Raw genomic sequence first — 115,867 nt, 5'->3', positions numbered from 1 at the left:
GCTCAAGTTGCGGGGAATAACGGCGACAACAATATGACTGGAGTAATTCCATCGGATGTCCTTGTGACAACAACAGGTAATTACACATGAGCGACGCGCTACCATAACCTAGATGACCGACTTACTAATTTTCTGTTCAAAGTAGCTGCTGCACCAGGGGGAACACGCGATGACAGTGAGGAAGAGATCAAACCGATGGTGGTTGTTGACCGCAAGGGGAAGGGGAGAGCAACAGATGGTATGATCACGACCATGCTCCCGCTGTGGCATTCTTATAATTACCTTGTAAGTTCTGATTCATTTTCATTTTGCATGTGTATCAGACATAGCTCCCAGGGCCACTCGTCAGAAGACCATGCATGAGGTCCTTGCTCCTTCCTCTGCACACAATCTGTCCGGGCCTGAGACCCCAAGTGGGCTAGTTGACATGTCTATGTACTATGTGATGACTGAAGGTATACACCTGAATGAACTACAAACGATTCAAAAACATTTGTGGTATCTAACTTGTCGTTTCGTTTGAATGCAGATTATGTGATGCAAGCGGCTATTGCACAAGCTGGTGCTGCTGATGATGGGACGCATGCCACATCAATTGCCAAGTACACGCCGATACGCAACAAAAGGCTAATTCTGCCTGGAGTTGAGGAAAGCCCTTCTGATATTCCTAATCCGCTAGGTATGATTCATTTGGTGATCACACATGAGCTTTCCTGGGCCGCGTTAGACATATTGACATGGTAATTTCTTCTTATGTGCAGCTATAGTTCATCCAGATGCATACCTCGCCCCAGAACTAGACTATGGTTACTCGCCTTTCGAGCTTGAGCTGAAGCAGGTCCACTATCCCGATCATGTTTGCCTTGGATTTTACGACGGAGTCGAGTACCTCACCTGCAGGGATACTCTTGCAAGGTGAGACTAAATGCATAAAGTTGCTGGAAATGTTTTAGTGTTTGCTTCCAATTAACTAACGATTTGTTGTTTGTCTTGTTAGTGTTTGGTATGACAGCTCGCGACCAAAACCTTTGAAACTGGATGGCAACAAGATCAAGTACCAATACAGTCTGACAGGGGAGATGCACTACAATGGGATGGAGGCTTGGGTACGTGGCTTCAATGAGAGAGAGATCAAGATGGTGGACATGGTTGGATTACCAGTATGGAGGGGGTTTGCATCTCCCGACGTGCCTGTAAGTGAATATGAAACACTAAACTTCGTATAAGCAGTTCTGATGTATCCGATGCTGACAAAACTTGTTTCTTTGGTGTAGTTGCACTTTGAGAACATCATGGACCCGGAGGGGGCTGCCGTGTTGCGGATCTTGCTTTCTACGGGAAGCATTGGCTTTCAGTTGAAATTCTGTCGCCTGGTACGTTTCCTAAATGTGTTGTCAAAGCGCTATGACTGTTGTTGCCCAAAACTGAACTTTCCCATGCTCATGCAGATAATGATGCCTGTGTCAATGATGAGAGACTGGTGCTTGTACGTGTTTGACATGCTTATGAAGAGACTGAACGTGCTGGACCCAGTTCTCACACAGATGAGTTCAAATGCATATAGAGCTAAGCACGGGAAGACAATCTTGCTTATGCTTAATGGCATGAAGCGCGGGGGTGCCTTGTTGGATGATGGATGGCAGATGAACATGTCTGAGTGGACAGTGAGGTACAACAGAAACATGCATGTTGCATGTGGCAGGTGCGTTGATTGTTCATTGTGCGATAGTATGTTTGCAGACCAATAATCTTTATCTGATGTATATGCTTGTGATTGCAGTGGTGAGTCTCCTGGCTACATAGCTTACTATGCAGATAACTTCAATGGGACTCGTCTGGAGCACGACGTGCCAGAGGTAAGAGAGCTGCTATTAATTCTCAGAAAGTCAAAAAATTCTCTGTATCCAGCAGAAAATGACTAGCTGTTGTTGTATTTGCAATAGGTTGGTCTGGCGACTAGGAGGAAGAGGATGCTGTACGAGACGATGGCGGCAAAGGGGAACACTGCACCACACCCAGGGATCATGGAGCAGCTCACTGATGAAGATTAGATTGGGCGCAGTAGAGGTGTGTGGTCGGTTTAGGACGTTGTTATCGTAGGGGCGAATCATTTTGCGATGCCGTGGACAAGCAAAGTGGCTGTCTTTTGGTCAAAACATTGTGACTGATGGTGCTTGTTTAGTTTCAACATAGCTGCTACTTGTGAGCTGACGTATGCTATTAATGTACTGCCATCCATCGTGTGTTTGATGTGATGGCTCCTTTTGCTCAACGTCTCTTTCCCTTTTGAATTTTGAACTAGCCGTTGCTGCATGCGTGCTCTATAAGAAGAGGCCATGGTGGAGGGTGCTGTTGCCAACCAGCAAGCTCTCAGAAATACTAGCAATGGCATCCTCTGCTTCCTCTTCCTCTAGAGCTCGTTCCTCCTCTCGTAGAGTGATTTCTGGACAAGTGAGATCCCCAGTTAGGTACAGAGAAGGACCCCTGGACTATGAGCCGTTCACACCATGCGATTGTCGTGAGAAGCCAAAGGCGGCTATGTGGATCTCATGGAGTGACGAGAATCCAGGAAGGAGATACAAGACATGTTACCGCGCAAGGGTGAGTGCGTTCACGGAATCTCTTGGCATGTTTCTGGCTATTGATGTTTGTTTTTGATAGAATCAGTGGTCTTAATTTTGATCTGTGTTCTGGTCATTTGGCAGAGGGGAGGGTGCGATTTCTACCAGTGGCATGACGATCCGATCACAAATCCTTTCCTTAATCAACTGGTAATCGATCTTAGGGACCAGGACTGGTTACTTGAGAGGACAAACGCTGTTCTGCAAGATGCAGCAAGGGCGGCAGAAACTGAGGCGGCCAATCTATCTCACCAGCTTGCACAAGCTATGGAGCCGGCCATGGATAGCGGTGAAAAGATCATGGTGGCTGGTGTGGCTGGTGTTGCCCGCCAGCATGATGGTACTGCTCGCGTTGCCGGCAAACACCACCTGATCAAGTCTGTGTGTGTGGTTGTTGTAGCTCTGGCATTCTACATGTTGTTCATGGCTGTGTAATTCGAGTCAGTATTGCTATGATTATGAGTATCTTGTAGTAGTTTGGAGTTGTGTGATGCATCCTAATTTATTAGTTCGCCGTTGGTCGTGTACCAGAACCACTTATCAGTGTCAAATCTGTTGTAAAAAGGTGTTGTTTGCAAAAAACCAGTATGATAAAAAATGGGTATGGTGAAAAAACTTGGCTAATGGAAGGATTTCACTCCTAACAAAACAAATATATTATTTTTCCGATCATACAAACAGAAGCTTTCCCATTTAAACAGAGGGAGTCATCCCTTAGGAAAAAATGGACTGACACAATTTGAATTGAGAGCGACCAAATTTAGAAACAATGTTCCTCCCAAATTTTGTTTGATAACAACACTGCATCTAGCAAAAAACATAACTTGCTAGTGCTTAAGGGAACGCTTAAAATGTCTCGGGGATATCTAGTATTCTTATAGATACATTTGTGGCGGCGGGTGAGTCGATCTACATGACATGAGCATCGACAAGCTGGTCACAGAGCTACGAATGATCCCTTGATAGCTTCAAGTGCATCGGAAGGCACTGGCGATTCATTTCCCTGAAGGCGCATAACCTCGTACAGCATCAGGTTCCTGTGTATCTCCAGGTTTGCCTGTGTGCATTTGTGATGCTAGTTAGTACACGTAAGGAAAGCTACGGTGGTTTTTGTAGCTAAAAAGCTGCTTACCTTGGTTAGTGGGATATGGAGTTTGTCGCCATCATAATTCCTAGCGAAGAACGAAGAGCACACACCGTAGTCCTCCCTGTTCGAAAATATATTTTGGACAACTTAGAGAGCATTCGTACCAACCAAAGTATGCAGCATATGATCTGTGTTTTTCCGAAACTTACTTATCAATGTTCTCTAGCATGATAACAGGAAATGCCCGGGTCCATTCTCCAGAACTACAATGCCAGGAATCATATAGGGATTGGATGCATCTGAAGAGGGCGGCGTGAAGCAAGTCAGATACGTATGTGTGCATGTTGATCCTTCGGTTGCTAAACCCAAATGGTCCAACTGCCGGGTCAAGTACTGCAATCCTTCTTCTGAGCATGTCAAATGAGTAGACGGACCAGCCGTCGGGCAGCAGTGCAGGGATATGCCACTGGCGGAAAAAAATATAGTTCATGAATCATCCATGAAAAAAAATGATAAAACGGGAATTGGTTTTGTGTTTTATGGTTAGAGTTTACCATCCGGCTAGAGGCTGGGTTGAAAATCTCGTTTTCTTCGGTAAATGTTGCACGGATGGACTGGATCGTCAATGGATCCGCATTTGACAAAACCGCAGTCTGAAAAAAAGATGACATCCTTAGCAAACATAGTGATTAAAAAGGTGAGAATGAAACTAAATATTTTGCTTGGATTAGTTGTAGGACTCACAGCAAAGTCGGGCTCTAGAAACTTCCTCCAGAACATGGTCAATGTGTCCAGAACATGGTCAATGTGTCCTTTGTGAAGCTCTTGTCCATCTGTGACAGTCTCCTAAATATAGCAGCACACATCTCATGGCTAAGCTGTTCTTTGCCTGATAGTTGTTGCTGGATTTCAATGCCGTCAAGTAATATGAGTCTCGGCTTCGGATGCATAATCCATTTCCTGGACGCAAAATGTAGAATGAGAACATTGGTCTAATAGATTTGCCAAAAGAAAAATGTTCGGTGAATGGTTTGCGACTACCTTTCAAGAAGAAAAGTGACCGACCCAGCCAACCAATCTTTTATGGCCCTGAGAACTGGAGCTGCCGGCGGCAAAGGGACTGACCCAATTGCCCATGGGTCACGAGCGATGTTGCATTTAGTAATCTGAATTCTGTCTGGCACGTTGTCGTTTGTAGTTCCGAATGTCACATATCCAGAGCTCGGGCGTTGCTCAACATAGTATGTAACAATGCTAGCAGTCAGGTCGTCAAAGAATGCATATATACTATCGGCAACCTCACGGCGACTGTCTTGCTTTGCTGACAAGGATGAATTGTTGATAGTATCAACATCTGAAGGGCTAATAGTTTGGAGTGGGTCATCCAATCTCACACAGACCTTCTTCGATGATTCCCCCTGGATGGACGGGCTGAACACAACTCCCCTCTTTCGCGCAATGGAGCTATTGGCAGATGAGCTACCTGTGACATCACATCAATTTTATATTAGACATTGTTAAAATTCCATAGCTGGTATATTGAGCTGGTCATCCTACGCAAAATGGTAGCATTATTCTGGAACAAACCTTCATTTTCAAGTTGTCCGGGCAGCCTGGACGCAACCTTATTGGCAAGGGGGGTGACGAACGTGTGGTCTAGTTTGTCTTGCATAGGGATGGTCGCCAAGTTGGGGCAATCGCTTTGGTTTTCACTCTTCATGATGCAATGTTTACGCCCATTGGCCTTGCAACAAGTGCAGTTCTCAGCTATGCAATTGATGAGTTTGTCCGCAAATGTGAACATTGATGACTGAAAAGCCTGCCTCATCTCCGAAATGTTGGCCAACCCACGCGCATTTTGCTCTCGGAGGAGTATCCCAAGCTTCTCGCTGGACTATTGGGAAAAAGGATTTTCATAAATTAGTATGAACTACGCTGGGATTCAGATTGGTTGACCAAAAAAAGATCGATACATGTACTTACTATTGATGGGTGGTTTGTCCGTAGATGGTTTGAGAAATCTTGGGGTCCAATTTTGGCGTAGGTAGCTCTTAAAATAGGGGCGGAGGGCATCTGGGCTCGTTTCGTCGTGGTGGATGTCCTTGGAATGTTTTCGTCTGCAGGATCAGTGGATGCGCAGACGAGGCCCTTGCTGATGTTTTGTTCAGACCGAACCTGACCAGAGAAAAAAATGGCGTTAGGTACAAGTCATTTTGTGCCTAATTGGTTTTATTCGCTGTTTTTGTTTTGGCATGGATTTTCATAAACTGACCGATGCGCCGTGGTATGATATTTCACCTCCTCCCATGCTGACCGCTATGATCTCAATCATCTTTTTCATGGACTCATACTCGAAAAGTGCTATCCTTGGATACATTCCGCGTGGCTTGTTCATTTGACCAAGGTCTAGGCTGTCCAGGACGAACACCTGAAACAAATGAAGTTGTCATTGTCAGATTAAGGTAACAAAGATGTGAGCGAACACAAAAAGTATGGTAGTGGTCGATGTTCTCGGATTAATACCTGTAGGAACAAATGGCATCCGACAATGTGAATGGTCGGGTTTCGCTTAGAGACATCTGACTTGAATTTCCTGACAGCATGGAACAGGTGCTTCAGAAGGTAGCTGCACCAGTTCCATTTTCTAATTTTGCTAACATCATTCAGGGCAGCCCAGAAATCTATTGTTATGTAGTCATGCTTGGCTGATGGGGCAAGAACATGGCCAACTACAAAGATGACGAATGCAATTTTGAAACACTGGATATCAATCTGTCTGGACTGGGCTGTGATGTCCCGTAACAGGTATGCCTCTGCCGCCTTCAAGCTGTGTGTACCTTTGTCACTGATGCTAGCTGCAAAACGTGTATACTCAATGCAAGCTTCTGATGGTTCGACACATTCAGGTCCAATTGCTAGCTCACCGCGTGGTATTGCAAAAATAGAGTGAACTGACTTGTCTGTAAGCTCAAGCATGCCCTGGCCTTCCAGGTTGATCACGCTGCTGTCAACATCGACTCTATCCATGAGGTAAGCACTGTACTTAAGATTGATCTTTTGCCACGACTTAATCCGAAGCAAACCATCAAAACCTATTTCTCTGACTAGTTGTTTCTTGAAGTCCGAAAACTTGGAAATAACAGAGCCTAACTTCAACAACGAGAGCCTAGACGTAATTGATGGTGTCCCTGGCACACCGCTGGATCCGCCAGAACAATCGCCATCGCTATCTAACTCATCCGGGGAAAACTCGCTCATTGTATCTTGATTAATAACTCTTGCTGATCCCTCCGCAGCAAAATGATTATCCATTCCGACAAACACCATGAACTACAGAACCTAATGGCAGGCAAACTAGTGAGATTTAGGAAGAACTGCTAAATCGTTACTGAAAAGCGTGAGGCTGTTCATACCTTTTCCGGCGGCGGCTTCGTGCTGAACAGGTCGCTGATAGGCAAAAACCTAAATGCTGACCGCTAACTGGCGGGTGTATGAGCTGCTATGCGCGGCCATGGCGTTCTCCCTGCTAGATCGCCTCCTTGTTCTTCCTGGGACTCTGGTTGGTGGGTGGGTGGGGAGAACGGATTGTTGAAGAAGATGAGCTGCGCGTGTAGATGCGGTAAATGCGTGAAGTGACTAGAGCACTGGGATTGCTTTGATGGGGGTGGGCCTGGAAAGGCAGCTTTTTGCACGTCGGGACGTGACAAAAACAGTGCCGCACGCTGTTGTTCCATCTTGCCCATTACGAGGGCTGTAGATGTTCACCCTAACCAACTACTTCGGTTGCTAGCTGCGTAAAAACGAATTACCAATATATTTATTATGGCAGAACCGTATGGATAATGCTTAAAAGCGGCCGGTAAAAGTAGTTAAAAAGTGTATAAAAAATTGTTGACTGGCTAATTGTGTTTTTCTGGCTGTGAAACACGGGCGATTATATTACGTGGTAGGAATTGATATCATTTTCGCGTCAAGAAAAAAATTTAATATTGTGTCTGGTGGGCGAGGTTAAAACGTACGGCTAAAAATGATCGCTAATGTTTATAGCGTGAGGATGTACCGGGGCTAGCTACAACTGTGCCGTGAGTGGCGGGATATTATTGTAATGAGTCACGTGAGAGGAAGAGACATGTGCCCAGGCTGCCCTGTATACTTTTGGCACAGCAACAGACCTCGAGTGTGCCGCGGTACATGGAACAACGCCTAGATTCTGTCACCACATCACTATCTCTGGCAGCCGAGATACATGGGGGGCAAGCGTCTACGGGGGACAGGCCCCGTGAATACAAGAGCGAATCTGGTCAGTGTGGAAAACGGACGGACTGGATATAGTCCACATAGTGCACGTCCACCGTTAGGCATTTTCGTTCCTTTTTACTCTGCATATTAGGTTTGTTCAAAGTCAATCTCATTTAACTTTGACCAAGTTTATATAAAAAATTATAGACATTCACATAACAACACCAATATCATTAGATTCATCTTGGAATATATTTTCATATTATATTTATTAGATATTATAGATGTTAATAATTTCTAATATAAATTTGGTCAAACTTAGCAAAGTTTGACTTTCGGCAAATCCAATGTGCAGAGTAAAAAAGACGGGAGGGAGTACAAAACAAAGCACTGCATGGCACATCTAAGTGAGTAACTTATTCAGGCGAAATTGCAGCAACTGTGACCAACCAAACAGATAAGATAGCAATCCCTTTGCCCTTTTACGAGTTCAGGAAAAAAAAAGGGAAAATGGTGGATGCAACACAAGGAAGTTTTTCTTACCTTGCATTCATTAGCCTTTGATGATTGGAATGGTCCCTTTCAACTTGCGGCACTGCCTCATTAGCTCCTGGCTGTCGCCACCATCTTGGTATCTAACACTTGCAGGGTATGTTGGGCAGTGATCTCAAAGCAGGGCAGAACATCACTGGGCAGTGATTCCAGAGCAGCAGTCAGAGATCAGTAAGAAAAATTCAGAGAACATGGGGGGCCCGTCATTGTGCAGTGATTTCAGGGCATGATAACAAATGATATCTAAAGGTTGCAGTGAACTTCGGAGAAATACATGCAGGAAAAAAAATTCAGATTGGAGGCATCAGCTGCTCTAGCCCTTGTTTCTCTTTTCTTGCTATCTGTCTGTATGTGTTTGGGGTGTTATAAGAAACCCAGTACTTTACCTTGTTGGTGGTGTTTCTTCTAATAAAATCAGGGGAAACTCTTCTATCAGTAAAAAAAAAAACATGCAGCATGGTCAGGTCACATACTACATCACTTCATTTTAAGTCGACCAAGTTTGCTTCTACTATCAAAGGATATAAATAAACTTGGAAAAATAGAGATGATATACAGCTTCCATCCCCAGAGACATTTTCGGGAGAGTAGGGCGGAACAGCCTCACTAGCTCATTTCAAGTTGGAGTGGTTCATTTCAAGTTGCGGCACTGCCTCACTAGCTAGCTCCTCACTGTTGCCAAACTAGACATCTAACACTGGCAGTGATTTCAAGCAAGAACAGTCCTAGACAGCTAAATTTTTCAGAGAACCTTGGGCAGTATAGAATATAATCAATACAAACTACTCCCTCCGTTCCTAAATATAAGTCTTTTTAGAGATTCCAAATATGGACTACATATCATATGGAGCAAAATGAGTGAATTTACACACACTAAAATATGTCTATATACTACATGTGTATGTAATTCGTGTTGAAATCTCTACAAAGACAAAACAAACAAAACAAACCTTATGGCACTGCTTTGATATAGATGTGGTCATGCAAACTAGCAGAGAAACATTAATTCATTTTATGGATCCAGCTGACAGCAGTTTGATCTTTGTAAATCAAAAGACGAGAAATTTTAAGAAGCAGTCACATGAAGAATCAGTAAGGGCAAAACTGACTATGGAAACAATCTAAGTGGTCTAACAAAATCACATTGCCAAACAACAACACATAACAATGTATAAAACCCAGCAGGCACAGAAAAACTCATAGACAAACAAATATCAGACAACTCTGGAATAGCATACTTGAGTCAAGATTGATGATGATAATAGTTCTAATAGTTGATACATGCCATTGCCATTTGGCTCAAGGATTAGGCGCCTCTGAACTTGATAATACCAATATCACACACACACACACAGATAGGTGGATTGCTAACATAGATGTCCTCTACTAGTTTTAGACAGATAGATAGATGGCACTGGTTGGTAAACCTCCTTCATCCCAGTCGTTAAATTACAATCTCACGCGGAAACAAGCTCATCAACCACGGCGCCAGCCTCCTCCTCCTGCCTGGGGTGGACCGAGTAGTCCCTCCACTTCAACCAGGGATTGTCAGCCTTGAACTTCTCGGCATGGGCGTTGTACTCAGACCTGATCCTGGCCAGGAACGTCTCGGCATCTTCGTCGTCCGAGTCGACCTCTTCGTCCGAGTCGCAGTCCGAGTACTCCACATCCACCCACGTCGGCTTGGTCAGCACCAACTTGACCTGCACCGCCTCCTGGGCCTTGACGGTGACCGGCGCCTCCTCCTCGTCCTCCACCGCCATGGCCTTGACGGTGACCTCGCCGCCGTCCTCCACCGCCTTCCTCTTGGAGCCGCACCCCGCCTTGACGATCGACGACGCCTCCTCCGCCCTGGCCCTGACGAGCTCCTCCGCCTGGAGCGATGGGATGAAGGGAACGCCCTCGAAGCCGGCGGCCGTCGGCGTCTTCTGGACGAACATCACGCCGGATCTCTCCTCTCCTGGTCGGTTAGGGTTTCCTGGATTGGGGATTTCTCTCGCTCGCTGGATTGGATCTCAGGGAAAACACGACGAGGAGGCCGCGGCTGGCGTATAATATATGTCCAGGCCAACAACCCTAACCAACCTCGGGTCGGACTCGGCCTCTTCCATCATACGAGTTCATTGGGCTGGGCTGGGCTTTGCTGGGCCCCACCACATCTTTCTTTCTTTCTTCGTACTACTACAACTAGAAAGAAAATATCTCCTCCAAAAGAAGTATAAAGAAAAAACAAAATCTTCATGAATGTTCATGATTTTGAAATAAATATTTCCAAAAAATGTTCGTCAATTCAAAATAATGTTCCCAAATATCCACGAACAAAAAACACATGATTTTTTCAAAAAATAAGGATTTTAAAAATTACCATGAATTTAAAATAATGTTCCCAATTTTCTAAAATATATTCCTGAATTAAAAACATATAAATTTTGAAAAATGTTCACTATTTTGAAAAAAAAATTGTGAATCCAAAAAAATGTTCACAAAATTATTCACGAATTAAAGACACACGAATATTCAAAAGGTTCATGATTTTGTAAAATATATTTGTGAATCCAGAAAAATGTTCACAAATTTTAAAAAACATAAATGAGCTTCAAAAAATATTCATGAATTCTAAAATGAAAATAAATAGATCATGAGAAAGCTTTTAAAATCAGCAAAGAAATATCAGGGGGAAAATGCTGGAGGGATGGTTGTATTTTTTTAGAACGAAGACGCCAGATGCGTCCGGCTTTAAATTAATAAAGCCCCAACGACAGAGTAACACCAATAAGTCTTACAACACCCAAAAGCCACATCGGCCCACGACAAAGTTCAGACGGAGCTTAAGAAGCTACTTTCGCATTACAAGGCTTAGCCCGTACGGAGCGCGCAGGCTCGTCAAGCACTCAAACGAGACCACCGTAGTCACGGCTCCTTAGCTGACGCGTACACTTGCAGGATTCGTTGTTGAGCGATCTTGATCAAATCAGCATCCTTGCGCCTTCCCAACGGACTCCACTGCTGCAAAAGGAGATTGCATTTGAAGATGATATTAGGCGGATGCGTTGGGAAAGTACCCTCAATCGTGAGTTTATTCCTAGTTAGCCACAAGGACCAAAGATGTAACGCCCTCGATGCGGCTATATCCCCCACGTGTCGAAGCACGACTTAGAGGCATAACCATATTGAAAGCAATGTCGCAAGTGAGGTAATATTCACACAACCCAAGTAATACAATAGGGGAAAAAGATACATAGTTGGCTTACAATCGCCACTTCACACAAGTACATGAATAAAGCATTACATCATCCAAATACAATCAAGGTCCGACTACGGAACCAAAATAAAAGAAGAACCCCAAATGCGACACGGTCCCCGATCGACCCCAACTGGACTCCACTACTGATCAACTAGAACGAAACAACACAAAGGACAAGATCTTCATCGAGCTCCTCTTGAGCTTGGTTGCGTCATCTGCATGGACTCATCGGCACCTGCAAGATGGTTTTGGAAGTATCTGTGAGCCACGGGAACTCAGCAATCTCGCACCCTCGCCATCAAGACTATTTAAGCTTAAGGGTAAGGTAAAGGTATGATGTGGAACTGCAGCAAGCGACTAGCATATATGGTGGCTAACATACGCAAATGAGAGCGAGAAGAGAAGGCAAAGCGCGATCGAGAAACTATGATCAAGAAGTGATCCTAGAATAACCTACGTCAAGCATAACTCCAACACCGTGTTCACTTTCCGGACTCCGCCGGAAAGAGACCATCACGGTAACACACGCGGTTGATGTATTTTAATTAAGGTCAACTTCAGGTTTTCTACGACCGGACATTAACAAATTCCCATCTGCCCATAACCGCGGGCACGGCTTTCGAAAGTTCAAATCCCTGCAGGGGTGTCCCAACTTAGCCCATCACAAGCTCTCACGGTCAACGAAGGATATTCCTTCTAGCAGGAAGACCCGATCAGACTCGGAATCCCGGTTACAAGACATTTCGACAAGGTAAAACTAAACCAGCAACACCGCCCGAATGTGCCGACAAATCCCGATAGGAGCTGCACATATCTCTTTCTCAGGGCACACCGGATTGTCTAAACTTCCGGTAGGTCAGCCCAGAGTTGCCCCTGGTGGCCACCGACGGCTGACAAGTTGGACCAACACTCAGAGGAGCACTGGCCCGGGGGTTTAAAATAATGATGACCCTTGGGCGCGCGACCCCCAAGGGAAAAGAAAAGGCTGGGTGGCGAATGGTAAAACCAATGTTGGGCATTGCTGGAAGAGTTTTACTCAAGGCGAACTGTCAAAGGGTTCCCATTATTACCCAACCGCGTAAGGAACGCAAAATCCGGGAACATAACACCGATATGACGGAAACTAGGGCGGCAAGAGTGGAACAAAACACCAGGCATAAGGTCGAGCCTTCCACCCTTGATCAAGTATATAGGTGCATTAATTAAATAAGATATATAGTGATATCCCAACAAGTAAACATGTTCCAACAAGGAACAACATCTCCATGTTCCAACAAGGAACAAACTTCAATCTTCACCTGCAACTAACAACGCTATAAGAGGGGCTGAGCAAAGCGGTAACATAGCCAAACAACGGTTTTCTAGGACAAGGTGGGTTAGAGGCTTGGTTCAACAATATGGGAGGCATGATAAGCAAGTGGTAGGTATCGCAGCATAGGCATAGCAAAAGAGCGAGCAACTAGCAAGCAAAGATAGAAGTGATTTCGAGGGTATGATCATCTTGCCTGAGATCCCGCAAGGAAGAAGAACGAGTCCATGATGTAGACAAACGGACGTAGACGAACGGGTCCTCACAAACGCGACGTTACCGGAACCAACCCGAAGAAGCAAACACCGGAAAGAAGCACACAACATAGTAAACAACCAACACATGAACATGGTATGATATGCGGGGTGCGGTATGCGATGCATATGCATGATTTGATAAGGAATGATGGAACCTGGCCTTAACTTGGAAATCCAAGTGTGCCACTGGGAAGGTGAGATGAAATCGCTTGAAAACGATATAAAGATCACCGGAATCGGAGTTACGGTTTGGAAATGGCAAGCAATTCAAATATGGCACCGATCTGCGATATACAGCAAGTAGCCATCTAAATGCATGAAGAAGAACATGCTACAGCACACAAACATGGCAACAAAATACATGACAGGGATCCATTCATGATGCTTAACAAAAGATGAACACTGAGCTACGGCTAATTCATCCATTGACAGGTTCAAACAAGCATGGCAAAAAACTACATGCTATAGGACCTGAAGATGGCAAAGTAAAGCATGGCATGGAGCTACTCAAAGAGCTTAACAAAAGTCCCTTAGTGACCTTGAGCCAAAAGGGATCAGAAAATACATTTGCAAGCATGTGAATATGGCAAAAACATAATCAGATCACAGACTTAGTGAAAACTGAAGCATGCTGAAACAGATATCAAGTAGGCATGTTTACGAGCTCGATACACTCACTACAGAGCAAGTCATGATAATCCAAGCATACACCCATCAAGAATACACAAAATTCAAGCTAGACATGGCAAGAACAATAACATATCATGCACGGATCAACTACAACATCCTTGGCAAAATCGCTAACAAGTAGACAATCTGCCCAAATTCACGCAATGACAAAAGTAGAGCTCGATTGACTCAAATTAGGGTGCTCCATAATTGCAAACAAAGACATGGATGGATAGAGCACTATAAGATTAACAAAACATCCTTATTGATCATCCTCAAAAGAGGCACGGATCACTAGGAAACAACATGAACATATGGCAATATGAGATAAACAGGTCAAGAACTTAGTGGAATGTTAAGTCCCTGAAATCAGCATTACCAAGTGCCTCACTTTGCAAGCTTGTGCTAGTCACCACACACATCATAAAAATACATGGGTTGCACCTCTGGATAGATGGCAAAACATATAACAAAACACATGTAGAGCTCATGGGCATATCATGCACACAATAATCATGGCAAAAATGACAAATAGCTATTTGGTGCAGCCGATCTGACAATTAACTCAAATAGCACTATTCTAACAGCATTTCGGGCATCAAGATGAACTCAAATGAAAATGATGCAATGAGATGAAATGATGTGCTCTCTGAGACGAACATTTTGATATGCTATATGCGCGAAACGGAGTTACGGACGCAAAGTTACGACATGATAAAGATGGGCATATGAAACTTAGTGAAATTTTACCCTGCGGGAAAAGTCAACGTGGAATGATGTGGTGCGGGACGGCGCGGATCCGGGACGGAGGACGCCGTTTGGTTCGTCTCCCGGTGGATCTCATCCACCGGGGCAGATCTGGCCGGGACGGGCTCCGGCGAGCTCGAACGCCGACGACGAAGGGGAGGCGGCGCGGGAGGCCGTAGGTGGCCGGACGGCGGCGGAGATGGCGGGCGGCAACCGGGCGAAGGCGGAGGCGCACACGGCGGGGCCGGCGACGCATGGCGGCGGCGCATGACGAGACAGGCGGCGGGAGGCGGCAGAGATGGCGGCGACCGGGCGGCAGCGCCGGTGGCGAAGAGCGGCGGCAGGGCGGAGCTGCAATGGCGCGGCGGCGGAGGTACGCGCCGGCGAGAGGCGAGGTGGCGGGTGCGGGCACACGCCTGCGGGCGGCGGCGGCGGCGACCGGGCCCGCGCGGGCCGGATCTGGGCCCCGCGGGCCGCGCGGTGGAGAGGGAGGCGGCCGGTTGAGGTGGCGCTTGCCGATTGGCGCGGGAGGCGGCGGTGGGTGACGTGGCACAGCGCCATTGGGCGGGAGGACGTGGCCGGCGGGGCGGACATTGTCCGGCGCGGTGAGGACGCGTCCGGCGGCGCGAGCGAAGGAATTTTTAGGATTTCGTCCGCGAATTTGGAAGGGTTGCACATATTTATAGGTAGAGGGAGCTACGAGAGTCCAAATGAGGTGCGGTTTTCGGCCACGCGATCGTGATCGAACGCTCTAGATGATGGAGAGGGTTTTGGTGGGTTTTGGGCAAAATTGGAGGGGTGTTGGGCTGCAACACACACGAGGCCTTTTCGGTCCCTCGGTTAACCGTTGGAGCATCAAACGAAGTCCAAATGGTACGAAACTTGATAGGCGGTCTACCGGTAGTAAACCAAGGCTGCTTGGCAAGTCTCGGTCCAATCCGGAAATGTTTAATCCCCACACACGATAAGAAGGTAGAAATGACCACCGGAGGAGAACGGAGTGCCGGAATGCAAAACGGACAACGGGGAAAATGCTTGGATGCATGAGACGAACACGTATGCAAATGAAATGCACATGATGACATGATATGCAATGCATGACACGCAAGCAATGACAAAGCAACGACAGCGAATAACTGGACGACACCTGGCACATCGGTCTCGGGGCGTTACAACACTCCACCACTACGAGAGGATCTCGTCCCGAGATCTAGAATGGCACCGGGGGGACAATGGAAAAGAAAGAGAAGAGGTAAAACTAAGTTGCTTCTTTGACAAACGAGTGAAACCAAAGAACCTTGAGAAGGTTGCACAAAATGAAAGAAAGAAAGCAACGGAGAAGAACAAAGTTGAAAACACTCCGTTAAGAAAGAGGAATAAGAAAGAACCGATTCGGGTGGCACTTCGGATGAGAAGAGATGAAGACTTGATAAAATGAGAGAACTTGAGCAAAAGGGACACAACACTCTGGTTAAGAAGATAAGCATGAAAAGAACATGATCTCGACAAAGCGAGAAGATGGGTTGAGGAGAGCAACATCACAATGCCTTCGGAACGGAGGAATAGAAGATAGATAATTGAAATAGGAGAAATGATGATAAAATGCCAACTTCTGCCAAAAAGAGCTTGAGAAGGCATGCTTAGGAGAAGGGTCGAACGGAGTTGTTGAAAAAAAACCTCCAACGAAAAGAATAAGGTTGATATGGTCTTATGGAATACATCTCAAATTATGAGGTGACAACCTGCCACTCACAGGAAAAGAATTGGATTGATATGAACGAGGAGACGAGAAACTTATTTCACCGGGAGGAGAAATGAAGAACTTGGGTCATTTATAAGCACCATAACTAGCAACAATCCTTAGGGAAGGCTATAGGTGAAACATGACACAAGATAACTCCAACTAAGAGATTGGTGGATTTAAAATACCTCATTCTTAACAACATGTGAATCATGAAACATGAACTCAAATTATCAAGAATGACATAATACCACCTCCAATGATACGGAAGAAAGAATTGCACTCCGGATAGCAAGATGAAGAATGCTTGAGCTCCTTAGAAAATAATCTCGATGAAAACTTCGAGAAGGAATTAAATCCTTGATGAATCCATCATGTAGAACCTTCATGAAGAACTCCGGTAATAAAAGAATGATCCAAAATAATTGAATGATGAAAAGAATAAGATTTAAGCCTCGCAATGATTTAGATAGAGAACTCCGTGATAATATAATTGAAAGAGGTTGGAACTCCGGGCAAAAAGAGAAGATGAAACAAATGAAACCGAGAGTTTGAAGGGCCTCCGGAATAAGAATTAATCATTTGGATGAAACAAGAATAAGAATTACATTATGCTTATCCTTCACCAATTAAATTGATGACAATCAATGGATTTGGCATACTACTTATTCTCGTAGAAAGGATTAAAAGAGATAATGCGCAAACTTGAAGAGGCCTTCGATGATCCACCGGTAGGATTTGAAGGAACGGAAGTATGGTAACGTAAGAAGAGGAATCTTGAAGAAACCACCGTAAGAATTGAAAAAGAACGAATAAAACATGAAGAAACACCGGGAAGGATTAGCAAATAAACGAAGATGCTTGAGAGAATTTAGATCCATGAGAACGAAGAGATCACGAACTGATTATAGATCACTTGGACGATGCACCGGTAAGATTTAGAGAAAGAGAGCTGAAAGGTGAGAATGAACAAATCTTAGATGATGGACTCCGGATAACAAACTGAGAAGACTCTTGAATTTCTCTGGATAAGTGAAAAGAATTCTCACGATCAAAACAATTACGAGAAGAAGGCAACAATCTCAAATGAAGAATCTTGAAGAGAATGGAGCAAGGTTGAAAGAAGAATCTTCTTCGGTCTTCCAAACTGAGAATGCCGACGAGAAATACCACCAAATTGTAGAGATACTTTGGGACAAAAATTAGAAAGGTTGAACCAACGATGAGAAGAAAAAAGATCTTGGAGAAAGGCATGTGACTGATGATAAATCATTCTTACGTCAAACTTTAGAAAAGAATTTGAGAATAACTCCGGAAAGATTAGAAGAGTCAGGTAAGATCCTGGAAAAAGACCTGTGGGTTAGGGCCCACTCAAAAGAACACCGTTGAAAAGATTTAAAAGAGAGATTGCACCGGTTGAATTAAAAGGCTTGAATGATATAACATCCTCGAAAGACCTTGAACGACTGCAGAGTGGAAACACAAATCTTCTGAGCTATCTTCGTCACTCCGGAACAAATGAATAGCGAGAAGTGAAAGATTATGAGGTGCACCGGCATGAGAAGGTATTTGCAACGAGGAAAGGATATAATTGGCAAAGCTTGAGTTGAATTCATCGGATAAAAGAGAACGAAGAATGATGAACTAGAAGCTCCGTTAGCATCTTCCTGAGAATCACCGGATAAGAACATTGACGGAAAAGAATGGAGAGACTTCACATCAATAAGCTGGACACTTGATCAAGAAATCTGAATCCTTAAAAAAAAAGGGGGGGGGGGGGGGAAAAACAAAGACAACTTGAAGAAGGATGAAACAAACAACGTTGATGAAAAACTGAGATTGGATCTTGCGGATGTTGAAATGATCGGATCCACTAGAAGAGAAGCACACCGGTTGAAAAGGATTGACATGACAAACTCAATGATCGAGAAGGATTAGTATTCACATAGGAATATGAGAACACCATTTGGGGGAAGGTATGGAATCAACATTTGACATTGAAGCAACTCGAATACCACAGCTCAAAAACAAAACAAAGGATTGGCTTGCAGAATAAGCCGGAACAAACATATGATAGAGATTTCGTCCGAAGTTTTCGTGGTGGGGCCTACACGGGCTCGATCGTACAGTACCATCATGTACAAGGTAGTGCACATGACATACGAAGCGTCGCCGAGTCGGCATAGCCAAGGACTCTTTAAGACACAATGAGACCACTGTAAAACCAACCGTGAATATGCGGACCACTAGACGTCAAACCCCAATTTCATATCATACATCTATCGGAAAGATATCCTAAGAGCTACTTGAATTCCCACTAATAAACTCCCAAAATTTTCCGGTTATGCAATCAGGTGTTGGGGATACAGGGGAAGCATAATATCTCACCCAAAACTAGCAAATCCTACATCCAGCTGTATCCATCCTTCAACACATAACCAAGAAACCTTCGGAAATCATCTACCTCAACCTTCGAAAAGCATCCGTTATACAAGTTATGGCAATACTCCTGAACTCCCGCCCCAGTACTGGGTGGCGTCGAGGTTATCTCACCAACGAACTGCATAAAAGAGATTTTCGATGTCGGCGTACTAAACTCAGGTATTCCAGAACTGCAACGATAAAATTGTGACGACAACACCTCGGAGCACAACTCCCCGGGACACTGCCACAACTCCTAAATGACAGGAGGCACCAAGAACAATGTTCTCGTCACAAATCCATCGGAACGATTCCAAGATACCCGCGTGAACCTAAATTTTTTTTTGTGAAATTTGAGAAGAGAAGAGTCAAACTCTACGTCAGGATGCCTTACCAGAGCGATGAGGAGACTGGGAAGTAAAAAGAATTCCTAAACTCTCCGATATATAATTCCTAAATGACTCAAAACATTTTTTTCTAGACACAACTCGGCTGCTAAAAACGATCAATCAGTGGGGGCTCCTAAGGTCGGGGAAGGCTCTGATTACCAACTTGTAACGCCCTCGATGCGGCTATATCTCCCACGTGTCGAAGCACGACTTAGAGGCATAACCGCATTGAAAGCAATGTCGCAAGTGAGGTAATCTTCACACAACCCAAGTAATACAATAGGGGAAAAAGATACATAGTTGGCTTACAATCGCCACTTCACACAATTATATGAATAAAGCATTACATCATCCAAATACAATCAAGGTCCGACTATGGAACCAAAATAAAAGAAGAACCCCAAATGCGACACGGTCCCCGATCGACCCCAACTGGACTCCACTACTGATCAACTAGAACGAAACAACACAAAGGACAAGATCTTCATCGAGCTCCTCCTGAGCTTGGTTGCGTCATCTGCATGGACTCATCGGCACCTGCAAGCTGGTTTTGGAAGTATCTGTGAGCCATGGGGACTCAGCAATCTCGCACCCTCGCCATCAAGACTATTTAAGCTTAAGGGTAAGGTAAAGGTATGATGTGGAACTGCAGCAAGCGACTAGCATATATGGTGGCTAACATACGCAAATGAGAGCGAGAAGAGAAGGCAAAGCGCGATCGAGAAACTATGATCAAGAAGTGATCCTAGAACAACCTACGTCAAGCATAACTCCAACACCGTGTTCACTTCCCGGACTCCACCGGAAAGAGACAATCACGGTAACACACGCGGTTGATGTATTTTAATTAAGGTCAACTTCAGGTTTTCTACGACCGGACATTAACAAATTCCCATCTGCCCATAACCGCGGGCACGGCTTTCGAAAGTTCAAATCCCTGCAGGGGTGTCCCAACTTAGCCCATCACAAGCTCTCACGGTCAACGAAGGATATTCCTTCTAGCGGGAAGACCCGATCAGACTCGGAATCCCGGTTACAAGACATTTCGACAAGGTAAAACTAAACCAGCAACACCGCCCGAATGTGCCGACAAATCCTGATAGGAGCTGCACATATCTCTTTCTCAGGGCACACCGGATTGTCTAAACTTCCGGTAGGTCAGCCCAGAGTTGCCCCTGGTGGCATGATATGCAATGCATGACACGCAAGCAATGACAAAGCAACAACAACGAATAACTGGACGACACCTGGCACATCGGTCTCGGGGCATTACAAAAGAAGTGCCCGAACACAACTCCACACGACCCGTTTCGTTGGGCCTTGCAACGCCTCTAAAATGTGAATAAGCTCGGCTGCCGAGCGAGGGTCCCACAGGACCCCAGCCACCGACCACACTGCGCTCCACGCAAACCGCGCTAAGGGGCACCGAAAGAAAATGTGGTTCGCATTCTCTGGGTCCCCACACAACACACATGGACCATTGGCCGGACCATTGTGTTTGGCCACGTTTAGGGAGGTGGGCAACTTATCACGGAACATTTGCCAAAGAAATAGTTTGATCTTCAGTGGCAACCGCGCTTTCCATAACCCTGCAACCACAAGCTGCGACGGCCCCGGGCACAGCTTTCGGTATAGAGAGTTAACCGAGAACTTCCCCGAACTGGTGAGCGCCCAGCTCATCGAGTCCGGTTGGTCCGAAAGGTCCACCCGGTCGATCAGTTGCCGCAGGGCCACTAGGCTAGCCTGCTCTTGCCCCAGGAGTTCACGTTTGAATTGAACCTCCGGAGGAGCTGATCGCAGCGCATCAGCCACCGACATGCCTGGATCCACAGCGATGTCGTACAGGTCACGGAATTCCTCCCACAAGGGGCGGGTTCCTATCCAAAGATCTGTCCAGAAACGCGCTGATCGACCATCTCCTGTCGAGAATTTAGCCCCCAAGGCAAAGGCCGACTTGATCGTCTGGAGATCATTCCAAAAAGGCGAGCCCCTTGCCATACCCTCAAACAAATTCCCATTCGGGAAGTACTTGGCCCTAAGGAGATCAACCCACAGACCGGACGCCCCCTGGACAATTTTCCAGATCCACTTACACATCATAGCGATGTTAAGCAGTCTCGAGTTGGTGATCCCAAGGCCCCCCAAGTCCTTGGGTCGGCACACCCAGGCCCATTTAACCATATGGTATTTACGGTTCGGGCTAGTTTCTTCCCAAAAGAACTTAGTGTGGGGTGTGTCAAACTTTGCATGCACCCCTTCTGCAAGCAAAAACAGGCCCATAGCAAACATTGGCAAGGAAGAGAGGCTTGAGTTCGTGAGAACTAGCCTGGCCGCTTTTGAAAAGAATTTACCCCTCCAAGGGCACACCCTACCCCTCACCTTAGCACATAGAGGTTCCCAATCCTCTATCGTAGGCCTTTTGGTGTCAACTGGGAGGCCGAGGTATGTCAGCGGGAATTTGCCCACCTTGCAATTGAGCAAATCGGCTATGCGCCTACCCTCCTCCGGCTCAACCCCCATCGTGAGCACCCCGCATTTGTGGAAATTTATTTTGAGCCCTGACATGAGCTCAAAACAGATAAGAATCGCCTTGACCGACGCAATGCTGTGGTGGTCTGGGCGAAACAGAAGCAGCGTGTCATCTGCATATTGTAGATGCGTCACTCCCCCTGGAATGAGGTGGCCTACCAACCCTTGGATGTGGCCAGTCGCGGCCGCTTTCCGAAGCATCGCGGACAGAGCATCTATCACAAAATTGAACAGGAGTGGGGACATCGGGTCACCCTTCTTGAGTCCGCGTTTGTTCCGGAAGAAATGTACAGAGAGGGAAGCCCATTTCCCACTCCGGCGACATGAACACCCTGTCCAGCACTGATCGCACCGGATCAAGTTGTTTGTTAGTCCATGCGAATCTGGCGCCCGACCTGGCCACCTCCCTTAGGGCCATGGAAGCAATGGCGGAGTTAAACATAGCCACCCTAGGCCAGTTTATGTTGCTGTTATTCTTATCGGCTCCCGATCTGATAAGGTTGAAATCTCCACCCACCAGAACGGGGAGCGCGGCAGCGGTCACAGTGGTGACTTTGGCCTGGAGTTCCGCCAAGAACTTCGCCGAACGAGAGTGATCGGCCGGTCCATAGACTTGTATGACTACTAACTCGTGAAGCGAGGCACGAATGCAAAAATGTGCCGCGATGAAAAACAAGCCTACATCCCAGGCGATAATCTCGTATTGGGCTCGGCTCGAGGGATGGTTGTATAATCAAACCTTCCCAAAACCGATGGGAGAAAGAATAGTGGGCCCGTCTACAAATGCCTAGGAGGGTATGCATGTGGCCGCTATCCAGAGACCGACGTGCGGAATAGGAAATCCCACCGACTCTCTACCAGGACTTTCGCAAAAAACAGGCTACAACTTGCAAACTTAAGTTGTCAAGTGTAAAAAACCACTTGGTTCCACCACTAAGTGCAACATTCGACTTTGTTCCAGTGCCACCATCTCCTCCGCGGAAAAATATCTGGTGCATCGGAGCTTGTAGTGCAACCGGTGCACCAAACTCACATTGTGTTTTTAAAATGTTCAAAACATTCTAAATAAATTTAGCACACTCACACAACATCAATGTAGGTTGTCACAAAATTTCAAGTCAAAATTCGAAACATAACCCAAAAAACAAAAATTTAATGATCTAAACGCTCTTATATTTCTTTACGGAGGGAGTACATAATATAACTTGGACTTTAGATTTGACCCATTATCACACTGATGTCAAATTTTTCATTTTTATATCTCAAAAAATATTTCAAATTTTTATATGAAATTTTATAAACATCATACATTAATGTTGCGTTAACGTGCTAGATTTTCTGGGGTTAGATTCCATGTGCGTGTTTGATAGCTCAGATAGAGCTTAATTTTTGTAGCAAAATGGTTTACCATCCGCACCGGCACCTGTCAAAAGTTTTATTCATGTGCTATATGTGAGTTATTTTTGCATTAGTATTCAATTTCTCTCTATATTGTCCTCTTAGAGTCCAGCCCAAGGTTTCTGCTTTTTGTGTCGCATGTCGCTTTGGAAGGCTGAAAGTGATTTATCCTTTACGTACACTATACCTTGTGCCATCTTTATGTGCATATTATTATGCCACTCTTATATATTTTAAGAGAATAGTCAAGAATGTCACACTTACTACAATTTTCCTAGTTTGCACAAAATTGCATGCTTGTATTTTTCTTATTTGCCTTATTGATAAAAGAGACCGCCCCTTAAAATGGATACCTGGAAGTGCCACCAGTGTTGAAACCTCTCCTTGAAGAGTTTTTTTGCGAACGCACAAAGAATTAGAAGAAGAGAACTAGAAGTACAGAGAGTCTGGCGGCTTGCCGTGGTTACAACCATCCCGACAGCAGCATATGGTGGGCAGCCATTAACACCAGGGGGCACCCAACAATGCCCTACGTGCTAGAAGGTTCTATCTCCTGATGTCCGACAACCCCCTCGCACCAGAAAGCTTCCATAGCTCAACCTCCCCTCAGTACTGATGTGACGACAAAGCTCTCAAGCAACAACCGCTGGCCGCTTGAAGATGCAACCATTACACTCCTTCCATAGCATCTAGACGATGAGGAGGGAAAGCGAATCGAAACCCTTCCTCCGCTCCTTCGGGAGTAAATGAGACTGGCTACCCACCACTCCATGGTAGTTGCATCCATGGTGGGCACCAACTGACCGAGGACGCAACGTGAGAGGGTAGAATGCCACACCCTCCTAGCAAATACACAGCCCAATGCTAGGTGGTCTGCAGTCTCAGCCTCCTTCTCGCATAACGGGCACATGACGGGGGTCTGCAGGCTGTGCTCAAGGCGTCTGGCCGCCGTCCAAATCGGACGCCTCATCGCTAGCCAGAAGTGAAGCTTGCACTTGGCCGGAGCCCAAGACTTCCAAAGGGCCCGACTGCACGGGAACCTATCGAGGCTAGCAAAGAACACCTGGTAAGCCGAGCTCGCAGAATATACCTCAGTCGGTGTCCAGTTCCAAATTATGCGATCCGGAATCTCAAAGAGGAGATGCACCTCGAGAAGCAAATCCGTGAGCATCAGGAATTGCGTTAGCACTGTAACCGTCAACACCCCTGTGATGTCCCTGATCCAAGCACGGTCCGCCAAGGCCTCATGAACTGTTCGCGAGTGCCACACACCGTTGTTCACCGCTAGGAATAGCTTCGAGGCCTTGAACTGAATGGAATGCCCGCGGAGCCAAATGTCCATCTAGAAAAGAGCCTTCTTACCATCCCCCAGCATCACCTTGATGGATGAGTCAAAAACAGCCTGCACGTCAGGCTCCACGGCCGACTGCAGGCTCACCCAACAGCAATCGAATGTGCGCTGCATGCATAGCCAGTGCCGGGAATGCATAGCCCAATAGCTTGAGGTTCAGGATGTCCAATCCGCCAAACTCGAACGGCTTCACACTTGCTCCCAAGCCACCAGACATTGGCCACCGCTGACGATGTCAGTCCCTTCCAAAAGAAGGCACGAATTCTCTTCTCAAACCCATCGATCAGCCACATGGGCAGCTGCATAGCGATGGAGTGATACACGGGGATGGATGTAAATACCGACTTGACTAGCACGAGGCGACCAATCGCGGTGATCCAACGAGCAATCCATGGCTGCAGCCGATTGTATACCCTGTCCAATATTGTATGCAGGCACGCCTTGGGAGTTATCGGTGCTTTGGTTATTTGTTGTTTTTACATCCAAGCTAGCGGTGCAGCTAGGTGCTAAACCTTTCAAATTGAGGTAATAACACTAGCGGTGTCTGAACTTGCCATCGATGTTCACTTTGATGCCTAAACTTGAAAAATACACCGGACTAGTTCTATAACTTGGCGGTATGGTTTAAATATGGTTTAAATGACGTCCAGATACGTATGTACAAGACTAGATATTTCAGCATGGCACGGCCACACCGGATCCACTTGGACAGACTGACATGAAAAGAGTGCGCCTAGATGACCATCAGATCCCACCTGTCAGTGCACAACCGAAATAAATAAAAATGTCCCACATGTCAGTGCACAACCGAAATAAATAAAAATGTAGCACATCTGGGATTTGAACCGGCGAACTGTGCGCAGCGAAGGACCTGCGCAAACCACTTCACCAGGAAAAGTTAGCAGATTTGTACGCATTGCTAACCTTTTTTAGCTAATTCGACTGCAATGCCAATTTTCCACATGCTAGTTATTTTTTGTTTTTTAGAAAAAATATATAAACTATAGTCACAATATTAAATAAAAAGTTGATTACCACTCAAAAAATGTTAATCCAACTTTAAATATTCAAGAAATTAAAATAATGCAAAATAATTAATAAAATACTTTCATATTTTTTGCAAGGATTAACATATATGTTAAAATAATTTTGCAATTTTTAAAAGTTATACTTTTTCGAAATGTTAATATAATTTTCAAAATCTTCATGTTAAAAAAAATATCACGAGGTCTTTTTTTTTAAAAATAGTTCTTTTTGCTTTTCTATGTGACCCTTCGACGTGTGAGTCTCTTTTTCGGTTTTATTAATTCTAAAACTTATGGAAATTATTGTATTAGTAATAAAAATGAAGCTAGAATCTTATTGTCTTAGAAATAATATGCACAAAAAATATTCTAAAACATATTAATGTAATTTTATCAAATATTTACGTATTATTAAAAAATTCATGTAATTAAAATGTTTTTTACTAGACAAATGTATGTATAGTTTAATTTATTTTAATTTAAATATAAGAATGTATAAAATCCTGGGGGAACACTAGGCCATTGTTTCTTTTTTTCACAATATTTTAAAATTTATTTTTATTCAAAAATATATCTTTTGAAAAACACATATACTTTATTAAAACACGTGCACACTTTTTACACCTAGAAATACATTTTCTAAAAGCATGAACACTTCACATACTACCTGAATATGTTGTAATTTCTAAAATAAGAAAAACAACTAACATGTGGAAAACGGGTGCACAAACTGCAGCCCATTTAACTCCACGATTGTGTTGGATATATAAAATGTTGTAGTGCGTATAAGATAATAAACTTACATGGCGCAATTGGTTGGCACATGGCGCAATTGGTCAACAATACATATGTATCTAGACGTGATTTGAACCGTACTTGAACCATACTGTCAAGTTATAAAACCAGTTTGGTGTATTTTTAAAGTTCAGGCACCAAAGTGAACATCGATGGCAAGTTTAGGCATCACTAGTGTTATTACCTCTTTCAAATTTGGTAAAGGGTATGCTGCTATTCACCATACTATTAGCATTACCTTTGATCATTATATATGGTGCCTCTTGTGTCAGGAAGCAAGCAGATAGCAGACACGTCCGTAGACAAAAAATGTACATGAGGGCGGCCGCTAGATCTGACTGGTATCGGTCTATTTTGGCTTGCCTGTGTTTGCTGGCGGCAAGGAAGGTGGTGGCCCCGCGCAGCATTGGCATGCTTGTTGCGTTAGGGGTGCGCGGACTAGTCGAGGTTCTCGCTGGCCTTTGCCGGGTGCGAGGGAGTGGTGGTTGGGCTAATCCGGGTGAATGCCTGGCCGATGCTTGTTGGCCGGTAGGGATGGCGCCTGTGGGCGTCGTTGTGCTCCTTGGAGGCGTCATCGGGGGAGATCTGCGCATCCTTAACTCCTGGATCAAGATCTTCAGGTGAAAACCAAGATCCTGCTGCAGGGTCTGGCGGCGGTGGCGTCTTCAACATCATTTCCCCTCTTTAGGGTGCTATCTTGAAGATCTTGGTTCCATTGCTGCGTCCTGCGGGCTGGGCGTGCACGACATTGTGGCCTGGTGTCCGTCCGGCAATGTGGGTGGTTGGAGTTGCGACTATGCGGCAACAACGATGTTGGCGAGCAGAGCTGGGTCGCAACTTCTCCTTATGGTGTCGACAGTCAGGTGCGCCAATGTGTACACCTATGCTAGTTTCGTGTTGTGTCAGAGAAGTCGGAGCTGAGGTCGGCTGGGTCACTATGGCACCGATGACTCCATGAGGGTGGTTTTCAGCTGGCGGTGTTCTCCGAGTGTTGCATTGGACTAGGCCGATGTGAGTCTTGCAACTTTCTCCTGTGAAGCTCTTCAGTAAAATTGGAGTTGCCATGTTCTCGACGCTTCGGTCGACTATTTGGCGTTTGTGGCTAGGTCGTCCGAGTGTGCCCCGTGGTGGGTTCTAATCTAGATTTTCGTCCATTTTTCCTCTAATTAACTAGGCAAACTTTTTTCTTCTCAATCAATAAAAATGAAAAATCTTTTGTCTTGCCCCCCCTCCACCCCCAAGGATATGAAAAATCTTTTGTCTTGGCCCCCCTCCCCCAAGATAGGCATTCAAAAAGCATCTTTTTTTTGCGAGTGACATTCAAAAGCATCTTGCTACATTAGAAAAAGATAAGGTAGATGTTTGCGAACGGCGCGCCGGCCGAACGCTCGGCCGGTCACGCGTCCACGCGGTCAAAGGGCCGCACGCAGACATCTCTCATATCCTTCTCCTTCATTTTTTTCTTTTTTTGTTGGTCATCTCTCTCTCCTTCTCTGCTTCGTTCTCAGGCCCCGTCGTTACCATCGCCGCCTGCAGGCCTCTGGGACTTCGCGGCCATGGGAATCAGCCGATCCAGCTGCCCTCGGCCGGATCTGCTCGGATCCGCGTCATCGGAGCTCTGCCTGCCTCGTCGGACCTGACCACGTCTAAGCTGCAACCGACCACGCGCAGAGCTGCAACCATTGAACCTTTTTTCTCCCGGAATGGCACCGCGGAGACGATGGCCATGGGCGGGTGTCGGAGCTCGGTGGAGCAGTAGCAAGTAGATGTGGAAAATGGTTGTAGCAAATTCCGACGCCGGTTTTAGCAAAACCAACTATGGTTGCAGCAAAACGACGTCAACATCGTCGCGAGGTTCACAGCTAAGACAACAAGTTTGAAGCTTTTTTCAATACCGGTTGTAGCTTTTTCGTTTGTTGTCCATGGCTTACGGCTTCATAGTTGAAGCTTTTTTCATTGTCGGATGGAGCTTTTTTCATCGCCAGATGAAGCTTTTTTGTCACCAGTTGTAACTTTTCTTTGGTCGTTCATAGTTTTCCGTCATACGAGTTGAAACTTTTTCATAGCTGGTTGAAGCTTTTTTGGTCACCGATTGTAGCTTTTTTGGTCATAGGTTGCAGCACTGGGCATCTCCCTGGGCACTCGATTTTTTTGTTGCAAGCGGGGGATGAGCGCCGGCGAGCACACCGGTGAGCACGCCAGTGAGCTCCAGTCGTTACCATCGGAGCTACAATGGTTGCCACGGAAACTACAACTGCATGGGTGGGTTGTAGCATGAACGAAGCCGGTGACGAGGACGGCCGCCGAGGGCTGGGACCGGCAACCAGGGCGGCCGGCGAAGACGGGCGGCGATCAGAGACGGGAAGGGCAGGCAAGGGGGCGGCGACGAGGGAAAACGCGTGCGGCCGCCGAGACGGGGTTCCTTTTCCTGTCCGCGCTCGCGAGAGGAAGAAGACGACATGATTGGATAAAGATCCAACGGATCGGGTCGGGCCGATCTGACGGCTAGGGTTGGACCGGCCGAAGCGTTCGGCCGATGCGCCGGCGCCTAGCATCGCCCAAAAGATGATACATACAAATATTACGTCACAATACACTTTCTTTCAGTTTGAATTTAAAACATATATATACACTACACCATAGCACTACATCCCCAACAGACAAATTGGTCGGGAATACAGGTTCCCCTAACAAACAGTCGGATGGGAAAGAGTATTGCCGACCGACACTGTCTGTTGGGGAAAGTCCAGACGGGAAAACCCTTTCCCGACCGACTGCTTGTCAGCTATGGCATATCTTTCCCGACAAACAATCTGTTGAGCCTGCCATGGGCCTTTCCCGACCAACAGTCCGTTGGGGCTGCCACGGGCCTTTCCCGACCAACAGTCCGTTGGGGCTGCCATGGGCCTTTCCCTACCGACTATCAGATTGCGAATTATTTCCCAACCAACGTTCAGTTGGGCCTGGAATTAACCTTTCCCGACCAACTGTCTGACGGGGTTTGTTGTTTTAGCGACCAACAACCGTTAGCCCTCCCATTGTTAGATTTCACATTACCAATAGAATGTCAATCAAGTTACATAATTCATAATAGTATAAGGTGCATGTCACCCAACAATATTAAACTAGAATCAAACAATAATAACACACATTCATTATTTTTTTCACACACACACACACACATATATATATATATATATATATATATATATATATATATATATAGTTAATCTGTTATGAACTGATGACCATCAAAGTTTCCTATAAACCAATGTAAGTAATTAAATAAAGGAAACGTTATGGTTCATTGTCTGAGAGCAAAAAATCCTTGTTTTGTTTTCTAGAATTTGTCTAAAAGGCACATTGTCTGCCTTGGCTCCTACTAGTGGGGAAGCAACTACATGCCCATCCTCATAGCCTTCGAAAAAGATCCTTGCATCGTTCTCATACTTGACATCAAAGCTTTCATTCTTCATCTTGGGAGGACATCCTCCAGCTTGAAAATCTGCAAGTCAAAATCCACAGTTAATATTCTGCACCACAAATGGAGAACATTGTATTTTCTATAAGCTTCCTTCAATATCATTTCATATGAAAGCAACTGAAGAGAATTCATTATCACTAACGAGAAAAGGGGAAGCCCTTCTACAAATTTTAGAAGAGCATGTACCTTTTGCTCCCCTCTTTTGTGTTTCCTGTAAACTTCTTTTGCTATATCCTGACATACAATTTATCCTGGTCTATTGCCCATGGGGGATAACTTGCCATTCCTACATAAGTGAAAGGAGCAAGAAATCAGACGATTAAGAACAGATAGCTGCGAAGGCATTTGCTAAGCATCTGCAACATGATAAATGATAATAGTACACATGGCCATCCAAAACGCCAGTAGTAGTAAGTTTCCATCATTAGTTTTTTTTAAGTTTCCGTCAAGCAAAGAGTTTCCCTGTGCCATAAAAAGATACATATGAATTTATGTACCACTTGTTATAATAATCAACAAACAGCAGCAACTTGATGTCTCCATATGTCTGTGCTTCATTCCAGAGCTCCTCGTTCACCACCTCATTTTTATGATTTTATCAAAGGCAGCAAAAGAGGCACATAAGTATTGACCATGAAGTGAGGAGCTGTAATTCTAGAATAAACAGAACACAAGAAGAGTTTTGACAAAATTTTGAAGAGTGTTGTCTTGTGACAAGGTGTAACCAAGTACATAGTGAATGAAAATGCAATCAAAACAGGAAGAAGGATCTTCAATAAGGTGGTCACTACCCACACATGATACCCCAGTTCTACGAACCACTATTCTACGTTTAAGAACCACTATTCTACGTTTAAAATTATTTGCTGTAGAGATTAACCCAATAAAAAGATAAAGGAATTTATCCATGGGGACAGGTGGAACCTTCAATATTTCCAAATCAGTGACATGCTCAAAGTCCTCTGTTGTAGGCAAGCCATTTGCTACCACAGACAACAATTTACTATCTCCTTCGATCATTACTTCACCAACAAACCCAGGCTATAAATCCAAGTAAAAAAGCAAGGTGAGATCTTCCCGATGTCGTTGCCACCATGGATGACTAGCTCCTGGTCATTGAAAGTTAATTGGGTGGAGATGAGTGTCAAACAATAAAATTTTAATAATCAACAACCAGAAGAGGTACATCGCTATATAGCTTCACAGGCTATCCATGTTATCAGGTCCTGTCGAAAAGGAATTTCCTATTGAGGCATGGTATAGAGGCACTAGTTTGGTTCAAATGTTTTACTGTCTTCCATTTCAAGTATGGCAATATTTTTCCGGAAACATAGGCAACCATTGGACTAATGTGAGAATGTAAAGGGACTTACCAGTTGGTTGATAAGTGTTGCCAGAATATCTTGCAGCTCTGTCAAAAATAAAGGGCCAAAGGTGAAATTGCAGTTATGTCAAGTCAAAGAATGTAGTACAACTCTCAAAGAACAAATATGGTACAACTAGAATTTACCAGTTTGGTTTTCAACTACTTTTATTGCATATATAAATAAAGTTAAATTGCAGTGACTAAGACTGTGGAGTTTGGGGCAAGGCGGACATATTCAACTTTGATATTGAATATTGACAAGGAGTTCAAGTGGATATCATATTATGCCATGTACATTAATAATATTTACATACCCATCAAACTTAAAAGTAGATGTACAAATAAAATTCAGATCACTGCCTGCGAAAGCAGTTTGGCATATCTTAAAGATATTTATGTTGCTCCAGAAAAATAAGGCTACTCGACGAAACAATTAAGCCATGAAGATTCTAAAGCAAGAGTTACTTTTCAACGGTGGTGTTCCAGTGACTACCCATGTGTTGTGATGGATGTTTGCACTGGGAGAAATCAAGAATCACCAATGTTAGAAGAAATGTTTAAGTGGATCCTCAATTCTATAGAAGTAATGGTATAACATGTCAACATTTCACATTTCGAATTCTGAAATTGGATAACTAAGTCATCCTTGACAATGTTGACCTCTTCGATACCAAGAATGGTGTTCATTACTACCATTTTCAAGGTCGTGATCTTGCCATCAGTGGTCGTGGTCTTGTGAATGGCCTTCTTCTTCCTGTCATCGGTGGAAAACTAAGTACAATAACAAGAGGAGAAATGCTTCATATATTTGTACTCTTAAGCTGACACACGTCCACTAAATGGCATTCAATGACAGATCAATCTTGAAATGTGACACCAATATGTTTAGATGGTGATCAATATGCTTAGTGATCCCGCTTCAAGTTGGGCATTTCTACAGAGGATAGCAGCAATGATTCACAGGGCACAAATTATTAATTTTGAGGAAACATTTTAGGTCTGAAACAAAGGATTCACACAAGTTACATAGATATATGTAGAATAGACAACATGCTGAAAGCAGGAAACGCTACTGCTCGCTCATAGAAAAATCAATCCATGAATCAAAGTAGTGCTAGTTTTTTTACACAAAATTGCGCGCTGGGCCGATGTGGTGCATGACTCCGTCGCCGGGGGTTGAAATCTGTACACTGCAGGTAGAGAGGGGAGGAGGGAGAAAACTAATGGGCAGTGCTTATCTAGCTATTTAATTTAGTTTTCAAGGACTACACTTTACATAATCGAACCATTTCTTTGCCTAACATGTGGATCACAGGAAACAAAATAGGTGCTACAGGAATTGAACTTCACAGGAAACAATGATGTTTTAGCAGGAATTCATGAAATCAATATCAAACATGGTCTAACAGTATAAGAAAATACCTTTTGGAAATCCACACATCATTCGGATCCCGCTGGTTAGTAGGTTTGGCTGCCTTCTTTTGTCAGGCACTGCTATAAATGTTCACCAACAATATTATACAGGTTGTATCATACATTGTCCATACAAAAATAACTTGAAAAAACAAAATCTGAAATATACAAGTTGAACATAAGGCTTCTCATCAAGGAAAAGCAAGAGATTATGCAAGGAATATATTTTTGTAGATGTCAGGTTCAGTACTTTTATCATGGTAAGGCTGGTTTCATAATCCAATTCCATCTACATTAACATGTAAGTGCTGTAGAAAACACGACAGAGTTCAGAATCAGATTTCAGATTATGGCCAGCTTATTTTACAAAACTATTTTGTATCCCCTCTCAAATGCTACATGTGGGTACTTTACTTCAAACAAATAATGTTTTCTGGGTGCCCGTTGGCAAGGACAAAGGATATTTGTATTGAATAAGATTTATACATATAAATGTTTGATTATGGATTTTTTTTGCCCACAAATCTGAAGTTGTCCAACAGAAGCACAACGGGAATATCAGAAATAGGTTTGCAATGATTGAAGAGCATAGACACAAATAGTCCACTCAAGAACTAATTTGAGAAATACGTACACTCTGAACTCACTTTGGTCTCGCGAATGGTACAAAGAAGGCATGTCTTTTGACATCCGCACATAAGAAGGTCATCGGGACTCGGGGCAGAACGTCAAATGGATGGTCTCTGAAGAAGAACCCACTGGCACTGATGTTTCCGATCTGTGAGATGAATTTGGTTGTCAGTTGAGAGAGAGAGAGAGAGAGAGAGAGAGAGAGAGAGAGATGCCTCACCGGGATGTTCGCACGGACATAAATCTCCGCCGCCGGCAACCTGGAGGGGGCAACGGCGGGGAGCAGGGCCGCGTGGGGGGCACTGGTAGGCAGGACGACGTGGGGCCGGCAGTGGAGGAGCAAGATAGCGTGGGAAGTGCTTCTCCACGTCCGACATAGTCTTCCCCGGGATCTGCCCGGCACCCAGGATGACGAAGAGGCCGGAGTTCTTGGTGACGGGGTGGGGATGGAGCACCTTGGTGGTGGAGAGGGTTCGATCTCGGGGGGGATGGGTGCTGTGGGGGCGGCAGGAGGGTTTGAGGGCGACGGCGCGGTGCAGCGGCCGACCGGAGAGAGCAGTGAGCGTCGCGATGTTGGGGGCGGCGTGAGCGGCGGCTAGTAGTGGGGAATTAGGGATTTCACGGTACTGGGAAGGAAAGAGCAGCGACGTTCGCGGGCTGGGCCAAAACTTGGCGCTAAATTTTTTTCGTCGCGCGCTTGGCCCATTTAGCCACATGCGGTCGGTCGGCGTTATTTACCGACCCATAGTTCAAAGGGTATGCAAGAATTGCCGACCGACTGCTCGATGGCATTTGTGCATGCATTCCCGACCGACTGTTGATCGGCGTATGAAAGCTTTCCCAACCAACAGTCCGATGAGGGCTTTCTCAACCAACGATTGGTCGGTAATTGATAACTTTCCCAACACACATCGGTAGGGCATAACGTACCGTGGTGTAGTGATAAGGTGGTACTAATTTGGGGAACCACGTCCCTAAATTTTCATGCGTACATGATCTATTGTCCGCACTACTACCTGGGCCTTGCCCTGAGATGTCTCACATGGCTGAAGCGTTGCCACTTGGGCCTCAGCCCGTCCGGCGATCCGCTGCACAATAATTTTGCAACAAAAAAAACCTGTGGTTTCTGTTATTCAACCCGCACTCCAGATTGCTTCTCGTACGCTACGTTCGATTTTTCTGATATACGTTCGTTGCTCAGATGGGCCAGGCTAGGCCTGCTGCACAAATTTATATTTCTATTTTATCAACTAGAATAGTACCACCGTGCTCCTTTAAACGAAATCCTATCAACTTATATATGTTCGTCAGTTGCAAGAATCAAGCAAGCCAAGACACCAGGATGAGATATACGGGTCATCTTTACCCAGGCGTCCTCCCCTCGAAGGGCACCAGCGGCGGCCTGCGTGGCCAACGCGGCGGATCCGACTGCTCCGGCGTGGATCCAGGGCGGACGTATCGAGACAGAGACGCGCCATCCTCTTCCATGGGCGGGCTCCCTGGAGAAAACTGCTGCAGTGGCTGCTGGTCGGGCCTGGGGTCCAGGGGAACGAGAGGAAGAGGAGTGGGTGGTGGGGTTTTTTTTGAGACAATGATGCTCGATCTATCTTTTTTTAGTTGTGATGCTCGATCTATCTGATCGGGAGAGAGAGGTGTGCCTAGGGCATGGGCCGCGGCTTCTATGGCGAAAGGGAAGGAGCTGGGGCGGCCTGGTAGAAAAAAAAGTCTTTCCTTCATTTTCTATTTTTCAAACAAGAAAACAAAAAGAATTTATTTCAAGGGGAACCAAGATGAGATTTGGCAAATCAAAGCACCACAACTTCAAAGAGTTATTTGGAGAATATCACATGAATTTAAAATATTTGGAATCAAAAGGAAATTCAATTGCAAGTCTGGTTATGGGTGATTCCAAAATTAATGGAATGTTTTATTCTAGCTCGCTAATAATATTGGGAGGATATGTTCATGGATTATAAAGAGAACCACAATGAATTCCCTCATTTTAAATAGATCAAAGATCTATGCAGTTTATTTATTTGTGTTTTAATGGCACGATGATATGATGATGCAACAATAAAATAAAACAAAGAATATAATAGCAAATAAGCATAGAGTACAGGAATATATTTCCATACAAATTTATTGACATATATCTGCCGCGATCATGGTGGAAGAAATATAGACGACCACACGGGTGGGGGTTAAAATATAGGACATTGACCTGTGTATGGATGGGGGGAGGTGGTCTTAGCAATGCTTATTGAGGCTAGGTGGTGTGATAACTTTTTGTCCCGTTGCAACGTACGGGCATTTTTGCTAGTATTACCAATGCTTTTTATTTTTCCTTCTTCCTTGCTTCAAAACTACTAGAATTCAAGTACCATGTGTTTTATGGATTACGTCCTGACGGTTTCATCTCACATGGACTTTTCTAGCTGAGAATAACTTGACAAGTAGACCAGCATCTTAGCATATGCCTCAGCCCTATGGGTCTGTATCGAACCTTTCTACTTTTATTCTCGTTCTTTTTCGGCGAACCTCTTTGAACCTGGATTTGTGCTTGTAAGGGCTCCAGCGTGCTAAAGCCGGGCAATATGCCTCCTCTCTAAAAAAACATATGCAAAGAATAACTAATCGGTCCTCGCAATATTTTTTAACTAATCGGAACATATATATAGCTCATAAAAGATTAGCAGGACTACATCAGCGTCCTAGGTTTTCAACTTTTTTTTTGAAAGGAAGCCTCTTCGCACTTTATTGCAAATTTGAGAGTGTTACATCATTCAGTACATGAGGTAATAGGAAATTAGGCAGAACATCATCCCACCAAATCATTTGTTTTGAGTCATAAGCATTTCTCGCTAAAACATGTGCCAACTTATTTGCTTCCCTGGGGCAATGACGGAACTGAATCGACGATATCTCATGTGCAAGTTGGAAAGCATCATATAAAATAGCAGTATATGATGCCAGTATCTCTGAACCTCCATTGCAAGCGGTAATGAGCTCTAAACAGTCTGACTCCACGGTGATTTTTGAGCATCCAATATCACGTACTAGTCCAAGACCAAGGTAAAGTGCCATTGCTTCTGCAGACGCAATACTTGAGGCATAACTGAAAATCTCTGCAGCACTGACAACTGCTTCCCCACGACTGTTACGCACAACAGCAGCCATTGATCCTATACCATCTTCAAAGAAAGATGCATCAGTATTTAACTTGTAAGTACCAATAAGTGGTTTCTCCCAGCCTACTCTTCTCGCCTGCTGCTGAGGAGACTTCTCTGCATAGTCTTCTTGGATAGCGAAAGCTGAGCTAAGAGGCCATTTGACGTTCTCGCCTTTCCTTGCTTCTCTCCTTTCCCACCATATGTACCATGAGGCCACAACCACTGTTTCTTGCAAGCCTAGCTGTCCTAACACCGGTGACTTCCTGTGTGGCCATCGTAGGATTTCTTCCAAAACTACAGAGCCTGAAAGATCCACTGCCAAAGCTTGATCAATAACTGTATCAAGGCCAAGTGCCTTCCAAACTTGCCGAGCGTGTGTACAAGTAAACAGCAAATGTCGAATATCTTCAGGCCCAGAACGACAAATAGGACATTCTGCTGAGACTTTAATATGCGTAGAAGCGAGAACTGCCATACCAGGAACAACACCTTTAAGAGCTCGCTAGATGAAGATTTTTATCTTACTAGGGACTTCCAACTTCCACATAGCCGACCAAACAGGATTAACATTTGAGGTCCCTTCACTACTAATAATTTTTGAACCAAACTGGTGTTCCCATTCTGACTAGTAGGCTGACCGAACAGAAAATGAGTGTGATTTGGTCTTATGCCATGCTACAAAATCCTCGTTTAGATGCACTGATAAAGGAATTCTCAAAATTCTTTCTGCATCAATTGGAAAGAAAATAATCCTGATAAGTTCCACATCCCAAGCTCCTGTATTAGGATCAATCAACTCATTCACCGTTATTAATAACACGTTCCCTTTTCTTGTGTGGATCATCCTTGTTGGACTCGAAGGTACCCAATGGTTCTCTCAAATATTTATTTTCTCACCGGAACCAACTCTCCAAATGTGGCCTCTCCTGAACGTTTGCAGATCAGCGATGATACTCTGCCACGTAAAAGATGATCCCTTTTTTGGCCCTGCCTTTAAAATATTTTCATCAAGAAAGTATTTTGCTCTCAAGACAGTAGCACAAAGAGTGTCCGGATGACGCCCCTCTAATATAATACTCGTATGTGGACTATTCACGACAACAAAATTATCGGCTCTAGTTCTCCGGATGCACGGGTTAACCCGCTGAGTACGCTATTAATATGAACCAAACCAAACCGTATCCCAAGAATACGTGTTTAGTGTCCCGAAACGTAAAAGCACGTTTAGTCGTATCCATCAAGTACCTGAAAACCTCTTGGCCTATCATCCAAACAGAGTGCTCTCCCACAATTCAATCTCCGATCAGCAGATCCACCGGCGCGGCAAGGGCGGCGCATCATCGATCTTCCGAGCTCGGACTGCGGCACGGCGGAGGCGCGAGTTCATTGCGGCTCGGCTACCGGGCGTCGCCTCGCCGAGTCAGCCGGGATCGACGGCCGGGGGACTAAACTAATTCCTCCGATCGAAGTTATTAATCAGTTCACCATCCCCAGTCGTTTCATCGCAGCACGCATAATAATCAGATGATGTGATTAATTAGTCCCACATCGCCATTTCGGACGGAAATTGCGCGCTATAAATGCGCCCCATTCGCAGGAACCCTCGCCGGGTCTGGTAGCGCAGGCCTGTAACTCCGGCTTCTTTGGAGGGTAGAGTTGGCGAGGGAAAGGCTCGGCTCGGGCGTCGCGGGCAACGGCGGCGGAGCTGAGCTCGGGTTGTGGTTGTGTGTGTGCTGCCGAGCTTTGAGCCCAGCCCATGGTCAGGCACGCACGCACGTCCTGCTTCACGCAGGACGCGTGGTCTCTGAGCCCGGCAGACGCGGTACGGGACTGTACCCCCCGCGACGGGCATATGCATATATGCATGCACGACCGGCAGCCGCCGGCGGCGAGCCCATATAGTTATCTAGCTGGGCTTTCTCCCGTTGTGGGGGAGCCTTGGGTTCGTTCGCGCGCACTCCGACCACCACCCCTCTCGCCAACTCTTTTGGAGTAGTTTTTGCATGGCCTGCATTGCGTTCTGACATCTATGCAGAAGACACGAGTCATTAGTCAAGCTATGTGGTTAAATCAGAAATTTGTGTACGCCCGAACGTAGGATAGTCACCTGTCGAGGCTTGCTGTGGTTGAAGCTTCGATGTGGAGTGTGGTCGTACTCCCGTTTCATCGGTCTTAGATTTCCACTCGGAAAATGGGCCATGATACTCCAGCAAAGAACCACATGTGAATCAATGTTTTAAATAGCGGGCTATGAAAAATAGCGGCGAACCTCTAAATCAGCTATAGCAGGCTAAAGCGGGCTATTTATGAAGGTGACCATTTAGCGGCATCCTGCTGAAAAGGCTATAGCCGGCTATTTAAAACAATGTATGGACGTCGTTCTTGCATTTACAGTCTGTTAGAAATTCCTCTACTAACTTTTTTTTAGGGGAATTCCTCTACCCCCCTCCCAACCACCGCCGCACGGCGTGATTTCGCCTGCGATGCCAAAGTGAACCCACCCAAGCTGCCTCCCCAACCCATTCCACGGCATGAGCCACCAGTTCCATGCGATTTCGCCTTCATTAGTAAATCCTAGGCACGATATTGTTGTCCGCCCGCTTGAACTTTATTTTCTTTCTCTACCACAGTCGAAAACTCCAGCAACAGTATAGGCCTTTGTTCTCCCCTCCCGTCTCAGTTACTTGTATCAACGGGGTAGAAAACTTGTATGGAACAAACTTCTTAATTCATGTACGTGAAGTAAATCTTTCTTAAGTAGAGTAGCAGTCTAGTCATATGGATTGTTGTTGCCATATGGATGGTTTTGCGCAAAATGGTTGGGCACAAGGTTTTGATTACCACGGTAACCACGGATCTCAGTACCCCATGAGAAATTGTCTTACTGAGCAAAAAGAAAAAGACGACGTTTTTGAATTTGTATGAACTTTGGCTGAATTCTCATTCAAAATTCTTTCGCAAGAAAAAAAGAATCCCCATTCGAAATTCATATAGAAAAATCAGCAGGTAATCGTCATCTGTTTTCAGTTACCGCGGTGACTGGAAATCTCATTGCCCCTTGAGTTTTTTTTCATCTGGAATCCAAAACCTAGGTTGGGAAGAGAACCTATATTCTCTCCGTGTTAACTCCAAAAATTTGTGAATATTCCTTTAAGAAAATCATGGATGATAATCTTAACATGGCATGTCGTTTTGCAAAAGAAAAAATTGTGTAAGATGTGATCACTTATGTCCTACATGAAAGAAGACAAATTAACACACACGGAGGTGTGAAGATTTTTATTTATAGGTACTCCCTCCGTTCACTTTTGTAAGTCGTTTCGGACAATTCAGAATAGGTTGTTTTGCACATTGTCTAAAATGTTTTCAAGGTCTTATAAAAGTGTACAGAGGGAGTACAAATTTTGTCTTTTATATGCATAGTGCATCTTATCATAATTTTGCACCAACTTTTACAAGTCTACTTGTTATCTCATACTGGATATTAGAAAGAAGTTCCAAGAATTGATCCAGTTAATAAGAGGGAAACCTCCGAAAACCCCACACACCCGACTAGGAATCAGGGCACATCATTCGAGCAAGATACAAAGGGTGCCTAGGCCCAAGTCCATCGACACGACCTCATACCTAACCAAGATCTACTCCTTGCTTACCATCCACCACCAGCAAAAAAAAAGTTAAAAAGTTGGACCACTGACCATTTTGGCGGAGCTCTAAGTTCACCCATTTCTCGACAAGTTTGTATCTCTCTCCAAAATAATGCCCTCGGACTGGCCTAACCGTTGGTTCACACGGTTCAAACGAGATTTGCTTGTATACAAATTGGATCTCAATTAAAACAAACAAAAAGGATTGTCTAGCCTGGGTTTTTTTTTAAGGATGCTTGGTTGGTTGTTGGGTACACCTCTCAACAATGAGGTTGTGGGTTCAACTCCCCACATATTGCATAGAATGAACAAGTGTCATAGGGAAAGACGCAGGGTAAAGGGAGAAAAATCGGGCAGTTTGATGAGTGTGGACATATAATTTCAGCACAAAATTAGGACCCTGCTTTGAATTTAGCCCTAGGGCCTTCAAATATCAGGGCCGGCCCTGCTGGTTCTAATAATGAACTATTATAATATAATCCGAGTCTTTCGAGAAAAATATTTGCAGGTACGTCTCTGGCCTCTCAAACTTGTCAAAAGAGTCCACACATTAGCCCAAAACAATACTTGGTTTGGCGCAAGAAACAATCCGTAGACAACTCACGCGACGCACGCGGAACCCCAGCCCCTCCCGCATCGACGCTGCCGGCGATCCACCCCTGCACTGCGTCGCCCACCGAGACGCGCTCCCCCGTACTCGCGGTAGAGGCAGGACCGCGCCAACAACCTCGCCGCCTGCTAGGCCGATTCCGCTCTCAGAATCATGGCGACCTAATTCCCAAATTCTGCCCTAGCTTCTTGCGTCCGCCCAAGGTCCATGGCGGTCTCCACCTTGTCCATCAACCCCTCCACCCTGGTTGGCTCAGACGCCGCCGGCTGCACCACCGGCACCGCACGCGCCGGGCTCCCCGAGTGGGCTCTACTGTGCAGGGTGGGACGTAACTCACGCCGCCGGAACGCGACCACCGCCAGGAGCCACACAAGCGACGGCTTCGCCGTGGAGCCCCGGTTACCAAAAGTTCACTTCCTCGCTCATCTGCGTCGAGGACGCCTTCGTCCTCTTCAGCGTCGCACCCTGGGGGTCCACCCAGCACTACTTCGTCTACACAGCCCGCGGCCGCGGCCCCACCGTTACTCAGCCATCGCTGCGACTGCTCCCGCATCCCGGTCCTGCCTTCAACGGCTGGCAGACGATTTTCGGCCTCCTGCCCCGCGGTGGCGAGCACTACGTCGTGGCCTTCGTCGACCGCAAGGTCCGCAACTGGACCCTCGACGGCGATTTCTGGCGCTTTGACACCTACGTCTTCTCGTCCGAAACGGGGGCATGGAGGAGCAGCCACGCGTCCTTGGTGCACCTATCGGTCTCTGACAAGCGATTGTGCGACCAACACACCTTCTCCAAGCAGATCATGGTTGGAGAAGGCTCGATGGGCTGGGTTGACTCTGACCATGGCATTCTCCTTCTCCACAACCTGTTCGACGACGGACGTCCTATCATGGATTTAATCCCATTGCCCCATTGCGCCTCCCGGTATTTCTTCGACGTCGCCTGCTGTGACGACGGTCTCATCAAGCTCGTCGAGATCAAACACGATGGCCCTGGTGGGCATCATCTCTCGACCAGCGGGGAAGGCTGGAGAGCCACCGTGTGGAACAGAAGGGTCTCTTGGGATGGCTGGCAGAAGCGATGTACCGTCCACGTTGATGACATTTCGGTTGATCAGAGCTACTTTGCTTTGCTGCCTGATCAGCTGCGGGATGAAGAGACGCAAGAGCTGACGCTGAAGAAACTGATTTTCCATGGCCCGATTCTGGGCGTGCACGATAATGATGTTCTTTGCATGATGGGCAAGGTGAATGATGAAGACGACAATGCCTGGGCCATCACCATCGACATGGAACATGGGATGGTGGAAGCATTAGCCCAGTTTCCTGCCAAACGGAACGACGTCCTCAGGACAATGTACTGTTCGTGCATCTTCCCTAAGTACCTCAACGTAGCCCAAGGTGGTTCTTCGCCCTTCTTTCCCCCTGCGCGAAAGAAGAGGAAGAAGAGAACGAGGAGTAGTAGGAGGAAGAAGAAGCAGCAGCCGCAAGTCTTAGATCGCCGGCAGGGATTGTTGTATTTGCTCTGCATTGTTGGCTGCATACTGATAGTGATCGTTGTGAGAGAGTTACGTAGTTTCTATTTGTTGTAAACAACATAATCCGCCGCTTTTAAAAAGCTCAGATGGAGCTTACTTTTTGCAGGCCAAAAGAGTTTCAGGGCCTTTTTGTAGTTGTGCATATTATGCACATACCATCCGCACAGGCACGTGTCAAACATTTTTAATCATATTCTTGATGCAAGTTATTTTGGCAATCTAAGGATTGTGCTGCTTTTTTTTATGTCGCATGTCACTAGGAAGATTGAACCCTACCATATGCCATCTTTGTATGCATATTGTTTTGCCAATCTTACATTTTAAGAGAATTGGTCAAGAATATCATACATGTGTTCTGTGGTCCAAATGCGATAAGGTAGATTCAGCGACAATCATACTAGTATCATATTACTTCTGTCCTTTGTATATGCAAGCTAGCAGCTAGATGCTAAACCTTGACATTCTTCAAATTTGGTCAAATGGATGCTGCTATTCACCATACTACTAGTATTGCCTTTGATGATTATACATGGTCATTGTACCTCTTGTGTCAAAGATTTTAGTCCTTCAAATTGGTATACACTTCTCTGCAACCTGTCTCAGAGATGAACATTTAAAAAAAAGACCCCGAGAAGCGCGGAATCCAAAAGCAATTGCAGTTCATATGTATGATGCAGCAGCAGTTGAGTGCAACAATTGTAGGCGAAGTGAGCACTCTACTAGAAGTAGTATTCAGAGATACAAACTTGGAACATCACAAAAAATATTTATTCTACACTAGAGGTGGTAGAGACTTTAAAAATTTCCTCTACTAACCTACTCCCAACCGCGCTCCGCCGCGGCGCCGCCCATGTGATTTCGCTTCCGGCACCACAGTGAAGCTAACCTTCTGTGCTTATTTTTCAAAGCTATATTCACGGTGTGAAAAGCCAGCTCTGCTTGGTAAATGAGACTAAACTTCTAGAGTTTTGTTAATTATCTGGTGATTTTGTTTTTGCGCACAGTAGTATGTACAGATTATTTAAAAACAAAAAATAAGTAGCTTGGCAAATGCCAAATATCTAACTGCTATTAAACGCCTAAACCAATCAAGATTATCATAGTATTGTAAGAAATGAACCTTTCGGTTCAGATAGTTTAGAAAATTCAGAGTTAGATGTATCATATCTAAGAGCTTGTTAGCAACAAATGCAATAAATAAATAGGAACCACGTATAGCTATACAAGTATCATATATTTTGATATACCGAGTTAGTTGTGTAGTACGGATCTCAAAGCAACATTAGATGATAAGGATAAGAGGTGTCTGGAAACCTGAGCTAAAAAAATCCATTCATAGTTAATCCAGATTTCACTGCCTTCTTGTTTTGAAGTAATTCAGCTACATGCAGGGTAAAAACTTGCACTTATACACCTGATTTTTTTGTTTTTTGTTTCAAAACTAGAGTTAGCGACGTGTTTAAATTTGGATTATACCCTGACGGTTTCATCTGACATGAACGCAGTATTAACTGAAAATAACCTTCCAAGTGACAACTGATCTACAGAAAAGCTATATATATATACATATAAATTGTTACCTGATGATTTTGTTTTCGAGTGCGGTAGTATGTACAGAGTACTTATAAGAACAAAAAAAACAAGTAGCTTACCAAACGCCAAATATCTACAGTAACTGCTACTAAACGCCTAAACCAATCAATATTATCATAGTATTGTTAGAAATAGACCTTGTGGTTCAGTTAGTTCAGAAAATTCAGAGTTAGATGTTGTTTTCTCTTCAGTTAGTATCATATCTAAGAGCTTGATTGCAACAGATGCCACTAAATGAATAAATAGGCACCACGTATAGCTATACCAGTATCATATATATAGTGGGAAACATCCATTGTATTGTAAAGTTAAAATTTTAACACGATTATCATATTATCATAGTATCATATCTAAGAAGGAGAATGTGTCACGAATGAAGAAACAAGTAGACTAAACACTCAAGTGGAACTCACTGGAACAGTAGGAAACTGGTCGTCTCCTTCAGTGATTTATTCAATTGAAATTTTGCTAGTTCTATAATTTTGTGTGATATTTTGAATAAGATAGTTGAGAAATTTAAAAGCCTATAATCTTCTTTGCCTTGCTTGCTTCCTCTCTCAACATGATGAGTTCTTCCCGCCTGCTCATGTCGCGGTCACCCTGAGGGGGAAGCTTCAACTTTCAGTATCTTATTTCGATCGGCACCTGGATGATCTTCCAGATCAGCATTATTACCTTCATCGTCGAATGCTAAATCGTAACTTCTGCGGTTGTTCCCGCCTCCGTGAGTGTTTTGATCTTTGACAACATAATTGGTGCCTTTGTTTTCCTCCTCAACGCCTTGATCACAATCTCGGGGCAGGTGATCTGGGGCACCACACTTGAGGAGGCACCCCATCATCTTTATCGGCATTTAGTTTGCTTTGCCTGAACCGACCCCACAGCTTTGGGACATTTTGTGCAAAATCAACCTGGATCCTCCTGTCATGAATCAGGCTATTCTCCATCTTAAAATATGCACGCTCACAGTCCTCCTTTGTCTCAAACTCGATAAAAGCATAGCATAAGCTATCTCCGGTCTTGCACTCACGAATTATTTCAGCCGATGTCACAGTTCCGAAACGAGAAAAGATTGTATGCAGATCCTCATCTTGTGTAATTGGGTTAAGTTTAGAAACATACAAGACATTGTCTGGCTGTTCGACTCCTGGAATGCCTCCGCCGCAGTGATCACAGCTAACGATCACAACATTATTAGAGAGTGCATCTTCAGAGCAGTCCACTGTTTCATCGAAAGGGACCTGTGAGCGCTCTTCTGCAGTCTCATCACGTGGCTTTCCTACAGGAGAGTTCCCAGGGATGAGTTCTGCAAGCCGAGGAGGATCGTCGAAAGGATCGTCCAAGACATATGTATGTTTAATCCTTATGTCCATGAATGGTCTCCCTTTATCATCAAGGCATGATTCATTTATCTTTGCCAGCGTATCAAAACTTTCACCCTCAGCAATCATCCCAAACACAGTGTGTTTACCATCAAGACCGTCCACGCCGTCCCGCAAGGTGAAGTAGAACTGCGAGCCACCTGCCATGGCGACGGTGCCAGCGTTTGAATGCCTCAGGTCCGGACGGATCTCGTCATCGAAAAACCGATCTTGATCGCCATGAAGGATCTTGTACACAGAATGACCTCCGGTGCCGGTCCCGGTTGGGTCCCCGGTCTGTGCCAGGAAATCCCTCTCCACCTTGTGGAAGAGGCAGCCGTTGTAGTACTTGATCTTGCAGAGCTTGAGGAAGTTCTTGGTGGTGATGGGGCACTCCTCCGTGTGCAGATCCACATCGATGTCGCCCACACTCGTAACGATTAGAACCGACATCCCGGTGATCCCCGCTGTATGCACTTCTCCGCGCCGGCGCCGCCGCCTCCAACCCCGATCTGCGTCCTGCGGTCGATCCCCACTCGGGAACAAATTTTCTGCGGTCGATCCCCTCCTCCGTCTTCCTCTATTTTTTTAGGGTATATAAACCCTTTCCTAAACTTATAATCTTTTTTACTAGTACTTGTGCACGTAAATAATGTGTGAGGACTAGTTCGTGGTGTACTAGCAGCAGTCCTAATGGAGTTCGAGTCTAACTAGGCTAGGTTAAGTACCGATCAATGCGGCCGTGTGATTATGTTAGGGAAGTTATAGGGCTAGAGTCCTGTTTGGATTTATTGTCTTTCCGATTCCGGTTTGTAATCTCAGTCAAGTATGAGTAGATGCGTGCATTCGTCGATTTTGATGTGATCAATCTGTGGGCGAGTTCCAACAGAAATGTACCACTCCGGCAGAAACTGATAGTTGGCTACTTTTACCCCCGAACTTCCTAGCACCTATAGTTTGATGGATGATTGTAATCAGATGTTAATTTATTAATAAAGCTCCCGTAGTCCAATGAAAAAAGTAGACTCGCATACACAGCCACCTTCATAACTGACATGTTTCCATTTTCCCCAACATTTTGATGTACAAAAACATGAGCAAAGACAATGGGGATGGCGACGATTAGGGCATCTCCAGCCGCACCCCCAACAGGCCCCCCCAGGCCACTTTTTCGGCGCCGGCGCCGAAAAAACGGCCCAGTCGCGCCCCCAGGACGCCGAAAATCGCCGATTCGGACCTTTTTTCCGCCCGGCGGTCACAGGCCGAATCCAGCGCGCTGGGGAGCCGTTGGGGGCTCCGGCACTAGGGAAAAGCACGCCTGGCCCACACCGATAGGGGGAAAGTCAAGGTTTTCTTCCCCTGACTCGCCTCGCACCCCCCGCGCCCTCGGCCACCACTAGCTATATCCCGGCGACGGCCGCCGCCCTACTCCGCCGGATAGCCATTCCCCGCCGGAAAATAGCAGCACTTCGCCGCGGCAGCCCCTCCCACAGCAGCTGGGCGTTTCCGGCCGCGGAGGCGCGGTTTAACAGCGGGTACACGCCCACCGAGCGCAAGGTGTTCGGCGTTTTGCCTGCCTCGGCGATGGACTCGGATGAGGAGGAAGAGCTCGCCGGGCTGCTGGAGGAGGAAGCCGCGGCCGACGTCCAGGAAGAAGAGCATCTCATGGTGCTCGCCGCCCTCGCCCAGCTGCTGGCGAGCAGTGAAAAGCCGCGGCGAGGTGGCTCGGCGCCGGGGCGGGTGAAAGCAAAGAACCAGCATCGTCTGCAAGGCTACTGCATGCTCTACTCCGACTACTTCGCCGATGCTCCACTTCATGACGAGAGAACATTTCGGCGCCGTTATCGGATGAGCCGAAAGCTCTTCCTCAGGATTGTGAATTCCATCCGGGAGTTCGACAACTACTTCAAGTGCAAGATGGATTGCACTGGCGCTCTTGGATTCACCTCCATCCAGAAGTGCACGACAGCGATGAGGATGCTTGCATATGGAGCTCCAAGTGATTCACTCGACGACTATGGGCGCATGGCCGAGTCCACCAGCATAGAGTGTTTCTACAAGTTCTGTCGGGCAGTGGTGGCAGTGTTTGGGCCACAATACTTGAGAACACCCAATGCGGAAGACACTGCTCGGATCCTAGCCCAGAATGCAGCAAGAGGATTTCCTGGGATGCTTGGAAGCATCGACTGCATGCATTGGAAATGGAATAATTGCCCATTTGGTTGGCAGGGGATGTACAAAGGCGCCAAAGGCGGTTGCAGTGTGGTGCTTGAGGCGGTACCCACACAGGACCTCTGGATTTGGCACTCCTTCTTTGGTATGCCAGGAACTCACAATGACATCAACGTGCTGCAGTGCTCTCCTGTTTTTGCCAAGCTCGTTGAGGGCCATTCTCCTCCGGTGAACTTCGAGATCAATGGGCACCAATACAACAAGGGGTACTATCTAGCTGACGGCATCTATCCGAGATGGTCGACATTTGTGAAGACGATCTCAAACCCTGTGCCAGGAGGCAAGAACGCCTGGTTTGCAAAAGTTCAGGAGGCTTGCCGGAAGGATGTCGAGCGGACATTTGGTGTGCTCCAATCTCGATTCGCTGTTGTTCGGTACCCCGCTCAGACCTGGTCGAAAGATCAAATGTGGGAGATCATGACTTGCTGTGTCATCTTGCACAACATGATCATCGAGAGCGAGCAAGAAGACCCAGTGATTGACACTGAACCATACTACAGGCAGGGTCCTCTAGCCGAAGTTGATCACCAGCTACCGGCAACTTGGATGCCTATCTCAGTATGCGTCCGGAGATCCGAGACCCACAGGTGCATCATCAACTGCAGAAAGATCTGATTGAGCACCTATGGAGGCTCAAGGGGGACGCCTCGTGATGAAATACGAGTTTTTATTTGTTGAACAATATAATTTGTATTGAATTATTTGTTGTTGTAGTATTTTGTTGAAGTATTTGATTTTTCTGTGATGAAATATGTGATAAGAAATAATTGTGTTGATAATTGAACGCCGAGACACGGCGAAACCACGCCGAATATGGGCCTATTCTCGCCCATATGGGCCGTTTATTCGCCGAAATTGGGCTGCAAAGTGGGCCAATTTCGGCGCCTGGGGGCGATGACTGGGCGCAAACCCGCCCCCAGCGCCGAGTGCATCGCCGGCTCGCCCCCAGGGGGCGATTTTTATGCGTCCTGGGAGGGGGGGGCAACGGCTGGAGATGCCCTTATGAATTAAAACTTCTTAAAAGCTCCCATTAAGGCCTTCATTTTGAAGATCCTCTTTCATTATGTCCATTTTGTCATATGTAGAATGCAATGGTGTTTCAAAGGTCCATAGACGACACTGAGCTTCACTCACAGTGCGCCGATGAAGAGTGCAAGTGGAAGACGTCGTCGATATCTCCAAGGATGTATGTGTAACTTTTGAAATATATAAAGATGTCCTTGTAACGGTTGGTTGACTTGAATATAGGGCCTTTGAGCTCTTCAAATAAAAAAACAAGGTGTTCCCCATGCAGGAGGTGGCCCCTATATTTGTCAACAAATATGACACTCAGGGGCGGACCCAGACTGAAAATTACCCGGTGTCTACATAGAAGAACACACGCCTACATGTCAAACAATCAATGACCTACACACTAAATCAGTGGATTATATTAAGCAAGTGCAAATTGGATCCGGTGCCAGTGACACCGGCTAGCTGTACGTAGCTCCGCCCCTGATGACGCTATTGGAGCAATTACAGACCCTCGTAAAGTCAATGCCTCTTACCACACTAGATTTCAGAATCGCTATAGGAATCGAGTAGATGCGCTGTCGTAAAGAGCTAGCTGAAGAAATTGACTTCTTTATGGCCTGATATTTAGCGTGCACGATGATGATCTTCTTTGCATGATGAACAAGGTGAATGACGAAGATGACGATGGTTGGGCCGTCGTTATCGACATGAAACACGCGGTGGTGGAGGCACTCTCCAAGTTTTCTATCGATGGGAACCACTTACTCAATACAATGTGCTGCTCTTGCGTCTTCCCCAAGTATCTGAACATGGACCAAGGTGGTTCTTCCTTCTTTCTCCCTGATGATGACTCTCGAGGGAATCTGTGGAAGAAGAGGAAGAAGAGAATGGGGAGTAATAGGATGAGGAAGAAGTAGTTTGCCGCAGGTCTTGGATCGCCGACACGGATTGATGTGTTTGCTTTGCTTTTTTTGGCTGCATGCTGATCAGTGGCGGAGCTTTTCTTTAGGGCCAACCTGGGCCATGTCCCCCCCCCCCCCCCCCCCCCCACACACACACAGCTAGTGTAGTTTTATTACATTATTAGGACATAATTAGACAGAAATGGTGGAGTTCCGCCCAATCTTTGAGTGAATGGCCCCTCCTACCTGGGTTAGCCCCTCCTATAATTCCAATCAAGCTCTGCCACTGATACTGATAGGGATCAACGTGAGAGTGCTGCATTGATTCTCTTGGATGTAGACAACATAATCCATCGTCTTTTAAAAGTTCATATGTAAACAGAGTAATCTATCGTTCTTCAAGAGCTCAGATCAAGCTTAATTTTTGTAGGCCAAAAGGGTTTTTGACCCTTCTTGTGTTTGTACATATTATTATGCATATACCATCCGCAAAAGCACACACCAAATTTTTTAGTCATATGCTAGATGTGAGTTATTATTGCATTAGTTTTCATCTTCTCTCTACATTAGCGTCTTAGAATCCAGTCTAGTTAAAGGCCGAGCTTTTTAGTTATGGTGCATGTCACTTGAAGGATTGAAAACGAACCATATTCGCAAAAAAAAAGAGATTGAAAACGAATCCTTTATTTCTTTTCTTTTTTGCGGGAAAACCTCTATTTACATGCTAATTTTTCTATGCACGTCAACTACTCCCTCCGTTCCTAAATATTTGTCTTTTTAGAGATTTCAAATGGACTACCACATACGGATGTATACAGACATATTTTAGAGTGTAGTTCACTCATTTTGCTTCGTATGTAGTCACTTGTTGAAATCTCTAGAAAGACAAATATTTTGAAACGGAGGGAGTACAAAATATTAAGTTACATTTATTTACATGTAATCCACTATCTAATCTTTCTAAGCATGCAAGCATGCCTCATCAGCACCTATGTATGTCAATTATAATTACACCTTTTGCATTAATTTAGCGATGCAATCGTGCCACATTAGCAAGCCATATATGTCGTCCATATATAAGTTATATTTTTTAATCAATTTCTATATTGTCATATGTGGTATATGTATTGGATAATTGAAGCATATCTACACAGTTAACGATTTGCATTTTGTTGGCACAATTTAAATTGACAATATCTTTTTTCTGCATTAGTTTAGTTGTTTTTTCTAGCACATACTAATACAGTTGTTTTAACAAGGTTCCCGCAGCAACTAGCGAGGCATTGTTAGTTATCTTTAACGTACACTAACACATGCCATCTTTGTGTGCATATTGTTTTGCCAATCTCATATTTTAAGAGAATTCATCAAGAGTATCATACATAGAACAATTATCCTTGTTCGTTAAGCAAAAAGATGTTCACAGATTCTTTTTTTAAATGTTGTGATGTCAAAAGGCATGAAAATAGTTCATGAATGGAAAAAAAGATTTATGGATTTCAAACTACGTTCATGAATTTTAATAAAAGTTCGCAAATTAAAAAAAATACAGACTATACAAATATTCTCAACTTTAAAAACATTCACGAATTTAAAGAAATCTCATGAATTTGAAAAAATATTTGTGGGTTATAAAAATACTCACGAATATGAACAAATATGTGGACAGGTAGTGGTCCTAGTTAGAGACGAAGACGAACACCCACTCCTCAATCCAGGTTTGTCAGGCTCCTGATCATCACAATGAAAGGTTAACCAAACCGTATCCAAAGAATACGTTTTCGCTGACCTGAAGCGTAAGCTTATGTTGAGTCGTATCCGTCACCTCTTGGCCTATATATCCAACCAAACAGAACGCACACCCCGAATTCAATCCCCCGATCAGCAGCAGATCCACCGGCGGCAAGGGCAGCGTACCATCGATCGATCGTCGGAGCTCGAAGCCGCGCGGCGGCGGAGGCGGGCGTCTCCCGTCGCGTTCACGAAGGTTCGGCTCCCGCAGGCGCCGCCTCGCTGAGTCAGGCGGCCGGGGTTCCTGGAGTTAGCTGCTAAAATAATCCCCCGTCGTTAATCGCAGCACGCATCAGTAGAGTGATTAATTAGTCCCACCTCGCCATTCCGGGCGGAACTCGCGCCCTTTAAATGCGCCCCATTCGCCGGATCACTCGCCGAGTCTGGTGGCGCAGACCTGTGACTCCGAGCTTCTACGGAGGGTATTGTTGGCGGGGGAAAAGAGCTCGGCTCGCGTGAGCGTTCGCCGGCAACGGTGGCGGAGCCGAGCTTTGGGTTGGTTGGTTGTTGTGCTGTTGCGCCTTGACTTGAGCCTGGGAGGGCAATGTAGTGGCGCTGAAGTGCGCCGGGCATCAATGCCGGCTGGCAGGTGGCCACGGAAGTGGCCGTCGCCGGCGAGCCCGCTGCTAACCCCTAACCTCGCCCCCCGTCTCGCCCCTGTGGGGGGGGGGGGGGGGGGGGGGGGGGGGGGGGGTACTGGGTTCGTCGGCGCGCACACACTCCTCCACCCCTACCCCGCCAACTCTTTTTGTAGTTTTGCCCCGGCATTGCCTTCTCAGTTCTCACATCTATGCTCTGCTTGGTAAACACTGTAGCAGCTTGTTTAATAAGAACAAAAAGAAAAGTAGCGTGCCAAAAGTCAAATATCTAACTGCTGCCAACGCCAAACCAATCAAGATTATCATAGTATTGTCAGAAAGAAACCTTGCGGTTCAGTTAGTTTCAGTTCGTTCAGAAAGTTCAGAGTTGGTTGTCGTTTTCTCTTCAGTTAGTATCGTACCTAAGAGCTTGATAGCAACATATGCCAAAAACAAAATAAGTAAATAGGCAACACCTATAGCTATCTAATCTAAGGAAGTAAAATGTAATAGGATTACAGGAATATTTAACATAGTATCTTATCTAAGGAGTAAAATCTAACAGCATTAAAGGAATGAAGAAACATGCAGACTGAACACTCAAGTGGAACTCACAGGAACAGTAGGAAATCGATCGTCTACTTCAGTAAAATTTTCAATTAAACTTTTGCTAGTTCTGTCATTCTGTGTGATATTTTGAATATCATAGTTGAGAAGATTAAAAGGTGAAAATGAGTTGGTGATTCAGTTGTATGTTATTGCATATTTTTCTGGATTTCGCTTTCTTGTATCTGTATACGTATATTATGCGCATACCATCCGCACCAGCACCTGTTTCCTACTGTTTTGCCTTACCATCTAAAATCTATGTGTTCTGTGATCCAAATGCGATAAGTTAGATTCAGCGACAACCATATTATCATATTACTTCAATCCTTAGTATATGATTTGCAAGCTAGCAGTGCAAACGCATAGAATGCACATATACACTTGTTTTTTCCTTCTTTGCTTCAAAACTAGAATTAGCGATGCGTTTAAATTTGGATTACATCCTGACTCTTTCATCTGGAATGAACTCAATACTAACTGAAAATAATGCAAGGAAGACCTAATCGATCATATATTGAGAGCAGATTACCGAAAAAGGGTTTCCCCCGCTTTATATTATAAAGCAAACATCACCGAGTACATCCGAGATACCGAACAACGCACACACTGCACACACCCAAGGCAAGATACAAAGGTGCCAGGCATAAGCACACCGCCCCACCGACTACCAATAGAGAGGTGAACCGGACCAAAACGAAGCCAGGCCTCCAAAGCGGTGCCTCCAAGAAGGATACGACCATGGATAGCCGCCATAGCCCGATCAGTGAAGATCAGGTTTTCACCCAGAGAGGACGACAAGAGTGTGAACACCGCGACGGAGCCTTCAGGAAGGGTACGGCGGCAACGCCCACCGCCACTGTCGGCCAGTCAAAGGACTGGACAAGTGGTGTACCCCGGCACTCACACCCTACTGATCATGAACCTTAACTCCGTCAACCGCCCGCAACCACGCCACCCATGCGGCCATGTTTGCCTGCCCGCACCTGAGACACACGCTCCGCCCACAAACGTCACGCCTCCCGCCGCCATGCAACTAGACAACCCCGGGACCTACACAAAGGCCCCAGCTTTGGACCAACCGATGGCCCTCGACCGACGGAACCACCCGCAGACGCTCCGCTGGTAAACCTGCGCCAACCTGCTCGCGGCCGAGGAAAGGGGGAGAAAGGGGAGCGGACGAATCCAGACCGGCAAACCGTGCCAGCGACAGGTGACGCAACTGCATCGAGGCCACCCATCCCTCCAACCAAGCTCCCCGCCATACACGAGGAAAGGGGGAGAAGGAGGAGCGGACGCATCCAGACCTGCAAACCGTGCCGGCGACAGGTGGCGCGAGCACATCGAGGCCACCTATCCCCCCTACCAAGCTCCCCCACGAGCACCCCCATGTCACCCCACCATGGTAGCTGACACACATCTCCACGAGGCCATCGGCAACCGCGAGCCCGCCGACGAGGGAGACCAACCGCTCGCCGCCATGACCGCCCGCACCGGCCGCTCGCCGCCCAGCCCGTCGCGCCACCGTCACGCGCAGCGCCATCACCACGCCCGCCGCGTCGCCTCGCCCTGTGACAGCGAGGCACCCCGATCCAGCCGTGTCGGCCCGCGCCAAGGCCGGTGGGAGGGGGAACAAGGAGGCCTCGCCCTCTGGCGGCGGCGAGGGACGAGGAGGGGGCGGGGAAGGGAGTTGGCGGCAGCGCGGTAGGGTTCCTCCCGTCACCTCGCGGGGGGCGAGCGGGAGGGAGGGTTTTTTTCGGGTCTGTTTGATATACTTGTTGAATCCCCAAGTGTTTTCCTCCTTGAGAGCAGATTAGCAGGACAACATCAACATCCTAGGTTTTTACATTGATTAAAACGGGATGAAGCCCCTCTAAAATAATATTTAGAATTGGAAGATGTGCCTATAGTAGTAGTATTCAAAGATACATCAGTGTGCGACTTGCGGTAAACGTCTTGCCTATCCTGGCCGACGTGTTTCATGTTATATAGATGGGTTGCAAGCCCGGATATGCGTACAAGTTGTTGTAGAGATACACCTTGAAGGAGAAGAAATACAAGAGATAAAAGAAGATAAAGATTACATGAGTATCTTGTCTAACTACTCCTCATGCGGTTAGCCAAGGTCTCCTCTCCTTGCATGCAAGGTATACACGTGAAGATTATATCACGTTTAACACCCTCCCTTAATCACAACTTCATCAAGTTGAGATTATGCTTGAAGTCCTCAAAACTTCTTGTGGGTAAAGCTTTGGTAAAGCCACCAGCAACTTGGTCTTGAGAGTGAATAAATCGAATATCCAGAAGTTTGTTTGCAACTCTTTCTCGAACAAAGTGAAAATCTATCTCAATGTGTTTAGTTCTGGCATGAAAAACTGGATTTGCTGACAAGTAGGTAGCACCTAGATTATCACACCATAAACATGGAGCTCTAGTGCTTTTCATACCTAGTTCCTTTAGGATTGACTGCACCCATATGATTTCTGCTATTGCATTTGCCAATGCCTTATATTCTGCCTCTGTACTGGATCTTGAAGCTGTAGCTTGCTTCCTTACAGTCCAAGATATTAAATTAGGTCCAAAGATATTATCATTTGCCAATTACCCCGCCAACTCTTTTTGTAGTTTTGCCCCGGCATTCTCTATGCTATGCTGAAGAAACCCATCTCAAAGAAAGTAATTCAGAGATGAGACGGGACAAACTCTCTGGTCAGAAATTTATATACGGGTAGCACTAGCACATTCATTGCGCAAAACTTGTCTCAAGGCTTTTTCACCTCAAAGTAGCTTGGTCTCAGCTATGGTTGAAGCTTCAGTTTGATCTGACTTGAATTTTTACTCTTGAAATGAGCCATGATATGCTGAGACATCTCTGATTTTCTTATGTGTGCAAATGAGATTGTGAGAACGAGACGGATCAAACGCGCCCGAGAGAGAAGAACAAACTTCAAGTAAGTATATATCAGAACTTTTGAGTCAAGAGCTCTAGCAAAGAACCACATGTGGACGTCGTTCTTGCGCACTTGCAGATTTTTAAAAATTGCTTTACTAATATTAACCTAGTACACATCGGCAACCTTCTGTGCTTATTTGTAAAAGCCTGCTCTGCTTGGTAAATCACTAAGCTTCTATAGTTTTTGTTATCCAATTATTTTATTTTATTTTCGAGCACTGTAGTATGTACAGCTTGTTTAATAAGTACAAAAAGAAAAGTAGCTTGCCAAACGGCAAATATCTTACTGCTGCCAACGCCTACACCAGTCAAGATTTATCATACAGTATTGTTAGAAATAAACACCTGCGGTTCAGTTAGTTTCAGTTAGTTCAGAAAGTTCAGACTTGGGTGTCGTTTTCTCTTCAGTTAGTATCGTATCTAAGAGCTTGATAGCAGCATATGCCAAAAAGAATAAGTAAATAGGCAACAGGTATAGCTATCTAATCTAAGGAGTAAAATGTAACAGGATTACAGGAATTAACGTAGTATCGAATCTAAGGAGTAAAATGTAGCAGGATTACATGAAGGAAGAAACATGCAGACTGAACACTCAAGTGGAACTCACCGGGAACAGTAGGATATCGGTCATCTACTTCAGTAAATTTTTCAATTGAACTTTTGCTAGTTCTGTCATTCTGTGTGATATTTTCAATATCATAGTTGAGAAATTTAAAAGGTTAAATGAGTTGGTGATTCAGTTGTATGTTATTGCATATATTTCTAGATTTCGCAATCTCGATTGACCATTTTGTACCAAAATGAGTGATGTCAATGCTCTTTTCTTTTGTGTCTGATATAGATGGCTCAAACCGATGATCACTAAATGGTGATGTAGGAAGTGAGCCCTCATAGGGCCACTCACGGCACAATTGTGTATCGGCTGAATTTTCTGGTTCACAACCATCTTCACGGGAACATTTTTCTGGTGCACAACAATCTGCTGCGGCTGAGCGTGAGGTTGTTGATTTAGAGAAGGATGTAAGACATGTAAGGGAAGGAAGGAGATGGCACCATGATCAGAGATGTGGTACAATTTCATCAAGATTAATGATGAAAATGATGTGGTAAAGGCTGCCAAATGCAAATATTGCAATCGTGATATGAAGGCGGACACGAAGCACCATGGTACGCCATCCTTGATCAGACACTTGAATGTGTGCAAGCGCAACCCTCACAAATACAACAAAGATCCAAAGCAGGACATATTCCAAGCAACTCAAGGGGAAGGCGTCCGGACTTGGAGGTTTGATCTTGACGCGCTTAGGGAAGCTTTTGCAGAGATGGTCATAGAAGGTGAGTTGCGCTTTGCTTTTTTTTAGAAGACGGGCTTTAGAAAATTTATGTCCAAACCCTGCCCATGTTTCAAACCCCCATCTAGAAGAACCTGTACCAGAGACACTGCGGGACTGTTCTTCCAACAGAAATCTAAGCTCAAGAAATTCTTCAAGGATTCTTGTCAGCTAGTTTGCCTAACAACAGATTGTTCGACTTCTCAGCAGCAAGATGGATATATGACTGTGATACAAGTTTTATTGATGAATATTGGAGTCTACAGAAGAAAACCATTGGTTTTTTCTTCGTGAAGGGGCGAGATGCTTGCCTGATTGGGGTTTGGAGGGATTAGTGACTGAAATTGTTGATAATGCAAGTGCCAATGTCGGTGGTATTGTTTATTTGTGGAGGCAGCTGAGCAAAACCAACATGGCTAACTGCTTGCACATGAGGTACACGTTGCTAACCTTATTGTGCAAGATGGCATAACAGAAGTGGACATATCTATGAAGTGTTGTAGAGCTGTTGTTAGGTATATTGGTAATGGTGGTTCAAGAACTGACAAGTTTAAGGAGATTGCTGAGGAAGAAAAGGTGGATGGCAGGGCATTTCTGAAGCTTGATGTCCCAACCAGAAGAAACTCAACATTTTCTCATGTTCAAATATGCAAATAATTATGAGTAGGTGCTCACAGGGTTAGATGAAGAGGATATTACTTACATTAGTGATATTTGTAAAGAGATTGATTCCTTGGTTGCCCCAAAGAAAGATTGGGAGAATGCAAAGAAGTTCGAACGATTTTTGGAGCATTTTTAAGATCTTACTGTTTTGTCGCTTCTACTCTTCATGTCATAAATGTATGATTCACCACGACATCTGTACGTGTCCCCTGATTCTCATCAGCACCCGTGCAACAGCAATGCCTCAAAAAAGGAAAAATCCCGTGGAACAGCAGAAGCTAAAAGCCTAAAAAATATAGCAAATTATGGTGGTGGAATGATGGTGGAAATACAACAATTCCTCTCAGAATCAGAGAGTACCTAAAGCTCAGTTACTAGTTGTGCTGGACTGTAAAGTTGTGGTTCGATTATGGGATCAATGATAATTTCAGGGATCTTTCTATCTGTGTTAGTCCATTCGACGTACACACATGTCAATGTTCTATTGTCATATATTCAACAATGTCAGGGGCACATATCTTTTCTCTCCCTTTTCTTTCAAATCGGGGGTTACAATATTACATCAGCTCCTTCCTTCTGAGTTCAGACTTCAGACCAAAGATCTTAAAGGTGGATGATGAGCTAGTGCTACATTGCTGGTGGCTTACTGCCGTACCCGGAGCACCTGGTACACCATGCTAAAACCAAACTGACGGGCACCATCATAAGGCAGATGTCAGTGTATTGTGCAATGCAGATCTCTCAGAAGGAGTTTTCATTCCCGGAAGAGATGTGATCACCGCCGGCACCTTTGTGCTCCCATACGACGACACGCTCGATCGGAGCGCATTCTCCATCACAATAGCTATATGCAGTGGCGGAGGCAGGGGTGCTGGCAGGGGCCAGGGCCCCCCTATGCTCTCATAAATACCACTATATGTGCTCTTAATCCTCCATTTCTTAAACAAAATTAGCAAGATTTAGATGATTTGGCTCTATCTAACATTATATAACATGTTTGGCCCCTCTGTATTGAGTTTCTGGCTCCGCCACTGGCTATATGTAGCTGACTGAAGTTGTAATTTGGGTAAGTCAATTTTATGACACAAGAAATGGTTGAAGAAAAAGCTAAAGGACGAAGAAATAAGGACGGCCGTTGGATTTTAATCTAATGACCCAAAAAATTAACTTGCCCAAAATAATTTTTTAGGCGACTCACATGTAGCCGGTCCCTTCTCTGTTGGCGGTGCCAGAGAGAGACGTGCCGAAGCTAAAAAAAAGTTCTGCACACGAAGCCCGTCAAGTATGACATCTTAGGGTAATGTACCGATTTTTCAAAATTCAAGTGTCACAATTTTTATCTTTTATTTTGAGAAAAACTTTTGATCTATTCATCAACTGTCAAGCCTCGCTGGCCTCTAGTTTAGATGCCGGCAGTCCCGGCACCTACACCCGTTAACCTTCTAGCTCGCCTCTGCCGTCTGCGGCTTATTCCTAGCCGAGGCCTTGCCGGTGTCCCCGGGCCTCGCTTTGTTCACCCGGCACCCTAGGTACCCGGTCGTGCCTCCATCCAACTTTCATCTTTGTTCCCAAACAAAATCGAATGACCAGGTGTCCTACTCAGGAAGGCGAGACGGCGGCGGCTCCCTGAAGACGGAATAAAGGTCTTCCCGCCTAGCCTCCGTTTCGGCAGTGCGTCTAGTATCGTTGGTGGGCGTGTGGAGGTGTGTCTCCAGCAGATCTATCTTTGGTGGATTTGCTCGGATCTCGTCGTTGTTCGTCTACATTCGTGTGTCTTCGGTTTGGATCCTTCCGATCTACGTTATTTTTCATCGGTGGCGGTTGCTGTTCTGGGGTGCTGGTCCTATGGGGCCTTAGCACGACGACTTTCCGACTGTCTACTACAACAAGTTGTGCCCGGCTCCGGCGATGAAGGGGCGATGACGGAGGCGCGCCTTCAGCTCGCCTCGATGCTTGTAGTTGTTGCTAGGTGGTCTACGGATCTGGTTGTAATTTTTATTTCTGGTGTTCGTTGTACTGTCATGATTAAAGATGAATAGATTGGAAGTTTTTCCGCAAAAAATTGAATGACCAGAATTTGAAATTCAGGCAGCTTACTTTCCAACAAAACAAAACTGTGATTTATTGGACCACCACGTCGATTGTAAAGTACGGCAACTATCCATCCTTTTATTTTCTCTTATATTTTCATCATCACCATCAAGTAAAAGCGCCAAGATTCGAATTCCGAAGGGAGCAGGCTGCCGTACATCAGCATCGCCGATCGTCGTCGAGGCACCAACATCGGTAGTCGGGCTTGGACATCGCGAGGAGCTCCTCCGGCGACATGCGCTCCAGCTCTCGCTGCCTCCACGCCGGGAATGCCTTGGCCGTGGACTCATCATCGTCGTCCTTGGGCCAGCCGTGCAGGTGCAGGTGGCTCATGGCGCGTATCCTCTTGTACAGGCGCATGGCGGCCACGCAGTCGTCGTAAGGGTGATGGTGTCCGCCGGGCTGTATGTCATACCCCAGGCAGCTCCGCGTGAGATACCGGAGCGAGTTGCTCATGAGCCTGGCGCTGGTCTTCATCAGCGGCGGGTACGCGGCCGTGTCCCGCTTGAGGTGCGCCGGGTAGTCCATGCCCAGCGCGTCGAGGTCGTGCTCCAGCCCGTGGCCCACGAGGAGCCGGGCGGCGCCGCGGGAGGAGTAGGAGTAGGACTCCTCGCCGTTGAGGAGGATGTCCTGCACCCGCCTCATCGCCTGCTTCACCGTGGACGCGTCGCGGAGGTGCTCGGGGCGGATGCCCGTGGTCTCGTACCGGTAGTGCGTCACCGGGATGAGCGGCTTCACGAAGCTCTCGTAGAGGATGGTCTCGTGCTCGTCGACGACGCAGACGCGCGCACACACGTCCAGCGTGCCGTCGCTCCCGCCGCCCACCATCTTGCACCCGAGCCTCGCGCGCCCACCCTCGACATGCTTCGGGTGAGGCTCTGCACCGACGAAGGATGGGGCGCCCCGGAGAGCTTGCAGGTCGGGCGGTGGGCACGTACGGCGGCGGAGGCGGGGAAGACGGCGAGGCAGAGCGGGCAGCCGTGGGCTTGGAAGGCGGCGGAACAGGCGGGCTTGGAGGGCAGGGAGGCGCCGAAGCCGAGGTGGTCGCGGAGGGCGTCGAGGGAGCGGCAGTGCTTGCCGCAGACGCCGCAGCGGGGCTCGTGGAGGGAGTGGTGCGACGTCCGCATGTGCTCCACCAGGTGCTCCATCCGGTTGAACTGCCGGTAGCACGCCGCGCACCGGTGACGGCTGCACGCACGTACGTACACACCCAAGAACTCCTCATCAGCAAGAAGAAAACTTATATGTGTTGTACGTGTGGTCGTGTACTGAAAACGTATATTTGTTGTACGTGTGTTGAGAAAACGTATAGATACCGTACGTACAAGAGAAAACGAAACAGTGGAAATGTGCAATCTCAAGGACGCCAGGTTCAATCTCATCATTTAAAATGTGCGTGTAGGAAGGCACAAAATGTGCGTGTAGAAAATTGGTGGCATGATCTGACAAAGTTTGCATGCACTGAAAAATGGCCAGAGGAGAATATGGAGCAGTGGCCAAGGGAGTGCACCTGTGAGCATCTGAAGAGCTGTCCATGGCCGACAGTGAGTCACCTAAGCTAGCAAGCAAGTGCAGAGACGCAGCAAACGGTAGTCGTTCTGCTTGGTTGGTTGGATTGTAAGAAACCGACGGCTATTTAAGTACACATCGATTCCTGACAGCGGCGCCAATGGAGAGTTGCTTCTTTGCGGCATCAACCATATTATGATGTAAGTAGCATATTCATGCAATGTTCGGGAGATGCGATTGCATGTTGTTGAGAGCAGGAAGAAATAACATAGACACGATTGTCCGCAAGAAAAGAAAAGGGGATGATGCGATACCCTGGTCAAAATATCCGGTTTGAAAAAGCAAGAACAACCGGATGGATAGAAAGATGAGATTGGATTGGGATTCCGGCCGGAGATCGGCCGACGTGCACACGCCCGGCGGGTAGGTCTAGCCGCTGCGGCATCGGGCGGACGATCATCGTCGTCGCCTTAAGTTGGCTCCGTCTTTTGGCGGTGGCGGAGCGCCAAGCGATGGGATCTGCGTGGATATCCTGAGAACATACCATCTCTAGATGAGCTTTTGGGTTGGGAGATGTCTTCATCTCATTCTCCGGGTCCTGGTCCTGGGCATCTGTTTTGCTGCCTCTGTGACTGAAAATCCATGTGGAAATAGAATCCAAAAATCATGATTTTCCAACACACTTCATGAGAAACCATGCATTTACCATCTTGTGAGTAAACTGAACCGAAACTTTCTGTTTGGAGAGAAAAATGAACTCATACTTAACTGAACAAAAATAACATAGCCAGACAGTACCAACCACAGATGCAGCCACATCTACTAGTACTGCAGAACATGCAACGTGAAAGTCAATGCTGCATTGTAGTAAACCCCAAAGATAATAAAACTGATGAAGAAAGTTATGCTTCATACACGCGAACAAAAGAGAAATCAAATGTTTCTGTTTCAAGCCGACAGCATGTCCAGCGAGACTTTACTTTGTCCTTCCAATTCATTATTTTCTTTACCAGGTCTCAGTCCTCAGATATCGTGCAAAAATAGCTATTAAACAGCGATAACTTTTTTTTTTTTGCCAATCAAACAGCGAGAACTGGTTCCAAAAGCTGAGAAACAAAACAATCCCAACAACAAGAAAAACTTGTTCTAGTCCTAGCCCATGAGTTTTCCACAAATCCAAATGTTTAATGATTTGATCCTCGAACAACACTCAATATGACCAACTGAATCCAAAGGACAGCCAAGCAGAAGCATTAGAGTTAAAAAGCAAAAGAACTAGAAGAAATGGTTCAGTATAGGCTTCCTTCAGAGCTTACACACACAAAATGTCAATCAACAACAGTTGATGGAGCAACCTGAAGTTCAGGGGTTCATATAGGCTTGCTTCAGAGCCTTGTGAAATAGTTCAGTACACAAAGTCTGAACCACAGACTGCATTAAACAGCGGTACCAAAGTCAGCTGGAATTGCTAGTACCAAAATTGGGTCCTTTACATCAGTTTTAGCCACTGGCTTTACTAGAGAAGGTGTTCAAACCATTCACCATCATAACCTGCTTGTCTCATCAGAATCCTTGTGCAGAACATGTAATTGTGATTGAGAAGCAGAAGTTCACCGCCTATCAAAGACTCCAATGTTATCTTGACATCGCCTCTTTGGAAGACCAAGCCAGCACTTGCATATTTGGCCTCATATAGCTCCCAGGTTTTCTTAGCATCAGACAAGGTACAAGCAAATGGACTAAACTCCTTTAGATCTTCCAAAAGGGCATCAAGGAAAGGGATCTCGACATGAAACTGATAGATATGAAATGAACAATCCCACAGCTTGGAATAATCATGGAGTAGTTCGCAAAGAACAGCTATTGGATTCAGTCAAAGAAGCAATTTCATAGGCATCCTTAAAATAAACAAATTCTTCAATTTGTTCAATATCATAGTAACTATAAACATCCTTGGCATAAGAAGATAATATTTCATTATCATTAAACTCACATTGATAGGAAAGGTGTTTTTTAGGGTCTTCATAACTACAAGTAAAATCATATATTTCGCATAAATTCCAAGCATAGCATTGCAAACAATTAATTTGATAACTTAAGAGTTTTCTTTTTTGAGACACGCGGGGTCGCACAAAATAAACATGTTCATCTAATGATTTTCCCTCAACTAAACTAGTTAGGTTTTCAGTAGGAGCACAAAGGGATCGAAGATGATTCAAATAGAAAGCTTCAACAGTATGATAGATTTTGGATAGTTCTACAACCATTAGGTTAACAAGTACATTTTTTTGGGTATTTTACATTTCCTGCCCATAACTAAAGATAGAAAACAAGAGCACAAAATAAAAACTACTTAGAGATAAAGCCAACAAGCGCGCACGAGAATATTCACCCCACGCTACTGCTTCCTGGCAACGGCGCCAGAAAAAGGTCTTGATAACCCACAAGTATAAGGTATCAATTATAGCCTTTCTCGATAAGTATGAGTGTCGAACCCAATGAGGAGCTAAAAGTAGAATTACTATTTTCTTCAAGTTCTATCGACCGCCGATACAACTCTACACACACTTAATGTTCGTTTTACCTAGAACAAGGATGAAACTATTTTGCGGGGATAAAACTAGAATTACATTGCAAGAAGAAAACTAGGAGTACTTTGCAGGATATAAAAGTTAGTTGTTTAGTAGAGAGCTTTTTGTAACACAAAGAGAAAGATTGTCCATGGGCAATTGGATATAACACAACAAATACTTATCATATGCAACGAGGGAGATGCATACCCTAACACACTTTCCGTACTTGGATCATATGCACTTATAATTGGAATTCTAGCAAGCATCCGCAACTACTAAATATCATTAAGATAAAACCCGGCCATAACATTAAGCAACAAGTCCTCTTTACTCTCATACGCAACAATCCCCTTACTTGAGTATAAGCTTCTGTCACTCTCGCTACGCACTATAAGTGAATGATGAACGTATTACAAAACCGTACAACGATAATCCCACACGCTTGCGCGAGACGGAGGGAACCATAGGACAACACCAATTTAACATACAACTTATATCAATCATACCATACGACAAAAGAAATCTACTCAAACATTGTAGGATTGCCACACATCATTGAATAATAACATATAACATTAAGTACCATGTTCAAGTAGAGATTACAACGCGAAGAAGAGGTGTCACACCGCTGCATAGAGGAGGAGAGAGTTGGTGATGACGGGGGCGAAGTTGTTGGTGTAGATCGCCGTCATGATGGTTCTCGTGACGGCACTCCGGCGCCACCGGAAGAGAGGGCGAGAGAGCCCCCCTCCTTCTTCTTCTTGCTTGGCCTCCCTCCTAGCCTAGATGGGAGGAGAGTTTCCCCTCTGGTCCATAGCCGCCATGGCTCCCAAAGTGCAGGAGCCCCTCCGAGATTGGATCTCTCTGTGTGTTCTTTTTTGAAAACCGTTTCTTATATTCCCGAAGACTCGTAACTTTGATTGGGCTGAAATTTTGAGAGGATTTTTATCCGGATATTATCTTTCTTACGGCAGAAGGAAACCCCCAACCGACTTACAGGGAAGCCACAATTCTTCTAGGTGCGCCCAGGGTAGGGGGCGCGCCATCTGAGCTTGTGGGCTCCTCGAGTATCGTCTCAGGTTGATTCTTTTGTTCCAAAAAAATTGCATATATTCTAAAATAAATCTCCGTAAAATTTTATCGCGTTTGGACTTCGTTTGATATGGATTTGCTGCGAAACAAAAAATGCAACAAACAAGAACTGACACTGGGCACTAAATCAATATGTTAGTCCAAAAAAGCATTTAAGTTGTTGTCAAAATTATGTAAAAGTTGTAAAATAATGGCACGAAACAATCAACAAATATAAATACGACAGAGACATATCAGGGCTCTAGACCTCATTAACACTCAAATGGCACATTGCCTATGGAGTGGTTTCGAGGGACACAAGAAGCTTCACCTAGCTAATCGGTAGATGATTTGTATGGAAAAAAAAGTTGTGGGGAGGGGGGAGGGGGTTAGGGCATCTCCAGCCATTGGCCCCCCAGGGGGCGTCTAAAAGCGCCGCCTGGGGGTGAGCCGGCGCAAAAAATGGCTCTGGGGCGAGTCGGTCCCCAGCCGTCGGCCCCCAGGGCCGCCCCCAGGCGCGTATTAAAAAACAAAAAAAAAGAACGTTCGGCGAAGTTATGATAAAAACTAGTTAAATTTTGGCCAAACATGGCAAATTTCGGCGAAATTCGTCCAAACATTACATTAACCTAATATAAAAAAAGAAAGGGGCTGAAGTCGTCGCCGCCGTCGCCGCCATCGTCGTCGTCGGCCTTCTCCTCCTTGACGCGGGTGCCCCTGCTGGACCCCTGCACGGCGTCGCCATGGCGAACAGGCGGCGACACGTCGTCGTCGTCGTCGCTGTCGCATAAGACGACGACCCCGCCTTCCTCGCGGCCGCGTCGGCGCTCCTCGAAGCGGCGTAGGGCGGCGCACTGGCGCTCCTTCTCCTTCTCCCGGCGCGCCTTCTCCATCGCAATGGAGTCCTGGCGCGCCCATTCGAGGGCCGCGTCGTCGTCGTCGAACTCCGCCTTCACCGGCGCCAGCCCCGGCTCCATCTTTGGCTTGACGAAGCGCGGAGGAACCGACGAGGAGGAGGCGCGCTGGTCGCCCTCGTTGATGACGATGCCGGCGTTGCGAGTGCGCCGGCTGAGCGGCGTCTCCGCCGCGGGCTCGGCCTTGACGCCGAGCAGCGCCGGAGAACCGGAGGAGTGTAAAGAAGAACGCGATGAGGAGGAAGAAGAGGAGGCGCCGAACCTCCTTGGCGCGCATGGCCCGACGCGTCGGTGCTGCGCCGGGACGGCCACCCTCGCGGGGGGGTACGCCAACGGCGGGTCGTTGCCGCCCTCTAGGTACGTGAGCACGCCCTCGAGCGTGCGGCCGGGGACGCCCCACCAGAGGTGGCGCCCCTCGCTGTTCTGTCGGCCGCCGACCACCGGCGCGCCGTTGGTGGACGCCAAGCACTGCTGCTGGCAGCGCTCGAAATACGCCGCCCAGGCCGCGTGGTTGTCGGCGGCGTACTGGGGGAGGGAGAGTTGGGCGTCGGTGAGGGACGCGCACACGATCTCGACCTCCTCGGCGAAGTAGTTCGGCTTCGCCACGGCGTCGGGCAACGGGGGAATGGGCACTCCCCCGGCGCTGAGCCTCCACCCCGTTGGCCCAGCGCGCATGTCCGGCGGCGCCGGGATGTTCGCCTGGAACAGGAGCCAGGACTCCTGTTCGCGGAGCGAATGGCGGCCGAAGCCGTTGGCCGCCGCCTTGTCTCCGAGGAAGCGTTTCGCCATGGCGACGGCGGCGCTGGGCGGGCTCGGGAGAGGTAGAGGGAGGGGCTGGGCGGCGACGCTCGGGAGAGGCAGGGAGAGGGAGGGGCTGGACGGCGGCGAGGGGCGGGGCTGGTGTGGGCACAGGCAAGTGGAGGCCGCCGGCTTTTATAGTCGGGCCGCGCCCGTGTGTACGCATGCGAGGAAGGGGAGGCATTAGCGCGCCATCCCGTGACGCGCCGCCCGTGAGGAATCAATGGCAAGGCTGACCGGCGGCAGCCTTGCCATTGATTCCCCGCGGGAACCGAGGCCGTTGGGGGAAGACGAGGCGCTGAGTCGCTGACGCGGCTGGCCCGCATCTTTTTCGCGCCAAAACAGTTCGCCCCGGCGCCCCCGGGCGCCCCCAGCGCGCCGGGTTCGGCCTGGGTCCGCCGACGCTGTTTTCGGCCCAAGCCGGCGAAAAACGGGCTCCTGGGGGCGCGACTGGGCCGTTTTTTCGGCGCCGGCGCGAAAAAATCGCCTGGGGAGGCCTTCCTGGGGGCGCGGCTGGAGATGCCCTTAGGAATCCCAAATCTTAAAGAGGTGAATATGTGTCTCCTGGGATCCTGGCTCAAGAGATATATTCATGGAGAGGGGAGGCTTTGGAAGCAAGTTATTGATAGCAAGTATTCTACCAATTCCCTCAACATTTTTATGAGCTCTTCCACCAATGCTTCTACCTTCTAGAAAGGGGTCACTTCTGCTATCAATGCCATTAAATTTGGTGGTGAGAGATGGGGAAAAAGCTAGGTTTTGGAAAAACACTTGGATTGGTACAACTCCCCTTGTTGTACAATACTTGGATCTTTACCTCATTGTTGTTGAAAAAATGCTACCATCCATTCTATTCGGGATGGTGACACCCTTAAAATTACCTTTAGGAGGTCCTTTACTCCTTGGATGATGGAGAAGTGGTACGAGCTGGCGGAAATAGCCAAAGACATTAATTTCTCTGGTGATTCTGATGCCTTGATCTGTCAACTGAAGAATAATGGTGTCTATTCCACGAGCTCTCTTTATTTTGTTATTAATTTCAGAGGTGTTAACCCTGCTGTTTGGAAGTTGTGTGTACAACCCAGGATACACATCTTCCTTTTTTGGCCACAACAAATTAGTGACTAAAACCAACTTACTCAAAAGGCATATAGATAAGGGTGAAGAATGCCTTTTTTGTACCTGTAATGAAGACAACACCATTTATTCTTTGATGCAAATTCATGGGGATTTCTTCTAGCTTTCCGAGTTCTTCTCTTCTTTTAGCCTTAATTTGTGACTTGTGACATGCTTGGATGGTTGTATCGGCTCTCTGGTTTCATTCTTGCAATGGAACCGTGGGTGGGATTTTCCTCCTCTTCTGATTTTCTAAAAAAAAGAGGTTAGATCAAATATCTAGTAGCCATGGCTCAAGTAAACCGACCCGGAAAAAAAAGTTGCACCTGAGAGCGTACGTGGCTAGATCCCCAACTAATTGTGCGTGTGATCTCTCCATTAGTGGAGGGCTCACAACCACACATTTCCTCCCTATCCTTCGTCTTCCTTGCCTCATATTTTCTCCCATCTTGCAAATCCTCTCTCCTTTCACATGCCCCCCTTCCTTTAGATCAGGGTCAATGTCAGTAAGTCGGCGACCACCACGACTACATGCTTTTGTTCCTGTTTGTGTGCACCGTCTGGAGGAACCACCATTCTTTGGAGCCGCTGATGCAAAAACAAAAGGGCGACGACCGCTCACCGTTGTTGTTTTAGTGCGGGTGCTAGAACGGGGGTCATTGTCGGTTCCTAGTGCTGCACGGGCAACGATGGGCGCTGGAAGTGCTGCAATGGATCGCTTGCCGACGACTCCTAGTGTTGCAATGGAGCGGTAGCTCGTCGGCGGCTCCAGGTGCTGCGATGCAGTACTCGGCAACGGCTCTCGGAGATGCGATGGAATGCTCGATACTGCAATGGAGCGCTCACTGGCGGCATCCCGGTGCTGTGATGAAGCGCTAGGCGGCTGCTCTTGGTGTTGTGATGTAGCGCTTGCGGATAGTTGTCATGATGCTTGCAGCGAATGCATGTTGTTGCCTTGCTACTGCTAGATGAGATCAAAGCAGGGGGCTGATTGACGCGATTCGAAGAAGAACGACGTGTGTGCGTTGACTATCCAATGGTTGGGAGGAACAAATCGGAAGGCTGAAATCAGTGGTTGAGGCCTAGCGAGCCATTTATTTAGGACCTAGATAAATCCCGAACGTTCGGAATCTGTATTTTTTGCAACTAAATCTGTCATCCTTGCGTCACTAAATTTGCCATTGAAAACTTTTTTGCCATCAAAAGTTCGGAATTTATCATTTCCATTTATTTAAGGCTGCAAAAAAAATTTAAAAAAAAAGAGAGGAAAAAGAAACCCTTACGGGCCTATAGAGTACTAATAACAACCAGTTTGTCATTCTCGATCTATTTGTCCGGGACGGGCCGGGCCGGCTGAGAGAGAAACGAAAAGTTCCCCTAGAATCGCTCAAGAAAAACGGAATCCCTCTTTCATGAAAACCCAGGCGGCGGCGGCGGCGGGGTGCGGCCGGCGGCGAGGGAACCACAAAAAGGTGAGCAATGGCGGGTGGCAGCCCGGAAAAATAGGAGGCGCGGACGCCTCGTGACTCGTGAGTTGGAGGTGCAGATGGAAGAGGAGGTCGTGCAGCGGAATCAGCCTCGTCGCAAGAGGAATCGAGCTGGCCTTGCTGATGAGCTCGAGTTCTTCATGGACCTCCGCAATACGCTGATGAAGAAGAAGAAGAGGTTCGATTCTTCTAACTCCTACCATAGTCTGGGCACGCAGAAGGGGCTTGGTTTTCTCGACAATCGTATCAAGGTGTTACGCAAGCGGATGGGGGTAACCGCCGGAACTGCCCACACCTCCCCCGCGATCTCTGATCTGACGGACCCCTCGGGGAAGCATATGGATGGTCTCAGTGATCTGAGTTCGACACTAGGAGCAGATCCAATTTCAGACGATGATGATGATGGTGCGAGTCAATTGCAAGAAAGAAGAAACCACCACATTTGCGGCTAGGTTTGCAGAAAACCACCAACTCGTTAATCCGTTGCAGAAAACACCGAAATTTTTTGTTAAGTCGTTGCAAAAAACACTGATCGGATGATTTGGCCCGTTTAATCACTTTCTTACAAGTGGGGCCAGATTATAAGGAGTTGACTTGGCAAAAAATAACACACACACCCCTGGATCTAAAAAACAAAAGCAATCAACCCCTCATCCTGCCCCCACGCGCACACCATCGCGGACAATCCCTACTGTCGAAGCAGCGTGAGCTCGGCTGGCACGGCGGCGCCCTAGCGCCGTTGTCGTCGTCGTTGCCTGCGGGGGCGAAGTGGTCGTCGTCGTCTGAGCCGTTGGCAGAGCACACGGTGAACAACACCCGGAGTGCGAGCCGCAGCCGCCTCCGCTCGCCACCTGCAGAACGCCTCCTGTGGCAGCCATGAGTGCCGCCGTGACGGCCTCGGCCCTGCGGCCGGCCGAACAGAAGACAACGGGCGAGGCGCCTCCCTCCTCCCGCACATCATCCCAACGGTGGAGTCAATCGAGGGGGCGTGCGTCATCTGGGATCTTCTCACGGCGCCGGCCAGGGGGATCCTCTTCCTTGTCCACGGCTGCCATTGCCGCCCGGAGAACTTCTGGCCGCCGTCCCAGCTCTGCCCCGGCCACGTCGGGCTGCCGGAGGGCGTCGCCATCACGGCCCGCGCGCTATGGATGCGGCGGTTCGCGGTGCAGCCATGGGCTCTGGCCGCTTCCTTGTCCTCCCCATGGCCGTAGCCCTCTCCGTCGCCGACGAGGGCGGCACCGTGCCGGGCGGACGGCAGGGCCAGGGCACGGCATCCCGCCTAGGCGCCACCGTGCCGGACCGATGGCACAACACGGCGGCGGCGGCGATGTTCCATGGGGAGGGGAAGGGGGGTCTGATTGCTTTTATTTTTTAGATCTGGGGGGCTGTGTGTTATTTTTTTTGCTAAGCCAATTCCTTACAATCTGGCCCCACTTGTAAGAAAGTGATTAAATGGGCCAAATCACCAGATCAGTGCTTTTTGCAACGACTTAATAAATTTTTCGGTGTTTTCTGCAACGGATTAACGAGTTGGTAGCCGCAAATGTGGTGGTTTCTTGCAATTGACTATGATGGTGCTGATGGTTCTGGTGACGACAAGGAAGAGGATGAGATGGAGTGTGGCAAGCCAGCCATGGAAGAGGATGGGGTCCAGAGGATCACCGGCTCCACACCAATTCCGGAGATTGATGCGGAGGCAGATGCCCAAGATACCGATGTATCAGAGAAACCTGATCCCATTCCCACCAACACAACGGCAAAAGCGTCCATAAACAATGAAGTCCTTGATGGAGCTGACACTGATTGTGTTGACGATGATGAGGTAGACAGAGGCAAATCGGACGCACAATTAGCCAAGGAGAAGAGGGTGATGTCTACCGAGAAGCTCATGTTTGAGTCCTTCCGTCGTGACTGGGAGGCTGCGTTTAGCCGACGCAGCGGCCACTTCCTTAACAAGAGTGAGTAGTAATTAACCATGTGGCTTTGTTTTCTCACTCTTGTTTAATTTAACTAGTTTACCTTCGACGGTTGTCCTTCCTTAACAAGGGAATAGGGGATTTACTCGGTTCATGTTAGATTTCTGACATCTGATTTACTTGGGTGCAGCGACAGTGAGTTCCATGCAGTTTACACACTTGGCACCTGGGCGCATCCCATGGGGCGCTGGCATAGAACCTGCCGTGCAGATCTTCTCTGTCAAGCTTACAGAGGTGAAAGGCGGCTTCAAGTTTCCATTGTCCGTGTATGGTGTGGTCGCTGCCCGTGATGGCGTGGACTACAACCGCAACCTTATCTTCTTTTGCGATAGGAGCAACTCCCAAAAACTTACTCAAAATGTACGGTTGCTGGTGTATTAATTTGCTCTCCATTTTCTTTTGGGGATCTTCTTGCCTGCCTGCCTGCCTGCGTCCTCCCTTGTTGATTATTAATTAATGCGGTGGCTGATATACATGATGATGCTTGTGCACGCAGGATCCTTATCTGCGCCTGATCGGCCCATCTCGCGCTGTTTTGTATGAGGACTATGTTAATTATGAGGTCCAGCTTATGGTGAAAGGCAGCGTCAAGTCTCAGGACAGGCCGTTGATCACGGATACATACCGCCAAATCCGATGCCGTATTGGTGTATCCACCATCTGCTTTCAGAACTGCTTCTGCGCGATGGAGTTACGCTTGGAGCGATTTCTAGGTTCGGTCCAGGCCACCATCATTGGCGTACGTGTCGTCAAAGACAATGGGGCGTGGCCTTTTGGACATGGTGTTCGGGTTGCTTGCTCCCCGGCATCACGGGAACTTATGGAGGACAGTGATGGTGAAATCAAGTATGTTGCTCAGCCTTCGTCTGCGGAAATCTTGCTGCTTGATTCAAAAGATGGAAGAAGACCTGCGGATTCAGAGGGATACCTTTATCTGTCAAGGCAAGTTGTTTCTGTAGAACCAAGCGGACAGCTGGAGGTTGAAATACAGGCCTATGCACCACCCGGCGTTCTCCCTGCAAAAGCTCAGGTCTGCTTCGAAGCCCAAGAATGCAACATAGACCGTGGTCGGTGTTGCCTCCTCGGTGCCGAGGTGGAGATCTCTGTTGCTTGGTCCCGTCTTGTTTCGGACATGGAGATGCTTGCGGGTGTTGACAGGGATTTTCAAAGGGACGAACCAGAGGTTGCGTTCACACAAGTGGGGCTGAATGGAGAGCCTGACATGGAACGAATCTTTTAAGAACTGCTTGGTATTAGCTTGTTGAAGTTCCTAATCCTATAGTAGTATTTCTGCATCGTGTTTAGTTATATATGTAAGGTGTCCAACTATGCCTTATGCTATGCATCTGCATCGGATTAGCTATATATATAACCTGTCCAACTATGACTGATGCACCAGGCAACTGTTTGTTTGGTTGTGTATCGACTGTGACTTTTAATATGCTGTTTGAAAGCATTTCTGTGTTGATTAATCTGCTATGGTCTGTTCTGTGATTAATTACTATACTTGTGGTTGCTGACTTGTATTATTATGGTAGCATAGCATGAGACTTCTACCTGCTGGCATGACACATTTGCTTGAAGAAACTGTTTATGCAGTAGCATTTTTCTTTTTCAGTTTATGCAGTCTGATTAAACAGAGACAATCTGGTTTTACTTGACGAAGCAAGTGAATCTTCTTCAGGTGCATGCATGACACACTTGCTTATTTGTTTTCATCATGCAATACAATTTTTCTTCCTTAGTTATCTGTAAACCGAAGCCATATAGGGCACACAACTGCTACAGTAATACACACCCTATTTAATCAGACAAGAAAGCAGGTAACAGCAGGTGTGTATTACTGATTTTATGGACTTGTATTGTACTGCTACTACCTGCTTTCTTGTCTGATTAAATAGAGTACAGTCAGTAGTCTGGTTTTACTCGAGGAAACAAGTGAATTTACCTCAGGTGCATGACGCCCCTTATTTGTTCCCATCAGGTGATTGTCTGATTAAATGGCGTCATGCAGTAAGTAGTCATTGTCATTTTTTCAGTCGTGTGTAAACTGAAGTTATCAGCTGGTGTGGTGTGAGATTGATCCGGGGCACATTTCGCAAATGCATTATGACCACAGGTGTTGCTGCATGCATGTATGGTTGGATAATGATGCCAGTTTAAAATTTCAAAACATAACATCTGCATGCATTGTTTCTTACCAAAGTATCTTCTTCATGGGTTTGCTGACACATGCAAGCCCTCACTCACTATTAAATTACCGTGCTAATCCTTGGGTATGCTCTATTGCTTTAGCCTCCTTAGTCCTTAATGATGTCAAGTTATGAAGGCCTCTGGATTGGCGTGTTAGAATGGGTTTCTGCTTCACACAGTTCAGCCAGCCTTCAGAATAAGACCACCTGAAGCATGGGAATGATGATTTTGCTTGTGTTGGCTAGTGGTGTTCATGATGACAATATATCTTCACAGCTCTCCATGCACGGTGGTTACGCGACATACGTATTATTATGCCTGATGCAAAGGATAATAATTACTGGTTATTTGATTGTACTGTTAGGCATACTCTGGAGACATTTGTCAAGATATGAAGTAGAGCGAAAAGGATTGCAGGACAAGAAACTGATTAGGAGGGATGGAATGGCAATGCTGAATCAAGAAGGTAAACATCCAGAGCTGGAAGAAGTATTTGAAACTCGGTTGAAGAATTAGAATTGTAGTACAACAATCTGTAAACGTAATCATCAATTTTCTAAAATGAATAACAATGGCATTTGATTTCCGTTCAAAGAGCGCACCGATCCCCAACTCAAAACCAGCATCTTATGGGTAAATTTAACTGAAACTGATACTCTTTTTTTTTTATCTAGAACAGAAGAGAACTGATACTTGAACTGCACAAATACTAGCATAGCTAACATTTCAGAATGTGTCGTCCCACAGCAAGATACAAGGCAAGCAAGGGAGAGACACCAAGATAGCATGGTAAAGGAACCTTGATCATTTTAACTGGAGTGGAGGCCATGCAAAGGTGCCATATGCATGCAGGTTAACATTGCAATTATATATGCTGATGGCCATGTGGTCTAGGCGGGTCATGTGGTGGTGGTCAGCATTTGCCTGCTTAATTTCTGGCAGGTCATTGCGGCAACCCGTATGCATCCAGCATGCCGTCTAACCTATTGCTACGCCAAGTCACCAGAGTTTGAGCGTAAGAACAAGACATTATTGTTTTGCTTTCATCCATACATTTTGTTAGCTAGGAAAGCAAGCACAAGACATTAATGGGAACAACTGGTTAGCAAATTACTTCCACTTTTGAGGCATAATAATAAGGGCATGCAAGTAGCAATAACCCCGAAACAAGAAGAACTATGCTGCAAAACCGAACCTTTGCGTGTAATATGGCTCCCGTTTCAGCTTCTTTGCCTATCTCTGTCGAGTAAAATACACCCACAGTGAGTACCTGTACTCTCCGTATAAAATCACTTTGGTCACTGTATTGTATTCTGGCAACTGCAAATTACGGTCCTTATGCTAACGTTGTTTGCTCAACATACGGTCACTTGCGCCCGAAACGTATGTATTTGCACAGCTGGAATGCGATTTTTGTAATTACACCCTCCCCCTATCCCTCTTCCCCCTCTCCCCCTCCCACCATCAAATCCCTAGCTCGTTCAGTCGTTCCCCATCGGCCGCGTCGCTTCGTTCCACTTCTGCACGGAGAGAAAAGAGGAAAGGGGGAGCGGAGAGAGCCCAGGCGATTGCGGGCGCGTTGCTTGTCCGCTAGGGTTTCCCGTCGCGGCGGCTACCATGACCGGCGGACGTGGTTCGTCGGCCGGAGCGAAAGACGACCTCGACTCTCGTTGGATGCTGGAGGAAGCAGCAGCGAGCCAAAGCCCTTCCTCCGTCGACCTGATCATGCACGGACGCCGGCATACGGTGTGGGCTTTAGAGCACTGAGAGGACCTTTCTCTAGTACAAGAGGACCGGGAAGGACGCACCTTTGGTGTACCAGTTATTGTGCCTACGGTAAACGCTGGGTAGCCAAGTGCGGAGAGGATAGCTGTTGAAAGCATATAAGTAATCCCTACAGTGTAATAGTGCACCTACATGCCTTCATCGATGTTGTTTTTTGACCGGAAGACCTAGAACTAACTATCGACATTATGGGCTATCCAGACACGTACTTCGAGAAATAGTTTATAAATGTTTGTTACCCGGTGCAACAAGATCCAGTTGGTAAGGATAAAATAATGTAAAAGGGGTGGAGTAAACCTGTTTTATTTTCTTTGAAACTAGTGCCCTCTTCCTCTGCTTGTAGAAAAGAGAGAAATAAATCAATCAAATTACGAGAAGCCTCATATTATTTTTTTAGTAGTCTTAGATTTTTCATTCTGATGAGCCCCACTTTGAGGAATTCATGGAATAATCCATTTTCATGGAATAATGAATTAAGGAAGAAAGGATATGAGTGTACCGCTTACAAGAAAAGATCTCATGATAGTTAATATGGGCCCTTTACTTGCTGAAGCACTTTTTGGATCTGTCAATTATGCTATGGCCGGTGTCCTACTCATTATGATTTGGTCGAATTGGGAGAAGCCGTAGGTATTATCGCGGGTCAATCAATTAGGGAGCCAGGGGCTCAACTAACATTAAGAACTTTTCATAGTAGCGGAGTATTCACAGGGGGTACTGCCGACCTTGTACGACCCCCTTTGAATGGAAAAATCAAATTCAATGAGAATTTGGTTCATACGTGAAATGATGCAAGAAGAGACTGCAACCCCGAGTTTGTGACGCATTTGTCACCCAAATGTCGTGGCACGGGCTGATCTTGGCTGGAGGGGAGCCTGATTGACTTGTGTAGCCGTTGTTGTGGGAGAACAGAATTTGTGGCAATCATGAGCACGATGACCAGAGTGGAAGCAGTTGTTGCACTTAATGGGAACGCGACAGTCCACAGCCTGGTGCCCTTTGGCAAGGCAGCGAAAGCAGCGACCTCCGAGCCAAGCAGGAGGTCTTCAACGATGTTTGAATGTTGAAGGTGAAAATGTCGGGCGTCGCAGACTACACCGTGACTGCACTCTTTCCCAACCTACATCATCATCTCCATAGGAGCTCACCAGCACCTCATCACCGAGCGCAGAACGAGGACCCCCTAGATGCGATAGTGGCCGAGGGGAGTCGGCAGGAGTCAGGGACGGCCCGACGTCAGCGGCCTTCAGTGATGACGAAGTGGCATTGACAGGAGGCGGGGACGGCATTGCGTCGGCAGGTGGTTTGGTGTTTTCCCTAATTAGAAATAACTAATCAATAATAGTGGTTCTTTCTTTTTGATCTGAACTGAGAAAGCACAGTTGGTTCTTAATCTTAAGATGACCCAAATTTTCTATGATTTGTGCTCATGCTGCTCTATGTTTCGTTTTAAAGCTTCTTGCTGCCTTTTGGGTTGCATTACTGCTCTATGTTTCATTTTAACACTTTATGTTTTTCTTTTCCTTCTTCTGGTCAGTTTCCACCTTTGCTCTTCCTTTATCTGTTTTTATGCTTCCCGGCCGCTACTGATTTGCAGACCTATGTGTTGCTGCCTACAGTTGTGCGTGCTTTATCTTGGCTGGTCGAAGATGTGTCTGTTGGCCTATTGTTTCTCCATTCATGGATTTATAGGTATAAAGTATTGCTTTATTGTTGGGGAAGCCTTAGATGGAGGGTATCTACAGTTTCAAAGCTACATCACATTGTAGTAGGAAAAATTGTTATACATATTGTTCAAAGCTTCATTTTGGCTCATTAGATAGTTTATAGCTTTGTCACCAAAGGTAGGTTTTTACATATGGGATTCTTCTTGTGGAAGTTGTATACAACCATTAGTCCCTAACAAAACAATGATTAGGGAACCTTGGTCATTTTTCTGAAACATGCCCATTTGCTATATGGTTCTGAAGTTCACAGATCATGTATTTGTATTATCGTATCTTTTCCCAAACCTTTGAGCATTTTTTACCAATATCTTTATTTTCTGTTGTAGCTTTCTCCTGAATCTACTATTATGAACCCATCAGTGACCCACAATGAAATCGGATTGAGGATTATGTTGTCTAAAACTTCTTCGGGTCTCCAAAATTGTAGTCTCTCTTACCCATCAACTCTTAAAAGGTGTTCACCTCGAGCATACAACCTTGCTGAAGCTACTTACATTGAGTTTATGCCGTTGTATCAAAACTTCAAAATTTGGATAAAATCTTCGGTGCCATCCTTTGTCTGCATGTAAATCATCGTACATATTTATATGACATATTAGACTCATTGAAAATTTGATCAAGCTTACGTCAGTAGAAAGTTAATAAGAAATTAACTGTTCCATTCATTTTTGTATCTTACACATGTGTGGTGCCCCACGTTCATGGCTCATACCTGATCTACATGAACTGAGAAGCGTTCTTTTCTTCCTCAATGTGCTGATATGCTCTTCATTGATATATCATACCCTTTTCTTTATTATTCACATACTTTTTGCTAACAAAATATCCTAAACAATCTGGAAAATAGATAGCTTGGATGATGTGCATGTTATTAACTTCATACATTATTTTGAGGAAGAGTTCAATTGATGTATCAATTAACTTAGCCTAATAGCCCTATTCAGGCTCTTTATGTTCTGTGATGAAATAACATATCAATAAACTTAGCCTGATAGCCCTATTCAGATTTCTTACACAAGTTTGTGTTTGGTAAGCTTAATTATATTCAAATACATGACTTGCAATCAAGGATCTATGTGATGATTTACTGAGCAATTAAGCATCGTATTTGGCACGCTGGACCAACGGGAAGGACCAGGCAATGTGTGCCAAGGCGCACTCCCTATCTTGTAGGGATGGGAGATGGGAGTGGGTGATTGCGCTGGTGTCTCTCCACCCAGATGTCACGTGCAGCTATAAGTTGCCAATTTCTTCTGCTTTAATTTGATTTTTTAATTTCGAATTTGATATCATATTTTTGTTGGTGCAGCGCAATATTGTTATTTCATTCATAGTTGAATGGCCGTCGGAAAAAAATAAAATTAGCATCGTGATGTTTGTTCTAATTCCGGCCGTGTATTTAGCATTTTTTTTTAGGCAAGTGTATATGACAAATGAAATGTTCATTTGCTTTTCATCTTTAGTGGCCAAACATACAGCAAATTAAAAACGTAAAATTCCGTAATTTCGGCCGTGTATTTGACAAATAAAATGTCCATTTGCTTTTCATCTTTAGTGGCCAAACATGCAGCAAATTAAAAAGAAAAAATTCCGTCGCCGGGACTTGAACCCGGGTCTCTCGGGTGAGAGCCGAGTATCCTAACCACCTAGACTACGACGGAATGATGTTAAACAAAAAACAATTCGCATACTAATCAGAGCGTTCATTGTACTGCCAAGCATAACATAAAGCTCAGTTTCCAGTTGTTGTGCTGGACTGTAAAATTGTGGTTTGATTATGGGATCAATAATAATTTCACATGCCAATCAGAGCGTTCGAAGATGTGCTATTTTCTCCATCGTGCACCTGTATGTATAGGCGAATGTTTTTTTTTTTTTTGGTCTTGTGATATGCCAAACTTAGCTTTGGAGAGATCCATCCAGTATGCCGTTTGTAGCACAAACCTTTGGGAATCCATTCAACATGGATTTTCAGTCACAGAGGCAGCAAAACAGATGCCCAGAACCAGGACCAGGAGAACGAGATGAGGACATCTCCCAACCCAAACCTCATCTAGAGATGGTATGTTCCCAGGATATCCACGCAGATCCCATCACCCGGCGCTCTACGCGGCTCTCCGCCACCGCGAAAAGACGGAGCCAATATAAGACGACGTTGATCGTCGTCCGCCCGACGCCGCAGTGGCTACCTGCCGGCGGGCGTGTGTGCACCTCGGTCGACCTCCGGCCGGAATCCCAACCCAATCTTTCCGTCCGCGGCATCGATCTGCCGGGATTGGGTGGGCTGTTCTTGCCTTTTCAAACCGGATATTGTGACCAGAGTATCTATTCTCATTATCTCTTTTTCTTTCTGCAAAAGCAACCGGTGGGTGTATGTTGAGGATATTCTGGCGTGTATGTTCTTTCTTCTACTATCTCTGAGTATAGTAGCTAGCTAGCTAGTATCCTCAACCATGAATATGCTAGCTGCTATCACCTTTGCATCCTGATATGGTGTATGATGCATTGATGCTGCAAAAAAGAAAGTTGATAGCATGTTTTTTGTCGGTCATGTATACGGTAGCCGTTGGCGACGCTGTCAGGAATCGAATGCCATCCGTTTTGTTTTGCAGCTACATAAATAGCCCTCCGTTTCTTACAGCCCCCGCCAACCAACCAAGCACAACGATTACCGCGCCTCTGCACTTGCATAGGTGACTCATATATACTGACGACAATGGACAACTCTTCAGATGCTCACAGGTGCATGCCCACTGCTCCGATAATCTTCTCCTCTGCCATGCTTGGCCATTTTCAATGCATGTTTTCATCTTTAATTTGTCAGATTATTCCACCAAATTTCAGCGCATTTTGTGCGTTTCTATGAAATGGCAAGTTGAAAATTTGTGTGTCCGTAAGATTACATCGCTATGTTTTTCTCTTGTGGGTACGTACGTGACTACATGTGCCACATTGCACGATCACACGTACTACTATACGTTTTCTTCTTGCTGACGATCGAGGAATTCTTGGGCAAATGCAGCCGTCACAGGTGCGCGGCGTGCTACCGGCAGTTCAACCGGATGGAGCACCTGGTGGAGCACATGCGGACGTCGCACCACTCCCACCACGAGCCTCGCTGCGGCGTCTGCGGCAAGCACTGCCGCTCCCTCGACGCCCTCCGCGACCACCTCGGCTTCGGCGCCTCCCTGCCCTCCAAGCCGGCCTGCGCCACCGCCTTCCAAGCCCACGGCTGCCCGCTCTGCCTCGCCGTCTTCCCCGCCTCCGCCGCCGTACGTGCCCACCGCTCGACCTGCAAGCTCTCCGGGGCGCCCCATCCTTCGTCGGTGCAGAGCCTCACCCGAAGCATGTCGAGGGTGGGCGCGCGAGGCGGCCGCGGCGCGGTGGCACTCGGGTGCAAGATGGTGGGCGGCGGGAGCGACGGCACGCTGGACGTGTGTGCGCGCGTCTGCGTCGTCGACGAGCACGAGACCATCCTCTACGAGAGCTTCGTGAAGCCGCTCATCCCGGTGACGCACTACCGGTACGAGACCACGGGCATCCGCCCCGAGCACCTCCGCGACGCGCCCACGGTGAAGCAGGCGATGAGGCGAGTGCAGGACATCCTCCTCAACGGCGAGCAGTCCTACTCCTACTCCTACTCCTCCCGCGGCGCCGCCCGGCTCCTCGTCGGCCACGGGCTGGAGCACGACCTCGACGCGCTGGGCATGGACTACCTGGCGCACCTGAAGCGGGACACGGCGACATACCCGCCGCTGATGAAGACCAGCGCCAGGCTCATGAGCAACTCGCTCCGGTATCTCACGCGGAGCTGCCTGGGCTATGACATACAGACCGGCGGCCATCATCACCCCTACGACGACTGCGTGGCCGCCATGCGCCTGTACAAGAGGATGCGCGCCATCAGCCACCTGCACCTGCACGGCCGGCCCAAGGACGGCGATGATGAGTCCACGGCCAAGGCGTTCCCGGCGTGGAGGCAGCGAGAGCTGGAGCGCATGTCACCGGAGGAGCTCCTGGCGATGTCCCAGCCCGACTACCGATGTTGGTGCCTCGACGACGACCGGCGATGCTGACGGCAGCCTGCTCCCTACGGAATTCGAATCTTGGCTGGCGCTTTTACTTGGTGGTGATGATGAAAAGATAAGAGAAAATAAAAGGATGGATAGTTGCCGTACCTTACAATTGACGTGCTGGTCGAATAAATCACAATTTTGTTTTGTTGGAAAGTAAGTTGCCTGAATTTCAAATTTGGGTCATTCGATTTTGTTTGGGAGGCACAACCGGGCACCTAGGGTGCCGGGTGAGCAAAGCGAGGCCCGGGGACGCCGGCAAGGCCTCGGCTAGGAATAATCCGTAGTTGGCGGAGACGAGTTAGAAGGTTAACGGGTGTAGATACGGGGACTGTCGGCATTAGAACTGGAGGTCGGCCGGGCTTGACAATTGATGAATAAATCAAAAGTTTTTTTCAAAATGAAAGATAAAGATTGTGACACTTGAAGTTTTAAAAATCAGTGTGCAATACATTACCCTAAGAGATGTCATACTTGACGGGCTCCGTGTGCAGAACTTCTTTTAGCTTCGACATGTCTCCCTCTGGCACCGCCAACGGAGAAGGGACCGGCTACACGTAAGTCGCCTGAAAAACTATTTTTGGGCAAGTTAATTTTCTGGGTCATTAGATTAAGATCCAACTGCCATCCTTATTTCTTCTTCCACTAGCTTTTTTCTTCCTTCAACCATTTCTTCTGCAAAATCGACTTACCTAAATGACAATTTCTGTCAATTTACATATAGCTATTGTGATGGAGAATGTGCTCCGATCGAGTATGGCGGCGATGATCAAGTTTCTTCCGCGAATGAAAACTCCTTCCGAGAGATCTGCATTGCGGAATACACTGACATCTGTCTTATGATGGTGCCTGTCAGTTTGGTTTTAGCATGGTGAACAAGGTGCTCCGGGTACGGCAGTAGGGCATTAGCAATGTAGCACCGGCTCATCATCCACCTTCTTGTAAGACCTTTGGTCTGAACTCTGAAGGAAGGAGCTGATGTAATATTGTAACCTGACCTGGAATAGACAACAGAACATCGACATGTGCGTATGCCAAATGGACTAACACACATAGAGAGATCACTGAAATTACTATTGGTCCCATAATCGAAGCACAATTTGACAGTCCAGCACAACAACTAGTAACTGAGCTTTAGGTGTGCTTGAACTTTGATTGTCATGTGAATTGTTGTATTTCCACCATCAATCCGTCGTAGTCTAGGTGGTTAGGATACTCGGCTCTCACCCGAGAGACCCGGGTTCAAGTCCCGGCGACGGAATTTTTTCTTTCTAATTTGCTGTATTTTAGGCTTTAAGCTTGTGCTGTTCCACGGGATTTTCTTTGAGGCATTGCTACACCACTTGATCACCACTCTGAATTCTGTTCCTAGCAAGTTGCCAAAGAATTTTTATATTTTGGAAGGAATCTTCATTTTCCAGATATCCATCACCTCACCTTGTGCATCCATCTTGAAAATTTCTCTGTACAGGGATCATGTGAAGAATTTGCCTGAAGGTTCCAATTTCTAGTAAATCTAGTCGTCCCCGTTGGTTAACCTCACCTGGCTAGCTCGTCCCGGAGAAGGTCCCAATCTGCTAATTCCAATGGCCCAAACGCCCTTTGGTTAACCTCATCCAGCTAGCTCACCCCAGAGGAGGTCCTAGTCCGCCTCTTCCAAGGGCCCAAACGATTGCTGAAACGACTGAGTCCATCTGTCGTCCGCCCTGACCTCCATGACTCTTGCAATTGGATTGTGCCTAATCACAAAGAATCGTGGGAATATGTATCTAAGGGCCCCCTCCCGTATCCAGTGACCGAGCCAAAAGTTGGCAATTGTCCCATCTTTTACTTTGAATTTGATATGGGGCAAGCATCCCCTATCCCAAAGCTAATTTTTTGGATCATTGTTCTCTATGTATACATCATCGAATTACATAGCAAGTGATGAGGATTCCAATTATTTTCCGATTGTTTCAGGTTGTCTTTTCTATACATATAAATTTTGTTATGTGTTATATTTATATGTGCAATGAAAAAAAAGTCCCATGGCAACGCGCTTGGTGTTCAGCCAGGGGCGGGGGGGGGGGGGGGGGGGGGGGGGGGCTATGGATCGGCCCAATGGCAGTGGTGGCTAGCCTAATGCGCCTTAAGCGGGCAAGTGCCTGTTTCTTCATCTTTGGCGCACACCCGCTCCGTCCTAGGATTGGCCCATTTTAAATTTGCGAACACGTTTTTGAATTTATGATTTTTTTGAACTTTTCATGAACTTTTTTTAGAATTGAATAGTCAACAACCTGGTCAGTAGTGCATGGTCGCGGTCAAGAGTTAACTAGCAACCTGGGATCGGGCGACGGATTTTTCTTCAAATTGATGAACTTTTTTTTTTCAAATCGATGATATTTTTTCCAAAATGGATGATTTTTTCAAATTCATGTTTTTTTTAAAATTGATGATTTAAAAAAATGAAGAAGTTTTTCCAAAACCGATGAACTTTTTTCAAATTTGCGACCTCATTTTCGAATGTATGATTTTTTTTGAACTTTTCTTGAACTATTTTGTAAAAGTCAACCGTCAACAACCTGTTCAGTAGTGCATGGTCGCGGTCAAGACTCAACTAGCGACCTGGGATCGAGGGACGAGCGACCCGAGCGAGCAAGGAGGAGCGACCCAATCAACCTTCTGCGTGGGCGCCTATTTGTGTGGATCGGCCATTAGCTCAAGCCCAAGATCGCACGCACAGTACCACACAAGGCTCTCCCACGATCACGAAACACATCCGATTTCGACCGGCGATGGCCACGACCTACCACCCGCGGCGGCGCTAGGGGCGGCGAGCCGGCGGCCGGCGGCCTAAACCTCGTACGGGGAAGTGAACGACGGCAGCCGTGATGGAGGGCGCCTCCGATCTCCGAGCGCAATCTCCAATGCGCCGCATGATGGCTCACTGCACGCACGTCGCATCAACAACGTAAGGTAATCGCATACAGTAGTAACTTTTTTTTTGAGACAAGGTAACCACATATTGATGTCACTGGTTGGTAGGTAGTGCATTGTTTGTTGGATTGCTACAAGCTAGTAGCAAAATAATACCAGAGGAATCCTTGTAAAGAAAGCTGGAGTAGATCGGAGGAAACCTGTTATGATCAATCTTAAATTTTGTAGTACTTTCTAAGAAGGGTAGCGTACCACTATAAAGGGTATTAGAAGGCAGGGTATCCTCTACTGGACATAATACCCTGACCTTAATTTAATTGATCTGTAAACTGCTGCACATCTCTTGTCACCTTGTCTTTCCATTAGTGCCCAGATTTGCTGTTCTCTTCTTACTGTAACAGACGGGTTAAATTTGTCCCAAAAAATAGTGAAAAGGGATGCGGACGAAAGAACAAGAAAGTTCACTCTCGCCGTTGTCTTCGTCTCCCTATGTTTAAATCCTGGCTCCGTCCCTGGAGCTACCATTTTGCAAAAAAAGGTGTTGCTGCTTGCGCCCATCCTGGTGTTACGTGTCTTGGACAAATGGAGTGCTAGCGTATCAGTTAAGGCTTTTGCAATCTAGTAGCGTCGTGCAACGAAACATCTGATAGATGAAAGTGAAACCACCCTTGTTTCCAAGTCATGCGCCGGCGAGGCTGGCGGTTCCCCTTCTCTCCGCCCCCACTACAACGGCGTGAGGGTGGGGGAACCCCAGTTCTCTAATTCTGTCATGTAGATAGGTGTTGGGGTTGGTGTGTCGGTGGCGCCGCCTGATGGTGGGGACGACGTCGTGTGAAATAAGTGCTCCTGCTTGCTCCCCATCCTGGTGTGGTTGTTGACGACGCCGGTGAGCTGGCGGCTTGGTGACCTCGCATATCTGTCAACCTGTGGAGGATAGGTGTTCCTACTCTCCCTTGGGATGGATCAAGGTCGAGGGGGTAGCGGCATCGACCTTGAAGGGGATTTTGTGCTCTGGCTTCGCCGCTACGAGTCCTGGCACCGATATGGAGCCACAAGCTGGTTGGTCTCTTCTAGAGGGTGCCAGATCTTCCTCCCTCTTGGTCGCTAGCGTAGGAGGCATCGTCTCTTCTTCGGTGGTACTTTGTCCTGCTTCATCTCTGGTGTGCTGGTCCTGTAGGACCGTGGTTGACGACTTTTTGTCCGCAAAGGTCCTGTCTGCCACGCCTGCTCCGGGGAGTGGCGTCAACGGTGCGGCGGCACGGCTTCAGCCCGCGCCAGGATGCTGGTCGGTCGGTGCTCCAAGGACCCGATATTAATCTTCATTTTTTATGGGGTCTTTTTTGCAAATAAAACATACTGCCTCCTTCCCTAAATAGACTTTTTAGAAATTTTAATATAAACTATGTAGGGAGTAAAATTAAATCTACACTCTAAAACATGTCTATATGTATGTAGTCTATATTGCTTATACTCCCTCCGTTTCGAATTACTTGTCTTGAATTTGTCTAGATATGGATGTATTTAGACTCATTTTAGTGTTAGATACTTTCGTATCTAGACAAATCTAACACAAGCAATTCAGAACGGAGGGAGTATTTAGAAACGGAGGGAGTAAAAAACAAAAATACAGAGAGTAGAGTAGGTGGGCACCAGAAGGGGGTGGGAAGTGAAGGCCGTAGCACAGTAGTAGAAATTCCCCATTCTTCCTGTCAAATCCCTAGAACCCAAATCCTCGATCCAAATCACCACAGATCCGTCCAGCAGGAGGTGGGGAGGGAGAAGATGGACCATCACCACCCGCCGCCGCTCCCGCAGCAGCACGGCGACCACTACCGGCCGCTGGTGCTCTCCCCGCAGCCCGACCATGCCCACGCCCTTCAGTACCAGCAGCCGCCGCAGCAGCAGGCGACGCCGCCGCCGCAGCACCACCACCCCTCGCTCGCGTCCCACTTCCACCTCCTCCACGTAAGTTGCCATCCGTTTCTCCAGAAAGCCAGCATCTTCTTCGGTTACAAATCTGGTATCGAGCTGATTGGGATTCGTTGTTGGCCATTTCTTACTGTATTAGGTTTTCAGTATCAGGTTTAGTTTGAAGATTGTATTATTACTCTGCACATGTGTACTGTGTCGAACATACTAGAGATAATCTGAGGATTATTCTTGAACAGCAGCAATCCTCTAGAAAAATCTGCTGATAGCTCTGGTACAGGCTGTTGACCATTCTGACATAATTGTTTTGTTATGAAAGCTCTGGTACTGGTTGTTCTTGTTCCTTCTTGAAAAATCTGTACGCCGTTGACTTCTGTATCATTAATCGATTCATGGCATGGGTTTACGGTTTCCTTAAATATACCTCTTGTACGGAAAGCCAACCGACATGGATTCGAAAACATATTTAAGTACTACTATAGGTACAAATTTTCTTGGCACATATTAACTTGGAAAATATTTAGCTGTATGATATGTTTGCAAAATGCCACTGCAAACAGAAACAATTCTCTGTACTAAGTACCTACTGCAAATATTTGTTTGTCTAAACACCATATGGACCTGCAGTAACCGCCGCCAAACTGCGATCCTGGTTGCTTGATCTGATTGTGGTTCGCCTGAGATATAATTTGCCAAACACTCATTCTGGGAAATGGTGAAATTAAATCATTTAATATACTGTAGTAATTAAACATCCACTTTTGGTTTTCAGTTTCATGTTAGTTTTTTTTTGCGAAGTTAGTTTTTAACATTGTATCGTTACTGTGCAGATGTGTATTGTGTCAATAGTACCAGAGACAATTATTCTTGAATAGTAGTACGTAATAGGATAGCTCTGGTACAGGCTGTCGCTCGTTCTGACATAATTATTTTGGTATATCATTCTTAACGGTTATACCAGATGTGGTTCTTGTTCCTTCCAAAATTTGTTCTGTATTCCGTTGATCTCTATATCATTAATCAATTCATGGCATGAACTTACATTGCCATTACATATACCTCTTGTATGGAAAGCTGACTGACATGGAATCGAAGACATAGTATCATAGTACCTCTGTAACTTTTTATAAGACGTTGTTAGAGTCTATGATAGTGTCAAAATAGGTCTTATATTAAGTTACAAAGGGAGTATTAAGTAATATGGGTACAAATTTTCTTGGCACATTTAAGTTGGATAATATTTATCTGTATGGAATTGCAAATATGGCATGATTGCAAAATGCCATTGCAAACAGAAACAATCCTCTGTACTAAGTACCCACTGCAGATGTTTCCTTGTCTGCACACCATATGGACCTGCGGCAACCCCTGCCAAACTGTGATCCTGGTTGCATGATCTGATTGTGGGTCGCCTGGGATCTCATTTTCCAGACACTCATTCTGGGAAATGGCGAAACTAAATCATTTATTCGACAAAAGAAACCAACCAACAGACAACGTAGGTGGGGTGAGGATGCTTACTACTTGGCTATGCTGTCACTACTGCAGTACGTCCGTCTCTGCTGCTGCAACATGGTTCATGTGTCACCTTTCGAGGAATCACTTATGAAGCATCTAGCTTGGAACAAATTGGAATATAGTCCATTTCTGTTTTAAATAGAAGGTCTTGATGCTGTCAATGTCATATCAAGGCAGATTTGTGATTGGCCAACCATAGGTGCTGGCATTGTGAGAGTAGATGGACTATGTTGAAGAATACAACAGTGGGGCTGTAATGATGGAATAGAAAAAAATAATAATGTTTAGGTTAACAAGGGGAACACAATTTTGAAGCTAGGCCTATTAAATGAGAATATCATGGTGTCATTATAGAACTTTGTTAAGATGGTGATAACATTTTGTAGTTGCATCAAGAGAGAGGCTTGTTTTCTTTGCAATATTGTTTTAGCAACTAAGGTTTTTGTAATCGTTTCCCTTTTTTTACTGGGGGCCACCGGTAAAACCTATTCCCCAAAAATACCGGAAATCTCGGTGTTTAACTGCCCGAAAAATTCTAACGAAATTTGAGTTATTATTTTTTAGTAATGGAATAAATATATTTATACCCTATATACAACTGAACTCAAACGAAGTGGTGGTGAGATGGTCGGCATGGAACCTGCTTAAGCCGAGCTCTTGAGCTCGAGTCCTTGGAGCTGCTTTTCACTTTTACCTTGTTTTGCCTCGGTTGGTCCCTCACTGCAGTGATAGTAAAAAAAATGGCGAAAAATCCGAGGCGTGGGAATTCAACCCCATCACCACCGCGGACACCCGCGGCTTGCACGATACCGCGTATCACTCCAACACCCGCCTGTTTACGTCAATACTGGCATCCTTAGTAGTACTGGTTCCATTTTTTACGTTCAAATTTAAATCCAAAATTTTCCGGCCGTTAACCGTGTTTCTTGGAGGGGGTTACCGGAAAAAACGACCGAGAGAAAAAAGCCATGTTCAAAACTAGCACATCTTAGCAATAAAGCTAACCATCATTTTCTTATGTTTGTTAAAGTACTAAGCAGTATGGTTGATGATTCTTTTATTTGTTTTTTTTCCTTGCTATATCAGTTGGTGACAAGATTAGGTGATGCGATTGCAACAGGCGCAAGGGATCAAGCTTTTGATGCATTGGTAAGAATTTTGTATAATCTCTTATTTTCTTTTGTTGAAGAAATAATGATGTGATAGTGGTAGTATGGTAGATGACTGTTTCTGGTCTAAGAAAAGTTACATATTCAGTTCATTTAATATGAAAAAATAATACGATAGAATTAAACTATTTAACTCCAGAGATTTTAGGATGTTTTGGTCTCATACTTATCTGTCCCAAGTAAATAAACTATACTATCTTCGTATTGAATTGTGCTTTTGTAGAATTTTGAATATGATTCCTCAGAGCATGGTAGTCTAGTAACCTGAGTTGTTTTTATTTGTTTATGCAGGTTGAAGAATTGACCAGTCAATTCGCCAGGAGCCAACAGTTATTGAACTCCATTTCAGGAACACTAAGCTCAAAATCTGTTGTAAGTTTCTACACATGACTTCATATGTACTCCCTCCGTTCCTAAATATTTGTCTTTCTAGACATTTCAAATAGACTACAACATACGGATGTATGTAGACATATTTTAGAGTGTAGATACACTCATTTTGCTTCGTATGTAGTCACTTGTTGAAATCTCTAGAAAGACAAATATTTAGGAACGGAGGGAGTAGTAGCTTTTCTGATAATGATAACAATAATTTAGTGTGACGATAGTTGATAGAAATAGAATACTGTTTCAAGTTTCAACTAGATGGCATGTTACTTTTGTCTAATCTAGTTAGGCTAAACTGCAGGGATCATATGCTAGACAGGTTAGTTTGGTTGTAAATATAATATACGATATATGAATATTGTGGACCCATTTGTAGAATTACCAAAATGCACCCAAAGTTCTAAAGTGTTAAGCCTGGTAGCTTGAAAGTTGAAAGACTAGCAGATCGGTGGAGCAGCTTAGTCATACCCTGGTTTTTCTTTCTCTCCTGAAAGGACCAGGAACCTGATATTTTAAGCCAAATACTGTATTTGTTATAGAAATGAAGCTATTTCAAGTTTGGAACTCAAAATAGATGCCCTTTTAGAGTTGGGCACAGGATTTAAGAGTATGTGAAATGTTGATATTGTCCATCTCTTTCTCATCCCAAGGGCATTAAATTGCCTTGTTTTTCCTACGCAAAGCAAAGCATGCAAATGCAACGACAGGAGGAGTTAATTAGCTATTTTCTTGATGACATTGACGAAGGGCAAAGAAGGAACACAGCTAAAACTAAATTATAAGGGTAAAGAACAAAAAAATTAAGAGGCTGAAAGGACATCCATTTTGATATGGACTGAGTATTGTTTTAGTTGCATTAATGTAATCTAGACATCTCGTCACAGTTACGCGAGTAACTTGCACACTAGGCGATCTTCTATTTTTGTGTTCTTCGAAATATAATCTACCAATATTAAATTGTTAATATTTGATAGATATGCAATAAGTACGGAGGTAATATCCATATTTGTAATAATCGACTCTCATTGACAATGTACACGTAGTCCCAGAAATGTTCCCAAAAAATTCATAGTTTGCCATTGTAAATTTGGCGATTTCTACATAACCTCTTGCCTTGTAAAGGATTTAGCCACAACTCTATTTATGACTTTTTGGCTGGTTTATCTTTGTATCAGCTATTAACTTGGGAGAAATATTCAGTTCTCATTATTCTGACCATGGTTATCTTACTAATGGTGTGTGTAACTCTAGGTGCTTTTGCGGTTTGAAAGATGACATAATTCTTATGGGTCTCACCAGTGAATCCTGACCACTCACGTAAAGTACTGACCAGCTAACGCCACAAATAGTTCCAACCCTAAGCCCCGATTCTCACGGAAAGTATTTCCTTTTGTTGCCAACAGACGGTTGAAGGACAAATGCAAAGTTTGGAAGAAACCCGTCAGCTGCTTGATCAAAGAAAGTAAGTGCTCCATTCGTCAACGCAACGTGCCAACAATTTTTGTGATTCAGTAGAGTTCTATCCTAACCATTGCCATATTTACCAGGGATTTGATCGCGAAATACAAAAGCTCGGTGGAAGACCTCCTTAAGGGGGATCCAACAAGATAAAAAAGGCTCTGACAGTCAGACCCTCAGAACATTAATTATGATGGAGCCCGTCGCCACCACCGCCTGAAATAAATTCCTCATCGATGCGTCTTATCATGTAAACATGCTTGGAGTAGTCTGTGGAGTAAGGGACATGTGATTTCGAAGTGGTGGTTACAAAGCTGGATTTGTGTGTTGGGTGTGTGTATTTTGAGTTTTATGAAGTCATGGTCGAGTCCGCGTAATATGGACCAAGCATATATGCATGAACGTCCTGAATTCGGATATTATGCACTGAACTTGTTTGATGTATGTAATGTGATAATCCGGGGGCAATTCTGATCAGTTAGATAGTACTCCCCCTGTCCCAAAATATAAGAACGTTTTTAACACTACACTAATGTCAAAAACGTTCTTATATTATGGGACGGAGGGAGTAGTAATTTTTATTCAGACAAGTTTGATGCTATCTACTTAATAATTTGCTGGAAATACGTGACAATCCTACCAACTCCAGCAGATTCCTTAAAACAGCCTCATCTTCGTAAAAAACTGTTTTCATGGAGCATCGACTGCAAAAGAAAAACTAGCAGAGTACAAATTTTCTTTTTGGGGTGCATATTTCATATTTTGGCCCCAGCTTTCATATTTGGAGCAGCTTTCCTATTTGGAGTTCTGGAGGATTCGAACCTGAATGAAATTTCAGCCCGTACCGCCAAGCTCCAACACCATTGTGTTAGATGCAAGGCGATGCCACAGCGTGCGCTCCAGAAGACAAGCTGTTCGCTTTCATTTTCAATTGGACCAAAATTTAGGGGTCATGTATTTTATACACATGACACTCTTTGAGTACTCCCTCTGTAAAAAAATATAAAAGCAAACAGATAAAATGTTTATGCGTGTGAAACAAACTGTTTAACAACTTATAAAATCTTGTTTCGCCGGTATGTACAGAAATATTTAAAAAATGTTCCGCCATACATGGAATATGTTCGTGTATTTACGAAAAAAATGGTCGAGTAACTTGTTGAAAATTTCCTGTACTCTTCAAACAAAGAGGAAAAAACTCTTACCATTACATTAATATTCTTTTTCCTTGTAAACTTAAAAATTGCTGCACCTACTTTTTTTTTTAAAAAAAATTATGTTTCATTATCTTATAGATTTCTTTAACCTACTAAGCAACACTGGCTTAAGTCTTCAACATAGGATAGCATTGCATTCCAAGTTTTAAAAAAATTGAAAAAAATAACTCCTTTTCTGTTAGGTTGAAGACGCCCATGCCTGGTCAAAATTTTGATTCAACCGGGGACATACAACTACTATTTTCATGAAACGACAGTACTTCAAATCATTTGAACTGTTTTTGTTTCAGTTGTCTTAGTTTTCCTTTCCTCTGAATATCATTTGTTGCTGAATTTAATTCCACCGTTCCTGATGAGTTTTTTTTATACAGCGTCCGTGACATAATTTATGTGTGAGTGTACCATGCTCCAGTAGAAAAACCCAGGAAGAATAAGCAGCACGATGAACCAGAGAGAGAGAGACAAAAATAGCCACAAAGAGAGACTAATTAGTAATTATCCTCAACGAATGGGCTGCTGAATGGTGATCTACAACATGCTTTCTTTTGTGGCCTTGATGAGCTCCTCTATTCCTCCAAATCTTTTCACTTCCAAAAAGCTTGGCTTACTTGACAACTTGTAGTCGAGATAGCTGGATTGAAAATGAAATGACTACTGTACACCCCAACCACAAAAGTAATGCACGAGACATCCTGTCCCCCCTCACAGTTGCCGCCATTGTTGACCTCCAATCCTCGAGCTGCTTCAGCGCAGCTGCCGCTGCCGCTGCCGCTGACCAGCTCCGCTCGCCGGCCCCCATGATCCTGTTCCATAGTGATCTTGACCCCAGATTATAGCCTTCGCGTTGCTGCCCCAGCGCCCCTCCAGGGTCCAGTGCTGCAGGTGATCTGGCTGTCGCGGCATGAGCATATACATCAGATTAGACCAGGAATGAACACCTGAAACAAACAAAAAATATCATGGAGTAATACAGTAAAAGCTTTCTTTCACAAAAAAATATGTCGACGATATGTTTGCACTGTTGTAAGCAAAAAACATGTACTGTCAACGGTTTGCATGTATGGTAACCTGGTAAGGATGTTCAACAAGAGGTTGAAAGGAGCTAAGAAGAAGTAAACAGCTAGCACAAGCAGCAATCAAGTCGTGGGCCTGTCAAACTGTCTGTATCAGAGGACAGCTAACAGTGAGTTAGGCCATACGCTGCTGACCGTAGACCGTTGAACATTTTCAACACGCAGATATTAGAAAAGTATACACTGATCCAGACCTCCATTCCATTCCTCCTTTATCATCTCATCCAAGAGGGGTCATATTACCAGACGACACAGTTGGCAGTTATGGGTACCTCCCCCCTGAGTCTCCACCACCCACCTCCCCTCCTCCTGCTCCGCCTCCTCCTCCTGCCATTCGTCACCACCCAAACCATACTGAACATCACCAACCGATGCCCCTACACCGTATGGCCGGCTGCTTTGCCTGTGGGCGGCGGCATGCGGCTGGACTCAGGGAAGACATGGACCCTCCAGGTGCCCTCTGACACCCGTGGAGGAAGAGTGTGGGCGCGCACAGGCTGCTCGTTTGACGGCAAAGGCAATGGGTCATGCCAGACAGGCGACTGCGAAGGCTTGCTCGCCTGCAAGATAGATGGTCAGGCACCCGTCACGTCTGCTGAATTCTCGCTAAACCAGTATAACAACAACAGTTTCTTTGGCATCTCCCTCGGTCAGGGCTTCAACGTACCCATGGAGTTCTTGCCAATGCCGGTCAAGGGGAAAGGGGGATCAGGGTGCAGAAAGGGGCCCCACTGTGGGGCCAACATCACGTCACAGTGTCCGAGCGAGCTCAAGGCACCGGGAGGCTGCAACAACGCATGTACAGTGTTCCAGGAGCAGAATAATGGTATGTACTGCTGTTATGAGAGGGAATGTGAACCCAACAAATACTCGGCCTTCTTTGTGCGGATGTGCCCGGAGGCAATAAGCTACTCCAGTGATGCTGCCACAGATACTTCATTCAGCTGCCCATTTGATACTGACTACCAGGTCATCTTCTGCCCACCGGTCAATCTAACGTCTTCACCTCCAAGTCCTCCTAACTCAGCTGATCTTAGGCCACTATATTCACCTCCAAGTCCTCCTAACTCAGCTGATCTTAGGCCACTACGCAAAGGATCCTCAATAGGCACTTCTGTTTCAGTTGCAATTGCAGGTGCCATAGGTTTAATAATCGTCACATTCATCTTTTTCATCATACGTCGAAGAGGAACACGACGACACCATGAGATGACAGATGAGGAGGCAGAGTTTGATCAGCTACAAGGAACACCAATGAGGTTTACGTTTCAACAGTTAGAAGCAGCAACAAAGCAATTCAAGGACAAGCTCGGGGAAGGAGGATTTGGGTCTGTTTTCGAAGGGCAGCTAGGCGAGGAAAGGATTGCGGTAAAACGTTTGGATCGAGCTGGTCAGGGAAAGAGAGAATTCTTGGCGGAGGTTCAGACAATCGGTAGCATTCATCATATCAATCTGGTGAGGCTGTTTGGCTTCTGTGCAGAGAAATCCCATAGGCTCTTGGTTTATGAGTATATGCCGAAAGGATCCTTGGACAGGTGGATCTATGGTCGACATGAAAATAGTGCTCCTCCGTTAGAATGGAGGGTGCGATGCAAGATTATCGCTGACATAGCTAAGGGTCTCTCTTATCTTCATGAGGATTGCATGAAGAGAATTGCTCATTTGGATGTCAAGCCACAAAATATCCTCTTAGATGATGACTTCAATGCTAAACTTTCCGATTTTGGACTATGCAAGCTCATTGATAGGGATATGAGTCAAGTGGTTACAAGAATGAGAGGCACACCTGGTTATCTAGCCCCTGAATGGTTGACATCACAAATCACGGAGAAGGCCGATGTCTATAGCTTTGGCGTTGTGGTCATGGAAATCGTGAGCGGAAGAAAGAACCTCGACACTTCCCTGTCTGAAGAGAGCATCCATCTTATTACCCTATTGGAAGAAAAGGTGAAGAACAATCACTTGGAAGATTTGATTGACAAGAGCAGTAACGACATGCAAGCACACGACCAAGATGTGATTCAGATGATGAAGCTCGCGATGTGGTGTTTGCAGATTGACTGCAAAGGAAGGCCTAAAATGTCCGAGGTGGTCAAAGTCTTGGAAGGTACCATGGATGCAGAGAGCAACATAGATCATAACTTTGTCACAACAAATGAACCAAATTTCGGTATTGCTGGAAATGTGAACTCTTCAGATCCACCTGTAGCCTCAGATGTATCGGGTCCAAGGTGAAATGAGTCAATCCCGAGAAGACAGACAATTAGATTATGAGGTGCTAAATGAAATGAGTGAAAGACCAGTCTGTTGTATCTTTCCAAATTATTACAATCTGAAGCCGCTTATGTTGAGTTAATTTTACCTGCAAAATGTTTTAATATTACGAACCTTCTTGTTTTACAGCAGAAGAACTTATTTATTCTACAGTTTGTTCAGTTTCTCTCTGTAATGCAGATCTGTTTCTTGTTATTCCAGTTGAAACTAACAGCATATTCCAGAATGCTTCTAGGCGCCTAGCTCCAATAAAGGCAGAGAAATGGACAGACTGAACTAAAAAACATTTTAGGAGTAGGGAATAATTAAGAAAGAACAATTAGAACCACAAGTGCTTTAAAGTTTGTCCCAATTTCCAGTGTAGCCGGGAGCCCTGCCTTAAGCTGTCTGTAGCCTACGGCTTTGCTTCTCTTTCCTCTGTTTTTGATACTAGCTTTTAGGCTTGGCTAGCTTAGTTTTTTTTCCCTACTTGTTTTGTTGGCTGGTTTTGTTTTGTGTACATTGCGGGCATACCGGTGTTCTCAATTCTCATTCTAATACACTTAGCACAAGCGACACGCGTTTGGGCGTGTGTCGGGGAGAAAAATCCCAATGTGTTTTTATTGCACGGATACTGCTGTGCATACACAGAAAGCGTATTTGTACACGAGAAGCCAGACATAAACTACTTTCCTGCTCATGGAGTGAAAGATCCACCGTGCCTAGCACGTATCGCGCTTGACCGGATCATCTTTGCTGATGCCGTGACCATGTAATGCTGGTATTAGTTACTATTACTAGGGTGTATGGCACATCAGATTTCACAAACATTTCTGCAATTTGATAGTAGTACTAGTCAGGAAGAAGTTGCTGCTTACCATGCCAATGGTGCGTCCCCTCTGGATTATTCCTCTGAGCTCAGTAGGCTCAAGCGCTTCGCCTCGCCGCCCAGCGCTCAGAATCCTTGCACGAGTAGAACTGATTGGTGGGAGGATCCACAAATCTATAGTTGATTGGAGTACCTGCGAATCAAACCTATCGATACCGGAGACCGGCAGGGGGGAGGGGGTGCTGGTACAGAAGAGCGGCGGCCTGCCACAAGAGCGCAGGGACGACCGGAATCCATCAGAAGTGGGGATATGGTCCACCGGAGCGGCAGCATCCGCCGGGCACTGCGGCGGGGGCGGCGGAGGAAGGGGACGGGCCCGGCCGATTTTCTCTCTGGTCGGTCTGGGCCACGAATACGTTGGACCGTATCAGTACGCGCCGTGTTGTCGGGCCCTATCATGTCCAGGTGGGCTTTCGATTGACCTAATATTACAGTTTGTTTGCCTATAATGCTTGTTTGCTCCACATCCTCGTAATAGATAGCCGTTGACATAATACCAGTTCAGGCATTTTTAACAGTAAAAAAGCTGGTACCATGTTGTTAAATTAACTGTAAAAAGCATGGTACCATGTTGTTAAGATTTGTCTGCCACGTTGTAAAGTTTTGACTAAGTTTATAAGAAAAGTCATCAGCATTCATAGTACCAAATCAATATTGTTAGATTTATCATGTAATTAATCAACATTCATAATTTTCTTTTTAGACCATTTGGTAAATTTTACTTTTATGGACCATGGCAAATTTTTAGTTTGAATCATAGATTTTTTTAATTTTTTTTGAACCATAGAAAAGTTATTGTTTGATTCATGGAAAAGTTATTTTTTGGACAATGAAAAATTTATAATTTATACCATGCCAAATTTATTTCTTCAACCATGCCAAATTTATTTTTTGAACCGTGACAAATTTATGCTTTGGACCATGGCAAATTTATTGTTCAAATCATGGCAAAAGTAAAAAATTTAAACATGGAAAATTTATATTTTAGACCATGGCAAATTTATTTTTCAAACCATGGCGAAAGTAATTTTTTAAAACATGGAAACTTTATATTTTAGACCATGATATTTTTTTCGACCGTGGCAAATTTATTGTTCAAACCATGGCAAAAGTTATTGTTTAAAACATGGAATTATATTTTAGACCATGATACATTCTGGGACCATGGCAGAAAAGTAAACAATGCCAAAATTATTGTTTGGAGCATGGCGAATATGTTTTGTACAAACTGAGGCAACTTTTAATGCATACAACATCATAAATTCTGTTTTCAAAATTATTTTTCAAAACATGGCAATTTGTTGAACAAAGCATGGTAAATTCTTTTTGGTATATCATAAAAAATTATTTGAGCATCCGATGGCAAATTTATTTTCATTAGAATTTTTCACAAGTTTTCTTTTCAATATTTCTTTTCGCAATTGGTGATGCTCCAAGGTCAAGCAGCCAACCACAATTCTAGCCAACCACAATTCTGTCAAGTACACATACAAAAAAGGGACTGTCTAGGGCACATCTAGATGTGCCCTAGTTATTGCACATATAAGTGACTCAATTAAGCATCAAAAAAGAAAAAGAAAAAGAAAAAGAAAATACTCATACGAATCTTCATGTAAGATCAATGACATAGGATTTAGATGTGCAATACTTATGGCACATCTAGATGTGCTTTAGCAAAACTGTAAAAAAAAACACTCACCATAAGTCGAAACCTCAGATTTGGCGCTGCAAAATGTACAAAAAATTTGCAAGAATTACCTCCCGCTAGTTAATACAGATGTCCACAAAGAACATAAGGTTTCGGCCACCCTCGCCAGCAAGCAAACCTGATAGAGTTATGTGGTCAGTGAGACAAGGCTCCAATATGGTTGACGGCCAGTCAACAAGGCATCCAGCTGCTTCCAGGCAGCTGCCCACCGCAGCTTCAGCTTTAGGCCCTGTTTGGTTCAGCTGTGGATTTCTAAAAGCAGCTGTGAAAAATAAGCTGTGGAAAAACAGCTGTGAAAAATCTGATGTGAAAAAGATGTAGGTCATTTGGCAAACCAGCTGATACAGCTTTTTCAGATTTTGGCCCGCGGTGGAATCAGATTTTGGAAAGCACGTCCTGGGTTGCTTCCGCTTTTGGTTCAGATTTTGGCAGCGGATTTCTGAAATCGGATTCTGCTGGGTCCGCCCTTTTGTTCAGATTCTGCTGCGTGGCAGCGGAATCCATCGATAAAAGCTGAACCAAACAGGGCCTTAGCTTGCCCTCACCAACCAGCTACTTCTTGAAAAAAGTGATCTTCACTCTTGACCGTTACTGTCGCAACAAAGCATGGAACGGATCAGCAAGGAAGAAGGACGCGCAATCCAACAAGTTTCTAAAATAAGAAAAGACATGCCTGCAATGTGTTTTATTCATGTGAAAACACAAAGACAAAAGCCTACTCTCTGATGGTGAAATTAGAGAGGGAGTAGTACATGTGTTTTTAATAAGACGCTTTGAGAGAAATTATAGAGGGAGTATCACATGGTGTTTTCACCATAAGAGGTTTTATATGGTGTTTTCACCATCTGAGCAAACACCATGTAATACTCCCTCTGTAACTTTTTTATAAGACGTTTTTAGAGTCCATGACGGTGTTAAAAAACGTCTTATATTAAGTTTTATATTAAGTTACAAAGGTAGTATTTGCTCAGATTTGGCACTGTGTTTGTATATTCCTTGCAGCCAAAATCATCAAACACATTAATTATACGGATATACAGATGCAAATCCCCCTTTTTTGGAAGCCACGCAGATATAAATAATTTGCAAGCAAACAAGTTCAACAATCAAGCCTGTCCCATCAAAGCCGTTCCCATGTCGCTGTTGTATGTTGACCGTTGAATTATTCAACACACGAAATCCGGCCCACAACTCTTCCACACGCTGTTAGTTGCCACAGGAGCCCTATTGCAACTTTGCAACTCTGACCCTGATTCAAATCAACGGCTGCAGGGAAGAACCATGACGCAAATGGCAGCCGTGGGTGTCTCTTCACCGCTCCTCCTCCTCTCCCTCCTCCTCCTTGCTGCCACCAGCGAGGCCACCACGTTCTACATCACCAACGGGTGCCCCTACACCATATGGCCGGCGGCTCTGCCGATTGGTGGCGGCATGCAGCTCGACCCAGGCAAGCCCTGGACCCTCAACACAGGCGACACCAACACCACGCGCTTGTGGGCGCGCACGGGCTGCTCGTTCGACGGCAATGGCACCGGGACCTGCCAGACGGGCGACTGCGGCGGCCTGCTCGCCTGCAAAGCCAATGGCCGGCCGCCCAACACCATCGCGGAGTTTCGGCTCGGCGGCTTCAGCAGCCAGGATTTCTTCGACATCTCCTTTGTCGAGGGCTTCAACGTGCCCATGGACTTCCTGCCGGTGCCGGCCAAGGGCGGGCCAGGGTGCAGTAAGGGGCCGCGCTGCGGAGCCAACATAACGGCACAGTGCCCGACCAGTCTGAAGGCGCCGGGGGGCTGTAACAGCCCGTGCACGGTGTTCAAGCAGGACAGGTACTGCTGTACAGGGAGCGCGGCAAGCAACTGCAGCACCACGGACTACTCCGATTTCTTCAAGAAGATGTGCCCAGATGCCTACAGCTACCCCATGGATGATGCCACCAGCACTTTCAGTTGCCCGGCCGGCACCAACTACAAGGTAGTCTTTTGTCCCTTGACCAATCAAGCAGTACCGCCGAGTGCTCTGCCTGCACCCCCCGCTGTGGTAACACCTAGTGGGCCAACAACCATGAAACCAAAATCCTCCACTGTAAGAACAGTAGTTGCAATTTTAGCTCCTATAGGCGGCTTCATCTTTCTGTTCCTCGTCACTTTTTATTTTTGTAAACGAAGAACCCAACGACGAAGGGAGATGCAGGAAGAGGAAGAGGAGGAGTTTGGGGAGCTACAAGGAACACCAATGAGGTTCACATTTGAACAGCTAAAAGCAACAACCGAGCAATTCACAGACAAGCTCGGGGAAGGAGGATTTGGGTCTGTTTTCAAGGGGCAATTTGGTGATGAAAGGATTGCAGTAAAACGTTTGGATCGATCTGGTCAGGGCAAAAGAGAATTTTCAGCAGAGGTTCAGACAATTGGCAGCATTCATCATATTAATCTGGTGAGATTGATTGGTTTCTGTGCAGAAAAATCCCATAGGCTCTTGGTATATGAGTACATGCCCAAAGGATCCTTGGACAGATGGATCTATTGTCGACATGACAAGGTTGCTTCTCCTCTGGATTGGAGCACGCGGTGCAAGATAATAACTCACATAGCTAAGGGCCTCTCTTATCTTCATGAGGAGTGCACAAAACGAATCGCTCATTTGGATGTCAAACCACAAAACATCCTCTTAGATGATGACTTCAATGCTAAACTTTCTGATTTTGGACTATGCAAACTCATAGACAGGGATATGAGCCAAGTGGTTACCAGAATGAGGGGCACACCTGGATATTTAGCTCCTGAATGGTTGACATCACAGATCACGGAAAAGGCAGATATCTACAGCTTTGGCGTCGTGGTCATGGAAATCATCAGTGGAAGAAAGAACCTCGACACTTCCCAGTCAGAAGAGAGCATCCATCTCATCACCCTATTGGAGGAAAAGGTAAAGAGTGATCGGTTGGTAGATTTGATTGACAATAACAGCAACGACATGCAAGCACACAAGCAAGATGTAATTCAGATGATGATGCTTGCAATGTGGTGCTTGCAGATTGATTCCAAAAAAAGGCCTAAAATGTCTGAGGTGGTAAAAGTATTGGAAGGTACCATGACTGCAGACCTCAACATAGAACATAACTTTGTTGTAACAACTCCAGCAAATTTTGGTAGCACAGGAAATCTGAGCTCTTCAGCTCCGCCTCTAGCCTCAGATGTATCAGGCCCCAGGTAAAACAGAGACAATCATGACAAAGGTAGCCAATTAGATTGTGCGTAGAAGACTTATTTATGCAAGGCAAAAGCCATGGTCTGTTGTATTTTCTCAAATTATTACTATTCTTGAGTGTTGTACTGATGTTAACCTGCAGAATCTCAGTATTGCAAACCTTCCTCAGTTCACAACAGATGAACTCATTTTTACTCTGTTGAGTTCCACCTGTAGCGCAAATCTGATTTGAGCTATCATGGCTGAAATTACTAACAGGTTTTAAATTTCCCATTGCTCCAACAAAGCAGAGAAGTAAATTTGCAATCCGAGGGACAAACTAATAAACACCGATCAGTTGGTATGCTAGTTACCACAAGTGCCTTTATGTTCTGCAGCATTTCCACTGGGTATTTATGACATTAGGGACAGCTTGCTTTCCTCAAATGGAGAAAAGGTGGCTCAAGCCTTGTTGTAAGCTATTTACGAGAAAACTGCAAAATTCTACATGTATTGATATTGATAACCAAAAGTGTTGATAATTGATGAGATGTTTCTTCGTTCCTGCTTCCATTGACTTAGAGAATTTTTCTACATTTTCAATCCAAAGAATTCAGATTTTTAGCTTGCAAAGCTGTGAGTAGGAGGAGGAACTCAGATTGAAATGTAGCTTGCAAATTTAAGGAAGTAACAGTAAATTTCCTAGATTTGTCCAGAAACAACACACATATATCATTTTCATCAGTTAAGGTCACGATGCCGCACAGATCCTGGGTCTTGATCCATATTTCCTGGGTTTCCCCTCATATGGTTCTTACAAACCTAACACTAACCTAGCCTTTAATTAAACAACAATAGATTAATCATATTCAACACCGATGGGCGAAGGGAGGCACATAAAGGACCACATTTTCTGAACTTTGGAACAGTATCCTACAAGTCAGATGTTTACAGTTCTATTATGCTTTTTTTGCTGTATGTTAGCTTTCTTACTTTCTGCAATAAGTTGGTATGTCAGCTTTCTTGTAGAGTTCAGATGTTTACAAGTGTTGGTATGTTAGCTTTCTTGCTGTAAGTTGTAATATAATCATGAAGCAGATAAAGCAATGCCATTCATCAGATCATCCAGTAATTTGCAATGTTGGTGTGCGAGAAGTTGCTGCTCTTAATTTGAATTGCCATTCGTGTGATTCTTTGTTTACCGAACCACTCGTATGATTTATCCCCGTCCTTGCCCTTCAGGCTGCAGACTTGTCTGCCCTGCAGCCTGCTGAAGAACTGGTATGTGAGCTGTTCATCTTCAAAATGTTGCACGGGTGATTAATTGACACGGGACTTACCTTTGTCGACGAGGAGGGATGAGACCGAAGACGACGGCGGCGAGGCGGCCCATGCCCCCCTTTCCCTTCCGGAGGCCGTCGATTGGAACGGCGCGGCGGCGCGCGCCCCTGCAGATGGGATGCGGTAGAGAGATGCGATACTAGTGAGGGGAGGATTTCGCGGTGAGCAATGACGGCAGCGCGTGCAAGACGAGAGGCACGGTCCGGTTCGCCGGCGCCGCAGATGGGGGGCACCGCCGGCTAGTTTTTTTTAGGGGAGTTGGGGATGAGGACGAGCGAGCCCACCGCCGGCTAGAGTTGCATGGACAGCCCAGTACGCAGCTGAGCCCACCGAGCGAGTCCTGTCCTTTTCTTTTGTCTGCAAAAAAAATGACTCCATAACCAGACTTTGTCTTGTTCTTAAAAATAAGCACACTTTGTCTTCACACAAAAACATAGAGACTTTGTCAGGGATTAATGTTTTTTTGCAGTGAAATAGGGATTCTTATTCCATTGAATAGGTTTACAGTCTGCTAATACAAGTGCATGAATAAACGCGGAGCACGTTGCGACAAACATAGTTAGTTAGGCAATGAGATACCATATTTTGCGATCTTGTTACCTTCATCACAATAAACTTCCGTTCTTCCAGCATTGCCTTTTTCTCTTAATGAAAAGCATCAGATCTTATTACAAAAATTAATTGGAAAAGTACTATATAGCAATGACGCAACATGTGTTGATGCGTCATTAGTGTAATAGACACTAATGACGCACCAAACCCTCGATACGCTACTAGTAACAATTTTTTTTCCAAAAATACTAATAATTCATCAGGGCACAATGCGCCATTACTATATTCTTTTTTGCAAAACTAATAATGGTGCACCACAAACCCCTCCGCACCCTTCCCGCCGAGCACCCCAGTACCCTCCCCGCTCCACCACCGCCACCGACCCCCCTCCCCCGTACCTTCTCCTGCTCCACCGTCACCGACGACCCACCGCACCCTTCCCCGCTCCACCGTCGCCGACGATCCACCGCACCCTCCCCCGCTCCACCGCCGCCGAGGACATCCCCGCACCCTTCCCCGCTCCACTGCCGCCGACGACCCACTGCACCCTCCCCCGCTCCAACCCGCCTGGATGCTGAGGAACCCGCACCTCCCCGCTCTAACCGGCGCGACGCCCAACCGCACTCACCCCGCCATCGCCGCCGACGACACCGCATCTCCCCACTCCCATACGCCGCCGCCGACCCCCGCACCTTCCCGCCACGCGGTCGGGACACCCGCACCTCCCCGCTCACACGCGACGACCACGCACCCTCCCGCTCACCGCCGCGACGCCCACGCGCCGCCGTCCCACCGTCGACGCGACCACGCCCTCCCCCGCTCCACCGCCGCCGATGACCCACCGCACCCTCTCCCGCTCCACCGCCGTCAAGGACCCCCCGCACCCTCCCCCGCTCCACCGTCACAAATGAATGCAACTAAAAATCCAAAAAAATAAATTTGATTATATTTTCAAATAACAAATTTGATGATATTTTCAAATAAAAAATTTGATGATATTTTTTTATATTCATAAATATTTTCAAATAACAAATTTGATGATATTTTTTAAAAAATTATTACTGTTTTTATAAAAATTTATTACTGTTTCATATTCATATTCATTTTCTAAAAAATTATTAGATGCAACAAATAATAATAATAATAAAATTACTTATGACGCACCGCTGGCTGGTGCGCCATTGCTATCTAAAAAAAGATTACTTATGGCGCACCGCTCGGGGGGTGCGCCATTGCTATAAAAAAACATACTAATGGCGCACCGCCAGGGGGTGCGCAATTAGTAATCTTCCCCCTACCTAATTCGCCCGATCCCTTCGTCCCTCCCTCGCTAGATCCACTTCCCCCCTCGCTCCACACCCGCTCCGACGACCCCCGTGCCCCGCCTCGCCGCCTCGGTCCTCGCCGCCGACGGCCTGCCACCACGACGGACCCACTGCGCCGCCGCCCCACCCACTGCGCCGCCGCCCGGTCTCCTCCGCCCGTAAGCCCCCCTCCTCCTCCGCCCGTCCATCGCCTTCGGCCTCCTGCCCCTAACTGACTCGACTCCCCTGGCCTCCGCATAGAGCACGGGGCCCGCTGCTACGCCGCCATCGCCGTCGTCCTTGACCGCCTCTCCCCTCCTATGAAGAAGGAGCACGGGGCCCGCTGCTACGCCGCCATCGCCGTCGTCCTGCCTGTCCTCGTCCTCAGCCCGCCATCGACGCACCCTCGTCCTCCACTCCTCCACGATGAGCCATCCTCTCTCTTCCAACTCCCTGTTCTGAATTTGTACTGCCAAGTCTGAAATTTTCATCGTTATTCTTAAGTCTGAAGTTAGCTGAACACTTAACTGAAACATTTCTGTCAAACTAAAGCAAGCAAACACTTAACTGAATTTGCAATGACAGGCTCTGCTAGACTAGGAAAACTGTTAGCCATTTCTTAACTCATTTGGGAGTCCTGGAGGTTTGTTCAAAGTATCACGTCATTAGAAGAGGTGTATCTTTGCTGCATGTATTTTCAGAATTGAACTACCAGGTGTATTACTTGAAAGTGGTACTAGTAGCTGGGATGGGGTGGGTGGGCGTGGGCCGTAGTATTTTTTTAGAGCATCTTTGCTGGATGTATGTTCAGAAACGTGTTAACAGGTGTATTATTTACAGTAGTAGTTGCAGATGGTTTCTCTTGTCTTAACTGAATAATCATGTATTACATAGTGTTCTTGTTTTTCTTCATAGTTTGCAGCATTTTCAGATGTACACTGTTTTCCTATGTCTCAAAATGTTCCTAATTCGATATTTGAAAGTAAGTGTGTAGTTTGAAATTTTGATCTGATTATGGCATCTAGAATTATGTCAGTTTTGTTTTGTAACTAGAAGACCAAAGTGTGTTACTCACCTAGGATCTTAACCGTTAATTTTGTAACATTCCTTATATTGAAATCGAACATGATGGTGCTACTTGATATTTTTGAGACATGGCATCTCCCATGACTGAATCAGCAACAAGGGGAGTTGATTCCATTTCTTGGTTTCTGTAAGAATTTAATGGACCTGGGCCTAGTTAAGTATAGGCTTGGGCTTGTGGTTGAATGCTACCGTTGTCCTAGCCATGTATTTTCAGAATTGAGCTAAAGATTTGGGGGGTAGTATTTCTGATTTTAGAGCACCTTTGCTAGATGTATTTTACAGCAGCTGTTGGAATCAAAACAATGCTTGTGGGTTGTCCTGTTAAGTTGAGTGAGTCATTAGAGGGCAGATAGAGTCACCCACACCAAGTAATGTTTATGAAGAAGAAGAATAAACCTGCTGCTGCTGCTGTTATGCCTGTATTCACTGCTACTGCTGCTGTACTTGTGATGATGTTGTACTTGTGATGATGCTACTTGTGATCTTTTGAAATGACCCATTGGCGATTTCATTACGCGGGGATAATGATTTTGCAGGTACCCCGAGAGGCCCTTGAGTTTGCTGGAATGTCGATTAACTTCCGTTCCAGCAAATTCGGGTACTCCATATGTCCTATTTTCAGCAAAGGTCATGCTGAAGTTTTCCATGAATTTTAGCATGACTTTGCTAAAAATAGGACATATGGGGTACTTGTGACTAATGCATGGGCCAGGGTATCTTAGTACTTAATTAAGTAGGATCAATTGCCTCTTGTGTTATACATATAGAAGTGTGATATCAACTCATAGTTATTACTAATGTCAGTTGCTCGTCATCGATAAACCCTAATCTGGTAGGATGACCTACTAAAAAAGCCCATACCACATATTCTATTTGGATGGCCCTGCTTACCCTTGACCATAAATACTTGAGATGGATGTAGCAGGCTTAAAGAAAGAAATGTTTTTAGGCCAACTCCACTGGGCCTGGCTGAAAATGCACAAGTGTGCATGACTAACAATATTCTATTGTAAAGCTAAACAAGAAAGAGGAACCACTCATCCTAACCATTTGCTTTCAAAATTACCACTTCACTTCTTACTACTGAAAATCTTAGACCATCTCCATTCACCAATAGCTCAAACCAGTTCAAAGGGCGTGTTTTCACCACACTGTGGATTATCTTATTGGACCCAACGCAAGAGATGATGTAGTTTTGAATTATGAACGTAGGATATGTCGTCATCGGACGACGAAAGTCTCCCGGGGGAGTGCGGCTGGTGCCACGACGATCGAGGTTTGTGCGACATGCCTCACCTGGACGATGATCGACGCTTCAGCATTAAGCTCGAGGAGACCTTCGAAGTTGAAATGGTACACAACGACGACAAGTGTTATTTTCATAATTAAGCATGACTTCAACTATTTCAATGTGTAATTTTCATCTTTTACAATTCGAGTATAGTTTATCCCATGCCATGCAAGACGCTATGTCTTGGAGAGAATGGATTTTGAAGACCATGAAATTTCTGAAACAAAGAAAATTCACCTAAGGACTCATCACGATGTGGATTTTGAAATAAAATCTGTATAATTCTGGGAGCATAACCCATTTTGGTTGGAAAAATTGGGAAGCATTTTGCAAGATGTATGGTTTTGATGAGGGTATGCTTGTCACCATGGATCTTGGTGATCCTAAAATCGAGCAAGCCAATATGGACATTTGGGTCCTTGTTGATACACCTCCAATTCTACCGCTATGTGAGTTTCTCAAACATAGTTATTAGCTAATTTATATTGTTTATTTCAAAATAGTTGACAGCTTATTTCCATTGACAGCTTATTTTCATTGTTCAAAGAATGTGCGGGAGATGGTAGACAAAACCCACTACACCGATGGCTCCGAATTAACAACTTACAAGGAGAAAAATCATCTAGTCGAATTTTGTACTGACATTGAGAATTACAATATCTACAATCAAACTCCTCAACATTATGGTCAATACGTGCCACTAGTGCATGTGTTCAACTACGGTAACTACCATGGAGGTACCCTGGTAAGATTTTTTACTATTAAGACATCCGTGCATCTTTTGCATACTTTTAAAACTAGTACATCATTGCTAATTATGAAGTTATTACTATGTTTTTCAACAGATAATCCCAGAGAATTGTGTGCCTCATTTGATGTATCAGAAAGGTAGCCTTAATGTTTTGAACATGCAGCCAGGTCATCCTACGAATCTCAACTGTCCATACCAGATTTCTAAAAGAAGTGGAGACATGCAAATCAAAGGATGGAAAAATTTTATTGACAGTCGTAAGGAGGTTCTTGAAAGCAAAAGGAAGCGAAGCGCAATAATTGGAGACAGGATGATCTCTATTCTCTATAATGGAGAGTCGGGGTCTATATTATTTTATGCTATTTTACCTTAAATAGGGTATTTAGGTCCTGCCTAATACTGATGATCATGTGCTAAGAACAATTAAGTAGGGTTAATTCGATGACTATCAAGATGATGATCGTATGACTTGTTATTAATAACGAGTAGAAGTTGTATGATGATGATTAGTAGGACTTGTTAGGATTAGTATTACTTCCGACAAACTCACTACTCGCGGTCTCGAGACTTGTAATGTTCTATCTTTTGTTCGGTCTTTTGAATTCGGAGACTAATATGATGAATTGTATTCGGAGACTAATCTTTTATTGTATTCGATGAATCTGCTGTTTATATGTTGTGCTCTCTATATTATGTGCAGTAATATGTTTTGTAACATGTGCAATATTAGAAAAAAAATAATCCCTAATATTCATACTAGTGGCGCACCACTCAGCACACTAATGGCGCACTGTAAAAAGGACTCTAATGGCGCATCATCCACTAGTGCGCCATTAGTATGCCAAAGCACATGTGTAAATATGGCCCTCTGGGAGGCATACTAATGGCGCACCATTAGTATATCAGATACCATTAGTAAAAAATATTAATGGCGTGATACTAGTGACGCACCTGTAGTGCGCCATTAGTAGGCAAAACAGGTGCACCACTAATAGGCCTTTTCCTAGTAGTGAGCCTTTGATTGATCTTGTGTTTTTTCTTTTTCTTCGCTCACTCCTCTCTTTTCCCCACTGACACATGTATATGCAAACGCGATTGAAGAAACTGAATTAATCTATGAGTTGGTTCGTCGATCTACAATGCACGAACGGCTCTTGATGACGTCTACCTACATGCACCTGTATAATCATGGCAGGTGTTGGTTTCGATGCGACACCAAAGATTCAAGTTTGTACCACAGATAATCCAACTATCAACAGCTTAACTCCGGGCTTGATGTAGACGCTCCATACTCAAGCTGAGACACGGCGGCACCAGTGCAAAAATCTAATGCTTACGCTGGTGGAGGCTGCCATGGGCACCAACGATATTCCTTGAGCGTCTTGGCATTAGTTTGATACATGATTGATACCGCAGGGTCGCAATTATGGATATGATGCCCAATTTCCTCTCATAGAGGAGACCTAAAGGATCAAAATGCTTGAAATGATGAACCATGCCGTGGTAAAATAATTTCTGATGCCTTCCAATCCTACAAAAACCATCCATGTACAACACAAGATGTACTATCTAAACATATGCACGATCTCTACTCATCAGCATCAGAGGAGCTACAAGTCTTGGAGGGGGTCTATGCTCATATGTTGGGAATTGCTGGAGTGGAGGTATTTCACTGTATTTATCGACTCGTGTGCCTTCACGCTTCTTCACTTCTAGCACATGCGACATTCACTTGTATTCTATTTTTATTGATTTATTACTCGCATTTTATGTTAGAGCTATATCTTTTTTGCAACGTAGGTTCGTCCAGTTTGATATAATTGCACACGGTCTCAACCATGCATGTTTCATTTAATGAGCACATCATCATTGGTTGTAGACTCTTAGTGTACCCAAGATTAAAACTAATCTATTGTACTGATTATATGGTATTAAGCTGGTAAGATGTGTTGGTGTTAGGGCCTTATTATGGTGTACCATTATGCATTACAATAATTGGCAATGCTACTTCCACCTCCCTACGGTTCGACCACTGTCTTCGGATACTCCATTGCTTACCATCCTAGGAGGACAAGATAGATTAAGGCTACAACTAGCACATAAATGGCTATATTAGACAGGCCAGAAAGTGGAAACCATCTGAGTGGAGTGGTCATCAGTTGTTGTCTCAAATTCCCTAGATGAGTGATCGAGCCCGTCTAGAAAACAAAAATAGACGAGATGAGCTAGAAAAGTGCACCTATCAAAACTTCTCCTAGACGTGTTGGCACTTAAATTCGCCATGAAAACTTTACCTTTTCAAGTCAAGCATGCTTTTCATCCAGTAATCTGCTTTTCTCTACACCATCAACAAATAGATTCGGATGTGGCTTAGAGGCTCGAATGGAGGCAATTTTGAAGGAGTTGGTAGCTTTGTCGTACCGTAGTGACCTTATCCATTAGGGGTTGATTTGAGAAAGTTAGTTATTTGTGCCAGTCTCTTTGTAATTTTTAAATAATCCACTAATTTGGTAAGCGGGACTTAATTGAGGTGGTTGAGGCCATTGTTGTTTACCTACTGTATGTTGTTTATTGATTAGTTTGGTCCCATTGTCTCATACAAACTTTAATAAAATTATGGTTGCCTGCATCTGGCATGCAGGATTCGGGAGGCTTCGTCCTTCCTTTCCAAAAAATAGAAAAATATAAACTATATTTTTATCCTTATAAACAATATAATTTTTATTTAGGTACATACATGAGGGAAGGATCATTTACATGGATAGTTTTATCTATTATATTTTAACCCAAGCTTTGGTTTAATCAGACTTGGATTTAGGGTTAAAGTAAGAAACATACAAGGCTTAGCTATTTGATGAACTCTTGTGACAGTCCGACAATGAGCGAGGTCATAGAGATGCTGGAAGGATAGCTTGCAAATGCCTTCCAGACCGTTCTTCTGTGATGAAGGGCACATCCATATTGAGGATACTTACCAGTTGTCATCCGAGGTGCCTGAAATCTCTGAGGAGGATGAGTGAAAATAAGGTGTGTGTGATGTAATGCATGAGGTGATGCACATAGCTCCTGGAAAGCTGGAGCAATGGTCGTGGCTGTACCGAGAAATTAATCTACTATGTGTGTTTCGATTGCAGAATCATGTAATAGTAGCAGTTAGATGATGGAGTAGTCCAATTGCTATATCTATATCTATGTAATAGTAGCAGTCAGATGATGGAGTAATCATATTTCTGGAAGGCATGTATTATTTGAAAATATTATTAGGTGACTAATAGCTTGCAAAATCTTGAGTTGTATTTGAAGTTCTGTGCAAACATTTTTTTTTTGCGGAAAGTTCTGTGCAAACATTCTTTTTTTGCGGAAAGTTCTGTGCAAACATTGTTAGCACGAATATAGTGGGTGTACTATGGGTGCTTGTAATGGAAACAGAAAGAAAGCATGGTCTAAGGGACGCGGAGTACTTGGTCTCTAATTTTATGCTTCAGCTGCTGCTGATCTTTAACTGCTTAAAACTTTTGTACTAGTATATATGAACTTGTTCCCATGATTTTGTATGAGATGGCGACGATGGTGATGATAGCTGTGATACCTGCTCGTAGAGGAACTCACACCGTTTCAGGGTAATAGCTCGCATGCAACCTCACTCTTTCAGGGATAATTACATCTAAGAATGCCAACCCTCATGTTGTCTAGCTCCTGCGGATTTCACTATGACTGTAGGCTCGCTGTCGTCTAGTGTCGCGTCTTCAGTAGTAAACAACTGTTGCGAGAATGACGAATCCTCTGGCTCATATGAACTAACCATAATGAAGTACTCGACAGTAGCTTCCTCACTCAGGATAACGAAGTACTGAAATTTTCTGGCATTTAGTTAGTTCAGACCAAGAACCATTTTCTTTCAAGCAGGCAGGCTCAAACTTGTGCACAGTAATTTCCTGCTATTAATCTAAAAAATAAAAGGAGCATAAGTGGATCATGGCCACTTAAGATCGACAACAATGACATGCTTTTCAAACCACCGCTGAAAAGAATACACAACAATATAAGTATAGGTCATATTTACGGCTGAAACTCCCATCGGTACAAAATACATCGACTGTAATGGCATCCAAGCACAAGAACCGAGAAGAATACAGGAACTGGCAAACATATAAGTTTTGGTGATCCATGGGCCTGAACCACACACTGTCGAAGAGAAGAGCTTCCAAGCACAAGCATATAAAGAAAGAAATTTGATTTCAAATAACACTACGGTAAGCTGAAATTCCCTGGATTAGGTATTCAGAAGCAGCATCTTGCTACAGTAGAAATTGGGCTAGACTAGCATGACAAGTTTTTTCTTTTCAGATAACATATAAATAGTGCTGGCCACATTGATGCAATGGAACAAACTCGGTGAGAACTGCATCAGTCATTCCTTCATCTGGAGGAACAAACTCATTATTAGTCCAACAATATAAAGAACATCACTATAACATATATCATAGTCCTGGATAAATCTCCTAGGAATACTAATGATAGAAAAAACTTGACACTATCGTTTTTTAGGGTGGAGGAGTTGAATGCTTGATGTTTGCAATAAACCAATAACTAAATTGACCGTTAAGTTTTCTAAGGCTTCTCCACACTGCCGAAGTCCCAGCCCAAAAAGAAGGGGGGCAATCCATTGATTTCAGGTTTTAGATTATGAAAAAACTAAACAAACGGAGAACTCTGTGCATGTCCAGATAGGCATACAAACACTGTATTCACCACCTAGATATAAATTACGCAAGCCCATGCAAATGGATCATAATTTGTGAGTGCATGCTACGCACGTGTGCAAGCGAATGTTTTCATAGAAAAAAAATCAAACAATCAAAATCTCAGAAGCTATATTCAGAAGACCTTCTTACCTGTTGAATTACTAGCACATCAAAGAAGACAACCATCCTCTATATTCATGCATCATTTTCTCCATTAGATCCAATGGATGTGCCTAGAATAATAAGAATTCAAACAATTAACAACAATTCCAATGAGAAGACAAATGGATAAGAAAAGGGAACACTGAGTCAGTTACATATATGAGCTAACTTGAGCAAAATAGGTCACTTTCCATAGACTTTTTAACGGCCTTTTTACAGGCAAGAAAAGGTTACGTAACTTGGCAAGATACTAGCAATAGTAAACTACATCACATTTGTTGTAAAGTGCAAAAGATATTACTGACAACAGTATAAGTAGCTACCTCATGACTCATAAAATATATTGTCTAGAATTTTGCTCATGTAAACTCATCCCTTGCTATGTCAAGGAGACAAAAAAATATGGCTAATAAACTCAAGCGAAAAAAGTGATCTTGGGTATTCAATTTGAAATAAATTAGCCTAATTAGAGACACAAGAAATGCAATTATTTCTTGTGTGCTACGGACTCATCACTTACAGAACATGTTCATCAACTAACCATGTACGGAAAATAACTGGATTAAGTTACTCCTACAATATAATGCCCATGGATGAACAATCACCTGGTACATAGAAGCTCGTGAGAGGATAGTAGCAAACTGAATGATTGGTTTCACAAAGTCTCTTGCATTGCATCGATTTAAGTTGAACCATGCATAGACTATCACCCACAAGTATAAAAACTACATCAGCATCCTCAGAATATCCCACTATAGTTTTCTTTGCTCCTGTCCCTCTTCCAATCTGGGGAGGGAGACCAATGCTATGTATTTCAATGGTCTTTTGCAGTACCCATGTGGCAACACCATGAAAATTGACCTCCCTTTGCCACATTTGGAAGAAAGGATAAGACAATACGGCTAAGCCAACAACACCATCCCCAGCCTGAATGATCCAAATATTGCCCATGTCGAAATTGTTTGTCAAAGGAGGACCCTCAATCACAGCTAGGCTCTGCTCTTCCAAATTAAACTCCAGTATGCCCTTCTCAGGCGTAAAAAGCGGCCAATAAAGGGCCTTACCAATGAGGGTCGCAGAAAAACGACCAACAAAAAGCTGACATGGAGTTGATGTTGAGATCAGATTGTCCCATACGCCAGTCTCTGAGGAGTAAACACATGCTAGGGCTCTAGTATCTTTTGTCGTGGACACCAAGACCACTTTTATTGGACTGGAGTGGCAGCCACCGTGCACATGGCCTTGGTCACCGGCAGCACAAAGCACCGCCCCGCTAATGAATACCCCCTTGAATTTCGATGGAACAGACATGTGGCGATTCTCACCGGTGATGGGATCACACACAACGAGGTCTTCCCGCATCCAGTATTTGACTAGGACGTGGCCATGGCGGCAATCAAGAACACTTTTGGGGAAGCTGTCGTGACGTTGTAGGTCGAAGCGCTCGGGGGGGATGTGGTCGGGAGAGTCCAAAGTTGAAATGAAGGGGTTTCTCCCGCTACGAGTCTCAAAGACACCAAGGAGGGGAGGCTTGCGGTGGTGGGCATAGTAGCGGCGAAGGAACCTAGGGTCAGTGAGGAGACCTCGCCATCGCTTGCAGACGGCAGAGGCACGTGGGAGGGAGGATGGTTGCGGCGCGAGGCGGAGGAGGATCTCCTGGAGGAGATTGTCGTCTTCAAGCGGGGAGGACAGCGCCATCGATGAAGCATGCGGGAGGGAGGATGCCTGCGGTGCGGGGCGGGCGAGATCTTCTTCGTGAAACTCATGCGCCACCGATGAGGATCTCCTAGAGGAGATCATCTTCATCCGAAAGGGACGAAGACGTACCATGCTCCCCTGAAGGAGATCGCCTTTGTCCAGTAGGGACACAGGCTTCGCCGACGAGTCGTCGCCGTGGAGATTTCGATTTGGGAATGGAGACGCCGGCAAGATCTGGAAGAGAAAACAAAGAAGAGGTTTGGTGAGATCTAGAAGAGGAAACGGCGAAGAGGTTTGGCGAGATCTGGAAGAAAAAACAGGGAAGAGGTTTGGTGTTTCCTTATATATAATTTAGATAGAGGGTCAAACAGTTTTTGGCTTTTCTGAACCAAAGGGCAAAATGGTCTATTCACGTGCCACTTAACGCGTTGGATCGAAATGCCATAGAAAAAAAAATGACAGAGGGCCAAATAGGGAAAAATATTTTTTCTGGTCAAATAAGGAAGCCCATTTTCAAATAGGGCCAAATAAGGAATTCTCGCATAGATATTCGAGGTGCGCCGTCCCTACTCCCTACCCTGCACAATCGTCGTTGTTGGAAGGAAGCCAAGGCCACGTCTGAACGCCCGTCCCTATACCTACCAGTACATACTGGATTTTCGTACTATATATCTACCTATCCAATGTTCTACTTCATGCGACAACTCTCCACCCCAACGAACACCACTTCAATCTGCTTATACCATGGGTTTGTTTGCTTGGTTTGGTTTCAGGCAATCTATATAAATGATGCAAATTTTGATTGCAACAAAGATGATTTTTCATCCCACCGAGATTTTCCCTTTTGAAGCAGCAGCCTAATTGGAGGAGCTGCAGCCATATGAACTGACTGACGGAAAGAACCTGATGGGGAGCATGCCCAACTGAAGAAGAAACATGGCACCTATTAAATCGTTATGTGCTTCAACGGTACATGTCCATGTTAGTTTTTCTTCAGCGTCCTGTAATATAGAGTATTACTTTTAGTAGTAGAGTCGATAGGCTGCACTTGTTCGTGAGTGAGGTTTCCTAAAACCTGGAATACTAACATAATGCTTCCAACCTATTTATTCTGATATAGCTAAACCAATGAGAATTCAGGCATGGCGACAGGCACATGTAGTTCAACATCTGGATCATCCAGATATCATTTACGTTCTGAAAAGGAGTTATTTTAGTCATTTTAATATGATGTATGTGTTCCAATCATATGGCGAATAGAAAAATCCAGTTGTACCTGATGTTTGTAATAATGAACTAATAACAAAATGGACTATTGAGATTTTTAATGCTTCTCCGCACCGACACTCCTGTGGGAAGTTAAGTAGAAGCTGGTTTCTATTGCTTTAAGCTTATACATCTTTTTTTAGTTGAGCTTTTAGATAATGAAACAGCTAAACAAAGAGAAAACTATAGGCATGTCCAGATTCTCGCGCGCGCACACACACACACACACATGTAATTTCAACACCAATGTTATGTTCAACATCTGGATATCATTTACAAACTGAAAAAAGGAGCCAATTTATCTTTGCATCACCACCATTTTAATTGCTCTCTATGTTATTCTCATGTGTAAATCCCTATAGCTAAATGAGTGAGTGCATACTATCCAGGCTGGCAGCCAGATATTTCCCACCGACAAAAAATTCAAACAGTCAGTTTCACAAGCTATATGGAGAAGATCTTCTTACCTTTTGAACCATTTCAGCACATTAGCACATAAACCAGTTAATCATCCTATGTTTCATGCAACATTTTAGCTCCATTGAATACACAATTAATGGTTGTGCCTATAAAGCATAAGTCAGGCAACTAACAACAGTTCTGAGAAGACAAATGGACAAGAGAAATGAACAAGTCAATTACACATATATCACACGTATATGAGTTGACTTGAGAAAAATAAATTGCTTCTTGTAAATGTTTTGTAACTAACCTTTTGTAGATAAGAGAAGGCAATATAACTTGAACAAAATAATTAAGTTTTATAGATACTAGCAATAGTAAATAAAATCATATATGTTGTAAAATGCAGAGAATAGTCAATAAATAGTATACATAGCTACCTCATAACGAAATATTTAGCTGATATAAGAAATTTTCTCATGTAAAGTCACCCCCACCACAACGAAAGTGACATTGGGTATTCAGTTTGAACAATGGAGACTAGTATTATTTCTTGTGTGCTACAGATGCACTGGTCACTTGCAGAGGATCATCATCAAGTAACAAAGAGAACTATTGGATTCAAGGAAAGTTACATTATGGCGTTGTGGTCATGGAAATCGTCAGTGGAAGAAAGAACCTTGACACTTTCCGGTCAGAAGAGAGCATTCATCTCATCACCCTATTGGAGGAAAAGGTGAAGAGTGATCGGTTGGTAGATTTGATTGACAATAACAACAACGACATGCAAGCACACACGCAAGATGTAATTCAGATGATGATACTTGCAATGTGGTTCTTGCAGATTGATTGCAAAAAAAGGCCTAAAGTGTCTGAGGGGGTTAAAGTATTGGAAGGTACCATGAAAACAGACCTCAACATAGAACATAACTTTGTTGTAACAACTCCAGCAAATTTTGGTAGCACAGGAAATGTGAGCTCTTCAGCTCCACCTCTAGCCT

At 45.3% G+C, this 115,867-nt stretch overlaps 5 protein-coding genes, 3 long non-coding RNA genes, 2 other non-coding genes and 2 pseudogenes across 16 annotated transcripts; 6 read left to right on the top strand and 6 right to left on the bottom strand.

The window, feature by feature from the left end:
* Positions 1 to 29,619: 29,619 nt before the first annotated feature.
* Positions 29,620 to 33,896, bottom strand: LOC125542613. 5 transcript variants are annotated; one of them, XR_007297997.1, is made up of 9 exons: positions 33,488 to 33,896; positions 33,285 to 33,415; positions 32,647 to 32,718; positions 31,885 to 31,978; positions 31,690 to 31,742; positions 31,232 to 31,269; positions 30,356 to 30,967; positions 30,045 to 30,144; positions 29,620 to 29,879 (listed from the first exon to the last, which is right to left on the bottom strand). It is a non-coding gene; the product is annotated as an uncharacterized LOC125542613 (long non-coding RNA). The 5 variants fall into 5 exon arrangements; XR_007297996.1 differs by lacking the exon at positions 31,690 to 31,742 and having other exon boundaries at positions 33,488 to 33,895; XR_007297998.1 differs by lacking the exon at positions 31,690 to 31,742 and having other exon boundaries at positions 32,647 to 32,715; positions 33,488 to 33,895.
* Positions 33,897 to 42,795: 8,899 nt separating this feature from the next.
* LOC125546579 lies at positions 42,796 to 45,635 on the bottom strand (annotated as a pseudogene).
* Positions 45,636 to 59,372: 13,737 nt separating this feature from the next.
* LOC125547826 lies at positions 59,373 to 60,965 on the bottom strand (annotated as a pseudogene).
* Positions 60,966 to 69,311: 8,346 nt separating this feature from the next.
* Positions 69,312 to 72,255, top strand: LOC125542612. Its single transcript, XM_048705697.1, has 3 exons — positions 69,312 to 70,769; positions 70,918 to 71,147; positions 71,284 to 72,255. The coding sequence occupies exons 1-3, from the start codon at positions 70,355 to 70,357 to the stop codon at positions 72,025 to 72,027; spliced, it is 1,389 nt and encodes a 462-aa protein (XP_048561654.1). The 5' UTR covers positions 69,312 to 70,354; the 3' UTR covers positions 72,028 to 72,255.
* A 5,825-nt stretch (positions 72,256 to 78,080) lies between these two features.
* On the bottom strand, positions 78,081 to 78,153 carry TRNAE-CUC. Its single transcript has one exon. It is a non-coding gene; the product is annotated as a tRNA-Glu (tRNA).
* Positions 78,154 to 78,670: 517 nt separating this feature from the next.
* Positions 78,671 to 80,721, top strand: LOC125542611 (RNA exonuclease 4-like). Of its 2 annotated transcripts, none has more exons than XM_048705695.1 (2): positions 78,671 to 79,234; positions 79,515 to 80,721. In XM_048705695.1, exons 1-2 carry the CDS (start codon positions 79,209 to 79,211, stop codon positions 80,566 to 80,568), a joined length of 1,080 nt encoding a protein of 359 aa, XP_048561652.1. In that variant the 5' UTR covers positions 78,671 to 79,208; the 3' UTR covers positions 80,569 to 80,721. The 2 variants fall into 2 exon arrangements, with proteins under 2 accessions (XP_048561652.1, XP_048561653.1); XM_048705696.1 differs by lacking the exon at positions 78,671 to 79,234 and adding an exon at positions 79,242 to 79,418.
* Positions 80,722 to 81,753: 1,032 nt separating this feature from the next.
* Positions 81,754 to 81,826, top strand: TRNAE-CUC. Its single transcript has one exon. It is a non-coding gene; the product is annotated as a tRNA-Glu (tRNA).
* Positions 81,827 to 85,120: 3,294 nt separating this feature from the next.
* LOC125542610 (mediator of RNA polymerase II transcription subunit 9-like) lies at positions 85,121 to 90,410 on the top strand. Its single transcript, XM_048705694.1, has 5 exons — positions 85,121 to 85,446; positions 88,015 to 88,077; positions 88,389 to 88,469; positions 89,888 to 89,946; positions 90,032 to 90,410. Exons 1-5 carry the CDS (start codon positions 85,264 to 85,266, stop codon positions 90,093 to 90,095), a joined length of 450 nt encoding a protein of 149 aa, XP_048561651.1. The 5' UTR covers positions 85,121 to 85,263; the 3' UTR covers positions 90,096 to 90,410.
* Positions 90,411 to 91,627: 1,217 nt separating this feature from the next.
* On the bottom strand, positions 91,628 to 100,313 carry LOC125542608. The gene is made up of 4 exons (XR_007297992.1): positions 100,172 to 100,313; positions 99,847 to 99,992; positions 95,364 to 97,673; positions 91,628 to 92,097 (listed from the first exon to the last, which is right to left on the bottom strand). It is a non-coding gene; the product is annotated as an uncharacterized LOC125542608 (long non-coding RNA).
* On the top strand, positions 92,104 to 94,654 carry LOC125542606 (G-type lectin S-receptor-like serine/threonine-protein kinase SD2-5). Of its 2 annotated transcripts, XM_048705692.1 has the most exons (2): positions 92,666 to 92,806; positions 92,887 to 94,654. In XM_048705692.1, the coding sequence occupies exons 1-2, from the start codon at positions 92,804 to 92,806 to the stop codon at positions 94,465 to 94,467; spliced, it is 1,584 nt and encodes a 527-aa protein (XP_048561649.1). In that variant the 5' UTR covers positions 92,666 to 92,803; the 3' UTR covers positions 94,468 to 94,654. The 2 variants fall into 2 exon arrangements, with proteins under 2 accessions (XP_048561648.1, XP_048561649.1); XM_048705691.1 differs by having other exon boundaries at positions 92,104 to 94,654.
* On the top strand, positions 98,197 to 100,483 carry LOC125542607 (PR5-like receptor kinase). Its single transcript, XM_048705693.1, has 2 exons — positions 98,197 to 100,007; positions 100,116 to 100,483. Exons 1-2 carry the CDS (start codon positions 98,364 to 98,366, stop codon positions 100,293 to 100,295), a joined length of 1,824 nt encoding a protein of 607 aa, XP_048561650.1. The 5' UTR covers positions 98,197 to 98,363; the 3' UTR covers positions 100,296 to 100,483.
* Positions 100,484 to 100,946: 463 nt separating this feature from the next.
* On the bottom strand, positions 100,947 to 102,020 carry LOC125542609. The gene is made up of 2 exons (XR_007297993.1): positions 101,609 to 102,020; positions 100,947 to 101,535 (listed from the first exon to the last, which is right to left on the bottom strand). It is a non-coding gene; the product is annotated as an uncharacterized LOC125542609 (long non-coding RNA).
* Positions 102,021 to 115,867: the final 13,847 nt, after the last annotated feature.

Source organism: Triticum urartu, chromosome 3 (assembly GCF_003073215.2).
Source record: "Triticum urartu cultivar G1812 chromosome 3, Tu2.1, whole genome shotgun sequence".
NCBI lineage: Eukaryota > Viridiplantae > Streptophyta > Magnoliopsida > Poales > Poaceae > Triticum > Triticum urartu.
Note: the sequence above shows the minus strand (reverse complement) of the source record. Positions and strands in the feature narration are given on the sequence as shown.

What these genes read in the sequence shown, in the direction of transcription:
- LOC125542612 (XM_048705697.1), top strand. Translation starts at nt 70,355, where the DNA reads ATGTGGTGGTTTCTTGCAATTGACTATGATGGTGCTGATGGTTCTGGT. An exon ending in CGGCCACTTCCTTAACAAGA is followed by an intron (nt 70,770 to 70,917) that starts GTGAGTAGTAAT and finishes ACTTGGGTGCAG; the next exon opens with CGACAGTGAGTTCCATGCAG. An exon ending in CCCAAAAACTTACTCAAAAT is followed by an intron (nt 71,148 to 71,283) that starts GTACGGTTGCTG and finishes TTGTGCACGCAG; the next exon opens with GATCCTTATCTGCGCCTGAT.
- LOC125542611 (XM_048705695.1), top strand. Translation starts at nt 79,209, where the DNA reads ATGGACAACTCTTCAGATGCTCACAG. An exon ending in AACTCTTCAGATGCTCACAG is followed by an intron (nt 79,235 to 79,514) that starts GTGCATGCCCAC and finishes GGGCAAATGCAG; the next exon opens with CCGTCACAGGTGCGCGGCGT.
- LOC125542610 (XM_048705694.1), top strand. Translation starts at nt 85,264, where the DNA reads ATGGACCATCACCACCCGCCGCCGCTCCCGCAGCAGCACGGCGACCAC. An exon ending in ATCAAGCTTTTGATGCATTG is followed by an intron (nt 88,078 to 88,388) that starts GTAAGAATTTTG and finishes TTGTTTATGCAG; the next exon opens with GTTGAAGAATTGACCAGTCA. An exon ending in CAGCTGCTTGATCAAAGAAA is followed by an intron (nt 89,947 to 90,031) that starts GTAAGTGCTCCA and finishes CATATTTACCAG; the next exon opens with GGATTTGATCGCGAAATACA.
- LOC125542606 (XM_048705691.1), top strand. Translation starts at nt 92,497, where the DNA reads ATGGGTACCTCCCCCCTGAGTCTCCACCACCCACCTCCCCTCCTCCTG.
- LOC125542607 (XM_048705693.1), top strand. Translation starts at nt 98,364, where the DNA reads ATGACGCAAATGGCAGCCGTGGGTGTCTCTTCACCGCTCCTCCTCCTC. An exon ending in TCACCCTATTGGAGGAAAAG is followed by an intron (nt 100,008 to 100,115) that starts GTAAAGAGTGAT and finishes TGGTGCTTGCAG; the next exon opens with ATTGATTCCAAAAAAAGGCC.